The following is a 144179-nucleotide window of genomic DNA, read 5'->3' on the forward strand; positions in this document are numbered from 1 at the left end:
TGTATTTAGGCTACATTTAGATATAGATATATCTATATAGATATATCTACATATAGATATATTTGCACTTTATTTACTTTAGTTTTCTCAAACATTTGTGTGCACTTTGTTTATAAAAACTAAAGAAATTTTTATTTTGTTATAATATTGTTTCTGAAAAAAAACTGAATACAAAGTCTAATTGAAAAATAGGAATTTAAGTTTTACAACATGTTCTCCAGTAATAATTTTGTAACTTTGTAACTTTAATAACTTTGTTTATTTTTTTCCAAAAAAGCCAGAGAAGAAGTGCAATGTTATTATATTTTTGTTTTTGAACAAAAACTCTAACTGGGAAGGAAGAGTTTGACTTTTTTAAACATTTGTTCCCTAGTAATAGTTTTGTGCACTTTGTTCTTAAAAAAAAAGTCAGAGAAGTGTAAATAAAGGGAAAAATTGTTTTGTTATTATATAGTTATTTCTGAACAAAAATCTCAGACTGAAGGGAAAAGGAATGTAAATTTTCAATATTGATTTTTCTTTTGTGCAGATTTTATGTTAATAAATATATTTTTTTTATTTGCCTAACTTTGCTTAAAATCTGTTCTGGATTTTAACATGCACATAATTAACAGTGGAAAGCAAAAATCACAAACTCATTTAGTGGTCAGAAAATGTATTCAGATTTAACATATGATGACACACTGCTTGCCCCTACATGAAAGCACATAAGCTGCTTGTTTAAGTACAAGTCGGTATTGGTATCGGCAATACTGGCCTTGTATTTACTTGGCATCGGATCGGTAAAAAATTTGCAGTATCGCACACCCCTAATGTACAGCGTAAATTCATTCAACAAGTGAAAAAAGGGAAGCTGAAAAAGAAGCATCCACAGTGGATGAATAATTCACTATGGGACAGTTTGAAACAAAAAAGGAAATTATTTAGAAAATACAAGTTGGAGAGCTCAGAGAGTAATACGATTGAATACACTAATATGCAAGCTCAAGTTAAGAAAAAAATAAGGGAAGCTAAAAGGTGTTTTGAAAGACAGATTGCACTATTCAATTCAATTCAAGTACAGCAGAGAGGCAGGAGAGGAGGGGCAGGGAAAAGAGGTGCCAATGTGCAACAAGGAAAAAACCCTGGCAGACTAACATTATGGCAGCATAACTAGGGGATGGGAGGCAAGGAACTGGCATAGTCATGAGGGCGGCCCTAAGGCAGTCAACACCAGTTCATGGCACAGAGTCCATGTCATGACAGCAATGACCACTTAGTCCACCAGAGATTCTATGATCCACGCCAACACCAGGCCGTGTCCCTCAGCTAAAGGATTTACTGTATATATATGTTTTTAGCCTAGACTTAAAGGTAGAGAGAGAGTCTGCTCCCCGAATCTCGGTAGGTAAGCTGTTCCACAGGAGAGGGGCTTGATAGGAAAAGGCTCTACTGCCTATAGTAGTTTTGCTCCCTCTTGGAACGATAAGAAGCCCGGCATTTTGGGAACGAAGGGCTCTTTGTCGAAGATATGGATGAAGAAGGTCTTTAAGACAGGGAGGGGCAAACCCATTTAAAGCCTTAAATGTGAGTAAGAGTATTTTAAAATCGATCCGGTATTTAATGGGTAACCAATGAAGAGAAGCTAGAATTGGGGTAATAGATGCAAAGAGCAACTCTAAACGCTTTTTTTCAATATTACAGTCAAAAAAGGATAGTTAAGGATGAAATAAGAGGTATAAAAAATAAGGATGAGGTATAAAGAATAAGGACGCTGTGTGTGACAGTCATTGTATTTACTGTCAGAATATGTTAGTGTTACACAAGTTTGCTGAAAGACCCGAACTGTTTCTTCATTGAGGTTTACCGGGTCAGTTTTAGCTTGCTTAGTGTGAACGGACCTACACTTTCTACATCTGGTTTACAATAACAAAGCTATTGCTGATACACTAAACAGTTACTTTGTGGAGAGTTTCACTAGTGAAGTTTTCACATATGCCTTCAAGTGCAGTCAGTTCTCAGAGACTTATGGAAGAAATTAATTTAAATGATGCAGAAGTACCGTATTGCTCCGAATATAAGACGACCCCCCTTTTTCAAGATGTACCTTTTGGAAAAAAGGCTTTTTGAAACTAAATCTTGTCTTTTATAAAGAAAATGTTTTTATTTGAAAAAAAAATTACATATTGCATTTTTAATTTAAAGTATAGTAAATACTGATAAAATGTACAACCGCATTTAAACATAAATACTTCATGGCATACCATAAAAATAATCTGTAGTCCATCTGAATTTAATAACAATTAAATCTATCCATCTCAAAGTGAAAACCATGTAGCCTACCAAAATTTCATTAACAGTAAAAGTGAAATCTTACTGTAGTCTTGGCATCTGCCTGAGAATGAGGAAAAAAACAGGCTAGGTGGCATATCCCCACAGTGCAATAAACAGTAGTGCAATAAACAGTTTAAACTGGCTTAACTTGGCTCCTCAGACCTTCATGTCAGTCATTAGTCTATTCCTCACAGAGATCCTCTGCCTCACTGGGTTCACCGGCACCGGCTCCACCGGCTCCTCCCACAGAATGTCATCCTTGCTCCCGTGTAAGCATTTGAGATGCAGCATCTTTTGAAGCCGTTGATGATGCTCTCCGAGGACACTGCAGCCCATGCCTGGAGTATCCAGTCACAGAGCAAACTCACAGCAGGCTTCTGAATTTTTCCAGATGGTGTGAATGCGTGATTACCAGACAGTAGCCACTCTGTGCATCTCTGGCGCAGATTATCTTTGAATGGTTTGTTTACCACTACATCCAACACCTGTAGCTGACTTATCATTCTCCATCCAGCCCTTCTCCTGAGCACAAACGATAATGCCAGCTGGCATTGCCTCCTTAGGTACCATCTTACGTTTTAAAATCACGTACGGGGGAAGTTTGGTCCCGTCAGCAAGGCACGCTAACATGACAGTCACACGGCTCTTCTCATTTCCAGTAGATTTCACAATGACTGACTTCTCACCTTTTTTATGTACAGTCACAGATGTTGGCATGTCAAAAAACACAGGTGTTTGATCCACATTGCCTATCTGATCTAGGGGATATGAGTGTTTTTTTCTTAGGTCGATCACATATCGCTGAAAAGACAGCAGCTTCTCCCTGAAGTCGGGGGGCAAGCGCTGGGCAAGAGTTGTTCTGCGGCGTAATGCTAAACCATTACGCTGCATCATTCTTCTGCACCAGTCGAGGCTGACTTTGAACTCGCTGGTGCGTAAGTTCAGCTCTTTGGCGATATCCAGGGCCTTCAGCTGAATGACAGCTCTGGTTATGGGCAGCCCCTCATTTCTTTTTTGGCTATGTACTGACACACTCGCCTGTCAGTTTCTTAGAAGCAGCCGCTATTGGGACGGCGGTAAGCTTTACGTTGACTGTTTTTAAGACTTTCTTTTTGGGCTCGCCATCTTCTTACATTACACTCTGACACACCGTATTTTTTGGCTGTTTGAGAGTTGTTTGATGACTCCACTGCGTTTATCACCATGAGCTTAAAGTTTGCATCATAACTTCTCCTCAGTTGCTGGTTCACTTGCCCGACTTTTGAACCTCTCTGTTCAGGACGGTCACTCGCCATCATGCAGCCCCTGCCACTGTTTAGACTATTTGTTTAGAAGGGCAGGTCGCTTCAGTCCTGAGGGGGCGCACTCGTTATTGACATGTGAAAGTCTAGACCCCGAATATAAGACAAACCCATTTTTTTCAGATGTATTTCCAAGAAAAAAAATACCGTCTTATATTCGGAACAAAACGGTATTAGATAAACTTCAAAAACTTAAAACAAATAAGGCAGCAGGCCCTGACGGAATATATCCAAGAGTTCTCAGAGAACTAGCAGAAGTGGTTTACAAGCCTCTGACAGTTATTTTTAAACAATCCCTTAAAACTGGAGAAATACCAGATGACTGGAAACATGGCAGTGTAGTACCTATCTACAAGAAAGGAGACCAGACTGATCTAGGAAATTATAGGCCTGTCAGCTTAACTTGTATCACATGTAAATTACTGGAATCCATCATTAGCGATAATTTGGAATTATTTCTGGAACAAAATGGTGTCTTAAATGATAGCCAGCATGGTTTTCACAGAGGGAGGTCGTTCTTAACAAACCTCCTGGACTTCTTTGAGGAAGCTACAGCATGTTTGGACTCAAACCAAGCTTATGATATTATGTATATGGACTCTCAAAAGGCATTTGACAAAGTACCGCATGAGAGGCTCATATTGAAAATGAAATCTGGAGGAATTACAGGAACTATAACTGAGTGGGTTCGAAGTTGGTTGTCTAGTAGAAAGCAGACTGTAACTGTGGGAGGAATTGTATCAGAGCTGGGTCCTGTACGAAGTGGAGTCCTGCAGGGATTGGTGTTGGGGCCTTTGCTATTCTTTATATACATAAATGATCTTGATGCAGAGGTTAGTAGAGAACTAGCAAAATTTGCAGATGATACAAAATTAGGGGGTCTAGCCAACAGTATAGAATCAACAAAGGTAATACAGGAAGACCTAAACAGCATCCAAAAGTGGGTAGATACCTGGCAGGTGACATTCAGTTTAGATAAATGTAAAGTCTTGCATGTGGGAAATAAGAACCTTAGACAAGACTACTTCTTGGGGGGAAAAAAACTAGAATTTGCTCAATTTGAAAAAGACTTGGGAGTAATAGTTGACCCAAGCTTAACAGGATCTAGGCAGTGTGCTGTAGCAGTAAGAAAAGCCAACAGGATGCTGGGATATATAGCCAAAAGTATTGAGTATAAATCTAAAGAGGTTATACTGAAATTATACAATGCCTTAGCGCACTATAAGAAAGATATTGAGGTTCTTGAAAAAGTTCAAAGGGCAATTAAATTAGTTCCTGGCATGAAATATAAAAGCTACGAGGAAAGACTCAAGTTACTTAACCTATATAGACTTCGCGAGAGGAGGCTTAGGGGTGATTTAATTGAGGTTTTTAAATTCATAAAAGGACTCAATAAGGTTAACTACAATACATTTTTAGGGTTAGTTCAGTCTGTAGAACAAGAGGACATAAATGGAAACTAGTTAAGAGTTCTGCACTGATATAAGGAAATATTATTTTACACAAAGAGTTATCAATACATGGAATAGGTTGCCAGGTCATGTAGTTGAGGCAAAGACCCTTGCTGTGTGCAAGTCCAGACTTGATGCAGTTTTGGATACTCTTTAATTGAAATAGCGAGCTTAGTTGTGCTGAATAGCCTGTTCTCATCATGATATGTTCTTATGTTCTTATGTTCTTACAATGTAATCCAATGTCTTGGTACTATTTCCCAGAATGAAGCTGAAAATGTATCCACACACATCAATTGTTGTATATGGTGACTGTCACGTTGAATTTTGCTGTTAACTTTTCACTATATAAGGATGAGCAGCAATGCTTAGTGCTTTCAGTGGTTTGTGTCTTCCCTTACGGTTAGCCAACCTTCCAACTCCTCAAAACTAATTTGAACTGCGGCTTGGCCTCGGAAACGCCTCTTCACGCTCACGATCGTCCACACACACCATTACCACATCAGTGGAGACCGGAGAAAGGGTGTATTCAGTAAAAACAGTTTCATACTGATGGTGTAGGGTTGTGTAGCGCTCTAATACGGAAACTAGACTGAATGATGTAACCTACAAGCCAATCCAGGTAATTCATGACACATAGGAGCTTCATCAATGTGTCCCTACAAGAAATAAAAGAGCCAGCTGATAATGGGAAATACATTATCTAGCTTGTCACCTAGCCTAACCACTATATTTTAATACACATGGAGGCCATACAGAAAACATCTAATGTAAAATGTAGAATGAACTCATGACTTGAATTGAATGACTTTAATTGCCGCAAAATATGTAACACAATGGCTGTTTTTTCCGATGCCTTCTGGAGTTTCATTTGCGAAGTTTAAATGATTGTCAAATTCTGTAAAACTGACACCACAGTGCAGTGAATAAATACATAATTCCTGCGTTTTGCCTTTTTAGGGGTATTTTTTCTTCTTCAGTTTACACAGATATTGTGATCAGGTGTCAGGGCTCGGGCAAGGACTCAGTCGCAGACCACCGTGCGTAGATGTCCGGGCAGAAGTAATCCGATGAGCAGATCATAAACAGTATACAGGCAGGGTCGAAAACCAGAGAGGCAGTCTGTGGGAAAATCCAGGAGAGGGTAAACCGGAACAGGCAGGGTCGAACAACAGGCAAGCAGAGAGATCGGGCGAACAGTACAGATCGGCAGGCAAAAATCAGGTCGAAAAACGGGCAGGTCGAAAACGGAATAAGGCAACGAACAGGAAAAATTGCGGGGACGAAGACAGTCAGAAAATGAACTGCTACGAACTAGCAAGAGGACAGGGAAACGCAGGGCAGATATAGGGCAGGGCTGACAAGGGGATGGGAAGCAGGTGTGCAGGCAGGCAGGTGAAGACGATGAGCAATCAGATGTGCAGAGAACCGGGCGGGGAGCAGGGCAGGGCTAAAACACAAGGAAAACAAAAGCACATGGATCGGGAAAAAACAAAAACACAACGGCTAGGGGGCGGGAGCACTGACATCAGGGGTGTAGTGGTAAAAGAAGAGGTGGGTAAACTATGAATTCTGTGATCAAGGTAAGGCGGACCACGACATACTGGTAAAAAAACGAGACTATGGAAGGATTAAACATAGTTGAAGTCTATGAAGTGTATTAATTACCATAAAGAAAGTATGAAACAATTAAAGACAGTATGAAAGAAATAGATATAGTTAGTCTATGAAGTGTAGCAATCACCACAAAGAGAGTATGAAACTGTGAAAAGCCTGAAAGCAATAACTATAAAGTTTATTAATCACCACAAAGACAGTATGAAAGCAAGAAAAATATCTATGAAGTGCACGAATCACCATAAAGAGAGTGTGAAACTATGAAAGAAAGAAAATATTACATCTAAGAAGTATATTAATCACCATAAAGAGAGTATGAAACTATGGAGCAGTCAAAGGACATTCCATAATAACCTGAAAACAACCCAGAGCAACTAGTAGTACACAATGTGAAATTACAAACTGCATCGAGTGGAATTTTGAACATTCCGCAATGTATGTGTATGAGGAGCATGACTCTCAAACAAATTGCTAAAGCTTAAAGACTATACATCACATCGCTTAGATATTTAAATGTGAGTGACAGTAGAAGAAGCTGAAAATTTTGATGTAACATACACTATATGGACAAAAGTATTCGGACGCTTGACCATTACATTGTAATGACATTGTATTCAAATACATACACTTTAATATGGAGTTGGTCCCCCTTTTGCAGCTATAACAGCTTCCACTCTTCTTGGAAGGCTTTCCACAAGATTTTGGAGTGTTTCTGTGGGAATTTGTGCCCATTCATTCTGTAGAGCATTTATGAGGTCAGGCACTGATGTTGGACGAGAAGGCCTGGCTCGCAATCTCCGTTCCAGTTCATCCCAAAGGTGTTCAATGGGGTTGAGGTCAGGGCTCTGTGCCGGCCAGTCAAGTTCTTCCACACCGAACTCATCAAACCATGTCTTTATAGTCCTTGCTTTGTGCACTGGGGCACAGTCATGTTGGAATAAAAAAGGGGCCTTCCCCAAACTGTTGCCACACAGTTGGAAGCATAGCATTGTCCAAAATTTCTTGGTATGTTGAAGCATTAAGATTGCCCTTCACTAGCCCAAACCCTGAAAAACAGGTGTAGCCAAATACTTTTGTCCATATAGTGTATATATTGTGTATCTCGATATAGCCTAAAAATATCTCAATATTATGTACAGGCCATATCGCTCAGCCCTATGTGTGTGTCTGTTTGTGTGTGTGTGTGTGTGTGTGTGTGTGTGTGTGTGTGTGTGTGTGTGTGTGTGTGTGTGTTTGTGTGTGTGTTTTTGTGTATGTGTGTATTCGTGTTGGCTGAAAAGCCCTTCCACTGGGCACGACATGTTGGTATTGCTGTCATTCTCCTCTTTGTTGTCAATCTCCTTGTCATCTTTGTGCCTAACATTCGAGACATCTTTGGAATAATTGGTGAGCCTTCAAACTTTTGTAGTGGTAATGACTCATGTCTATATAGAGAGACTCATGTCAGCCTGTGGCAGTTTAGCAAAACCTGCTTCAGAATTCTTGTGCTTTGTGCGGCAGCTAGATGCCAACAGACTCCCTGTGTGTGTGTGTCTTTTCATGTGTTTGTGTGTCTGTTGTAAGGAAAAAAAAGGCACAATTCCGATCTTCATGGAAAAGACTTCTTTATTTACAGGAACGGCAGTTGTCAGAAATATGTCCAACGCACCCATTTGATGGTGATGGTTAAATAACCATCAATTTGAGAATGAGAGTACATGTGGTGAAATACAGGAGGTCTGGTAATTAGATTATCTTCCCTAGCAAGACCAATTCTCAATCACCGATCACCGGTTTCTTTAGAAGTATCAATTGCCGCAAAGGCTAGCTGCAGCCAAAGTGACAATTGAAGTCTGTTTGCAGAACTGTGTTTACAATACGGCTGTCCAGACACATGAATACAAGTATTTGCATACCTTAAGTGATAGGATCTGTGCTCACTTATGCTGCGCTGAGTGAGCTGGTTTAGGGATTTGGAAAAAATCTTAGTCCCCCTTTTATGCTTATATGCCATAAAACATCACCCATTGCAGGTATCCCAGTGGCAGTGCTGTCCTGCCTTAGGTTGTCATCCTTTGCACAGACAATCTTACCCGTCATTGGACCAACACCTCTTTCCACTGGAACACTCTGAGCATCACATCCTCGGACCCGATGAAACTTTATTACAACCACAGACTGACCACACTAACCTTTATTCAATTATCTACTTTTAACCAGGATAGAAGACAGAGAACTACTCCAGCCAAGGAGACTCCTTAAGAAGGTTATTGGAAAACAGATTATTTCCTGCATCGGAGATAAAAGTCACACCACATTATATGTTACACTACATTGGCTGTCTCTGTAATTAGAAGACCAACACTTTTCTTTGATTTGTGGGAATGAGGCATTTTAGGACTATCACATCCAGCGAGACTGTCTAAAGCTGACACCAGAACTGTTTGCAATCTGTCTTTTCAAAATGGAACACATGCAATACATCATAACACTCTGACATACAAAAAGAATGATACATATGCATATTGGATTTTCTTCTAATTTTAAAAGTAAATTAACCGGACCAAAAGCGCGCTTGGAGAAAAAGCTTTATTTGGTGATGGCATCCGGCAGCATCTCTGCCTGCGAAGCTTTAACTCAGGGAACTGTTACCTGTTAATTGTTACCTGTTAACTGTTACTGCCTTTTATACCATGAAACAAATGGCAACAAACAATAGGTTTACACTGTTGCAACATCAACTTATGTTCCCAGTGCAAAGCGGGATCCTTTGATGCTGACCGCCCCTTTGTGTGGTGATGGTTGCCAATTGCCCACTCCCGGTTGTATGCTACACTTGATGGCTGTTGCCTGCCTTAATCAATTGCTCTTGGCTCCAACTGTAACATGGTGCCAAGAGGTGTGGAGCTTCCTTTGTAACTATGATAATAAGGCCATCAGGTTAACAGTTCTCTGATTCTGAACCATGTCTGGTCAGAAGTTAGAAGTACTATAATCTTACAGCTACTTTGAAAGACAATTCCCAAACAAGTCCTAACAAAGCAATGTCTAAGTTTCCATCATGCATTTGATTGATCAAAGCCTTGTCTTTCTTCTCTAATTCCTGCTGCATTTTGATAATGTGACTGTCTTTCCTCTGCATCAGTGACATAAGTAAGCAAATTGCACACAATATAATTCCTTTTGCATGCAATTGAAGGCTCTCTTGGTGTTCTGGGAGATGATAGATAAGATTGATGCAATTGTATGAATGTCTTGTACAGTCTCCTTCTTCTCCTTCAGTCCTTCCTGTACGTAAGTGTCCATTTGGAGGACTTGTGAGCCGACTAGTTCCTTAAGTTTGCGTTCATTTTTCCTCAGCTGTTGGGCATCTAACCAGTTAGATATTCCCAGACCTGTTCCAGTTGCTCCAAGTACGCCATCCATGAACCCCAATAAATTCCGCCTTAAAGGGCCTCCTGTTGGATGGGGACTTAGGAGCTCCTCTGCAGACTGGTCCATAAATGACCTGGTTGCTACTGGACTATGGTATTTCAATTCAATTCAATTCATTTTTATTTGTATAGCGCTTTTTACAACACAAGTTGTCACAAAGCAGCTTTACATTGTTCCCAGGCCTGAGACCCCCTGAGAGCAAGCCTAAGGCAACAGTGGCAAGGAAAAACTCCCTATCAGGAAGAAACCTTGAGCAGAACCGGGCTCATGGGGGAGAACCGGGCTCATGGGGGATATGGGGGGTATTTCAGTCAGGCTGTCATCAAGAGGTCCTTGTACATTCCTGTCACGCTTTCTCCCTTGCACTGCTCATCAACATCTGGAGACCATGCTGTCAGGTTCACCAGGACTGGAGCATGTGAGAAAAATTTTAAATTACGCAGCTCCAGAAGCAGAGACAGCAATGGGACATAAATCAAGACAACCTGCGATCAGGACTCGAACAGAGGGCGTAATTTTTGTGTTTGTACACTTACACAACAACACTGGACAGCGAATAATGTTTTCTGTAACTTTACTGTGTCTCTGTTCATTCAAAATAAATATTGCGGCTCCTTAAGGAGAGAATGCGATGGGAAATAAGACAGCTCGCGATCGCTGAGCTTGTGCTTTGGGACTTGAACAGAGGTCCTAATGGTTTCGACCAACCACTAACTAGGTTTCTCACCCTGTGAGGATGCTAGGTGTGTGCTGCTAAGCTTCTCTCTGCTTCCAGAGGGGAGTGAGACCATTTTAAATTACGAGGCATCTATATATATACATATATGTACTATCGGTATCGACATCAGCAATCAGCCAAAATGCATCCAATATCGTGCATCCCTAGTATGCAGCTATGAAGGTTTACCATCTGACTTGTATGCTTTTAACTGATCAGCATGGAACCATTTCCTTACAAAATGTCTGTTCTTTGGCTTACAACAGACTTTATAAATGGAGTCAAAAAATAGCACACAGTTGTCCACAGCAGCCTGCATACTACAAGGCTGTTTACGTATCTCTGAATAAGTAGATGCATTTTTCAAAGTAGACTTGCATTCTCTTGCAATATGCCCCTCTTTACCACATGAATAACAAACAATAACTCCATCAGGGTTGTAAGGTGGTGGTCTTGTTTCAGGATCTTTAGCTGTATGCCCCTCATTTTTCCAGGAAACGCTTATACGGCCAAAGTGCTGGTGGGATGATTTACCACTGATTGCTGCTACAGGATTGGCTTTCTTGGAACTGACATTACTGTATGTACTGTTATAAAACAGAATCATTGTGGTGATTATCTCTTCATAAGGAGACAGGTGTGTTAAGCCTGATTAATGCTTCTGCGTCGAATCGATGGCGTACCCCCGCAGAACCCTCTGCGTCGCCGCGTACCCTTCTGCCGTCACCTGATGTGCACCTCCAAAAAATTGTAACTTCGCGTCGAGGCAACGCAGACCTCAAGGGCTGTGATTGGTCCGCTCAGTACATCATTTCCAGCATTTAGCTTTTCCGGTTTCTCCCTCCCGCTATACCGCCATTTTTAAAGTGCTCGTATCGGAACACTCTTTCCCTTTTGGTTGCCATTGTTCACTGTGAGCGGAAAAATGAAGCGGGAAGCTAAACAATCAACGAGTTTTGCAATTGACCCTTCAGAAATCACACATCCCCTAGCATTATGGCGGTGAATTGCACAGCGACGCAGAGCAACGTATTCAACCCCAACGCAGAACTTCGAAGGTTCACGACGGCGTCGAAGTGACGGCGGGGGTACGACGTGGAAGCATAAACCAAGCTTTACATGCATCGCCAGAGCAGCACGAGTGATACTGTCACTTTGGCCAATGAGAGCAGATTTGAATCTGAGACCTTACTGTGTGATATCAGGTATGCCACTGTAAGCTAAGAAAGCATCCAAAAGCCTGGATGAAAATGTTGCAGGGTGCTCCCCTTTTCTCATTGTTAACCTCTGTTATTTTCTCCGGACTAATTACTCTTGTCACCAAGACCTCAAGCAATGCTTCTTTCCTCTCTCTATCATTAGCAGTTTTCCTCTGCACCTTTTCTGGGAGGGCCCTTGCCAGTGCATGTGGGAGACACATGGTCAGGACCACACAAGCATCTGAATCTGTTAAGCAATGCAAATCAACATATTGTTCCAAACTGGCTAGAAATTCTAAAGGATCACACTGAGATGAATGAAACTTCCCAATACTCTAACGATTTTAACTCCTTGGGAGTGAGAGACCTAACAGTGGTAGTGGTGACAGCGCTATCTTCCTCACCTGGGTGAGCGGTAGTAGTGGAATGAATTGGCACCATGGGGAACCTAACTGTGCGGTCAGAGTAATGATCATACCTGTCCTCCAACCGAGAGGCTTTCTCCCAAAAATCATGACTTCTTTTATTTCTGCTCTGAAAATGTAGTGATGACCCTGGAATATTGTTACTAGGCATTGTAGGATTTGCTGGACTACAACTGTCTTGTTCAGCTGAACTCTGTCACATTTCTCATTATAAACTGACATGCTGCTTTTGCTTGTTGTAAGTCAACAGATAGCCTTTCAACAGATGACTTAAGCATGCAATTGTCAGCTTTAAGTTCTGCAATTTCTTGTTTCAACTGCAGTCTTTCCTCCTTCAAAATAGTTTCACCTGCCTGGTAATTTTTCATAGTCATTATACTTTCGCCAATTCATGAGTGAAGCACTTTGTTTTCAGTTTCAAGTGCTTCTTTCTCTGACTCCACATTCTCTTACCTTTTCTTTGTTAATTTGTATGAGGCAAAAATCGCATGAAGCGCATTAGCAACCCCTCCTTTCTTGTTTTTAGGCATTTTGGGATAATTTTCAAACTGGGACGCAGCCCACTCATAGGGTTCATCAGTGATGTTCTCAATCCCATTGAAGATTCCGCATGAACCTATATTTAACATTTTTGTTTTATTCTATAAACTGTTGGGTCACTTTATGCCACTCCTGGTGCAAACATTCATCCATCTTCCTCTTGATCACATTCCAGAGGTTTTCAATGGGGTTCAGGTCTGGACATTGGGCTGGCCATGACAGGGTCTTGATCTGCTGGTCCTCCATCCACACCTTGATTGACCTGGCTGTGTGGCAAGGAGCACTGTCCTGCTGGAAAAACCAATCCTCAGTTGGGGAACACTGTCAGAGCAGAAGGAAGCAAGTTTTCTTCCAGGATAACCTTGTTTGTGGCTTGATTCGTGTGTCCTTCACAAAGATAAATCAATTCCAGCCTTGCTGAAGCACCCCCAGATCATCAACGATCCTCCACCAGATTTCACAGTGGGTGCGAGACGCTGTGGCTTGTAGGCCTCTCCAGGTCTCCGTCTAACCATTAGATAGCCAGGTGTTGGGCAAAGCTTAAAATTGGACTCATCAGAGAAGATGACCCCCACAGTCCAATCCTTATGGTCTTTTGTAAACAGCCTGGCTCTTCTTTGCTTATCATTGATGAAGGGCTTTTTTTTAGCTTTGCATGACTTCAGCCCTGCCTCTAGGAGCCTGTTTTTGAACCGTCCTCACCATGCACTTCACCCCAGCTGCCTCTTGTCATTCTTTTTGTAGGTCACTTGATGTCATCCTACGGTTGTTGAGTGACATTCTAATGAGTTGGTGGTCATCCCAGGCAGTGGAGAGTCGTTTTCACCCTCTGCTGATCTGTAGCTTTGTTGTCCCCAATGTCTGCTACTTGATTCAGGTGATCACCTAATCAGTACCTCATTAAGTAGAATGAGGTGTGCTTGTGTTGGAATTCAACAGACACTGGAATGGAATGACTGCCATACATGTAGAGATGCTGATTTAAGAAAAATTTGGAGTGGTCTCTTAAGTTTTTCCAGAGCTGTACATTTATACACGAGGACCAGATGCACTGTGTTTAGTGTTTGTAGCGAAATGCTAATTTACAACGTTCAATATAAATAAAACGTTCAATTCAATTCAATTCAATTCATTTTTATTTGTATAGCACTTTTTACAACACAAGTTGTCACAAAGCAGCTTTACATTGTTCCCAGGCCTGAGACCCCCTGAGAGCAAGCCTAAGGCAACAGTGGCAAGGAAAAACTCCCTATCAGGACGAAACCTTGCGCAGAACTGGGCTCAGGGGGGAGGCCCATCTGCTTCTGGCCGGCACTGGGCAGATAGAGTTAAAGACAAGTTATACAATGTACTTTAAGATATTTACGATTGATAGAAAATAGTAGTCAACAGCAGAGTGATTATAAGAATGTCTCCTAAGATGTCCGGTTCTTGGAACGCAGTTGGCTTTGATGAGCAGGGCAGCGAGGTAGCAGGACTGGAAAACGGGATGAGACGCTTGGGCTACAGCTCCAGACAGGGATAGGAAGCAAACAGAAAACAGTGGTTAGTGGATGATAAGAATGGCAGGGATGTAGAACAGAGAGACAGGAGAGGAGGGGCAGTGAAAAAGGTGCCAGTGTGCAACAAGGAAAAAACCCCGGCAGGCTAACATTATGGCAGCATACCTAGGGGACAGGAGGCAAGGGACCAGCATAGTCATGAGGGCGACCCTAAGACAGTCAACACCAGATCACAGCATAGAGTCCATGAAAGCGATGACCATGTTAGTCCACCAGAGACTCTATGAGCCATGCCAGCACCAGGCCATATCCCTCAGCTAAAGGATTTACTGTATAGATATGTTTTGAGCCTAGACTTAAAGGTGGAGAGAGAGTCTGTTCCCCGAATCTCGGTGGGTAAGCTGTTCCACAGGAGAGGGGCTTGATAGGAAAAGGCTCTACCGCCTACAGTAGTTTTGCCCTCTGTTGGAATGATAAGAAGCCCGGGATTTTGGGAGCTAAAGGCTCTCTGCAGAAGATATGGGTGAAGAAGGTCCTTAAGATAGGGAGAGGCAAGCCCATTTAAAGCCTTAAATGTGAGTAAGAGTATTTTAAAAACGATCCGGTATTTAATAGGTAGCCAATGGAGAGAAGCCAGAACTGGGGTAATGTGCTCAAAGCGTTTCGTTTTAGTTAAGATTCTAGCAGCTGCATTTTGCACTAGCTGAAGGGGTTTTAATGAGACGTTTGCACATCCTGACAAGAGGGCATTACAGTAGTCTAATCTGGATATTACAAAGGTGTGGATTAATTTTTCAGCGTCGTTAATTGATACGATTTTCCTGATTTTAGCTATATTTCTCAGATGGAAGAAGGCAGTCCAAGAGGTGTTAGTTATGTGAGTTTCAAAAGAACGCTCAGGATCAATAACAACACCAAGGTCTTTGATGGCTGCACTCGGGGCAAGGGAGACACCATCAAGGTCCAGTGTAAAATGAGTTTGCTCCTGATTGAATTATGGCCTATGACCAATATTTCGGTTTTGTCCGGGTTAAGGAGAAGAAAGTTTCGGGCCATCCAATTATTTACATCTGTTAGGCAGACCTCTTTATTTAATATATCCAGAGGGACATCGGGTTTGACTGATATGTATAACTGAGTGTCATCCGCATAACAGTGGAAATTAATGTCATGTTTACGGATGATATCGCCAAGAGGCAACATGCATAACGAGAAGAGCAGAGGCCCAAGCACAGATCCTTGAGGTATACCATATCTTACTCTGGAACAAGCGGAGGATTTGTTGTTAATGGAGACAAACTGATATTGTTCTGATAGATAAGAACTAAACCAAGATAGAGCCTGTCCACTTATGCCAAACAGGTTTTCAAGGTGGTCGGGGAGGATACGATGATCGATGGTATCAAAGGCTGCACTTAGGTCTAGTAGCACAAGAAGAGAGATACAGCCATTGTCACAGGAGAGTAGAAGGTCGTTGAGCACTTTCAGGAGAGCGGTTTCCGTACTGTGGTGAGGCCTAAAACTTCCAAAATGTTGTTAGAGTGTAAAAAGGCACAGAGTTGCTTTGATACTGCTTTTTCCAGAATTTTTGAGAGGAATGGAAGGTTCGAGATGGGCCTATAGTTTGACAGGTCATTGGGATCAAGATTGGGCTTTTTCAGAATAGGCTTGATAACTGCTACTTTGAAGGGCTGAGGTACGTGTCCAGACGTAAGGGAGGCGTTGATAAGATTTAATAGCGGTGTGCCAATTGCAGGCAGTAGCTGCTTTAGGAAGCCAGTTGGTATGGGGTCAATTTGGCTGGTAGAGTTATTAGATGAATTGATAAAAGAAGAAAAGTTGCTAAATTCAATGGCTATAAAAGAGTCAAAGCGTGAGGCGGGCCTAATAGACATACCTACATAATCTGGAACGGGACTGGCCAGGCAGGAGAATTTTTGTATTGTGTCTCTTATCTTTAAGATTTTACTATCAAAGAAGTTCATGAAATCATTGCTACTATAAATTGCTGGTATGGTAGGGTTAACTGATGCAGGACTCTTGGTTAATCACTCAGACAACCAATGATTAAGTGACGTTAATCTGCTATAGATCTCGTCACCGCACCGCATGGGGATGGGGCCAGAGAAAATGACTGATTCCGACATTTGTTTAGCAATCCTGCACACCGATTTAATAGTTAACTTTGTTACTTCCGATTGTCTCATGTGGACATCGTTAGCGCCGACATGAGTAACAATTTTAGAGTATTTAGCTTTACTTTTACCTTTAGCTTTAGCCAGCACTTTCAAATTGGCTTCTATGTCGGAAGCTCTGGCTCCAGGAATGCAACTGACTATGGTTGTTGGTGTCTCTACGTTCACCTTTCTAAGAATAGAATCGCCAATAATCAGGGCTCTTTTAACAGGCTTCTCAGCAGGTGTGTTACTGAGGCGGGAGAACCTGTTGGAAACGTGAACCGAGGGTTGGTGGTGCACCGGTGGCTTGCGCTTGCGTCTATTTTCTCGAACCGTAACCCACTCGCCTTGCTGCGAAGGCTCTGCTGGGGTTGAACTAGGGAAAAGGCTAATTGATGCATCCAGTACTGAAAAAGATTTGATAAACTTTTCACTTGCTTTAATCTCGTATAAGGTGCGGATTCTAATTCTGCTACCTTCTCCGTCAACCTAGCGTTTAGCTCGCATTTAACACAGGCAAAGTTGGTAGTAATGGCAGAGAAGGAATAACTAAACATGTTGCACACAGAGCAGGGGAGACTGCGAGAGGGAGGAGAGCTAGGGATGGGAGAGACAGGGCTGCGAGAAGCCATTGTACATAACTAGCTGGCTACTTACGTCTGTAGTCTTTGTGAGGGTGTTGGAATTGGCGAGTACTCCGGGTTTTTCATGTAATAGTGTTTGATGTTTTTACATTAATGTTTTTATACTAAACCTAATTTAAAATAATGGTTTTCTGGACATTATAATGTTTAGTATAATTACATTGAATAATTTAAGTGATATACACTATATGGACAAAAGTATTTGGCCACACCTGTTTTTCAGGGTTTGGGCTAGGCCCCTTATCTCCAGGGCATCTCTGAAGGGCAATCTTAATGCTTCAGCATACCAAGACATTTTGAACAAAGCTATGCTTCCAACTTTGTGGCAACAGTTTGGGGAAGGCCCCTTTCTATTCCAACTGATTGACTGTGACTATGACTATGACTGTGCTCCAGTGCACAAAGCAAGGACTATAAAGACATGGTTTGATGAGTTCGGTGTGGAAGAACTTGACTGGCCTACACAGAGCCCTGACCTCAACCCCATTGAGCACCTTTGGGATGAACTGGAACAGAGATTGCGAGCCAGGCCTTCTCGTCCAACATCAGTTCCTGACCTCATAAATGCTCTACAGAATGAATGGGCACAAATTCCCACAGAAACACTCCAAAATCTTGTGGAAAGCCTTCCAAGAAGAGTGGAAGCTGTTATAGCTGCAAAAGGGGGACCAACTCCATATTAAAGTGTATGTCTTTGAATACAATGTCATTACAATGTAATGGTCAGGCGTCCGAATACTTTTGTCCATATAGTGTATCATATTTAACCAATAAAATATATAAGGCTAGATCAAGAACGAAAGAAACAAATTTAAGTTTTCTTAGGAAGTTACCAGGTAGTTCTCTTCAAAAAGTTAGCATGTAGATCACAGGGGTATGCTGGTAGAATGGCAATCTGATTGCCGCTAGTGGCAGCGTCTCACGTGTTCCACAACAACAACCCTTAGCTGCCCGCAGATGCGCCTGCCTATTAATCATCTTAATATGCAGCACAATGGGCCGATGCCGATTATTAAAAAAATGCCAGAAATTGGCCCGTTTAATCGGCCGGCCAATCAATCAGTTGACTTCTAGTAGCTAATACTTAAAGCAGCAAGGGAGCTGAAACCCCCCCTTAAATTTGTGTCCTTGTTCCTTCAGGTTTTTCCCGATTATAGTAATGAAACGGCCCAGCGAAGAAGAGCATTTGCGCCAATCAAAAAACAAATGGTGGCAAAGGGTCTTCATCCACTCATGATATACCCCGCTGCTATCAAATGTTTGCAATAACGGCAGGACCCACTTGCTCAAGACATTCAAAGACGCGGAGAAGTTCCTGGCGGACCTGGAGAGGTCATCCACTACAGGGTTGGTGGGGAGGTCTGCAGAGCGGAGCGCGCTGGGGGATGGCAACCTTGGTGACACCATGGCCGATCAGGACCCCGAGGGAATGGACAGTTAGCTTGTGTTGGAGTTCATCAGCTTACAGGAGAAGGACAATGAAATGGTCGGTAGATGTATGTTATGGTTTTGGCTGATTCAGTCTTAAGGTACCTGACCTAGTTAATTGTGTTTCAGTTTATATATCTAGCAAGTAGCTAACATTACAGGGGCTGGCTAGGTTAATTGGTAATAGGTTTTGTTTTTGAAATATGTTGTGGCTACGGATCATTTGCACCAGCAAACTAGCTAATAGCTAAGAGCTATAGAATGTGTAGCCTAGGTTATATGCTAACACGCTGGTAACTTTAAATAATTCAAATTGTAATGGATGGGGTAACCTGCATAAATGTTGTGATATCAGTATGTTTTTTTTTTCCTTTTTAAGACCAACCTAGGTAAGTATTGTTGGATACTTATGATAGTGGATTCCAAAATTGAGGTAGGCCTAACTCTTTAGTGATAATAACGATAACTGTGTTTTATATAGGCTTTTACAGTGTTTCTCAACCCTCTCCTGGAGTACCCCCTGCCCTGCATGTTTTAGATCTCTCCCTGCTCCAATCATCACCAATTCACTTAAAGTGTGGCCTACAGTGCAAAGATTTCTTGGACTAGGAGATAAATTCAATAAATTGTTTCCTATATGGCATAATTACCATCTATTGACAGGAACACAACCATTTGATTATCAGCCATGGGCGGAAAAAGGGATCCACACTCTTAAAGACCTCTTCAGTGTTAATGGGCTTTATTCACTTCAGGAATTAAGAGAGCGATACTTGCTCCCAGGTCATTCACTTTTCCTTTATTTACGGCTAAGGTCCTCTTTAAAGGCTTACGGAGTGCCATGGAATACTCCTCTTATGTCCCATGAAATGGTAGAGTGGATTAGTCCTCAGATGTAGTCAAGGAGTATGGTGTCAACAATATATACCCGTTTGATAACAACTACATGTAAATCATTAGGTGTTACCCGTGTTTGGCAGAAAGAAATGGAGAGGTTTGATGTGGAAGTAGACTGGAAAACCATTTGGGGTAATATATCCATGTTTTCAAAAAACACAGCGCATCAGCTTATTCACTTCAAACTTGCTCACAAGGCTTATGCCACACCTCTTAAACGTTTCAAAATGAAGTTGGTTTCCAATCCATTATGCATAAAATGCTATTCTGATCAAGGAACCTACCTCCATATGTTTTGGGAGTGTACTGAAATATCTGACTTTTGGTTCCAGGTATCAAACCACCTCTCTGCAATCTTAAATACTCAATTACCTAATCTGCCCACTGTGTTCTTACTTAATGATGACTCCTCTCTCCATTTAACATTGATACAAAAGAAAATATTTCAAGCTGGGTTGACAGCTGCTAAAAAGGTTATCCTTCAGTCATGGCTTACTCCAAATGTTTTGTGTCAACAAGTATGGGTGAATTACTTCATGAGTATTATTCTTTCAAGGCTCAGGCAAGGACTCAGGCGCGGACCACGAGAACTCCAGAATCCAGGCGTTTATAAACAGAATCGTAGAACAAGCGGGCAGTCCAAAACAGGCAGGGTCAAAATATCAGGAAGGCAGTCCAAACACAGTCAGGAATCAAAGCCGGGGACAGGCAGGGTCAAACCAGGTAGTCAGGACGATCAGGTGAACAAGGCAGGACAGCAGGCAGGAGCAAGGTCGAAGAGCAGGCAGGGTCAATTCAGGGAACAGCGATCAGGCAGAAAACACGGCAGGAACGAGACAGGCAAAAACACACTGCAACGAACTGGCAACAAGACAGAGACAAGCAGGGTAGATATAGGGCTGGGCTGATGAGGAGATGGGAAGCAGGTGTGTAAGCAGGCAGGAGGGGATGATCGGGTGGGCGGAGACAGGGCGGAGAGTGGGGCAGGGCTAGAACACAAGGAAAACAAAAGCACATGGACAGGGAAAAACAAAACACAATAGCTAGGGGGCGGGAGCACTGACATATTCAAATTAAGCGCTCTATAGCCTGCATCAATAAAGCCCGACGTGCCACCATAGCAAGCTGGAACTTAGCATATGAAAAGGTGATAAATGTAGCTTTGAAATGAATTGTCCAAGATATTGAAATTGTGTGGATGTATAACGTATCATATGAACTTTCCTGTATTGTGTGTAAAATTCTAGTTTTTCTGTTATTCGGTGGTCTACTGCACTCTGTCATTTGTGTATAGTTGCATTTAATTGTGCTTGCACAGGTTTGAACTGTCAAGATCAAGATCAAGATCATATCAAGATCACTATGACCATCTGTAGCAGCCAATAATGTAATAACTACTGTTAATGTAATAACTGCCAATAACATAATAATTTTTCCATTCTTAATGTAATAAAAGTCAATAATGTAATAATGTACCAATAATGTAATAAAATTTCTGAACCAATAACATAACTTTTTGCGCATAATGTAATAAGTTATTACATTTTTGGCTGGTTATTACATTATTAGTAGGGTTAAAAAAATAAAGTAATATCTGGAGCCAATAATGTAATAATATACTTATATCACTTTATTTAAGTTTTATTTATTGGCTATAAAGTGTCACACTTCCATGACACTTACCCTTACTGTTGCCTCTTTCAAATAGCTGCCCAAAAACCTGACCACGCACACACTTTCTAGGAATTATGACTATTTATTTGTTTGTGGTACTTGATGGTTAGACTTATCTCCAGCTCTGCCTTCTACTCCTTAACCATTTGAGTACCAAATGGAGTGCGAGCACACATGTTTGCAAACACAGACAATTACTTTTATGGTAATATAATATCTATACCTCTTTGAAGATGCTTTGTACTTTAATACAAAGACCATCATTTCTTTTCATGAAAAATGTCATCTTTAATTTAAATTGTAAATGTAAATGTATTTAAATGACTTTTTTCAAGCAAACTGTTTCAACCACACTATTACAGCTATTCAGCACTCTCTTTCTATGTATATATACCAGACCTGACTCCTGAAAGGTGCAGTACAAAAACTCATCAATCCCTTCAGGTGAAAATAATTCAGAGCTCGCCATATCATCGCCAGAGCCAGGGTAAAGTGTACTCAGGAAAAAGATTATGTATGACCTAGTTAACTATCAACAAGGACGAGTCAGCTGGGTCAAGCATTTGCCAATTTATGCCAGGATAATGAATAAAGACCCAAAGGAGGTTTTGAGTTGGATGTCTCCTTCTCAGGTATACTATGGAAGAAAAAGTCATAGACTGTCCATTTGGTTAACTTGTTCCCCAGCTCAAGTTCATGAAGAACACTGTCTACCAACCCACAAAACACTGTCCACACAAAAGCTAGGCTTTTGTTTGAGGATAACCGAATGAAGATAGGAGAAGGGCATGAAAGGCAACACAACACTGCGCAAGACGAATGACTTTGGCTGGAAGTCATCCTCCCTCTAAATATAGGGTAAATGACAATGTGTTGGTCAGGGTGAAGAGTGGTAATCATAGTTTCACAAAGGCATTTTGTATTACCAGGTTTAGCTGTGAAAAGAAACCTAATGTTGTACACATGTAAGGTTCAGTTCCTTTTGCCCTCTGATGTGACTAGTGTCACAAGACTAGAGGAAAAGCAGTACCCAAAGTCTCAGCCCAAAACAGTTCAGCAAACCCACCTGCTAATTCCTTACACACGTGAGGACAGACTGGAGTCTTTTGAATCATCAAACCTGAACATTCATTTAGACCCAATTCCAGATGGCAGTTGCCAATTTGCTGCTATTGCTGACCAATTGGCCGCCCTTGGAATATTCCGTTCTGTATCAGCATTGTGAGAAGAAATTGTGGCTGATCTAACATTTCATCCGCATAGAGTGGATGGAACGCCATTTTCTGAGTATGTGGAGGGGACATGGGGTGATTATTTACAGAGGATGGTACATATAGTGACCACATAACTCTTCAAAAAGCCTCCCAGATAATCAATGTTCAGATAAATAGTCATAATTCCTAGAGAGAGTAGGTGTGTGTGTGGTCAGGTTTTTGAGCAGCTATTTGAAAGAGGCAACACTAAGAGTAAGTGTCATGGAAGTGTGACACTTTATAGCCAATAAATAAAACTTAAATACAGTGATATAAGTATATTATTACATTATCGGCTCCAGTTATTACATTTTTTAAATGATTTTTTTAACCCAGCTAATAATGTAATAATAATGTAATAATAGCTTACTACATTATGTGCAAACTGTTATTACCTTATTGCTTCAGAAATAATATTATATTATTGGTAAGTTATTACATCATCAACTTTTATTACATTAAGAACAGAAAAATTATTATGTCATTGGTAGTTATTGCATTAATGGTAGTTATTACATTATTGGCTGCTACAGCATCAATCTCTGGTCAGCCCTATGTAACACACCTCCTGTTTTCCCACTTAAACTAATGATATAGCACAATGTGCCACTCAGTTTTAGATTTTATTGTTGAATCATGTTTATCTTGCTTCATTGTCTCAGTAGATTCCCCTGCCGGTGAAGTGCGACAGAAATATACGAAGTGATCTATGTTCTATAGTCTTTGGAGAATACTTTGCATATACAGAAAATTTTATTTAACTGACGCTGAAACCACATTAATGTCATATTCTGAATTCTTACCCATGCTATGATGACAGTATACATATTGCTGTAAGTTTGGCACTTCTTTGGTAAGGGTTTGGTGAACTTATTGTATGGATTAATAGACAGGACCATTATTCGCAGAAAAAGGCTTTGAGGAAAGAAGTCCACCTTTTTTGAAACTCCAAACACAATGTGAAAAATGCTGGTACACTATAATAATTTTGTATGTGAATCATTATAGAAAATACAAGATGATGAAGTTATTGTCCATCCATAGCCACAAACTGCAATTAATTCATCTCCTTGGTTTGCCTCAAACATTTTTTGTGAAATTTGTCATTTGTACCAATTTTTTAAACCATTCCAGCAGATCATCAAAAAAGGAATGGAATGGATGGAAAGGATGGAATGTGTAATCTTTATCATGGTTTTTTTCACAGGATTCTCAACTAGTGTGCTCCTGTCAGCCCTTTTCATCAGAGGCACAGGTTGCCACCTTTCTTCTGCAGTGTCCCCTTGAGGCCTCGTTGCTCCATGCTGACAGATCTAGCCTTTTCTGTAAATGAGATTTTAAGTGTGGCTTCATTGTGTCATATGCCATTAATAGTAAAACATGACCACCCTGTACAGAGAGCTGCTTTTTGATGGATTTTTTTAGTATATATGTAGGGCAGTGGTGTGATCATTGTGATGAATATTAACATTTTGCACCCCTACATCTCTTAAATGATCATTCCAAAAGAGCCACACAAATTATTTCCAGACTCAGAAATAAAGGCCAAACAATATTCTGGCTATAGCTTCTGCATGTTAACTATGACTTTCTCCTGACCAGCTCTCTCCTCTCAGAAAGTTCATTGTAGTTGTGAAACTGCACCAACCCAGTTAGAAGGGAATTGTTCTGTCCTGGGATTCTTTCTGTGTCAGATGGGCTTTTCAATCACATGTTAAGAATAGCTGTTTTAGTTTCTCACTGAACAACCTACAGTAGGTCTTTCCCAAAATGCAAAATTTGATGTTAAGAAAGTGAGTGCAATGTTCTGTTTGATCCTGGAAGTCCATACTCATACCCACACTAAGTCTGACTTTTGAATCTTTACAATCAATATCCAGTCGGATATGAACAGTGATCAATATGAAAATTAGGCATAAACACATTACCCACAATCATTACCATTTTGTCATCTACCACTCTACATTTTTTGATTAGATCATGCCAAACATTAAATTCTCTCATAACTAAGTCAGTGATTTATAAAAATTTACAGTACAGTAAATTTACTTTATGGCCTCTAACAGAGACTGCAGTAGAAAAATAACAAACAGGTGAAAATGTAAAATTATATGGCATTATACTACAGAGCAATATGAGGCCCTACACAGATTTCAACAGCAGTGATAGCAGCTCAGAGGAACCATGCACAGTGCTGATTTGCAAAAGACACCAAAACACTGACTAACATAAGAATCTAACTTTACAGATGAGCAGAAAGAGGAGCTTTAAATAAAAAGATTTATTAGTCATCCCACTCATCATCCTCATCATCCCCTTTGTCACCGTCTTCCTCATCTGAAAAGGATTGGAAGCAAGAGAAGAGAGCTGAGACTGTGATCAGTAGCAGGATCATGTGATCACATATTTCTCTTGCTCCAGTGTTTCCTGCTGTCTGATAACAATCTAGTAACATTTTCATATTTCAAGTAAAGACACATGTCAACATGGTTTTGACTTGGATAGTTATTTTTTTCTTTCTACTGTAGTCTCATAGAGACTGTTACAATGGAGAATGAGGGTTTTTACCTGAGGAGTGGATGACCTTGCTCCTTTTCTGCATGACCATCATGAGCGCTCCCACAATACCCTCACTGCACTCTACCTGGACTGGGGCTTGGGAGTCTGGACTTTCTGTCACCTGAGAGAAACAGCCACATGATGACTCAACAACAGTCAGCGACTGAGGTACAGATACAGCAGCACACAGCTACAGGAAAGCATAATGACATAGATACTCAGACACAGTTACTAAGATGTGTATTCACACAGTTACAGAGACATTGAAAGATACAGTCATGCACGTTTGTACAGTTACTGACAAATACAGTCACATAAGCCATTTTCACATATGAACACCGGACATGGTCAGGAGAATTAGGTCCGGAACTTGGCCGGAATTGCCCTTTCACACATGTAGCACACAGCAGCAGATTGTCCGTGACAGACACGTTCTCACCTACAGGAAATACTCCGGTTTGGTTTAGGTGAGGGGCGGCGCCTGGGTAGAGCGTGCAGGAGGCAGGGCATGACGCAAAAAGTACACTGCAGAAATCGAAGTGGCTGTATTCGAAACCGCCTACTGCATACAGTGTACTGCGTACTACACAATTATATACTGTATACTGCATGCTATATATATGCTATTTTTCAGTGTAGTACCCAGTATGCGACCATTAATAATTACATTTGTTGTATGTTACATTGTCACTTGAAATCATTACGAGTTTAGAAATGTCCAGATTTATCGTGGTATTTTCCAGTTAGATGCCACTTGCATTTTCACGAGTGAAAAGTGTTGACGAGTTCACGAAAAGCATTCGCGAGTTGAAGTGTTTTCTTTTCAATATCGTACCTTTCGGTGGTACGGGCACATAATGTGGCACGGAGGAGAAGGCGGCGAACATAGCTATTGTACTTTGGGGTAGCCTATAAAAAAATCACACATAGCCATCCAAATGGTGCTACCAGTACACTGCTGTATTCACACATGGGCTCACTCCGACATGAGGCAGACTTTTTACTAGGGAGCTGGCAGAACGAAGTCCGTCACATGTCCGGTCCGACTGATTCGGACATTTGCGTTCTCAAATACAGCTCCTCCGGCTAAGGGCCGGATACGTTCTGGCGTCCAGTGCATGTGTGAAAGGGGCTATAGACAAACAGTCACAGAGTTATTGAGAGATTGTTGTCATGCAGTTACTTTCATACACAGCCACAAAGGTTCACAAGAAACACAGTTGCACAATTGCTGTGAAAGAAATGCACAATTACTGATAAACATAGTTGCAAAGATGCTGTGAAAAATCAGTTACTGAGATTGATTTCCACTCATAGTTTGTAAGGTGATCTGAAGAGTAATTACTATCACTTGTAGGCCCTGACATACCACATGATTTTATATGTTAAGTCAAGGCATGATTGCAAATATCTCCAAGAGTTGTGAAGAACATTACATTACATTATGTGCATTTAGCAGACGCTCTTATCCAGAGCGACTTCCATCACAACAAAACATAAGTATATCCATTCAATTTAAACAAGCAACAGTGTCAGATCAGGCTAAAAACACTCCCAGACCAGTGAGTGTGAGCGTAACACTATTCACGCCCTACCACAAGTTAACTTGTGCACAAAAGTCAAGTATACTATGATACAACAGGTCCTAGAACACAAATTCATAATACATCATAATACTACACATAAAATTAACATTGAATGCAAGAAGTAGCAGATATTAGGGGGTGGGGATAGAAGTGGAACCGAGATGCAACCTGAAGAGGTGGGTCTTAAGTATGCACCTGAAGATGGCCAGTTATTCTGCTGTCCTAACCACCATGGAGAGTTCATTCCACCACTGAGGGATCAGTACAGACAGGGATTGTGACTGAGAAGAGCGACCCTGTCAGGTCAGGACATTCAGTTGCCCTGTGGATTCAGAGCACAGTGATCTTGAGGGGATATAGGGTTTGAAGATGGGTTGTAGGTATGAGTAGTGAAAGACAATTAGAAGGGCAACTCAAGAGCTAAATCAAATGTAAAATTATAGTGTATGCACTAGCCTGTACTAAAACAGGATCATGGTCAGTTGTATCTTATCAAATAAATTTTTTTCTGCTCACATTTTTCAGCTTCTTCCCCAGACGGATCTGGTCTAGTAAGGCCCCTTGACCTGCAGGGTAGTCAGCATTACTGGGGATTGGAGCAGGGGGGGGCGGAGGGGGAGGAGGGGCAGCCATGGAGAGATGCTGATGCAGGTGTTGAGGTGGCAGGGTCCCATGATTGGGGGCAGGTTGATCTGAATGGAGTGGGAGCAATGTGGAATCTATGAGATAAGAAGACAGAAGCAGAGGGAGATATATTTCATTAGATTAAACAAAATTATAAACCATTGCAGACATTGAAATCCAACACTAAAGATACAAAACAAAAGGTTTGTGCTCTCACACTCTGAAAAAACATTATACCCCCACAGGATCTGATTCATTTCAAAACACAAAGCTGAGGTAGATCCTGACCAAATAACATCTGACACACAGATGTCACAGTCTGACATCTGAAAAAGGACCAAAACAGGTAAATCTGGCTAGCCAGTGTAGATAGGTTCTGCGATCACTGTGAAACATGAGAGGCTGAAAACAGAAGCCCCTTTTTCACTCATTCTACCATAATACAACGTAGGGTTTTACACATCGCTCTAAGTGAGATTCCACTTAGCCTCTGTGATTGACACTGATCATAAACAAGAGAGACTTTAAGGTTTCTAAAAATTGAGTCACCCAGAAAGTGAGTGACATCTCCTGTGCCTCCAGTCACAGCTGCTTTGTTCCTGATGCTCCCTCCACTGCTCCTACAGCCTCCACCAATGCCAGTTCCACTTTCTGCCAGGGGATGATGTACTCTGTGTAGTCACTGACAAATGCTAGGATGCTACCCCTTTTCGTTTGCATGTCTATTCTGGCCATCGCCAGCCTGCTGCTATTGTCCAGCCAGGTTCCCATGAGTCTCCAGCTTCTTCCTGGACTGTTGCCCTGCTGTCTGCCCCTTGAGCAGCAGTTATTCTATTTTCCTGAACTGACCACCAGGTAGTAGCTCCACATGGGGTCCTACAACCTGTCTTGACCAGGCAGTTTTCCATTTTCCTTCTTCCATCAGCATGCCACACACTGCTGGGGTGTCTGTCCCATGCCACTGCCTCCTGCTTCTGTTCCCTCGGCCTCCCTGTCAGAGGAACTTGGAGCAGCATTGGCAGTTTCTTCTGTGATCACTGCTTTGGCAATGTCATCAGCCCCTGGTTTGCCTAATCCTTCTCTCAACTCCTGTGTATTTCTTGTGTCTCTTCCCACTCTATTCGCAAGTTCCTCTGTGCTACCCCTACTGTAAGGAAAGTGCAAAACCTGCTTCAGTGTTCTTGGATGATTACCTAATACAATTAAAACTAACTCAATTATTAAGGGGGGGTGAGAGACAAAGGGAATTGATTGGCATGCCTCAATGTTAACAATGACCATTTAGTTCCACACCACACCCTTTGTTCCTGTATGAAGTGCGAGACCTCTGTCCCTTCCTGTGAGCAGGATGAAGGAGGAGACTCTGTGGAGCCTCGAAAACCTTACAAATGTATATGTCCATTTGTTTCTCTGCCATCCAGTCAGGGACAGGAACCTGCATTTTATTTCAACATTTTATTTCAGGTTTTGGGTATAAAAGCTTGTACCCAAACAACATCACTTTGTAATTGATCTGCTTTGCTTTTACCCGGTATGTTTCATACTGCAATTAAACACTAGTTTTTGCTTTGTTAATGAATTGCTATTAACCTAAACTTTGGAACTAGTCTTACTTCACAAGAAGGAAAAATCCCTACACTACTCCATCCACCTAAGCCACCGCAAAAGCTTTACCCATGCCCCAGCCTGCTTTCCTGTATATGAATTGTTTTTGGTAAAAGCTGTTACTCACCTCCAACCAGACCAGGGTCAAACACAAATGGCATTTAAGTATTTGTATTTAAAAATGCTGTTTTTCACAAATGCGCTTTATTTGAAACATTTGAAATGTTTTTTTTGAGAAACTACATACTTTTATTTGAAGTTTAATATAAAACAGAGATGATGAAGAAAAATTTACATCCTACTCTACCATCCATCCTCCTCATCCTACCTATTGATGTTTAATTTCCCAAGCATGAGAGGTGCTTTGCTTACCTTCTTCAGTATACCATCAAAGACCATCTGCTGATTACCTTAACAAAACCATTTTAAAACCTTTGAACTGTCACAATTCTTCTGTTGCCCATAATCTCTTGGATAGGGTAAATCATTGCAATGTGCTACTGTCACAAGATGTAATTCCCAGCTCAATTCACTTCATTTCTTGAGTTTGATGTAATAAAGATAAGTCTTTAGTTACCAAGCTATTCATTTAAAAGAGTAATGAAGCTGTTGATGCCTCAATCATTTCTTCTCCAGGTACAAAGGTAAATTCATCAACAGCCTGAAGGCATGGATTGAAAAGTGTTGTTCCGTCCTCTCTACAACCCTTTATGTAAATTGACGGGCAATGTAATTCCCTCTACAATCATCACGCAGACGACACTGGACTGGCTAAGTCTTCCTTTAATGACGATCGCAGATAGGGTGAAACTAAACACAGAAACACAGTCGTAATGATTATAAACACACTTCAATAAACAACATTAGCAACCATTGCATCTGTGCCTGACCTTCAGTAATACAAACGAACTGTAACTTAACTCAATTATTACATTATACATCAAATAACCCTAAAATATACTTTACGTAAAAGATAAAATGTAAAATATGTAAAAGATGTAAAACATACCAACAATGCTCGTATTATACTTGAATGTAAGCGAATTAACTAATGTTTCGAATGAAGTAGATGGAGGTGACTGTTATTGAGTTTTTCTTGAATTGTTACCAATGGCAAAAATTGTAACCCATTGCCACAGAAACAATTGTAGCCCATTGCCGCGGGGAAAAGAACTCTAACATGGGTAACTAAATACAGAGAACAACAGAAGTGTCTTACCATGTATGAAGAAAACAAATGAAAAAATGGCTCAGTGCACTGGACCTCCTGATTGATTTTATGGAGCAGCCAAGTTCCCACAATTAGGAGGAAGGATGCTGGAGGGGTTGCTGTCCATGGGGAGACAGAGGAATATCTCATCCTGACAAATGGTCTCATTCATGGTCTAAGGCTGTTAAGTTTTTTGCTCCTAATTACAGTCAAGTAATTTAGGACATTTTGAGATCTGGATCTCCATGCCTCAGAGAATGATATTGTGGACATTTTGCTAAAGAAGGGAGTGGTATAAGAGCAGATCAAAAATATCTGATTACCTGTCCAAAGCTTTGTCCTATATTTTCCTGAAGTTATCATTGGAATTCCTTGATGGTCTTATTTCTGTTGAGATTTCTGCTTCAATTGTATTGAATTTATCCTCTTACCTCATCTCTCAGTCCCGTTCTAAAAGTCAATTGCTCAACCTTTTGGATGACCTTAATTTTACCATTACATTACATTACATGCATTTAGCAGATGCTCTCACCCAGAGCGACTTCCATCGCAATAGAACATAAGTGTATCCATTCAATTTAAACAAGCAACAGTGTCAGACCAGGCTAAAAACACTCTCAGACTAGTGAGTGTGAGCATAACACTATTTGAGCCCTACCACAAGTTAACTTGTGCAATCTGTCAGAAGCCAAGTATACTACAATACAACAGTCCCTAAAACACAAAATAAAAATACATCACAACACTACATGTAAAATTAGCATAAAATACTAGCATTACATACTAGTATACTAGAAGTAGCAGGTATTAGGTGGTGGGGATAGAAGTGGAACTGAGATGCAGTCTGAAGAGGTGGGTGTCAGGGCTCCTCCCTCCTAGCTGTGGTGTTTTTGTTTTTCCCTGTCCATGTGCTTTTGTTTTTCCTTGTGTTCCAGCCCCGCCCCGCTCCCCGCCTGGTCCCCGCCCACCTGATTGCCCCATTACCTTCACCTGCCTGCCTGCTCACCTGCATCTCATCTCCTCATCAGCCCAGCCCTATTTCTACCCTGCTTGTTCCTGTCTTGTTTGCCAGTTCGTCTCAGTGTTTTCGTACCTGTTTCGTTCCCGCAGTTTTTTGGATTTCTGTATTCTCCGTGCCTGACTCTGCCTGCCCTTCGTCTTCGGATCCTGCCTGCTTCTGTTACTGACCCTGTTTTTGTCCACGGACTGCCTTCTGGTTTTCGACCCTGCCTGCTTTTGGTTTTGCTACTTTCCTGCCGTCATTATAAACCCGCCTGCAACCTGAAGCTCTCTTGGTCTGCGACTGAGTCCCTGCCTGAGTCCTTACAGTACGAACTGGCCGGCTGGACTCAGCAGACCTGCCCCAGCTGAGGACTGCGCTGGAGCTGCAAGGCGCATTACTGGGGGACCATCAAAGCCAGCTGGAAGCCATAGGCCGGTCCTTGGAGAGTTTCGCCACCAACCTTGCCGGCGTCGCGTCCCAGCTGCTGCAACTGCAGCAGCTGAGCCAGGAGAACTGCCCCGCACCGCCTGTGGCAGCTCCCCCGTCTGCCCCGCCAGCTCTCCCGTGCCAGGAGCCCCGATTGCCACCTCCCGAATGTTACGCGGGGAATCCCGGAACCTGTCGGTCGTTCCTCTCCCAGTGCTCCCTGGTTTTCGAACTCCAACCCTCCACGTTTCCCACGGACCGGGCGAGGATCGCCTACGTGATTACCCTGTTGACGGGACGCGCCAGGGAGTGGGGCACTGCGGTCTGGGATGCTGACGCCCCTTTCTGCCACTCCTTCGCCACCTTCGCCGAGGAGATGAGGAAGGTCTTCGACCGCTCCAAACACGGTCGTGAAGCCGCGAGGGAGAGGCTCCTGATCCGCCAGGGGCGCCAGTCGGTGTCTGACTACGCGATCGATTTCCGCACCCTCGCTGCCTCCACTGGGTGGAACACGGAGGCACAGTATGACACCTTTCTCCACGGCCTTTCGGAGACCATCAAGGACGAGCTGACCACTCGGGAGTTGCCGGTCAGCTTTGACGCCTTGGTGGATCTGGCTATCCGCGTTGACCAGCGCCTGTCACAGCGGCAGCGGGAGAGAGGAGCCAGTGAACCGCGGAGCCCCTCCCGTGAGCCCCTACCCACTCCAGCAACGCACAGCCCTGCTACACCGCCGCCTGTTTTCCCGGAGCTGATGCAAGTCGACCGCACTCGCCTGACTCGCCTGTCCCCGGCTGAGCGTCAGAGGAGGATCAGCGCCGGAGCGTGCCTGTACTGTGGTCAACCTGGGCATTTCGTGGCAACCTGCCCAGCAAAAAGCCAGCGGTCACCTGTAGCAAGGGGACTACAGGTGAGCATCACCCCCTTAAGCCAGTCCTCTGAAGTCCGCCCTCTGTTTTCTGCCACGTTGCTCGTCGAGGATCAGCCTCACCCGGTCTCCGTCCTGATTGACTCGGGGGCCGATGGGAGCTTCATCGATGCCAACCTGGCGGCCCAGCTGCAACTGCCCCGGGTCCCGCTGCACTCGCCTCTGGAGGCCCATGCCATCACCGGGGCCCCGCTGGTCCGCATCACCCACGCCACTCCCCCCGTGGGCTTCCTCATCTCCGGCAACCATCGCGAGGAGATAGTACTGCACGTCATTGATACCCCGCAAGCTTCCATAGTCCTGGGTCATCCCTGGCTGGCGCGACATAACCCCCACATCGACTGGCAGGGCAACAAGATCCTGGGCTGGAGTCCGTTCTGCCACTCCCACTGTCTGCATGAGGCCCTAGCTCCTGTGTCACCTGTCGCTTGCGCACCAGAGGAGTTTCCGGACCTCTCGGCAGTGCCGCCGGAGTATCTGGACCTGAAGCCTGTGTTCAGTAAGTCCCGTGCAGCCTCGCTTCCCCCTCATCGTCCTTATGATTGTGCGATCGACCTCCTGCCCGGCTCCTCACCACCTGATTACCGGGGTCTCAATGCCATTACTGTGAAAAACCGCTACCCCCTTCCGCTCCTGTCCTCTGCTTTTGAGTCGCTGCAGGGGGCCACCATCTTCACCAAACTCGACCTCCGCAACGCCTACCACCTAGTCCGTATCCGGGAGGGAGATGAGTGGAAGACAGCCTTCAACACCTCCACCGGTCACTATGAATATTTGGTTATGCCATTCGGGTTAACTAATGCCCCTGCTGTGTTTCAGTCACTGGTGAACGATGTCCTACGGGATATGCTGAACCAGTTTGTTTTCGTCTACCTCGACGACATCCTCATTTTTTCTCGCTCCCTGTCCGAACACGTCTGGCATGTCCGTTGCGTTCTCCAGCGCCTGCTGGAGAATCACCTCTACGTCAAGGCTGAGAAGAGCGAGTTCCACCGAGACACCATCTCCTTCCTGGGTTTTGTTATCACAGCGGGTAGCATACAAATGGACCGGCGGAAGGTCCGTGCAGTGGAGGAGTGGCCCCGCCCCACCTCCCGTCGGGAGCTGCAGCGCTTCCTTGGGTTTGCCAATTTTTACCGCCGCTTCATCCGGGACTACGGCACTGTAGCAGCTCCCCTCACGGCCCTGACATCTACCAACAGGGCATTCTCCTGGACCCCGGCAGCCGAGGCAGCATTTCGCAACCTGAAAGGCCGCTTCACTTCTGCGCCCATCCTGACACAGCCTGATCCTGCCCGTCAGTTCATTGTGGAAGTGGACGCTTCGGACATAGGAGTGGGGGCCGTCCTGTCTCAGCGTTTGGCTGCTGACAACAAACTCCATCCCTGTGCGTTCTTCTCCCACCGCCTCACGCCCACCGAGCGCAATTACGACATCAGCGACCGGGAGCTGCTGGCGGTGAAGCTCGCACTGGAGGAGTGGAGGCATTGGCTGGAGGGGGCAAAGACGCCGTTCCTGGTGTGGACCGACCATAAAAATCTGGAATATATCAGGTCGGCTAAACGTCTGAACCCCCGACAGGCCCGCTGGTCCCTGTTCTTTTCCCGGTTCGACTTCGCCCTGTCCTACCGACCGGGTACCAAGAACGGGAAACCTGACGCTCTCTCTCGCCAGTTCGCGTCAGCAGGCGAGACCCCAGAACCCAGCACCATCCTGCCTACCCGGTGCGTGGTTGCGGCAGCGCAGTGGGACATCGAGACCACCGTCCGCGCTGCCCTCCGGACCGAGCCGGGTCCTAGCTCCTGCCCCCATAACCGCCTCTTTGTCCCTCAGTCTGTCCGATCCCAGGTCCTGCAATGGGGGCACTCGTCTAGACTTGCCTGCCACCCTGGCGCCCGACGTACTGCGGCGTTCATCGGTCAGCGGTTCTGGTGGCCCACCATGAGGGAGGACATTCCCCGCTTCGTTTCCGCCTGCTCGGTCTGCGCCCGGAATAAGACGTCCAACCAGCCACCTGCCGGTCTGCTGCAACCCCTGCCAGTTCCCCGACGACCCTGGTCCCACATCGCATTGGACTTCGTCACTGGCTTGCCCTCGTCAGATGGTAACACCACCATTCTCACCGTCGTCGACCGTTTTTCCAAGTCTGTCCACTTCATTCCGTTGCCCAAACTTCCCTCCGCCAAAGAAACAGCGCAGCTGCTTATTCTTCACGTTTTCCGGCTGCACGGCCTGCCCTCTGACGTGGTGTCTGACCGGGGTCCCCAGTTCACCTCCCACTTCTGGAGGGCATTTTGCAGATTGCTGGGCGCATCAGTCAGCTTGTCGTCAGGGTTCCACCCCCAGTCCAACGGCCAGACCGAGCGGGCGAACCAACAACTGGAGACGGTGCTGCGATGTCTGATGTCCCAGGAGCCGTCGGCGTGGAGCCAGCACCTGCCCTGGGTGGAGTACGCCGTAAATTCCCTGCCATCTTCGTCGTCGGGGCTGTCCCCTTTCCATTGTTGCCTGGGCTACCAGCCCCCCCTGTTTCCTGCCCAGGAGGAGGAAGTTGGCGTCCCCTCGGCAGCTGCATTCATCCGGCGATGTCGCCGCACCTGGAGGCGTGCACGGCTCGCCCTGCTGCGAGCCTCAGCCCAGGCTAAGCGTTTCGCCGACCGCCACCGCTCCAAAGCCCCTCGTTATCGTCAGGGTCAGCGAGTGTGGCTCTCCACCAGAGACCTTCCCCTCAGAACAGACTCCCGCAAGCTCGCCCCCCGCTTCATCGGGCCGTTCCCCATTGCTAAGGTGATCAGTCCCGCAGCGGTCCGGTTGAAGCTGCTCTCGCTCCGCCGCATACATCCCACCTTCCACGTCTCGAGGATCAAGCCCGTCTTCCGCAGCCCGCTCTGTCCTGCACCCCGGGCGCTCCCGCCACCCCGCCTGATCGACGGATCGGAGGCGTACACCGTGCGCCGCCTGCTTAAAGTTCGGCGACGGGGGCGCGGACTCCAGTACCTGGTTGATTGGGAGGGCTACGGTCCTGAAGAGAGGTGCTGGGTCCCTGCCAGGGACATCTTGGACCCCGACCTCATCCGGGACTTCCACCGCCGGCACCCTGGCGAACCCGCTGTGACGCCTGGGGGCATCCGTGGGGGGGGGGGGTACTGTCAGGGCTCCTCCCTCCTAGCTGTGGTGTTTTTGTTTTTCCCTGTCCATGTGCTTTTGTTTTTCCTTGTGTTCCAGCCCCGCCCCGCTCCCCGCCTGGTCCCCGCCCACCTGATTGCCCCATTACCTTCACCTGCCTGCCTGCTCACCTGCATCTCATCTCCTCATCAGCCCAGCCCTATTTCTACCCTGCTTGTTCCTGTCTTGTTTGCCAGTTCGTCTCAGTGTTTTCGTACCTGTTTCGTTCCCGCAGTTTTTTGGATTTCTGTATTCTCCGTGCCTGACTCTGCCTGCCCTTCGTCTTCGGATCCTGCCTGCTTCTGTTACTGACCCTGTTTTTGTCCACGGACTGCCTTCTGGTTTTCGACCCTGCCTGCTTTTGGTTTTGCTACTTTCCTGCCGTCATTATAAACCCGCCTGCAACCTGAAGCTCTCTTGGTCTGCGACTGAGTCCCTGCCTGAGTCCTTACAGTGGGTCTTCAGTCTGCATTGGACAAAGGCTAGTGATTCCACTGTCCTAAACACCATGGGGATTTCATTCCACCACTGAGGGATCAGTACAGACGGGGATTGTGTCTAAGAAGAGCAACTTCATTGGGTCGGGACAGTCAGTTGCCCTGTAGATGCAGAGCGCAGCGACCTTGAGTGAACATCATGTTTGAATAGGGGTCGTAGGTATGAGGGGGCTGTCCCATTCACTGTCCTGTATGCCAGCACCAAGGTTTTGAACTTGATACAAGCAATAAAAGGAAGCCAATGAAGTGAAGTGAGGAGGTAACTTGACTACATTTAGGGAGACTGTAGCCAAGTCGTGCAGCTGCATTTTGGATTAGTTGTAGAGGTTTGATTGCCGATGCAGGAGGGCAAGCACAGAGGGAGTTGCAGTAGTCCAGGCATAAGAGGACCATGGCCTGACCTAGGAGCTGTGTTGAATATGTAGTGAGATAGGGGCAGATCCTTCGGATGTTGTATGAGAAGAATCTGCAAACCCTCTCAAGCATTACACCAAGGCTTTTGACAGTGCTATTGATTGTAAGGCATGTAGTGTCTAGGCTGAGGGAGAGCTCTTGAAACAGGGAGGATTTGGATGAGAAGAAAAGTATTTCAGTTTTAGCCAGGCTCAGCCTTAGGCGGTGGTATACCATGCACTGTGAAATGTCTTTCAGGCAAGCTGAGATGCATGCAGAAATGGCGGCAGTGTAGCACAGTGTAGCACAGTGGTTAAGGAGCAGGACTCGTAACCGAAAGGTTGCTGGTTCGATCCCCGCTGGGACACTGCTGCTGTACCCTTGGGAAAGGTACTTAACCCACAGTTGCCTCAGTAAATATCCGGCTGTATAAATGGATAACATTGTAAAGAACTATAACCTATGTAAGTCGCTTTGGATAAAAGCGTCTGCCAAATGAATAAATGTAAATGTAAACCTGTGTGTCAGACAGCGGAAATGGTAGGAAGAGTTGTTGTGTCATCAGTATAGACATGGTCTGAAAAATTGTGGGAGGAGATGAGAGAGCCAAGAAATTGCATGTAAAGGGAGAAGAGGAGGGGGCCGAGTACAGAGCCTTGAGGGACACCCATAGACAGGCTCTGGGTCAGGGTCTGGACAACCCACTGTTCCAGGCCACACTGAAAGAGCTTCCAGAGAGGTAGAATTTAACCCAAAGGGGAGTCAGTGATCCCTAAAGTAGCCAGAGTGGAACGAAGTAGATTGTGGTCCACTGTGTCAAAGGCTGCAAAAAGGTCTAGAAGAATCAAGACTGAGGAGTGGGAGGAAGCTCTGGCTGATTGAAGTGCATCAGTAATGGAGAATATGGTAGTCTCTGTGGAATGACAACCCCTTAGGCTGTAGACTTCCTACTCGACCTGAAACCCCTCTGCATCCCAGCAACTCACAAAGCAGGCAACCAGCTTGACCTCATCTTGACCCGCAACTGCACCACAGACAATCTCCTTGTTACTCCTCTACACATGTCTGATCACTTCTTCATTCAGTTGTGGGTAATGTGGGTCTCCTTCCAAATCCACCACCCCTCTTATTTCCTTTCACCACAACCTCCGTTCCCTCTCCGCCACATAATTTTCCTCCCTGGTCTCCACCTCCCTCCCCTCTCCCAACCACTCCCCCTCACTTGATGTTGACAATGTGACTGACACTCTGTGCTCCACCCTAACATCCTGCCTCAACAGGATCTGCCCTCTCTCCTCCAGGCCAGTACATGTGTCACCCTCCTGCCTCTGGTTTACTGAGGTTCCCCACAACAAATAGATCAGACTCAGGGCAGCTGAGGAAAAAAAGGTGGGAGCAATCAGCAGCCAGTTCTCCACTCTACACACTCACAGTAAGTCTTCACCCAGGCACAACACTTTACTATCCACATTCTCCCCTGTCTCTGAGGCTGATGTCTCCAAGCTTCTCCTCTCCAAACTGACCCACCACCTGCCCCCTGGACCCCATCCCTTCCCATCTCCTAAAAGCTATCTCTCCTGCACTCACGTACATCATCAACTCACTACTGGGACTTTCTCCACCACAATTAAGCAGGCTCTGGTAACCCCACTGTTCAAAAAGCCTAAACTCAGCCCTAAACTAGTAGATAACTACAGACCGGTCTCTCTCCTCCCTTTCCTAACTGAAAATCTTGAACAAGTTGTTTTCACCCAGGTTTCTGCTTTCCTCTCACAAAACAACCTCTAGGATGCCAACCAATCTAGCTTCAAAACTGGCCACTCCACTGAGGTGGCCCTACTGTCTGTTGTTGACACCCTGTGGTTGGCAAGAGCTGCCTCCAGAACATAGGCCCTCATTCTACCAGACCAGTCTGCCACCTTTCATTTGACATGGTGAATCACCAAATCCTTCTGTCCACTATTGGCATTGCATTCAGAACAGCCAACAAAGCTGCATCTACCTACCCGGATCCCTCACTATTTTTAAGAAACATCTGAAGACACAACTCTTCTGCACTCACCTGATCACCTGAATCACTGCCACCTAAAGCAATTTATTATGTCCTAAAGCAATTTATTATGTCCTAAACTCTATTTTCCCTGAAAAACAGCTAGCTCATACCTTTCCTGGCCATGCAGCACTTCTAACATTGTGACTCCGTGTTTGGCTTTCGCTTTTTGTACTCTGCCTCATAAGTCACTTTGGATAAAAGTGTCTGCCAAATGAATAAATGTAATGTAAATGGAAAGAAGGAAAAGCAATGTGCTGGACTGAGCACAACAGATACTCTAGCTCTAACAAATGCACTAGCATCAACACATTTTTTGAAGATACAGATTCCCCAAACTAAAATGAATGATCAACTAGATAACTGTGGATAGCTAATAAAGCACGTCTACTTGGTTAACTAGCAATCTAATTGAATGACTTGGAAGGGGAATGAAACAAGGACCTGATGGAAAAAAAGAAAATGTTGATAGAATATAAAGCTGCTAGTTAGCTACACAAGAATACAGCTATCAGTATAGCTAGCTCCCTTGCTAATGACAAAATATTGCTAATATAAAGTGTACCCATCATCTTCAATTAGGGGGCGACAGTGGCTCAGGAGATAGCGCAGTCAACTGGGGATTGGAAGGTCCCTAGTTCGAATCTGGCTCATCCTGGCAGAGTGTCGAAGTGTCCTTGAGCAAGACACTGAACCCCCAACAGCTCCCAGAGGCCAGTTGGTAAGCCTGTATAGCAGCCTCTGCCACTGGTAGGTAGATGTGAGGCATATAACTGTAAAGCGCTTTGAGTACTCAAATGAGTAGAAAAGTGCTATATAAATGCAGTCCATTTACCATTTTCAATTACCCCCTACTCATAGGCAATAAGTTTATAAAATGCAAAGGTGTCATTATAGGTAGTATTTTTAACAACCATTTTTCCTGACCTATTTAAAATGTTACAGTTTTTCTTGATTGTTAGAACACGCTTAATGAAACTGGGATCCACTTGATCTTCATCATCACCTTCTTAGCACAGCAGAAGTCTTCTCCTGCAAATGTGTTAACACTTTTTAATTGATTTCACACATTTTTACACCCTTTTTCAAAAACAGTTAACATAGATCTCATAGAAAGACCCCAAACTCTATTGGATTAATGTGTTAAACAAAAGGAAAACATCTATTCACAGCTGATGGACATTACTTGCATAATTATGAATCTCTAATGCACTTGTGTGAAACTCCTTTGCACAACTATTCAATCAGCAATCAGTCCTTATCTATCTATAAAAGATGCCACCTCTGTGTTGCTATTTGCAAGCATGGATCAAAGAGGCTACTATTGATCAAGTCCTTACATGAAACCATGTTGGAATGAAGCAGCTGTACAGAGTTACATTCCGAAGAAACTCATGAAGACATCATGAAGGAGGCAAGACTCCAGTATGTGCAGGTAAAGATTTGTTATTGTAATGTCTTGTCATACCATACAGTTACATGCAACTGGAATAATTTGCTTTATGAATTGCTTTAACCTTAAAGAATAATGGAGCTTGAAGCTGAAGGGGCACATCACATATTTATTTATGTGGATGAAGCCTGCTTCAACCTCTCTAAAGTGAGGGGATGCAGAAGGAACATCATTGGGCAGAGGGCCACTGTTACAGTGCCAGGTCAGAGGGGCGCTAATATCACCATGTGTGCTGCCATCTCCAATGATGGTGTCTTTTGCCACATACCAACATTCGGCCCATACCATACAGAATGCCTCATCACATTTCTTGGTGCACTGAATGAAAGACTGGTTCTACCCGAAGAGAGAGGGCTGTTGATGTCTGGCATGACTGTATGTCATCATCTGGGACAATGTTGCCTTCCACCGCTCTCGCCTTGTGGATGAATGGTTTGCAGCACAGCCCCGTATGATGATGCAATTCCTCCCTGCATACTCTCCTTTTCTGAACCCAATTAAGGAATTCTTCTCTGCTTGGGGGTGGAAGGTATGTGATCACCGGCCATATGACCAGATGTCCCTCCTGGAGGCAATGAATGCTGGTCGTCTGGCAATAGGTGCAGAGGACTGCCAGGGACGGATATGCCATGCAAGGAGGTTTTTCCTTTGGTGCATTGCAAGGGAAAGCATCCAATGCAGTGTTGAGAACCTATGGCCTAATCATCAGGAATGAATGGACTAAATGTGAAGTTCTGAGTATTTGAACTCTTCATTTTGTTTTTTGGATATTTCCATAAGTTTCCTTTGGTTTCTTTTATGTTTATTTTTATTTACAGTTTTCAGCATTTCAGAGTTTGAAAAGTATGGAAAAAATGACATGGAAAAATCTGATGCAGTACAATAAAAAAAATGTTTCTGAGTATTTCTGATTTTGGGTGAAATTCTTTATTGGTTCTTTAAAGAAAGAATGCAGTACAAAAACTGTACCATACTGAATGTCCGAATTTGTCTAGTCTAGGTGCTTACTGTAGGTCTTACATGTCAATGACAGTTCATGGCCACAGAAAGACCTGCACACAAGAATAAAATGAATGATGAAAACTTTCTTAGAAGATGTCTCTTTTTTTACAGTATTTCAACAGGGAATCTCAAAAAAGTGCAGGTGCAGAGTGCAGCAGGGTTTGTTATCTCTAGTAAAATCATCTTGGGAGAAAAGAATACAATTCATGCTGTGATATGCTTGCTTGCTTGCTTTTTTGGCACATACTAAAACTATATAAAGTATCAACAAATAGCACAGGCACATAGCACAAATTAAGGTTGAAACGGTTCATATTGATAGCTGTATTTTATATTTTGTTATCCATTGTGTCTAATGATTGATTGAAAGAATATATTAATCTGACCACAAGTTGTGTTGTTTGAGGGAAATATTTGCTTTTGTTGCATGTTTTTAATGTTTTGTGAGTGTTAGAGCATTTTGCAAATAAAATTAGTCATTTTGGCCAGTCAGCTTCTGTTTCACCTGTGTGTTAATCGTTTTGAAAATGTGACATGTGTGTGTGACAAATGTGTTCAAGCAAACAAGAAAAACTGTAAATGCCTGTCATGCAGATATTCTTAATCTGTAAAGAACAGACACAACAGATTACCGTAGCAGCATGTCTGCTTCTGCTTCTTTTGGTAAGGTATTTGCAACATCTTATAACTTTAGTAGCTAGCCTGCTAGCTTAGTATTAGCTGAACATTGTTGACTTGCTGATTTTGTTAAAAATCCAGATGATGTAGTCTGACATAATACAAAACTCAATATCTTTCCCCCTGCCTGCCATGATGTTTCCCCTTGCATCTTGAGTGAGGTTAAGGGTAAAGCTTTCAGCCTTGAAAAGAAAGTGGGTCATTAGCCCTAGTTTCAGTGAGTGCCAGTTCTGATAGTGGAAATGGTGTTAGTGTTGCCAGAATCCCCAGAGAGCCTGGTTAGGGACTACAGCAAAGTGATAATACCTTCAAACGACACTGGGCCATATGTATCAATCTTTGTGTACAACTTGCCGTAGGACCATGCATACGCAAAATCTTACTATTTGTCTACAGAAGTTTTACGTCAGAGTTATCAAACACCACGTACGCCTGATTGTCTTCATAAATCTGAGCGTAAATCACATTAGCATGAGATTATGTGCACATGAACGCACTTAACATCCACTCCCACAATTGTTCTTATATGGACCGAGACACGCTGTCAGTACTCCGGCCCCCTAGCTGTTGTTTTGGTGTTCTCCCTGTCTGTCAATGTGGTCCATGTGCTTTTGTTTACTGTTTTCCTTGTGTTCCAGCCCTGCCCCATTCTCCGCCCTGTCCCCACCCACCTGATTACCTGATCTCCTCCACCTGCCTGTCTGCCCACCTGCATCCCATCTCCTCGTTACCCCAGCCCTATATCTACCCTGCTTGTCTCTGTCTTGTTGCCAATTTGTTGCAATGTTTTTTTGTCTTGTCTTGTCTTGTCTTGTCTTGTCTTGTCTTGTCTTGTCTTGTCTTGTCTTGTCGTGTCTTGTGTCTTGTGTCTTGTGTCTTGTGTCTTCGGTCTTGTTCCTTGTTCCTTGTTCCTTGTTCCTGCCTGTTATTCTGTTTTGAGTTTCCTGTGCTGACCTGGCCTGACTTCGTCTCTGCCTGCCGTTTTTCCCTGATTCCCTGATCTGCCTGTCTGCCCGGTTTGACCCTGCTTGTTCCTGTTTTTTGATCCCTGCTTTGCCTTTGGACTGCCTGCCTGGTTTTGACCCTGCCTGTTCTGCTATTACGCTCTTGTCCGACGATTCCAATAAAACCGTCTGGAACCTGAGCACTCGTGGTCTGCGTTTGAGTCCGTGCCTGAGCCCTGACACACGCCTTTAATTCCTCTAATTAGCATATTAAAGATCCCAGGTAAATCTGAGTGAAATGCAGAGACTGATGTTGAGGATCAATGGCAGGACATAAGAAAAGAAATTATTCGGACGTGGAGATGGAGGTGATGGTTGATGAGGTGGAGAGGAGAAAAAATGGAGGCCAGACTACCGGCATTTCAAATCGACGGAAAAATGCGGAGTGGCTGAAAGTGGTGACTGTTATGAATGCAGTTTCACCAAAGGTGCGTACAGTGGAGGAGAAGAAAAAGTGGTCAGATTTTAAACCTGAGCGTCCTTGCACTCTAGGGAATCGGAGCACTCGGAACGTACATCTACAGGACACAAAATAATAGAATTCATGAACGATTCTAACCACTGACAGATGACTGTTAAAATCAACAAAATAATAGCCAACAGTGTCAGGGTCATCAAGTAAAAAAAACAAAGATAATCAGATCATTTTGCCTGTCTTTCTGCTCATGCCATGCAGCTCTCTCGCTTGCTCTCTCTCTCTCCCTCTCTCTCGTTGACCGAAACTTTACTTCCCTGTGTCGTTTCCAACGAATATTCCAACATTTCCAATATTTTTGTAGTTTGTGCTACAGTAATTTTCACACACTGGTCCTGTGTGCGCTTATTCCTTTTTTGGCCTCTCTTTTAATACTGGCTTCACCACTGCTGTGAAATAAATGTATTATTTGATTTTGAAACAGTAGTCTTGTGTTATTTAGCCTTTCAGAGGCTGTTGCATGGTTAAATCAATGAATTTCATTAAACCTACCACCAGGTGGTGACCTGGCAATCTGCCCCAAATATTCCTATTTCATATTATGGCTATGATGCACAAACACATGGAGAAGGTAAGGTAGGGAATTGTTCACATTTAGTCAAAACGCCACTATATTGCCACCCGCAGGATGAAAAAAATGCAGAAATAGGCAATAGCAGGATGATAATCTACTGTTTTACTATATAAAAAGATTTGCCCCCTCGCCATTTTTAACTGCCCCCTCAGTCACTTCATCCTGGCGCTGGGACCTGGCGCGATAACACTCATCAATGATTGACACAAGACCCATTTACTTGCATCACCGTTAGTTCCTCTTGGTGTTGCCAATCTGAAAATTACAAATTTTATGCATACGCCACCTCGAGATCATGCGCAGAGGTACGCATGTTTTCCCTGGAAGTATCTTTTCATAAATACCGTTTTATGTGTAGAAAAGTGCTCAGCACGATTTTAGTGTGTACGCACCATTGATACATGTGGCCCATTAAGTTTTAAATAAACCAGTTCCAATCAATTATAAGTATACTTAATATATACTTTTAAAAATACAAAATTGCTAAAATATCCAGATACTACAACAAGAAACTGTAGAAACTAACAACAGAAAAATAATTCTGCCCAGAGAACGAAGTAAGAGAAAGAATTCCAACAAAGAACAACAACAAACAACCAACAAAACCTCAGTAGAATATTAATATACACATGAATTTCAAAAGTTACAACAAATAATAAGAGTGGCACCACAGCCTTCTTATTTAAATTGGCAAAAATTAGAAGAAATCAAACAGTAATTTAATAATTAGAGGGTGCCCACCAACAGAGCACACTTGCTTTTGTAGCACTGGCCAGCTTATCATTACTTGCAGAGAGTGAGGGATGGTGGGGGAGCATGGGGTTACATGTTCACAGGAAGGAGGGCTTGAAAGCAAACTGTCCACCTGCCACAGCCTTTCCAGAGAAAGACATCCCAAGGTAACACCACCAACATTTCTATGTTCCTTAATTCATGTTTTTGATTATTGTACTTTTTTATTTAGATTACTTCTTTTACTCATCCTTTACTACACTCATTTTTGCACTGCTGTCATATAAATATAAATGAAAATATAAATTATTCTCATATACATTGATCAAAACTGGTGGATTGTGCCCACATTGGAAGACAGCCAAAGAAATAAAATAGCATAGATTTAGACCTGATGTTTGTATTCTGATAAAATAAGGCAACAGACATGCTTAGGGAGGTCGAATTCTGACCTTGTTTTCTCATCTCCTCTTTGACTGCCTCAAGCCCTCCTGACTTCTCAATGACGTCATAGATGATTTTGGAGGTTTTAGCATCAGTCAGCTGGTCCTCACTGATCCCAGCACAGGAGAAGAGCTTCTTTAAGTCGGGGTCCAGGTTATTGGTCTAGTGGGACATCAAGGAATGAACCAGGTGGTCAATGGGACACTGCTTTGTTGCTTTAAAATGAACCTACAGTGAGATTATCGCAAGGCACAGCCTGCTGGTTCAGTATGTATGTTACCCGCTACCACTAGCAAATGGGACACAAAAGTGATCAGATCACAAGGAACAATGCTCTCAGGCACTTTCTCTGAAACGCAGCATTCCTGCCACATAATGACTGAACACAAATGATTGAAAATGAAGAAAATTAGCCTAGATGTTTACTTATGTGAGTGTTAATTTTCACAAACAAGATCATTTTACGTCAAAAACTATTACATCTTACATCAAATCCTGTGTTAGAGTCCCATCCTATGTGAGTGACATGTCTGCAAACAAAGGAGAAAACAGACCATAAATGTCACTTAATCACACTTGTGCCATAGCTGCTGGAGTAATGTGAGAACTTGCCAGGGTTTATTAGAATTTGACATGTTTTTACAGTTTTTTTTCCACTCGGTGCAATTATTTATTAATAAAACTGGGTTGGCCACTCATGAAAGAAGGTATTTACAACTATGGCGGTTTTAGGACTCTATCATGAGTATATCATGAAAATATCACAAATATATCATGATTATATTAACTACATCACAACTGCATCTAAACTGTCACAGTTATTCTCTATTCTTATCTACATTATATGGCCAAAAGTATGTGGACACTTAACCATCACACCTATATGAGCTTATTGGACATCCCATTCCAAAACCATGGGCATTAATATGGAGTTGCCCCCCCAACCCCCCCTTTTCAGCTATAACAGCCTCCACTGTTCTGAGAAGGCTTTCCACAAGATTTTGGAGTGTGTCTGTGGGAATTTGTGCTCATTCAGCCAAAAGAGCATTTGTGAGGTCAGGCACTGATCTTGGACGAGAAGGCCTGGTTCACAATCAGTGCTCTAATTCATCCCAAAGGTGTTTGATGGGGTTGAGGTCAGGGCTGTGCAGGCCACTGGAGTTCCTCCACACAAAACTCATCAAACCATGTCTTTATGGACGTTGCTTTGTGCACAGGGGCACAGTCATTCTGGAACAGGAAAGGGCCTTCCCCAAACTGTTGCCACAAAGTTGGAAGCATACAATTGTCTAAAATGTTTTTGTATGCTGTAGCATTAATGTTACCCTTCACTGGAACAAAGGGGCCTAGCCCAAACCCTGAAAAACAGCCCCAGACCATTATCCCTCCTCCACCAAACTTTACAGTAGGCACTGTGCATTCAGGTAGGTAGCGCTCTCCTGGCATCCGCCAAAACAAGATTCATCCATCAGACTGCCACATAGTGAAGCGTGATTCATCACTCCAGAGAACGCGTTCCCACTGCTCCAGAGTCCAGTGGCGGTGTGCTTTGCACCACTCCAGCCATCGCTTGGCATTGCGCATAGTGATGTTGGGCTTGTGTGCAGCTGCTGGGCCATGGAAATTCATGAAGCTCCCAACGCACAGTTCTTGTGCTGATGTTGAAGCCAGAGACAGTTTGGAACTCTGTAGTGAGTGATTCAACAGAGTATAGGCGGTTTTTACTTGCTACACGCTTCAGCACTCAGCCGCCCCGCTCTGTAAGTTTGCGTGGTCTACGGCTTCGTGGCTGAGCTGTTGCTGCTCCTAGACACTTCCACTTGACAATAATAGCACTTACAGTTGACCAGGGCAGATCTAGCAGGGCAGAAATTTCGCGAACTTACTTGTGGCAAAGATTGCATCCTATGACAGTGCCACGTTTAAAGTCACTGAGCTCTCCAGTAAGACCCATTCTGCTTCCAAGGTCTATGGAGATTGCATGGCTATGTGCTTGATTTTATGCACCTGTTAACAATCGGTGTGGCTGAAACACCTGAACTCAATACTTAGGAGGGGTGTCCACATACCTTTGGCCATATAGTGTATTTCACCATGTATTTTGTGCAGCAAGAACTCAGTAGCACTTTCACACAGCACATCCATAGTTCACCACCATGTTGTCTGTGCTCAATACCCACTTGAAGCCACAGGGGGCGCCTATGTCAGCTTTAGTCAGTTTGGGGCGATTTTTTGTCTTCTTGTCATTTTTGATCTTGCTGATGCAGGCAGGTGCTGGTGTAGGGACAGCTGCTGGCTGATAGTGTAATGCCCGAATGTCAGGGTTTGGGATGTTGACCGTCACCAGGGTTCCAGGATACAATGCTGGTCCTGACAACACACACACAGCGGGTTCAGTTAAGGGGTACATTTTGTCTATTGTCTTTGAATTGCCATTGTACTATATTGCATATCAGATTGACATTATAAGCATAAAATCTAGTCATTTAAGTTTTCTTGTCTTGTCTTCCTACTAAAACTAAAATCTACACTATATGGACAAAAGTATTTGCATGCCTGACCATTACATTGTAATGACATTGTATTCAAATACATATACTTTAATATGGAGTTGGTCCCCCTTTTGCAGCTATAACAACTTCCACTCTTCTTGGAAGGCTTTCCACAAGATTTTGGAGTGTTTCTGTGGCAATTTGTGCCCATTCATTCTGTAGAGCATTTATGAGGTCAGGCACTGATATTGAACAAGAAGACCTGGCTCACAATCCAGTTCATCCCAAAGGTGCTCAATGGGGTTGAGGTCAGGGCTCTGTGCGGGCCAGTCAAGTTCTTCCACACCGAACTCATCAAACCATGTCTTTATAGTCCTTGCTTTGTGCACTGGGGCACAGTCATGTTGGAATAGAAAAGGGCCTTCCCCAAACTGTTGCCACAAAGTTGGAAGCATAGCATTGTCCAAAATGTCTTGGTATGCTACAGCATTAAGATGCCCTTCACTGGAGATAAGGGGCCTAGCCCAATCCCTGAAAAAACAGGTGTGGCCAAATACTTTTGTCCATATAGTGTATGTTTAAATGTATAAAAGTTTTAGCCAGCATGTCTGTCAGTGTCTGAAATTGATTCTCTGCTGAGAATAGCTGAAGGCTGATCTTTGGGGTCATCACCATGACTCCAGCCACAGGATGGCAAAAATCAGAGATGCTACTATTTGTCTTTGAATTATGACAATCACCTACTTATTGAGTAAAGCAATGCGGTTGTTGCCAGTTAAAGTCCTTAAAGTGGAACTTTCTGCTGAGGCATGGTAATAAAAACTATAAATTGTTCAATTAATTGTTTGTTTCATGTTTTAAGAAATAAAATGTTTTCTTGCAAAAAATTCTAGCGACAATATGCATCTGCTGCATATAAATCAGTACAAATACAAATCAAAAAACAGGACTATGAAAGCTTTCCATACAAGTGTTCCAGGGAAAACTGCTGCTCCTGACCAGTAAAACCAAGACATAATTTAAATAAATACCATCATACCCATCTCATTATTGATTATATATTGAGGTAAGTCAAGAAAAAGGAAGCAGAGAAGAACCACCTTCATCACAGGAAGGTTACAAATGTTAGCACATTTAGCACATGCCTGGATTCATGGGGAGTTGGTAACAAAACTTACCTCACATCATTAAGTAATATTGAGTAATATTTTTTCTGGGAAGTATAATTTCTCTTATTTCTATTTCTGTAAAGTAAACATTTTATTTTTCACTTCCGAGTTAAATGTCATGTTGTGAATCTTAAGTCACATGTAGTGGTTTACCCACACCACAGGACAATTTACTGTTTGAGGTATTGTGAAAGTAGGTAAAGATGAACTGAAGAATCTGAATTAGTTATCTTAATAAATTTATTCTGAACAGATGGGTCCAGGGATATTTGATGATGCTATGTGCAAAACCACCTACTCTAAGTTGATGGAAAGTAAATCCATATCACTGCTGATCTACATGTGAAATTTATCTTCTTGTGGAACTCACCATCAGCAGGAGGTGGGGGTGGCAGTCTTCTTCTATCTGTGGAGAGAAAACAGAGTAAGGGGGAACCTCTGGCATTACGACAAAAAACATGTGACAGAATAAAGCGTCAGAGAGAAATTGCCTGTGTCACAGTTCAGCATGAGCTTCAAAGGTTTCAGACCCACTGAAATAAGAGATGGACTCCAACCCAGGGAGCTGCCAACCTGCAGAGCACAGAGGAAGACAAATTCCGGTGTGCATATACAGTGTGGATATATCGGTTTTAGAAATGACATGTGCACCATTTGGTCCTTGGTCTAATGATGGTTCTTGTTCTCTGAGAAATGATATTGAAACTGTGTAAACAGTCATTTATAACATTTTTTTCTTTATGCTTCTCCTTTTCTGAAATTTTCCAAATGCACATTAAGCCCACTGCTCCACAGCATCCTCTTCACTTGCTGTAAGAATGCTGCACCATGGCAAATTCAATCATCTGACACTGCCTGTTTTCCACTTCATTATCTGAGTCACACCTCTCGAGTTGCTAGAGGGTTCTCATAAGTGCTGAGACTGAGGAAGCCTGGCTGACATAACCCACCATATTCATAGCGGAACAAGCTCGATTGTGTTTGACTGACTCATTTTCAGTAAATGACACAGTTCAGCCTCCTGGTCATGGTCATCGTTGGTCTTTATTAGTTAATGACACAGACCAGCCTCATATGTATGAATGACACAGACCAACCTCAAACTTATGAAGGCACTTTCACTGACTAAGCCACTCAAGAGAACCCTTGTTGAAATACCTTAATTCAGCGAGTCAAAAAAAAAAAAAAAAAACGTAGAAAAGTGTACATACAATAAGGTTAGGCTAACAGCAGACATGACGCTTTGTCATAAGTGTCACAATCTGTGTCAATACACAACATGTTATGTTCTGTTAAGTGCCTCCCTCCCCCCTCCTGCTGTGGCTGGCACTGGAGCCTGAGACAGAGCGGTAGAGCCAGAATTCACGGAGATACGGTGTCACGTACAATTCTTCCCAGCGTAAAATTTTCCCGGGCATTTCCAGTTCCATTGCTCATTCAACGTCACAATTTAGCTATAACCGTGTAGTGGTATGCAAGTTTATTGATGTCTGATGTGTTTTGTATAATTAACGTGTGAATAAACATTATTTAAATAAACCAGTGTCTGTTTTGTCTGTGTTGGCATACATTCAATGCTTGCGTATATTTAAAAACACTTAAAGTTCAGTATTGATTGCTAACTTTGTCAACTGGATAGCATGATGAACCTTATCCAAGTGCTAACGCATACAGCTTCAGTACTTTTACTTCAATACTTTTTGCAGTTAGCTAGCTAGCTCAGAGGCATTCTAGCTAACTGCAAAAGTATTGAAGCTGTATGTGTTAGCACTTGGATTTAAATGTTATTGGACGTCTGTTGTAATAAAAGAAACCAAAGTCCGTTTTGTCCGTATATGTCATGCTTGTGCACATTTAATACAATGTTAATAATATTGTTGACTTTTGGCTAGTGTATTTTAAGCCAGTTAGCCAGCTTTGTACACGACAGTTCATACTGTCACTATCTGTTGACCTCGTCCTCGGATAATTACAAAATTTAACACTCAACACTCAACTACACTTGGTACTGCATCAAAACTACACAACCACCTACTCAACCTCATATCACCTGCTGCTACAGCTTAACTCTCCTGCTCTTTCTTACATCAAAGTCATCTATAACATCATCGTATGATAGCTTACTTGAGACCACATGATTTATACTAATGATGGCCACTTAGACATTCCTGCATCATTGTAGCTCTCAAGTAGGTTTTTATCAGTTTAAGCTTTGAGAAGCTTCTTTCTGCAGTAGCCACTGTGACAGGAAGAGTGGCAAAGATTCTCAGAGCACATGTTGGGGTAAATTTCTGCCAGCTTCTTCTCATGCAGGAAGGTCAAGAGTTTGCAGGGGTGGGACTGAGAAACCTCAACAGCGCATCTGAAGAGAGAAGAGGAATATATTACACCAATCTAATAATAAATATGATATGATACATAATATGATTTTAAGAATAAACTGAAATATGACAAATTAAAAATCTAAGGGATATGTGCATGATGACTACGCTGTACACGTTTAATACTTTTCTGATATGCAAATGATATAAGATTCAATTTTTGTCATTACAAGGAAATGCTGATTAGCAGAATGCAAAGAAGTAGTAAACTGCACTATAATATAGAATGTAGGAATGCTAAGGTATGCTATAACAGGAATGATGTGCACTGATGTGTACTGTGCAACTATAGGAAAAGGAATAACACGTTAGCTTTTTGATTAAGGCTAATATTGCAAGCTAAGAAAACGTGAGCTAACCAGTTTTCAATAAAAATGTAAAGTTTTATTTTAATTTTAACTCTTGCTGACCCTATAATATTTACATATTTGGAAGCTGGGTGGGAGTGCCATTTTTCATAACAGCTTTGGTCCTTCGTAACATGCCATTAGCCTAACTGAAGTTAAAACAGTTCACGCTAGCTATTTATTGATTAGCAAACCATGTTTGGTTAACAACGTGTCGTTGTTCTCCTACGTACAAATAATGTCATGACATCACCTTTATTGTAACATTACCTCTGTCTGTCTCTCTTTTTTTCCTCCTCTTCTTTTCTTTTTTTCCTCCCCTGGGCACCAGACACTTTGGGACGTTTTGACATGTTGTTGTTGTCCTGTCGTCGTTGTCTTGTTGTCGAGCTTGCTTTTGGGGTCACGTCAATGCGTGCCCCCCTCCCCCCCTCCCCCCTCCGCCAGCAGGTAGAGTCTAATTAGTCCGGGGGGAAGGGGGAGCATCTCAGGAAAGTAAAGTGTGATCATCATTTTTATTATTATTTTTATTCATATTTAATAGGGTTTGCTATGCAGTTAGATATTTTTGGCTCATTATCTTCCTATTAAGATATATAATACCAACTAGTTTTAAGAAGAGTAATTTTTTTTTTTCTCCCCCGTTTTTGGCGCCCCCTGGATGGTCGGCGCCCTTAGCATTTGCCTATACTGCCTATGCCACGGGCCGGCCCTGCTTTGAAGAATTATTGTTACCTTAAGTCACTGATTCTCAATCCTGCTCCTGGGGCCCCCCTGCTCCGCACGTTTTCCATCTTTCCCTGCTCTACCTACCTGACCGAACTCATCAGTGGCACTTTTGATTAGCCGAACACACCTGATTTAATAAAGAGCATGTTAATTATTTCAATCAGGTGTGTCTGGAGCAAAGACAGACTGAAGATATGCAGGACAGGGGGGCTCCAGGAGTAGGATTGAGAAACACTGCGGGCTTAAGTGGTAGCCTACAGTTTCAGCCACGGGAAAGCCATTAGTGCGTCAGAACTGTTGTGGTAATAAAACAGGCGTCCTCAGCTGTGAACACAGCTCGCGTATCTATTCAAACAGTAAGTTTCCGCGTCAGCGGAAGCGACAGCCTTCGTGTGAAGCACTCCTCGTGTGAAGACCTGTCTGTCTAAAGACCTGCAAGTCTACCTGCGCAAGTCCACCGAGCGAGGACACTGACAAGGCTCTAAACAGAGAAGTTTAACCTTTCTTTCTTTCTCACATTTATGCTTGCCATCAGCCAGGAATATGTGTTTTCAGTACATCCCAGTTGTTCTAAACAAAACGCAGCTCTCATGTCATTCACACAAGGAAATGCAATCCAGACAACCTGAGGTCTCTACCTGCTGCCTCAGATGCACCCCTCTGCTTCTCAGTTGGCCTCTGGAACTGCCAGTCCACGGTCAACGGATGCCCCTTTTCCACCAAGGCAGTTCACCTTTTTCTGCCCCCCCCCCCCCGTGTCAATATCATTGGCCAGCTCAGCGATTTCATATTGTTCAGATTTCTGATTGGTTGGATGGACACTACAAAACTTGGAGACAGAAAAATTAACTGACAGTTCTACAGTGCATGGCTCTTGATTGAAGACTAGATCATAGCAACGTTTTTCTCATATGTAATTTAAAATTGACATATTAAAAAAATCATTGTACATTTATTTTTTGTTGTTTGTTGTTTATTGGTTTTGTGTTGTGCAGTATAAGGGGCGTTTCTGGAGGGGTTTAGGACATTGGCGACACCTAATTTAGGACACCTAAATTCCATCACAGCACCCCTAAATAACAACAATGAATAATAATAATAATAATAACTTATTTTCTGACATCATTTTTGCCCTCTAACGTTAGATTTTGTGAACTTGTGTGTAGAGACGGGACACACAGTTGCAGGTTCAATTGACTTTATTTAAACAGGTTTATACCACGGCTTGGTTAAATACTTGTTGCTGATTGGCTGGAGGAGTGTGTATTATTCCCTTCCCCATTATTTCACTTCAGGGTGATTAACAGCCCCTTGGCCCTCGCCATGGGGCCACATCACACCACCCTGTCGTGGTTTATTTCCATAGAACTGCACCACCAGTCGTGCTTTATTCCTTACTTAGAAAGTGTCTGGTTATAATTCCAAGGTGTGAATAGTGTCAAAGAACATTATCTGACGTAGTTCGCTAGAGATTATTGCCTAATGTTTGCTTTCTGAGCTAGTCTGCTTTCACAGTTGCCAGCTAAGGAGCTAACTGATGCACTCTATTATTTTAGTTGAAGTAGTCACATGTTTCTTATTCTGATAGAATTGGGCTTTATGGTATATTTACAGTACATTTGAACCATTATTATACTATACTACAATAGACCACCCAACTAACTAGGTTGCTTCTGAAGGTAACATTGTGTACCTAATTGAATTGAGGTTTGCCAAAGTGAAAGGGGTTGAATACTTTTGCAAACAGCATATTCCATTTTTCATTTTCTTAAACTACTAGTAATTCATTAAATGTATTATTGTTGTAAATTATATCATAGATAGAAAAATATTAATGTATTAATTGTTATCCAGTGAAATGAGTGATTTAGCAGGGGGGTTGAACACTTTTGCAAGGCACTGTATGCATGTCACATTCTCATTAGGGGCTGAGCCCCCCTGAAGGTTTGATCCTATAATCGCCCCTGATTTAGGATGGGCTACTTAGCTAACTAGCCAGTTCCCCTAGCCAGTTAGCTACTGCTGTCTTGAAAGAGTGGTAGCTTTAGGAATCAGAAGCTTTATAAATCTAATTTAAATAACTTCTTACCTGGCTAAATTACGTGGAGGACTTCTGTATCCTGCATAGTTACACTCGAACAGCCAAGCAGCGATTTCTGGTTCCTATTAAACAACTTTCTGCTAATGCAGCGGTAGCTGCTCCAGAATCAAAGGCACTGAGTCTGGCGCCTTCGCATGAAGTGCCGAGTTCAAGTAGTGCATTTTCCGTGCCCACTCCGCATTGACACATGATGTTCATAGTTCATGTATATATAGTTAGTTCATAATTACTTCAGGTAACCTGGTATTTACAGTTTTTCTCAATTGCTTTGGTTAATGATATTTAATATTTTCAAAACAACAAGTGCAAAACTCACTTTTTGAAGGTTAAGCCAAAGTAATTGAGAAAAACTGTAACAACACATCGACATTCCAACATTTTTTGATGATTGGCTGTAGCAGATGACCTATCATCAACAAACATTGGCAGACAAGCCATGTTCAAACACCCTCAGTAGGATGCAACATGAAGCGGGATTTGAACCAGAAGCCATTCAATTCCCAATCTGAGATACTGCCACCCCTTGTACCTTACATTTCTGTCAAGTTATAGGCTGTTGGTAGCATTTAGTACCACGCATTTTTTGATATGCTGTAAAAAGAAAATTATGCATTGGTGAATACAAATTGCCCACCCCAAAACTATGATTGCACCCCCAGTTGGGGAAATCTAGAACCAGGCCTGGTAGCATCTAATCTGCCTAAAAAGAAGAAAAAGTTTTATTTTTCAAACATTTCGCCTTGTTGCCAGCCAGCTATGTATTTCTTAGCTGTTTAGCAGGCTACTAATTTCTCACATCGATGTTACGTTCGACAGTCGTATCATTGATGTGAGAAATTAGTAGCTATGCTTTCTTGGGTAATGTTAGCTGACCAACAGCTAGCTAGCCAGCTACCGCAACCTTGGTAACAGTAGCTAACGTTGGCATGCTACTTTCTAACATTGCCATTGACTCACCTACCAATGTCACTTAACATTTGGCTTCACAAAACACTAACATTGTATGAAGTGTTCTCTTGTTTTTATTGTTTGTTCCCTGCAAGCTGGCGAAACACTATGCTCGCAAAAACCGCAGATTGTCTAATATTTGTGTGCTATTGCAAAAACTACAGCATGAGATTGTTTAATTAACAAGGATGGCAATTTGAATAATTAAGTGGCAACTAATCCCAAAGCTTTAAATGTGTCACATTATAGCTTTCTTATGTTACAAATTACAGAACGGAGCTATTTTAGTTAAATCAATTTAAATAACTGAGAATAAACTTTTAGGTTAGGTTGAGTGCAACAAACAATAACGTTTAGAACACAGACCTCACAAAAGCTGTGACGTGTCATGAGCATTTAATGTAATTTAAATCAATAAATGCCATCCTTGTTAGTTGTCTCACGTTGTAGCTTTCACAAGCACACAAACTACAGATAATCTGCAGTGTTTTGCGAGCATAATCATTTACTCTACTTACGCAATTGGTGTCGACTATTCTGTGTTATTTGTTTTATTGTTAATCAAGGAGGATAAAGGGGAACATGTTGAAAGTAATGATAGACTTAAAGGTAGTGTTTGGGCTTCCTCTGTTTCCAGCTCGCCAGCCACCACTGCCAGCTTGGTGCTAGCGGGAAAGCAGAGACGTATACAGACGTATTCAGTGACGTAATAACATGGCTCTATGGTGGCTCTCTAGCCCGTGGAAAAGCAAACCCGTTCTTAGAAGGTTTGTAATTTGAAGCAACTCCAAACTGGCACTAGCACCAGCCCAGAACTAGTACATAGTGTTAGCGCCGGAGATTGGGACACAAACGCGGACCGCAGGATGTTCCGGTTCCAGGCGATAATAGAAAGGGACAGGTAGTTCGCAAATCCAGGGACAGGCAGGGTTCGAAACACAGAGAAGCAATCCGGGGGCAAATCCAAAATCGGGAGTCAGGGAGAACAGGGTCAGGAATCAGGCAGGTGAGAGGCAGCGATCAGATCCAAAACGGCAGGCAGGAATCGTGGTCAGGAAACAGGCAGGATCGGCAATGTAGCAACAACTCTCGGGAAATAAAGCGCGAGGACGAGACAGGTGAAACACACTGAAACGAACTAGCAACAAGACAGAGACACGCAGGGAAGATATAGGGCTGGGGTAACGAGGAGATGGGAAGCAGGTGAGCAGGCAGGCAGGTGCAGGCAATGAGGGAATCAGGTGGGCGGGGACCAGGCGGGGAGCAGGGCGGAGAGGGAACAGAAGGAAAACGAAAGCACAAGGACAGGGAAAACAAAAACACCGCGGCTTAAGAGGGCGGAGCCCTGACACATAGTTCGCATTGGTGGAAAAGGGGTAAAAACTGACTTCATCCCCACCTTATTCACCGCCCAGTCCAACCTCCAACTCTTGGCACTGAACAAGATCTGGATCAGTCCGGAGAATACAGCAACTCCAGCAGTTCTCTCCACCAGCGTCGCCTTCTCGCACACTCCTCGCTCAACTGGGCGGGGTGGTGAAATGGGTTTGCTGATTTCCAACACCTGGAAATTCACTCCTTTCACTTCTCTATGCAACAGTACCTCCTTTGAATACCATACAATTATTGTTACTGAACCTATCAAAATGTATTTTGTTGTCAATTACTGTCCTCCAGGTCAGCTGGGTAACTTCATTGAAGATCTGGACATGTTATTGTCCTCTTTCCCTGAAGACGCAGCCCACTTGTGATCCTTGGTGACCTGAACATCCACCTTGACAAACGTCAAGCTGTAAACCTCACTCTTTTGGCCTCTTACAACCTGAACCGTGTCTGCACTCACAAAGCGGGAAACCAGCTGGCTGTCATGCTGACAACGTCCTCGTCACTCCGCTACACATATCTGATCACTACTTCGTTCAGTTCATGTTGTCTCCCTCCATCTCCAGCACCCTCCTCTCCTCCTGTTTCCCTTCACCACAACCGCCGTTTCCTCTCACTCAATCACTTTTCCTCCCTGATCACTGCCTCTCTGCCCCCTCCCAGCCACTTCTCCTCACTAACTGTAGATGACGCCACTAACAATCTCTGCTCCACCCTAACCGCCTGCCCCGAGAGCATCTGCCCTCTCTCCTCCAGGCCTGCACGCCCGACACCCTCTAACCCCTGGCTTTCTGAGGTTCTGCGCGACCATCGGACCAAGCTCAGGGCTGCCAAAAGGAAATGGCGCAAATCCAGAGACCCCGCTGATCTGACTAAGTATCAGTCTCTCCTTTCCTCTTTCTCCTCACACATCTCTACTGCTAAGGCCGCTTACTACCAGGACAAAATCAACAGCACCACAGACACACGCAAACTATTCACAATGTTCAACACTCTCCTCTGCCCTCCACCACCTCTACCCCCCACCTCTCTGACTGCTGATGACTTCGCCACTTTGTTCACTGGAAAGATGGATGCCATCAGCAGTCAATTCTCCACTCCACACTTTCACAGCCAGCCTCCACCCACATGCAACACACTACTGTCCACTTTCTCTCCTATCTCTGAGGTTGTCTCTAAGCTGCTACTCTCCAACCGACCCACCACATGTCCCCTGGATCCTATCCCCTCCCACCTCCTACAGGCTATCTCTCCCACACTCTTGCCTGCACTCACATTATTAACACATCACTCACCACTGGCACCTTCCCCTCCTTCACCATCCTAAAACCCTTGAACGAGCTGTTTTCACCCAGGTCTCTGCTTTTCTCTTCCAGAACGACTTGTTGGAATCCAATCAGTCGGGATTCAAAACCGGCCACTCCACTGAAACGGCCCTCCTGTCTGTTGTCGACACCCTGCAGGCAGCGAGAGCTGCCTCCATGTCGTCGGCCCTCATCCTACTAGACCTATCTGCCACATTTGACACCATGAACCACCAGATCCTCCTGTTCATCCTCGCTGAACTGGGCATCACCGGCACTGCACTTCACTGGTTCGAGTCCTACCTCACAGACAGATCATTTCAGGTATCTTGGAGGGATGGGTAGTCCAAGCCCCACCGGCTAACCACTGGTGTACCACAGGGATCAGTGCTTGGCCCCCTCCTCTTCTCTCTATATACAACTGCACCGAGTCTGATCATCCAGGCGCATGGCTTCTCCTACCACTGCTATGCCGATGACACCCAGCTTTACCTCTTGTTCCAACCTGATGACCTCACTGTCTCGCGGATCTCTGCCTGTCTTTCAGATATCTCAGCCTGGATGAAGGAGTACCACCTTCAACTCAACATATCCAAGACTGAGCTCCTAGTAATCCCAGCCAGCCCGTCGATCCAGCATGACATCACTGTTCAGCTCGGCTCAACGACACTGACTGCAGTCAGGTCTGCAAGGAACCTGGCAGTAGTAATTGATGACCAGCTGAAATTTACTGACCACATCGCTACGACTACCAGATCATGCAGATTTGTGCTGTACAACATCAGGAAAATCAGGCCCTCCCTATCGGAGCATACTGCGCAGCTCCTTGTCCAGACACTGGTCATCTCAAGACTGGACTACTGCAATGCTCTTTGGGCTGGTCTACTTGCGTGCACTATTGAACCTCTGCAGTTGATACAGAATGCAGCTGCACGTCTGGTTTTCAACCAACCAAAAAGGGCTCATGTCACACCTCTTGTAGAAAAGGGTCACATTCCTTAGTCCTTGTTTGTATACACAACCCCCACCTCTCACAAGCACTTTGTTTACAACTCAGTTGAAACCTGTTCAAACCATTCCTGCTGCTCATCTTATCAGCAGGACCCCTGCAGGTAACCCCAGGCACAGGCACAACCCCAAGGACGGCCTCCAGGTCACCATTTGCCCTCTGACCTGCCCGTATCCTTTGGCCACCAATAAGAACCCCAACAGGCCAAGGATATGGGACAATATAAAAGTAGTGGTGACCTCCCCCACCTCAGTACTGCACCAACACCTGTGGGGTGTTGGTGCAGTACCAACAGCTGGGGAGACCAAACCCTTGGGGACAGAGTATTGTGTTGTTATTGTGTGCGTCTGTGCCTGCGTAAGTACTATGCCTGAGTTCAACTGGTTGGATTACAATTGTCTGTAAAGAGAGAAGGGTGATATGCATTCTTAATCAATGCATATTATGTATGCACATTTTCCACCCACATTTAATTTCTTTTAGTTCACAGATAGTACAGTTTATAGATCAAAGCCTTAGTGGTAGGAACCAAAGTCGTGGACGTTGTGTTAAACATTTGGGGAAGTCACTGTTGGTGTCATCTGTCAGACAATGGTATACTTCGCTCCCATTGGTAGTCGCCTCAATCGCGTCACCTCAAAGTTGAGATTAGTTCAACTCAGAACCCTCCCACTTCGCGTCGCCAACTGTGATTTTGCCTGATAGCGTTGCAGGTCGCCGAATTTCATTAACATTCCATGGTCTCTCGTTGCTTTGTCTCTTCCTGTGTGTACAGGGCTTAAACTATATTAAAAAAAAAAAAGATGTAATGGTTTGGCTGTAATAGTTTGGTTGTAATGGTTTAACACACTTATTAGCTTTACCTGCTAGGTGGTACCTTGCCTGGCCAACCTTTGGAACTTTGTCATGCAGTACTTCTAATATTGTTGACTCTGTATGGTTTTTTACTTGTGTTGTATTTGACCTCGCTTGTAAGTCGCTTTGGATGAAAGCATCTGCCAAATGAATAAACGTGAATGTTAATTTCAATGTTAAATTCATGACTGTTTATGTTAGACAATTTTATGTTAGATTTGGTTCCTTCTGTTAAAATAGGTCAAATTATTAAGCAAACTTATCAGTTTCCCCATCTTTGATAAATTCACAGAGAAATTGGGGGGGGGGGGGTATATAAGCATTACAACAAAGTTTTGGCATTAATAGCTGTGGCAACTTCTAATCTCCTTTTAATCATTCCCATGTTTAAATGGAATTCAAGTTTGGAACATTGCTTTGATATGGCTAGTAGAGTAGATAAATCAGGCATGACATTGATTAATATATAAAGGTTAGAAAACTTTTTGTTCAATTTGACACATACTTTAGCTCAACTGGCAATGATGCTGGTCTTAAGAATTTAGCCAAACAGAGAGACCGGGGTTCAAAACTCGCTTCCACATACATTTTTTAAACAGCCGTATCTCTGTCAATTCTGCCTCTACATGCATAAATTATACATCAAAATAGAGTTACACTTGTGCTTGCACACATTCTAACCATGTCTTCGCTTCAGTCATGACAACTTAAACTCATGTAAACACATTCAAAGTGAGCTCACAGTGTCAGACAGGGGTCAGAGAGGGGAGGGTGACCACACATGCCAACTTGAATCATGCATATTTTCAATAATGCACAGAGGCAACCACACTGCATTTTTTTCAGAAAATGCACACAAATCTAGTTATTTAATCTTCTTCTAGCTCTAACTGCTCCTAAATTGTTTGTTCTACAGACACCAAACCATTACCAAATTTACCAGTTCATTTGTCATTGGTGTGCTTCTATTTTTATAAATTCAAATTTTAATAGTTTTAACAATATTTTTTAAACAGCGCTGTCATTTTACCCCCATTCAAAAACACAGGAGTTTCTGTCCGCCTCATATTACTAAACAGTTTTGTTACAAACTTTATAAACTGCCGCATCTCCATGAACTGACTCTACATGCATCAAAATAGAGCTACCCTTCTGCAAGTTCTCACAACGTCTTCATTTAAGAGCTAGGATGTACGGTTTTTGAGTTATGAGCCTTTATTCAGACCTTGGTATCCTCTCACTGTAACCAGATTAACATTTTATATGTAAATGTCAGTACTCTGGCCCCCTAGCTGTTGTTTTGGTGTTCTCCCGGCCTGTCAATGTGGTCCATGTGCTTTTGTTCACTGTTTTCCTTGTGTTCCAGCCCTGCCCCACCCTCTGCCCTGTCCCCGCCCACCTGATTACCTGATTGCCTCCACCTGCCTGCCTGCCCACCTGCATCCTATCTCCTCGTCAGCCCCAGCCCTTAATATTCCCTGCTTGTCTTGGTACTAATTTGTCTTGGTTTTTGTCTGTTTTCTACCTGCATGTCTACTCGCTGTGGTTGCTTTTGGTACCGAATCCTGCCTGCCGCCCTGCCTTGATTGCCTGATTTGCCTGCCTACCCGGTTTGACCCAGCCTGTTTCTGTTTTTGATTCCTGCTCTGCCTTCGGACTGCCTGCCTGGTTTTGACCCTGCCTGTTCTGCCATTATGCTCTTTTCCTACGATTCAAATAAACCGCTTGAAACCAGAGCACTTGTGGTCTGCGTCTGAGTCCGTGCCTGAGCTTTGACAGTAAATTGCTGCAACAGAGCGAATCAGAGACAGCTAGTGTCAAATGAAAGTTGGGTTTTATTTTGGTTGCTTGGCACCTTTTCTGCCATTTCTCCCTCATTTCGGGGACTATAAGCATAATTTACACATCAAAACAGAGGTGCAGATTCTCACAATGTCTTTGGTTTAGCGCTGTGATGTAAGGTTTTTGATTAAAAAAAAAAAAAAATTGAATTATGAGCCTTTGTTTGGTCACTCTGACCAGATTTTACAATCAAGATGCAAATTGCTGCAAGAGAGGCCCCGTTTACATTTGGTTGTACAATGCGTCTTGGGCGATCTGATCACAAGGGGACAGCGCTAAATACAAGTGTAAACGACCACCAAGACACATTGTGATCCGATCACTCAAACCACTTGCCAAGGTGGTTTGGGACGCATTTGACCACATATCTTTTGTAGTGTAAATGCTAATGTGTCCTGAATGCGTCCCTGACAAACATTTTGGGTTTCTTAGCTAGCCCATGCTAAACAAATCTGGCGACAGAGACTGACGTAGGCGGGGTGATGTAGGCAGTAACGAAATCTGAACACAAGTGGTCAGCTGGACCCCTTGGAGATGTATGTTAGACACAGGTGTAAACGGCAATGTGTCTTGGCTGTCCACTTGTGATCCAGTTGCCCAAGACGCATTTTAAAACCAAGTGTAAACAGGGCCAGAGTCATTCAGAGATAGCTGGTATCAAATTACAGTTGGTTTTGAATTTTGGTTGCTTGGCAACATTCAAAATGTTTTTCTGTTCCTGTGTGGAGTAGTATTATGAGGCAGACAGCACCTCCTCTTCCACAAACTTTTACAGACACACACACACACACACCCACAAACAGACACACATACAAACAAACACACACGACCAGACACACACACATGCACACACGCCCACACATGAACAGACACACACACGTGAACAGACACAGGAACAGACATACACACATGAACAGACACAGGAACACACACAAACACACACACACACAAACAAGTCATTCAGAGACAGCTGGTGTCAAATTACAGTTAGTTTTGAATTTTGGTTGCTTGGCAACATTCAAAATGTTTTTCTGTTCCTGTGTGGAGTAGTATTATGAGGCAGACAGCACCTCCTCTTCCACAAACTTTTACAAACACACATGAACAGACACACACACACAAAAACACACACACACACACGCATACACAAATACACGGACACAGAAACACACACAGAGACACACACACATACATACACACACACACATACATACACACGAATAGATACACACATGAACAGACACATACACACACCCACACACAGACACACACACACACAGATACACGCAAACAGACACACACACACAGATACACACACACATGAACAGACACAGACACACACACATACAAACACAAACACGAATAGATACACACACGAACAGACACACACACACACACACAAACAGACACACGTGAACAGACACACACACACACACGTGAACAGATACACAAACACACACACGAACAGACACAGACACTCACACGATCAGATACTCACAATGAGATACACACACACACACAAGCAGACACAATAACATACACAGACACATACACACAGACACACACACAGATACACGCAAACAGACAGACACACACACACACGAACAGAGACACACACGTGAACAAACACAGAAACACACACACCAGCAGACACACACACACACTCATATGATCAGACACACACACACACACACACACACACACACACACACACACACGCACACACACACACAGCATCTTTGGATCTTGATGTGACTGACCTTGGCGATTTGCTCTCTGGCGGATCGTCTCCTCCATAGTGTTTTTGAAAGCTTCTGCTTCCTGTTCACTGCTGAAGTTCAGCCCCACCTGGCAGTCCTTAAGGCACAACAGCAGTTAATCCCTTCTCTAATATTCTTTCTCATTTCATAATTATAAAACAGTAAAAATGACAAATTATTAAAATAACAAGGATAATTATCAACATGTCACAGTCCACATAAAAACAATGATCAATGACACCCTGCTATATTAGATGCATTCCTGGAATCCTAAAAGGATTACATCAGGACGAGAGTGCAAGTTCAGGACTGTTGGGACTCAGGATATCACAGGATGTCACATCTATACAGGTACTACAGAAGAAAATAAGTTTCATGCCTTTCAACACTACTAGAGATGAGCCTGAACTAGAGATGAGCCAGGAACTTGTCCTGACCTCTGACGTCAGGCCCCTCACCTTGTAACAGCAGTACAGTTGTGGGGGAGGAGTGTACTGAACTTACATCTGCAGCAAAGGTGTGGAAGTAGGGCTGAGGACTACAGTAAATCATCTGGTCATATAGTTCCTGCTCCCATATCTGCTTTTCCTCCTGAAAAGCATACACACACATTTAGGACAGCCTAATATAAACTGCTAATGCCATCATCTGTTATTGTACTAGTAAGACGTGTGTCTTTGTGTCTTGCACAATGTGTTGTATTCAACACTGTAATATAATTTTGAGTCAAAAAGACAGTGGAGGTGTAGAACAGTGTGTTCCTTGCACAGGGCAGGGTGTTTTGTTATAGCTTGGAACCCCAGAGTGCTTCCAATCAGCAGGATAAGAAGAGGGGACATTGGGGTGGGTGTTTGGGGGGATACTGAGGGGGTGCTGGGGTGGGTTAAGGGTACCTTAATGTCATAGAGGCGAATGAAGTAGGAGCGGTGCTGGCTGTCCTTGATGAAGCACACCACTCCAGCATGCTGCAGACTCCAGAGGGAGGGGCTGTGAGGCAGGGACATGTACAGCTGCACAACTGCAGTGGCGAGGGTCTGCAGATAGAGGGTGCCATTCGTACTGTTACCTATGTGCTCTGTACTGTGTTGCTGCTGCCAAATGCATTACTATTACCTTCTGTATTTTTACAATTGCTTTCTAGATCCATAACTTATGTTTCTATATTGTGTAAATTAAAACCCTGGATTTATTTATTGTCTTATTTATTTTAATATTTGATTCATGTAAATTTTGGAGATTGTAAGTTGAAATACCTATGTCAGTGAAACCTAAGAATATAGACCTTATTATGTCAGAGCAGCTTTTACTCTGCAGATAAAGAGAGGAAGTTTGACCTGCAGTCTGAGGGTACAGACATCTTCCTATTTCTGTGTTTCTGACATACATATGCACCCATGCATGCACACATGTACACTCACTAGCACACAAATATTGCTATGTCACAAACAGAAACACATACCTGCACACACTCCTCATTCACACACAACACACATGTGCACGCATACATGCACACAATACTGCTTCAGAAACAGAAACAGACACACACACTTGAAGACATACTCCTTCTCTAACACACATACGGAGTGCTGTTTCAGACTCACACACACACAGACATTCCTCTTTCTCAGACACAAACACACACACACACACACACACACAAACACACAGTTTCAGACCCATTGATTGTTTTTTTCTTTGATTGATTTACGCTGAGATGTGAGCACTTGCAGTCATATCAGTCTGTCGCATAGAGAGGAAATGCTGCTTTAGTGATTGTGCACCAAAGGCTCTGTTTCAGTGACATTAGAAGACATTTGTCTTTGTCTTAACATAATGCTTATCTGGTTGTATTTGAACAAAATTACATGCTCTGCATTTAGCGACAGAGGAAGTGGCCTCTGGTTCTACTTCTCTTTTGTCTTATTTGGTCTTGTCATATTTTGGTTGATGTATCAGTAAGAGAACTGGTCATTTAATGAAGGAATAGCCCCTTTCAAGGTGATACACAGAATAATCATGTGACCTCACGTAGTGATGAAGGCGGATTTAGATTCTTACTGATCGCATGCCATAATTTACTCCCCCACACTACTGGTATACTCCTATATTCCCCACCATTCCTATCCTATACTAATCTCATGCTTCCCCCATACTCATCCTCCCAGCTGCAGTCTACCAAACTCCCATATACTGTCCACATACCCCCCATTCTCAACCCCTGCTTGCCCAATATGCTTTCCACACTCATTGTGCACTATTTGTACAAGCACACAACCAACCCACATCAAATGAAGAGCCTCAAGATTACTCAGAATGTTCTTTAAAATGAAATCCAGGAAAGTATTTGATAGAAAGCACCAAGCATTTGTTAATCAGCCTCTAAAGAGCTGTTAGTCTGAGTGCTTGTCATGTCCCACAATCACTTACAAGCAAAAGATATCTGAGCAAAACATCTGTTAATATCTAAATGTGAGTCTTGCTTTTCCTCCTGCATTAAATTTAATTGCACAAAGTCTGAGTGCTCCATTCATTTACTAGGGTTGGTCTCTCCAGAAGTTCCCCAAAGTAACAAGTACACTTGTGCAGAATTATGAGCACCTCCATTCTTTCTTCTCCAGCTGGCCTGAAGCACATAGGTGCACAACTGTTGTCCCATTACAAATGTTCAAGTTCCAGTTGGATACATACATGAAGTAAATAATGTATGTAAATAAAATTCCTGATTTTCATAAAACATCTCTACAGTTGGTACCTCTAATGCTCATTAGCTGTCTCCAGTATTTACAACCCCCATTGTTTAAAATATGTTGTTACTGAAACAAGTAGGTTCACTTGTAAAATTCACAAATAAAGACCATTAGCTGTAACATCAATCACTACTGTCACAGGTCCTTGCTATCCTATTCCATCTCTGATTTCAAAAACTTACCTTTTACATGACGTCTAATTACGCCCATTTACCAAAGTAAAAATTAGCCTCAACATTCAGGCTGACTGATTTTACAGTGACTGTAGTTCTAGTCTTAATTTACAGTGAAGTGTGCACAAGCTTGCTCTCACTTATACCTTCATTCAGCATTTGACACACAGTATCTGAAGCCAGCTTACCAAACGCCTTCGGCCCAGCAGCTCCACTAGACGCTCATTCTCCTCGCTGCTTAGGAGGACACTGAGGCTGTTCTCCTGTGTCTTTGACTTTGAACATGGGCTCATTGTCTGCCTGCTATGACTCTCCCTCACAGCGAGATGGGATGCAAGCAAAATAAATGATTTCAGCCCAATTTGCCTCTTTCTCTCTCCTTGAAAAAGGGAGTGACTTACTGGAGCTCAATGAAGAGACTTCCGTGTTCTTCAGCACATGAGCTCAAGCGGATCAAGAGTAAGAATAGGAAGTGGCGGACCACAGATGTTTTTTTTTGTTTTGTTTTGCTTTTTTCAGAGTTGCTGAGCTCACTTTAATGTCCTCTGCTTTAATTCAGAGGAAGTGTGCGGGGGGTGGAGGGCAAAAGAATGAGGACAGATTCAGAGGGGTTTGAGATGTAGGTTGTATGAAGGTCTATGAAGTCACTGACATAGTTCACACAAAATATCTGGCTGTACACAGCTTTGTTTTGTCTTTCTAATGGAATATAATGAGATGACATCAGCCCAGCTCCACATTTGTGGTGTACATGTCCTGCAATTTCCCTGAAATCTAAGAGAACAATTGTCTATTTATTTTTTCCTCTCCCTTGTGAATAGCAAGCAATTGTTGTATTGTGAAATACATTACATTTATTACATTATTGGCATTTAGCAGATGCTTTATCCAGAGCAACTCACATTGGTTATGACGTTTTACATGTTACCAGTTTATACAACTGGATATTTATTGAGGCAATTCTGGGTTAAGTGCCTTGCCCAAAGGTACAACAGCAGTGGGGTACTGAATCAGCAACCTTTTGTTTATGAGTCCTGTTCAGTCCGGTTCAGTTGCTGTTCAGACCAAACATCAGAATGGGTAGGAAATCTGATTTAAGTGACTTTGACCATGAGATGATTGTTGGTGCCAGATGGGGTGGTTTGAGTATCTCAGAAACTGCTGATCTCCTGAGATTTTCACGCACAACAGTCTCTAGAGTGAGTAGAGAATGGTGTGAAAAACAAAAAACATCCAGCAAGCGGCAGTTCTGTGGGGAAAATGCCTAGTTAATGACAGAGGTCAGAGGAGAATGGCCAGACTGGTCCAAGCTGACAGGAAGGCAACAGTAACCCAAATAACCACACATTAAAACAGTGCTATGCAGAAAAGCATTTCTGAACATTAGAGGTGCAACGAATAATCAACATAGTCGACTAAAATCGTTGATCAAATTAGTTGCCAACAAATTTAATTGTCGATTAGTTGGTGACATCATTGCGTGTGTTTTTCATGCTGACTCGGAATGCTCAGACATGTAGCCTAAGCTACGTTGCTTTACTGGAGTGAACAATAGAGATGGCAACACCTTCACGACCAAACACCTTAACCCTTTCGCACGTAACTTATTTTTTATGCTCTGTAGCGTGCGTTATGTTACATAGTTGTTATATTTTCATTAGCATTATTAAGCTTCTCATAGTTTTTAGTTAGCATTTGCTATATGTTTTAATGTTAAATCGCTGTTTCCTCAAAGCTAAAATTAGCTAGAATTTTTCCAATCTAGCTTTCTAATCGCATCGGTTTTAGCATACGCGCTAAACGGCTAATTACACTGGTGTGACCGTATGCCCGAAAGGGCTCACTCTGCTAAGAAGGTTGTGAACGGCAACATTTGCAAACCTGACCTTGCCTGGCATTGGAGCACATCAGTTATGCTCGAGCATCTGAAGAGGTGGCACGTTGGCTCTCTGGATGATGAAGACTCGTCTGGTTAAGTTAGTTAGCTAGCTGGCAAAGCCAATGTTAATGTTAAAAGTCATGTTACTTCACGTTATGAGCTGTAACATTTTCTATTTGAAATACATTCTGAATGATCCTGTTCACATTCCAAATTTGCCCTAACTTTACAATGTTAAAGCAGAGCCCGTCTGCTATTTAGAAATTCTCTGCTTAAACGTTGCATTCTTGTCATGGCCACGTTTATGGCTGGAGATAGTGTTGCTGCTGAGTGCACACGTTTAGAGAATACCGCAGAATTTGATTGGCCTACTTTCTAAATTGCGAAAGATTTCTACAACTCATGGCTATGCGTGCATGTCCAATGTGGGTTGCATTCGAATGAATTTGAACGAGTTATGGGTTTGTTGGATCTCCATGGATAGCTTTCTTCAAAGGAAGCAGACTTGTACTCCCCAGAAAGCAACTGCCCTCACTGAATTAGTCCTAGTAACCCTTCTAGTATGTTGCGCGACCGATCCACGTCTTTTGAACGGGTCCTTGGTACAAACGAAGGGATCCGAGTCGTACTTGAGGGCCGTTGTTTTTATTGTTCGCCCAAATTTCACTGCCTGCTCTAAATCCATTCAGTGTAGCATACTACACTGAGAGAGAGAATGTTGTAAAGCACAAATACAATGACATGAAGTCTGGCAATATGAGTAATTTCTGATCCACATCATGTCATTATATGGAGATAAACCTAGTAACCCCTGCCCCCTTAAAAAAAAGAAATAAAAACATTTTTTAAAAAGAATGATGAGCTGTTAAGGTCCGGCTGCCTTCAAAGAGCCGTTATTCCCATCGCTAAACCATTCATTAAAAGACGTATCAACTTTGTCTTTGTTAGTTAGCATATGCCTAAAACAACCTCAAGCTAAATTTAAAAGCTGATAGATAAATAAGAGCCATTGAGTAATTGTGCGTTTCATGATCCGAAGTCGTTTCAATAATCAGCAGATTATTCGACTATCAAAATAGTCATTAGTTGCAGCCCTACTGAACATACAACACGTCGAACATTGAGGTGGATGGGCTATAGCAGCAGGGGACCCCTCTGGGTACCACTCTTGTCAGCTAAGAACAGGAAAGTGAGGCAACAGTGGGCACAGGCTCACCAAAACTGGACGGTAGATGACTGGAAAAACATCGCCTGGTCCGCCGAATCTCGATTTCTGCTGTGACATGCAGATGGTAGGGTCAGAATTTGGCGTAAAAACATGAATCCATGGATCCATCCTGCCTTGTGTCAACGGTTCAGGCTGGAGGTGGTGGTGTAATGGTGTGGAGAACATTTTCTTGGCACACATTAGGCACCTTAATACCAATTGAGCATCATTTAAATACCACAGCCTACCTGAGGCATGGTTGCTGATCATGTGCATCCCTTTATGACCACAGTCTACCCATCTTCTAATGGCTACTTCCAGCAGGATAACGTGCCATGCCGCAAAGGACACATCATCTCAAACTGGTTCCAGGAACATGACAATGAGTTCAGTGTACTCCAATGCCCACCACAGTCACCAGATCTCAATACAATAGAGCACCTTTGGGATGTGGTGAAATGGGACATTCACAGCATGAATGTGCAGGCGACAAATCTGTAGCAACTGCGTGATTCTATCATGCATGGAGCACAATCTCCACGGAATGTTTCCAGCACCTTGCTGAATCCATGTCATGAAGAATTCAGGCCAATCTGGGGGAAAAGGGGGGTCCTACCCAGTATTAGAGAGGTGTACCTAATAAAGTGGTCACTAAGTGTATGTTACATTTCAAGTTGTCTTGTTCACAGATGGACAGACAGACACAAAGGGCTATTGTGTTACGTCTGCTCCACCTGCTGGTGGGGGTGGTAATTTATTTGAAAGAGGAATTATGTTCACTATGACATCCATCGGAAGCGCTGTATCACTGAGATGAAAGGAGCAGATCAAGTGGATCACTCAATGGCACCACGGTCACTAATGTGAGGTGGGAGGTAGTGGCTGTGAGGAGCACTCTTGGCACTCACCAGTCACTGGGCTCACAGAGCAGAACCACAGTTTGTATTTGCAGGACAAAGTTTTATACATGCCAAAATATAGACACTACATCATCCTGATCTCACTGTACATACATTTTCATCCAATAGAAGAAAGTACATATAAACCTGCATTCACTTTATTTTGTTACAGGGGAGGTAATTGGCAACAACACATAAAGGTGCAGGAAAGCAAAAATAAAATGTGAGATATAAGAAATCTCTCTATGGTATCTAAAGGAGACAAATTGGTTTGGGTTGTGCTTACGATTAGGATTGTACCCGCACCACAGTTAACTTTACTGTAACAGGGCATGACCACCTGAACACACAGCAAGATACATTTTAACAAATTCTGTTCCAGGTTCAGAGTGTGATAGCTGACTATGAGGGACCATGGGAGAGATTTAGGTAGTGGATGGCCATTCTTTCAGTGATGTCTGTGATACAGTATCTTACACCAGACTGATTTGAAAAGTTGTGATGTTTGTCGTCATTTGGCATTAGTGTCCCCGTTTGGCCATAGCAAGCTAGTGCCCACCCCCACTCCTGTTCTCTCCATTCACCCAGTCCAGCACAATGAAGGAAATACTCATCACCATGAAGACAAATCCAAGGGCTGTGAAACACATCACCTGAAAGGAGAGAAAAGAGGGAAGGTCACTCATCCTTAGAAAGACATGGCCGCAATGGGATGATTCTTTCAAGATTTTAGGTGAGCTCATCCTATACCTGGATCTTTGGTCTGGAATTTAGGGGCTCTTGATCAACAGGGATAATGCGGAGATAGAATAATCCAGGCAGGATGAAGATCAAACTGGGAGCAGAGGTGGCCCCTGGAGAGACAGATAGAAAAGCACACACACACACCCCCACCCACCATAAAAGCAAAGTCAGAGACAGAGAGGCCAGTAAGAGTGAATAGTTTAGTCAACAATCCAACAGGAAGTGAAGCTATATGGATGACATGCCACAGACAGACATCAGGATGAAAGTTCTGGGATTTGACAGGGAGTCTGTTGGCATGTAGCTGCCGCACAAAGCACACAAATTCTGAAGGTTTTGCTAAACTGCCACAGGCTGACTTGAGACTATATCATTATCACTGCAAACGTTTGGCAAGCTCACCAATTATTCCAAAGATGTCTCGAATGTTAGGTACAAAGATGACAAGGAGATTGACGACAAAGAGGAGAGTGACAGCAATACCAGCATGTCGCGCCCAGTGGAAGGGCTTTTCAGGAAACAGCAGCTGAAGCAGAGCTCTTCGGATCTAAGGGTCATCAAGATCATCATTCAAACACGAATGGTACACCTGCATTTCAGTTAACTGTCCTGTGTCAATGACAGGCTCAAACACCTGGCTCTCTAATCACCTTGTTTCTCCACACAAAAATGTCAATAACACACCTTCCATTACTGTCAAATCTATTTCTATCAAGCATTATAGTCAATATCTGGAAATCCCTTTATGCTTAGTTTATGGGCTGATATATAAGAGGAGATAATACGTATAATCAAGTACAAGAGCAACCAAGTTTAGTCCAGTCAGTTATTTCAAGAAAATGAACAAGGTACTAATCACTCTAAGATGGCTTTCATGGAATACCTCAAGAATATTAACTAATGGTGCTGTAATATCTGTAATATCTATGCAACAGTTAGAAGTTTAACCCTTGCAAAACTCAATGTCAGAGCGCAGGCACGGACTCACATGCAGACCAAGCAAACTCAGGTTCCAAATGGTTTATTGAGATCGTAGGGCAAGTTTGTAGTGGGAGAACAGGCAGGGTCAAAAACCAGGAAGGCAGTCCGAAGCAGAAACAAAAAAGAGTAGAAATCAAAAAGCAGGAACAGGCTGGGTCAAACCGGGCAGGCAGGCAGATCAGGCAACCAAGGCAGGGCGGCAGGCAGGGACGTCATAAGTCAGAGCAGGATAAACAACAATAAATAATCAGGCAGGTACAAATCGGACGAAACCGAGACAAACTGGCAACAAGACAGAGACAAGCAGGGAATATAAAGGGCTGGGGCTGACGAAGAGATAGGATGCAGGTGGGCAGGCAGGCAGGTGGAGGCAATCACGTAATCAGGTGGGCAGGGAGGGCAGAGAGCGGGGCAGGGCTGGAACACAAGGGAACTGTAAACAAAAGCACATGGACCACATAGACAGACAGGGAGAACACCAAAACAACAGCTAGGGGGGCAGAGTACTGACAATTAAAAGCATTGAATAGATGAGAAAAGAAACTGGCATAAGTCTTTAAGGGCAGTTCGCAGGCATTCTCACCGGAAAGAGTACCACAGGGACAGTGAGAGTGACAGCCACAAGAACTGCCAGCCGCACACACAGAATCAGAGTGTCCAGGGGGTCAACCTTACTGTAGGTGTGGAGCAGCTCTGCCTCCACATTGGCTATAAATAGACAGACAACATAGACAAGAGCATCGTTCAGTAATATTGACAATGGTATGTCTGTTTCAAAACAAGGTTCAACCAATCTGTTTAAAACTTCTGAAATCACAATGCTATTTCGCTGAAAGATTCAAACAAATACCTTTACCATGTTGAGGTACATAGGAAATGTCACTAAATGATTGTAACTGAGGAATTCACACAATTGGTTGTTACTGGAGAAATGTTTGTTACCCTTTTATATTCTTGCATTTTGTTAATTATCCATCTTACAGCTGCAAGTTCATCGCCTGGTCACAGCCACACTGACTGTTGAATTTTCTGTTCTCGATTCTGAACCACATACGAACATAAGAAATGTTGATTCATGCTAACAATAGCCCATTGGTCCATCTAGGTTCAAGTGTATCTAGAACTGTGCTGTGCCTGGTCCTGAATGCTTTGAGGCACAGGTGGCCAGTCCGTGGTTCTAACGTCCCTGCCCTTCAGAGTTTCAGGCCCTTGAAGTCAGTGTAAAGGGGGAAAATCACATTTCAAAATGGATTATGCACTGATTAAAAATGTTATTGTAAGATGATGTGAAGTACTTCAAAAGCTACAACAATGTAGACAAATTGGGGGCACGTGAGCAAGGAGTTTTGGCATTGTGCCCGCCATTTTACCGGAATCATAAAGCCAGCAGAACTGCATTTGGGACAATAGCCATTTTCATACCAAGTATAAAATACAACAGATAACAAAATCAAATTAATTAATAATGGAAGTTCTTAGTATAATACATGAATTAAATTAATTTAATCAAATAAATGATTAAATAATTAAAACTATAAAAATATTTTACAAATAACTATTCATATAATGTATCTGTGTCACACACACCAATGCATCTCAAATTTGAGAAGATACAGTGGATCTAGGAAGTCTACAAACCCTTTCAAATTTTCTTCTTTTTACTGCCTTAAGATCTTAAATGAAAACCCATTAAATGTGATTTTTTTCCACTTTAGACATAGTAACCGACAACATCAAAGTAAAAAAAGAAACAACACATTTCTGAATATTAATTTAAAACAGAAAAACTAAAACATCTAAATTGCATAGGTTTATGCACTCTTTATAATGACAGTTGTAATTACACACAGATTTAACCATTTACCATTCAAATCATGCCCAAAGCTAACCAACTTCACCTGTGACCAAAAGAAGTGATTCTGATTAGTTCAGGATAACATTAGCTGCTCATGTAAGTTTCTTAGGGCATGCAGTGTAAGGAAACAGCTATGGGCAACAAGGACCTACCAAAACATCTCCAGAATTGATCTGTAGGCACAGATCAGGAAAAAGGTTAGAAATAGATATCAAAGGCCTTAAATATATCATAAAACACAGTAAAAACCATAATCAAGAAATGTATAAATATAGCACCACCAGGACCTTGCCTAGATCAGGCTGTCCCTCCAGGATGGATTACCATGCAAGGAGGAAACTCATCAGGGAGGCCACCAAGAGCCCAACAGTAACATTAAAAGGGATGCAGTACTTCATGGCAAGGACTGACCACCATATGCACATAGCAACAGTTTCATGTGTTTATGTGTTCAATGCTGAGCTGTGTGGTAGGGTGGTAAGATGGAAGCCACATCTCACAACGAAGAACATCCAGTCTCATCTGAATTTTGCAAAATACACTCTGGATCTCCTGTTGCCATGTGGAAAATGATCTTGTGGTCAGATGAGACTGGGGCATAACTTTTTTGCCTTAATTCCAGATGATATATTTGTTGCAAAGCCAACACAGCCAATCAACCTAAGAACACAGTCCCTACAGTCAAGCATGTTGGTGGCAGCATCATGCCATGGGGCTGTTTCTCTTCAGGAAGGACAGGAGCTCTGATGAGGATAGAGGGGAAAATGAAAAGTGAAAAATACTAAAAAAAGATTTTAGATAAAAACCTGCTATCCTCCACAAAAAAGCTGAAGATGAGGAATCATTTCAACCTTCAGCATGACAATGACCCTAAGCACACAGCTAAAACCACAGTAGAATGGCTGAAAAAAGGAAGATCAATGTGCTGGAATGGTCTAGTCAGACCCCTGATCTCAACCCCACTGAAAATATTTGGACTGACTTGAAGAGAGCTGTTCAAAAGTGGTCCACTCACAATTTGTGAACTTGAGCTCTACTGCAAAGATAAATGGGAGAAAATTGCACAATCTAGATGTGAGAAGTTGGTAGACACTTACCCTAACAGACTCGCTATAGTTATCAAAGCAAAAGGTTCTTCCACCAAATACAGTACTATGTTAATGGTATACAGTTTTTGAAAAACTGAGACATCTGATTTTAACTGTAACTGTAGGTCTGACTTCACTTGTCTTGATTTCAGACTTTAAGACACCAAATAAAAAATAAGAATTTGAATGGGTGTGTAGACTGTCTAGATCCACTGTATATCCTGCTTTGAGTATAGCTAGGATTTTGGAAGCTGATTCTAGTTTAATTGGTGGAATGCTCAGTGTCAGGTTACCTCAGGTCAGAGAGAGGTTCAATCACACACCTGCAGCACAAGACTGAGACATACAATCAGAAATAGACCACTTTTTTCTCTAGTATGCCATCTGTTCAACTTAGTGTCAGTTCCCATCATATACTCTTTAACATTACAGAAAAAAGACCTGACAGATCAACCAGGGATTTCAAACAGAGTATGTTTCATTATTTGCTTCTGCTTAAAAGTAACTGAATAAATGTTGGCACTTTGTCTCTCTCTGTTAAACAAATATAGTTATTGTATTTAAATTTACCAGGATCCTACTGTCTTACTGTAGAAGGTGAGGTAGCCAAAGATAGCAGTGAGGAGGTACATCACAAACATTCCTAAGATAGAGGTGTTGGCAATCGCCTGCATGCGCTTCTTCGTGGGGCTGAGATGGAGACAGACAATCCATAAGGATAAATGAATGACAGGGAAACAGCCAATCTTACAGCATGTAACCAAACATAAAAAGATAATCATCTCACATATACCGGCACAAGCTTTTGATGAATTTCAAACAATATTCACTCTCATAAGAGCAGAACTGTTAAAATTATTGGCATTTCTCTGGCAACATTCATTCTCACAACAGCAGACTAAAAGCATTACTGCTTTCTAAATCACATTCATTCTGACAAGCAAGACTGTTGAGATCATTACAGTTCCTGTTATTCACTTTTGCAAGTGGAAAATGGTTAAAACCATGACTGATTCACATTTATGTCACAGTTTTGAGCAATGGCTTACAGTTTCAAAATCCCACAGATCACTTTTTGAAACTGAATAACTACATGTGGTTGATTTGCAACTGATTACAAAGCATGAAATATTACAAAGTTCAATGTATTTAGTTGATAAAATTTAGTTGACAAATGTTGTGCAACATCACAAGAATTTTCTTTCTTTAGATTACATAAATTCTCCTCTACATAAATTTTGTTGTGCTCTGCTTGATTAAATCATGTATGTTCTCCTTTGTGTTGTCAGATCATTTGATTTGTTTCATATTTTAGAAGGTATATAGTCTTTTACAGTATTGTTTGATACATTTATTTAAAGATTGTGTCAGACTACAAAACTCATAACTCCTGGGATGTACACTGTAATCTTCAGTGTTTAGATCAGATTTTACAGGTACCTCTTGCAAGAGCAAATACTCCTCCAAATGACACAATTATTATCAGTTGTCTCTTTAAAGATCCTATATAAATAACGGAACCATTATTATCGTTGATACACTTTGATAAACATTTTTATCAAACAATAAATACGTTTTTAAAATCCCACATTAATGGGGAAACAAAAAATAAATGGGAAGAAAGCCAAGATAAACCAATACTATTTACACCGACTAATAGTATACCTTGCTAATGTGAACACAAGTCATGCCTGTTTCCAGTCATGCCAGTCAATAATTATTGTTATACTTTCTGCACTATTAACTATTCTGCACTTACCTGAACATATTACCACAGCAAGGTCTCTACTGTGGAACTAAATAGATTTGTTTCACGGTGATGTGCCTTCTCAAAATGTACATAACTGGCTGTGCTCACTGTATGGATTCATGAGATCATGTTGTTTCTTTGAATCTTCTAATGGCAGATGTTACATTTGACTTAGACCATACCTTCCAGCATCATCAATTTTGTTCTGCACTCTCAGAAGAATGTTTCCAAAAATAAGCACTAACTGTTACGAGAAGAATTTTACTCATGTTGTGCATGAAAAAATCTGTAAAAATGGGAGGACAACTAAGCTGTCTTAAATGACTTTAATACATTTTTTAATACATTCAATTGATTGTGGCAACTCTTGACACAGAAGCCTAAATTGAATTGTAAAAGTTTCATCTTTCTAAATTTTTTACAAGTCCTCCTGGGCCAAGTCTGATTAGTTTACATAAATTCAGATGGCCACATTACTTACTTGCGCAGTTCAGTGTATATTGGTAGCACCTCAGGATGGCACACAAAGGCAAATGCTAGGATAGGGATTGTGTATGCAGTCTGAAATGCAGAGAAACAGAGATGAATTAATAGTAAACCCTGCTCCTCCACAACCACAAACCCAAGTGAGATCATAAGTATGAGGATAAATACACTATATGTACAAAAGTATTTGGCCACACCTGTTTTTCTGTTTTTCAGGGTTTGGGCTCGGCCCCTTGTCAGTGCTCCCGCCCCCAAGCTGTTGTGTTTTTGTTTTTCCCTGTCCATGTGCTTTTGTTTTCCTTCTGTTCTAGCCCTGCCCTGCTCTCCGCCCTGTCTCCGCCCACCTGATCATCTCCACCTGCCTGCCTGCACACCTGCTTCCCATCACTTCATCAGCCCAGCCCTATATCAACCCTGCTTGTCTCTATCTTGTTTGCCAGATCATTACAGTGTTTCTGCCTGTCTCAGTCTCGCCTGTGGTTCCCTATTTGGATTTTCTGGTTTTACCTCACCTGCTCCTCGACATCGTCTTTGCCTGCCGTTCTGCCTTGATTGCCTGATCTGCCTGCCTTCACGGTTTGACTCTGCCTGTTCCTGTTTCGATCCTTGTTTTGCCCTTGGACTGCCTGCCTGGTAATTTGACCCTGCCTGATTTCGACTGCCTGCTTGTTTGACGATTCTGTTAAACGCCTAGAATCGGAGCACTTGTAGTCCGCGTCTGAGTCCGTGCCTGAGCCCTGACACCCCTTATCTCCAGTGAAGGGCAATCTTAATGCTTCAGCATACCAAGAAATTTTGGATAATGCTATGCTTCCAACTTTGTGGCAACAGTTTGGGGAAGGCCCTTTTCTATTCCAACATGACTGTACCCCAGTGCACAAAGCAAGGACTACAAAGACATGGTTTGATGAGTTTGGTGTGGAAGAACTTGACTGGCCTACACAGAGCCCTGACCTCAACTCCATCGAGCACCTCTGGGATGAAGTGGAATTGCGAGCCAGGCCTTCTCGTCCAACATCAGTGCCTGACCTCATAAATGCTCTACAGAATGAATGGGCACAAATTCCCACAGAAACACTAAAATCATGTAGGAAACCTTCCAAGAACAGTGGAAGCTGTTATAGCTGCAAAAGGGGGACCAACTCCATATTAAAGTGTATGTCTTTGAATACAATGTAATGGTCAGGCGTCCGAATTCTTTTGTCCATATAGTGTATGTTGCAAAATGCAAGAGCTTGTAAACTTGATTTTGAGAACTTGTAGAAAAATCTGAACTTGTATGTTTAAACTTTCACTTTCACTCAGAAAAAATGTGAACTTGTATGAACAAAGTGCTCTTTTGCTCTGCTGTCCTCTACAGAAGCGCACTGCATTCATAAAAGAAAAAAAAAAAATTAGACACCTTATCTCGTAATTATTACGAGATCAGGATCTCGTAATTATGAGAAGTTAAGGTAACCTAGTTATAATTCGCTGCTAACCTAGGCTACAGGAGAAGACAGTGGGCAATAATGGCGCTATTAGTTACTGCTTTTTAGTCCTTCTCGGTATGAGACACTGGGAAATATTAATGTTACTTAATGTAGATAGCATTAATATTAGTATGTCAACACTGCGCAGGCATCTGAAGTCCGGACATTCTAAAACGCTTAACGTCCAAACCAGCAGGGGTTGGTTGTTTTCTTTTGTGTTGCGTCCCGCACCCATACCCCTGGACGCCATTACACATCTGGGACGTAACATAAATTTGGGGCTCATCTCATTTATTTTTTCTCAGAATTGTTTGTGTCTTTTTTTCCCCCCCGTGTTTGGGTTTTTTGTGGCCTTGTGCATTTCCGTGTCTGCGCCTAGTGGACAGTGTGTTAGTGGTGGGAGCAATGGCGCAGTTTAGTGTTGAGGAGTTCCTTAGTAACCCTACTGTTGATTACACCGTTTGCATTCATTCATAAGTTCAGATCGAAGAACATTGCAATTAGATTGAATTGAGCTGTACAGTACTCAGCTAGTTTGAAAGTGTATGACTACACCGGCACAGCCTGTGGGATTGCAATAGGCCTTGTGCCAAGTACACCATATTGAATATCCTTCAGTATTACTGTAAATAACTCTTTACCTTATGTGGTGACACTACAAAAGGAGAGACTGAGCTGTGTTGTAACGCGATATGTATCCACAGGCCACACCTCCTTACCCATGCCACAGTGGCTATGCTTCCACCTTCTCCCAGTTTTCAGTACAGACCTGCTGGTTGATAGTGAACAGTTTCCCCTCGCAGTCTTCCTCAATGCTGCTGTTAATGGTGTGATTCCCAAAAGTCTCCAAAGGACAGAGGATGTTAAACTTTTTATATATAACCTATATATGACACAGGAGGGGAGAGATGGAAGGGGAGGGGAAGAGAGAAGGACAGAAAGGGATAAGAAAAGGATAACCAGGAAGGGAGAGACGGGAGAAGAAAGAAGGAGCAGAGTCAGGGAGAAAGAGACAGACAGGCATAAACCTGTGCTTCACATGTGCTCACAATGTAGCATTGGCTCACAGCACATTGTCTTCTATGCCATTTCTTAGCTGTACTGCTGACAGTGTTAAATTGTTATATACAAATTGTTATATCACAAGGTCTAAAAGCATAGCTCAAAAAGTACATTCTAAACATATCAGTTTGTGGAACCATCTTTCACCTCAACCACCTAATTTTCTTACAGGACTTATGTACAGGAATATGACACCCCTGAAAGGTCATGAGTTGTTGGGTCTCAAGCAATTAAATCTATAAATATCTGGTTGTAAATATTCTGCTTCACATTACAACAAGCCAACAGCATATTTCCTCTGTCATGTTATAAACCCTTCAACAGAACCAAATCCCAGCGCAGTATAGTATCAAGATCACGTGACACATTCCAGTTTTGGAGCAGTGAGGCCTAACAAGTTACAGGCAAGATGAGGTTTAGGGTCCACCTCTTCCTCACCTTACTCACCGATACGAGGAAAAATACCATACAGGTGAGAGAAAACCCACTGGTGTAGCCTAGATATCCTGCAAACAATACAAAAAGAGAGTGTCATAATGATAGAATATGTCAGGCAAACTTTTAGACAGATAATTTGATATTGATACTATAGTTGAGAGGGAGTGAAGTAAATTGGGTCAGTAGTGAAAAGACCAGGATTAGAGCACTGGTGATGTATGGAAGATTCTGAGAGGATTGACGCACCAAGCTGCCTCATGAGTGCCAGAGGAAGGATTACAGAGATGCTGACGATAATGATGAGGTAATTCCCATTAAGAAACCACTCTCTAAGAAAGAAGACAGAGGTACAGTTGCACACATTACTTTTTTGTTGCTACAAACCAAAATAACACCCATTGGACCACTTTACATCTTCCTCACAATTGTAGTCACAACAGCATTGCATTATTGTCATTTATCAGACACTAAATGACACTGCTCTAAACCCTCTCAAAACCACACACACACACACACACACACACAAACTGTTCACACATCTGCACACTAGCAGACCCTGTTCTACACCTTCCCAAAAATGGTACAGTCACACACACTGCTATACATCCTCCCAGCAACTACACAGTCACAAACACCTATATACCGCTATCCTCACAATCACAGTCACACACAATTAACAATCCACAACAACAAAGAATATTATACAAATATATTCACAAACTGTTACTGCTGTATGTTTGCTCTGTCCATCAGAAGTTACAACTCATAATTTGGCCTGAAAAGAGACTTTTATATTGCTTACTCGTTTCTCCTTTCTCTTTAAAACATGGTGAGTGCATCTGTTGTCAGCAGCACTCAGACTGTGTAACAGCCTCTGATTGGTCATTTCCATACATGCTTCATTCTAACTCATCTGACACTTTCTCTATCCACACTCACCCACTGTCAGACTGCATTTTCAGGAAGGCTTGAATGACCAAGGGAAGCTCATATTTCACAATGAACAGGTAGCTGGACATCGCTGGAGAGACAGAGACAAATGAGCTTTGCAACGCATGGCAGTGAGATCACCACATTAATGAGTTAATTTTCTCTTTCAGATATTTTTTAAAAATCGGTCTAAATTTACCACCATTCAAAAGTATAGGAGTGAACAGTGGGATGATTTCACTCCTGGCTTTGTTTTTTACACTGCCATATCTCTTTGAATTCTGGCTCTACAGGCATGAATTATACATGTTGTAGGAAAATGTAGGAAAATTTGTGCAGATTCACATGATGCCTTCGGTTCAGCGCTGTGATGAACGGTTTTTGAGTTATGAGCCTAAATAGTCATAGAGTTCAACCGCTGCTGTAAGTCACATGCCCACGTTCCTTTGTCTCAGCCAGCTGGCAGTGCCAGACACAGAGGGAGTAGGTGTACATCTTTCACAAATGTGGGTAAGTTTTTGTATGTTTGTGTGCAGTGTGTGTATGTAGATGCATGTTGTTTCAGTGAGTGTTTCTATGCGCATATGCCAATTTATCTATTTGTATAAACGTATACGTTTGCTGTATGTATGTGTGGGCATGTTATGTTTCACTTTCTGTATGAGTGGGTACTTTTCTGTATATGAGTGTACATGTTAGTGTGGTTTTCTAAGTAACTATCAGCATTAGTGGCAGTACACACTGGTGGAGCATGGACTTCAGCGCAATGACAGGTTTAGTTCCACTGCACTGAGTATTGCAACATCTGCTGTAAACTGATCTCAGTGCTGGATAATATTCAATTTATTGAATATCAATTTATATAGCTTAGTGTCTCTATGGTAGGCCTCTAAACGAGCTCTTAACTGTGTCATTAACTTTGCACTTTTACAGAGGGTGGCATTTGTGTTCAACACTTTTTGGGTAGTTTCTTAGTCAAGTATACAGCAGCACTGACTGCCAGTGCAAATGAAATCTACAATTCTCTGTGGCCTGACAGTGACTAACCACCAATATTGTGCATGGTGATGACCACAGCTGCTACCAGCTTCCCTGCATGTCCGAAAGCTCGTTTCCCCAGATGCTCATATGCACGAATTCCTAAAAAAAAAAAAAAAGCAGTCAATTAAGTAATACTTCAAATAGCCCCCAACTTGCGTTATAATTAGTACTGTATTATGAACATTTACAAATTATAAAGATATTAGATGCTAGGAGGGGAATCTTAGAGTGAAATACTTTCCCCTAAAAGTGGAAAAAACATTATCATCATTACTTAGTGGTGATGTTATGTTCAGTTACTGTTTTTCAGACAACCTTTGAGAGATTTCAAACTCATAGGCTCTTGATATAAGTGAGTATGGAAGCTCAGTGAAGAGGAATTGGGGGAAAGGACAAAGACCATGTTCTTATGGTCTGCTTACCCACAACTTCAGCACTTTTCAGCAGCAGATGAATAGAGTATGCAGAGAGAATGGCAATAAACAGCAACAGGACCCTGCAGGAACCACAGATAAACATATGTTGTCATTATGGATGGTGTACATGTTATTAAATCTTGCTGAATTCAAGGGCCTAATTATACAGGTAAATCCATTCATTCAGCTGGATTTTTACTGAAAAGTTCAGGGAAAGTATCTTGCTGAAGGGAATTAAACATGTTACCTTTCAAGCCTTAGTCCTGAACCACTACATCACACTACCATCCACTGACATGCTTTCCCATTCACTCTGTCATATGTTTGTAGTTAAAGTATATTCTATCTGCACAAAAATGCAGTTGCATAGCTAACCACTGAGTTAGTTAGCAGGAGAGCAAACTGGCTAAAAATGGAATTAGCCAGTTAACTAGAACAGTAGGTGGCCCGTAGATTCGCTAGATAACCCATGAGTTAGCTAGTGATTCCACTGGTTGACAGCTGAATATAAGTAGTAGTATAAGTAGCCCATCAGTTGGCCGGCTAGGTAGCTAGGTAGCTGGCTGGTGGGCTGGCATACCACCAGTTTTAACCTGGAGATGTTAGGTTGCAGGTGGCCACAAACAGCAAGTCTATATTGTTAAACTTTCAACCTGTAATAATCGGCATACAAGGCAATGATCAGAATCATAAATGACTGCGAATGTTTGTATGCCCTGTTGGGGTTATTTTGTAATATTAACATTAGCATTATATTAATAATCCTTTGGTTAGGAAGTTGTTAGCTAGTTAGCTAGCTAGGCCATCATGTATTTTCTATCAAATGCAGAAGAAGACTTGCAACTGGCTTCAAATGACCAGATGAGGTTATTTCCTGAATATGAAGAAAGACCAACAGTGAGGAATGCAAATTGGGATAACACAAAATTTTTAATAATGTGGCAGGACAAATAGGATCAAGAAGCAGAAGAAGAACAGGGAAGAAATTTCAGGTTTTTCAAGTTTGGGAATTAATTTTAGTTCCAAAGCTTAGTTCCATTTAATTTGCACATGAGAAAAAAACAAAAGAAAAATACAACAAGAAACCCTTTGAGGACTCTTGAGGAATCACACCAGACAGAATGGATTACATAATAATGTGTGAGAAATGACATAATTTATTTCAAACATTCTTTTATTGAACAAATTGCACATGAATGCCCAACCAATTAAACAGAACATTCATTTAAATAAGACATTATAACTATAAGAAATTAAAGTTTAATTTCCCTGCTCCCTTTAAAATATTTTCTTCTAAACCAGAGGTGACCAAATTCTTTCCTATAAAGGTCCAAAAATTAATGTGGATGGAGGGTTGCGGGCCAAAAATGTTGATGCTATGTGAAATTACTTTAAAATGTAATATATTTTATAGAAAATTAACATTCTAAAACTAAAATAAAATTTCAAAATAACAAAAACACTACTCTTTAATCTGCTTAACAGTAATTTTATTAATTTGCAGCGATGATTGTCAAAAACATAAAACATAGGAGCATAAACATATTTAAAACAAAAGACACCTTTCTGACAGAAACTGCATACAACTCAAGGTGCTTTAGAAAATTAAGTTGAAAACAGCTGTATTGTCCACCTTTCTAATCAAGAATGGAAATTTGACTTCATCTTGAAAAATTGACAAAAATATAAAGTTAAACATCACAGTGATAGCACCGAATAACAAATCAATATTGGATATTAAGTTTACATTGAGCAACGTTTAAGTTACACATCACAAAATGTCCCCATATGGTAGCTAATGGGCCACAATATCAAACGTATTAACAAAAATTACCTTCTCATTTACAGGGTCACTCAGAACGATTTGATAATTTCGTTTTATAGTAACGTTGGCTAACTAATAACACCAACAAGAGATTATTGGTTGGAAATACAACAGAATACGCTAACCCAGGCTGCCAGGTTTGGCATAATTATTTTTGCCTAATTGGTAGTGATTTCACACTGACTTGTGTGACTGAATTGGCAATAGTTTGGTTTCCTTACTGAGATCGGGTCAAACTAAACAAAATAAAACATGCATTTTAGCCATCAATTTCAACACTCGTTCCTGCACAGAAATAGCCATGGTTTGTAAGTAAACACTTGGCAGAGTGGTGTTTTAGTGCCGGCCGGCTTTCTGGAAACAGGAGAGGACCATTGTGAGCCGCTAATCATGTTGGGCCTTGTCTGCTCCACACACCAACACGTCATCAGCATGACAGATCCCCCTTCGAGTCCATTTAGAAGCTGGGACATACGTCTCTGGAAATGCTCCGGTCAGGAATTAATGCCGAAAGGCAAAACATTAAAACAGAACCGGCCCAGTGGTGTGATGACAGTGATGAGCTCTCTGCATCCTGGTGCGAGTGGTATCTGCCAGAATCCAGAACGTGCTTCCAACTTTGTGAAAATTGTAGCTCCATTCAGTTGGGCGAGTGACTGCTCTACAGATGGAAGTATATGTCGCTCTCTGTGCACTGCCTCATTCAGCTTGGTGAGATCAACACAAATCCTTATCTTTCCATTTGGTTTGATGACAGGCACCATGCCAGCACACCACTCTGTAGGCTGCACTATCCGTGAAATGACTCCTATTGCTTCCATGCGCTCTAACTCTTCCCTTACTTTGTCCATCAATGGGATTGGTACCCTGCGTGGTGTTGTGAGTGCATAAGGCATGGCGTCTTCTCTGATGCAGATTGTGTAGTACTTTAGGGAATTTTTCCTTGAACGTCATCTCTGACTCTTCCACAGCATCCATACGCTCCACTAGTTGCAATGCTTCAATAGCTGGCAGGCCCAGTAGTGGTCTGGTAAGTGAGTCTACCACAGGTTGGGTGACTGAGCCATGTTTACTGTCCAGCCAACAATTTATCTGTCCTGCCACTGTTAGCAATGTGTTACTAGAGCCATAAAGTTTTCTCTTTGTTGTTGTCAAAGGTCCATCTCTACCATATTTATACATCTTGGAAGGGATAGCTGTGACTGCAGCACCTGTGTCTATTTTGAAGGAGATTATGTCCCCATTTAGCGCAATGTCTGTGCACCATTCAGAGTTGTGCCCTTTTACCTCCCCGAGTTAAAGGGTGTCTTGCTCTAAATCTTCTGCTCCCAAAAGTTCACGCACTGGCCTCCTGAGACGACATTCTGCTGCATAATGTCCCCTTTTATGGCATTTCCTGCACTCTGCATCTTTAACTGAACATTCTCTCCAGCTGTGAAAGGGTGCTCTCCCGCATTTGTAGCACCTTTTCACGTTTGTTGCCAACTTTGACAGTTTATTCGCAATTTTCCCTGCCTGTCTGTGTCCTTGACCCTTGTGCTTTCTGGTCTGGTTTGATAGCGCATCAACCTCGCTTTTGTCTGTCTGTGGAAAGCTGCCACGCAGAAGAGACTGCTGCTGTTTGACTGTTTCCCTCTGTGTACTTGTTGAACAGCTTTGCTCAATGTTAAGTTTGGGTCTAACTGCAGTTTTTCTGATAAGGCCATGTCTTTAATCCCTACAACGATACGGTCACGTATCAGCTCCTCCTGCAACGTTCCAAAATCAGTGTTCAGCCAGTTTATGAGCAGCGGTTATAAAACTGTCAGCTGTCTCCCCGGGCTCTTGCTTACGTGAGTTGAATCTGGCCCTCTCGAAAATCACGTTGTGTCTCCCCACAAAATGTTCTTCAAAGCATGTTTTTACCTTGTCATATTTGAGCTTCTCATCCTCCTCGAGGCTCGATGCATTTAAAATGTCCTCCACTTCGTCCCCCATAAAGTATATCAGACTGTTCACCTGGAATTCATCGTCTCTTTTGTTCAGTCCCGATGCCACACGATACCTCTCAAAACGTCTGCTCCATTTCGGCCAGTTTTTACCGTCTGTGCAGTCAAACTTTTAAGGGGCACTGACGTGAAAACTTTCACCGTGCGCGCGAACTGGTGACTCCTCCGCCGACATACTAATCCTCTCTACGAACTGAACTATCTTATATGGCGATATCGTCACTCACAAAGGGCTACTCCGCTGGTACCGTGTGATCCAAAGGCATGGTTGTCATTCATTCGTAGTGGAGTTCTACTTCTGACACCATGTAGTAATTTAGATGTAGACATTAGATCGTTTTTTGGAGGAAAGACTACTGTAAGTATGGTAGATGATAGTGATAGGCGTGTGTGGATTTATTTAGCGACCAGTTTCACATTATATCTTTCGAATAATTTGGCAACAGCGATTGTATCTTAGGCTATTAGCTAGCTAGTTTCTGTAGGCTACTGTTAAAACTACTGTACGTTAAATAAAACTTGATTTCAGGATGTGTTGAATTAATGTTAAACGATGACCGCGAGCACAGTAAACCCATTTAACAGGTTTTTATTTTCAAAGATAACTCTCGCTCCCGCTTGTTGACACAGCAGATTAACTGGAACGACACAGCTAGCCACAACAGTTGTTTATTTAATGATTAATTTAATGGACTAAAAAACATTGAGTTCACGAGGTAACTGCCTTTGCAAATCAAGCACGTAGGAGGTAGTCTTTCTGGGCTACTCGCCGCACGCTATTTTTGGTATCAAATTCTCTATAGCCTACTACTGAACAGTATTCTGTTTGAGTATGTCGTAAATTTTATATATAACGTTAGCTCGTTACTTATTTTGCTGATCGTTAATGAACAACCTAACGTTAGCTAGCCAGCTGTTTTGTCACTGACATATTGCTGAGGTAAAGTTAGTATCAGCTAGCTAGTAATACCGGTGGGAGAATTATGTGCTTATGTAACCTGAATATTCAAAGTATCACAGCTCAGTAAACTATGATGACAACCAGGGACCAATTTCTGTGTCAACTGTTAGCTTGCTGGGCACTAACATTAATGTAAATGGATAACCTCAATGTTTAGACCGAATAGCTGGCTGTAAACTGACAAAACAGTAGGAGGACTAACCCATAGTTATAGACATAGCTATTTATTTGTACACAACAAAATCTGAAACTGATGAAGCTGTGGTGTCAAGACAGGTCAGCTACACAGACAGTAAACACTTGCGTTGATTTGTAAAAATGTTTTGTACAATAAAATTGAACCTTCTTGTTTCAAGCCATTCTGATATTGTTTTATTCTTTAATCAAGATATATGCCTCTTTAAGGACTGGGATTATGTATATAGACATAAAATTCATAGCAAGTTGTGCCCTCCCAATATCAAACTCTCCTACGCCCTTGGCCCTGCTTCTGTCAAACGTTCTAAAAGTAAACATATCTTCATTTAGTTACCTTTTCCAAACTTCCTACCAAGGTACTGTGTGTGTGTGTGTGTGTGTGTGTGTGTGTGTGTGTGTGTGTGTGTGTGTGTGAATGTGTCACACGGCGACATATTGGGGCAATTGCTCTATCAGATAGCTTAGCTGCGCTTCAGAACTGTAGGCCTACTACTTAAACCGGATGTATCACGAGTTTAACGCGCAGCTGTGTGTTAAGATAAATGTGATTGCTGTGTAACAGGTGGAGATTTACCCAGAACCAGAGCCCGTCTATATAGATATTCTCTGCCAGAACATAGAGTTAACAAGAATGCCACTTAATGACATAATTTAGGATTCTTTGCGAATTGGACCCTCAATGTAATATAAATATTATAGGCTACTGTAATTGTTATTAGACTTATATATTTCTTATACAATTGACTTCACATCCACCAAAAATAAAGTTTATTTCCCTGCAATAAATAACTAAGACCCTTCCTGGATCCTGTTGTCATTGAAGTGTCTGAAAGGGAAGTAAAGTTACGAAAGTTTATTGTAATTTATAAGCATTTTGGTCTGGATCGTGTTTGAATTATTATCATTATCATTACTCAGGGAAGTGCATAGACATTAAATAAATGTGTTCGATCACTAAAATTGTTTGTTTTATATAGATGTTCCTCGACTTACAATGGGGTTACGTCCCAATAAACCCATCGTAAGTCGAAAATGCATTTAACACTAACCTACCGAACATCGTAGCTTAGCCTAGCCTTAAACGTGCTCAGAACACTTACATTAGCCTACAGTTGGGCAAAAAAACATCTAACACACAACCTGTTTTATAATAAAGTGTTGAATATCTCATGTAATTTATTGAATAGGCTAGCTGCTACTGTACTGTATGCTGGCAACAGTATCGGTTGTTTACCTTTGTGATCACATGGTTGACTAGGAGCTGCGGCCCTAGTCAACCATGAGAGAGTATCGTACCGTACCGCATATCGCTAGCCCGGGAAAAGATCAAATTCAAAATCTGAAGTACGGTTTCTACTGAATGCGTATCGCTTTCGCACCATCGTAAAGTTGAAAAATCGTAAGTCAAACCATCGTAAGTCGGGGACCGTCTGTATATTTCCTTTTGTTGAAAATTGACGGTGCGGCACGGCGCAAAAATCCTGGTGATGAACAAAGAATGCACTATTTAGACTAAGCGTGTTTTGTTGTCTGTCTTTGCGATTAGAAAATAACAGCCTACAATTTTTCAAAGATGTAGACAGTTATCTCTGCACACCTTAATTATAGGACTAAATAAAGAGATATGCCTATATAGCTTTTATTTCACACAGTCAAAGTAAGTGACGACATAGGCCTATATGGGGGCAGACATCAGGCTAACAAAATATTACTACAGTGTGTGTGTAGGATGTGATGTAGGTCTGATTCTGCGGATGAGATGGTTTAGTCTCTCCTTAAACCACCTCAGTGTCAGGTTTAAGCAAATACGCACAAAAAGTGACCTCTAGTGGCTGATATGAGATTTCTTGAAGACACAGCAACTGAGATCAAGCTAAACCTCAGCAGTAGGTTAAACCACAGGTACCCATGATGGGGCTTAGAAGTCACATGACACAAGCGTTTAAAACCATGTTAAACTCTGAACCGCAGCTAAGCTAACGACAGAGCAATTTCCCCTAGGCGTCTGGTCGTGGGCAGGTGTAGCTTGCCCGCCGTCACATGTGTGTGGGTATGTACCACAAAACCAGAATACCAGAAAACTTACAGAAAGAGAATGATCCCTGTGTTTGACATGGCATAGGATAACCCCAGAATTCCACTCCCCATGATGGCGTTACTGAGGTTAAAGACTGACATTCCAAAGGATGTCTTTCCTTCAAACTGTAACAGGAAGGAGAGAGAGAATCACTGAGAAGTACTCTCATTGACTCTTCCCACTCATATACTATATGTAAACTAAGTCTGTTCTATGCCCACATCTGTAAAATGTATTCACTGGGTGAATACTGGGTGTGTTTCGTACTCACATCTGTAAACTGGGTTTTCTTCTTCCTGCTGCTTGTATGGGGCAAAAATTCTTCTTGCTCAGCCGTCATACTGTCACATGTATAAGCAGGACAGAAGGACGGAGGAGCAAAGAGGTTGATAGGACAGAAAAAGATCAGCAGAAACACCTCCTGGTACTTTTTACAAAAACAGAACAATCACAATTGTAAAATAATCTCAAAATAGCCACTCAATAACTAAAGTAATTTTTATTATAAAGACCATGCTTGTAATTTAACCAGCAGACTGGGGCTCTTTTGAAGCACAATTGTGTAATATTAATCTATCAATATATTAGTGTTAAACACTGCACTGTAACAGCTGAAAAAATTAATCATCCAACCAAGAAGTGGTAACATGGATTTCATATGTAATTTTATGGTGTGGTAAATCTGCATGTTCTTGTGTTTAGGCAGCTGTATTACAATAGCTGATGCAGTGCTTTGTCAATACAGTCCCCAGCTGTGCTTCATTGCAGCACAGGGTCTAGTTAGAGCATCTACAGGGAGAAATGCAGTCATGCCAACCTATTCATAACTATATAAACTGAGCAGATAGCCTGGGAATTACAGAGTCGGCAACAAAATTGCTCCTCTGCTCTGATCTCCATATGGACCAGAAAAGAAACCAACTATTTTTATAGTGATGACTATTAAATAATCTCTACTGCGGGAGGAGAACTTGTTTGGCCTGAACTACCTGTCCTCAAGCATCATCTTATCTGACCCCAGCTCCTGATTGTGGGTCCCATCTGAAAGCTTCTGTAGTTCCATGTTGCACCCGCACAGAGGACCAATAAAGTAGTGAAAGTGAAGTGCGTAACCAGAGTTGGTCACAGATCACAGTAGCAGGGGATTCTCAGGAGCTCCTCAGTTGCATAACTTATCTGTAAAAAGGAGGAAAGGCAAGGGGAACCATATTTTATGAACAGTTCACAGTGCAACATCTCCAAAGTATTTGTCTTCAAGTAAAGTGTGAAGAAAAGAGAGTGGAATATGGTTAAAATAGAGTTCAAGTAGATAGAGATCTCTCCTCAGCTTTATCCTCTCAGCAGGAATATAGAAACAGGTAATCATGAATATGTTCCAAATTTCTGTCACTGTTCTGAGGCATTTTGCGATTTTAGTGATTCACGGGAGGTCACTTGGAAAGGGGGTGTGTCTAACAAAGGGTTAGGTCTCCTGTGCATCCTTATTTCTCCCCTTGTCCATTACGCTCGGATGAACGAGGTCAGTGTGACATGTGCTCCGTGTACAACTTCTTTATAAAAGTTGACAATATCCATCTACAATTAAAATGTATAATCCCCTGCCTCACATTAGTCATGTATGTTTTTATTATCTGTGTATTGAGTGCAAATGTTGCTTTTTATTTCGTATTTTCGAGTGTAAACCAACAAGACATGTTAAATGATTGACAAGCTAACTGCAAGCTGCAGGCTGTCAATCAGCTAGCTTGCTAAATTTTCCTGGCTTGTCAAGGTAAAATGTGAGTTGGGTAATAGGGATGTCCCATTATGAAAATTCACCACTGAATCGAGTATTTGATGGTTGTGTTGTTGGGGCCATTGGGAGTGATTTGTTGCAATGGTTTATTGACAGGTGGAGAAGTTCGTTCCATGTCGCAAATCATCGCCTTTTCTTTTCATTTGCGCTCTTATGCAGATATGCATTGATTTTCTTTACTTTTATGAGCATCGTGTTTCTGTATGTTCTGTTGTTTTGGAATATGTAAAGATATGGCGTTCACATAGTTTTGTTTAATCACTATACGTATCATTGCTATGTATCTGGTCCATGTGGTAGCCACCTGCACTGCCTCTCGTTGTTCTGTGCCCCTTTTCCATTATGCTCAGATGAACAGGGTGGAGAAATTTGTTCCACTTCGCAAATCATCACCTTTTCTTTTCAAATGCGCTCTTATGCAGATGGCTGGAAATAAATACGGATGCAGCTATGTGGTAACTTCTACTTTGAGAAAGGACCACTCAACAACTTACTGCCCAAACATCAACTTTTATCTAGGATGGCAAAAAAACAATCTTTAACTACAGAGGCTAACACTGCACCATGCTGTACAGCAGAGTAGCTCACACACATGCATGCCCCCAGAAACATCCCCACGCCCAGGGAATGAAAACAGCCTCTCCTTACAACCAGCATCCCCTAACGGGAGTATGGCTATTTTACCCTTATCCCAATTAGTATTAACTTATGTTAACAATGCTCACATTTCAACACTTCTCCCCCATGAGCCTGACCAATTCCAATATTATCAAATGTAAATGAACTGGAAAACAATAACAGTGGTGTCCTTTGCTTGCATACACCTAAAACTTATACTAGTGTTTCAGAAACAGCTTACCAATACAGACATCTGAAAAACATGGCAGATTCAAACCTCAGCCTAACAAAAACTGTCCCATCAAACATCCAGTCTGTCAAGAGGTTTGCGAGTGCGCTGTGATCTGCGCACTACCCCCGGTGACCCCACAGGCAACATTGGTGAGGGTGTTTTGGGAGGATCCGGCGTTGGGGGCATGAGAGGGGTCTGTGTGTCTGCGTGAGAATGTCCATCCTCTTCAGGGGACCCAGACACCTCTGCTTGTGTCTCTCTCTCTGGCAGGGTCACTGACGGACATGCTCCCCCAGTAGTCTGTCTCACCATTGGCAACTCCGTGGAACTGTCCTCCTCTGAGCCTGTATCATAACGCAAGCACACATGCTCCTGATGTCTGTGGAAAACACGCCCGTCAGTCAGCTTAACAACATAGGAGACTGGACCACTCTGCCTAAGAATAACCCCAGGTAGCCCCATTGCTGGTTGTCGTTACTGCTGAAGTTCCTCACATAGACATTGTCATCCGGTTTTAACTGTCTCTCTAGTGCATGCTGATCATGTCCCTCCTTCTGCTTTTCCTGCTTTCTCTCCACTTTTGCCTTCATATCCGGGCGCAGCAGGTCCAATCTTGACTTGGGCCTACGCCCCATCAGCATCTCTGCTGGAGTGTGGGCAGTCGTAGTCTGTGGCGTGAGGCGGTATTTAAATAGGAAACGTGAAAGCCGAGTGATAAGACAGTCCCCTGTCATCCGCTTTAGGCCTTCCTTCACTGTCTGAACAGCCCATTTCGCCAATCCATTTGAGGCTGGGTGGAAAAGAGCCGTCCAAATGTGATGAATGCCATTCTGTTGCATAAACTCACTGAACAGCTTACTGGTGAACGTTGGGCCATTATCAGTGACCAGAATGTCAGGCAACCTGTGGACAGCAAACATTTGCCTGAGTTTGTCTATAGTTGTGTGGGCTGTGATGTTGCTCATGATGTGGGCTTCTATCCATTTGGAGTGCGCATCCACCATCACAAGAAACATCTGCCCCATAAACGGGCCAGCAAAGTCCAAATGTAGTCTAAACCAGGGGCAGTCTGGCCACTCCCATTGGTGCAAAGGAGCTGGTGGTGTCATGTTCTGATTGGTCTGACATTGCGTGCATGATTTTACCTTGTTCTCCAGGATCTTGCAAGTCTTTTCATCCAAGACACACCTGGATGAGTCTCATGTATTTCCTCCACAATCTGTACATGGCCCGGGGGAGGTACGATTATTCTCACACCCCAGAAAATACAGCCATCCTGCAGACTCAGTTCTGTCTTGTGTTTTGCATAAGGCCTCATTTCCTCTCCTTCCACAACACTGGGCCAACCTTGTAAAAGGAAAGTCTTGACTTGGGACAGGACTGAGTCCCTCTCTGTCCACTGCCTGATCTGGGTCGCCTTTACTCTGACAGCCTCTCTAATGAAAACACAGTCTCTGGAGGCACATATGTAGCAGCAAGTGTCTCAAGTAAAGATAGTTGACTCAGTGCATCAGCGTTTGCATTGTCCTTACCTGCTCTGTACACTAAAGTGCACTGGTAGGCTGACAATGTGAGAGCCCACCGCTGTATGCTGGCTGAGGCTAGAGGTAGGATGCATCTTGTCTTACTGAGCAGGCTCATCAGTGGTCTGTGGTCTGTATAAATTGTGAAAGCATGTCCATAGAGGTACTGATTAAAGCTCTTGACAGCAAAAACTACGGCCAGACCCTCTTTGCCTAACTGTGAATATCCCTTCTCAGCTGCTGTCAGGGTACGTGAAGCAAAGCCAATAGGCTTCTCTGAACGGTCCTCCATTACATGGGAGAGAACTGCCCCGACTACATAAGGCAAGGCGTCGCATGAAAGGGTGATCTCCTTGTCTGGGTCATAGTGAACCAGCAGCTTCGCTGAGTGGAGGAGGTCTTCCACTTCCATGAAAGCTTCCTCTTGCTCTTTACCCCACTGCCACTTAATGTCACTGTGAAGCAGCTTGTACAGTGGAGTCTGGAAGAAACTTGCTCTAATAATTCACCATGCCCAAAAATGATCTGAGTTCCGTGATGCTCTTGGGGCTTAGGGCCTCCTTGATAGCTCTCACTTTGTCTTCCACTGGGCAGAGTCCCTCTGCTGTGATCGTGTGTCCCAGGTAGGTCACACTTGGTGCCAGGAACACACACTTGCTGTGTTTCAATCGCAGCCCTGTGTCTGAGAGCCCCTTCAGCACCAGTTCTAAGTTAGCCAGATGCCCCCCCTCTGTGGCCCCCGTGATCAAGATATCATCAAGATACATGCTACGTGCGGAATACCCTGCAGCAAAGTATCCATTGTCCTTTGGAAAATGGCAGGGCTGGACGCCACTCCAAACACCAGGCAATCGTATTTGAATAATCCCGTGTGAGTGTTAATTGCGACGTACTCTTCTGAATCCTTGTCGAGCAGCAGCTGTTGGTAAGCGTGGCTCATGTCCAGCTTTGTGAATAGCTTACCCCCTGACAGGGCCATTTCCTTACCGTTTTGTCTTCCTTCAAAACTGGATCAATGGGAGCCGCCCACCTTGAAAACTGGTAGGCTCAATGATGCTCTGCCCCTGTAAACATTCCAGGTCCAATCTGGGCTTAAAAAAAACGTGGCGTGGCCTCAGGGTCGACATGGAGTCTCACTGTCATGCCCTTCAGTGTGCCCAGCTCATCCCTGAAAACATCACTGTACTGCTGCAGAATGTCCTCTGTCATGTGTGCCTACTTAATTTCATGCCAGCTGAGTCGGAGTTTGCGAAGCCAATCGCAGCCCAAAAGACTGGGCCCACTGCCCTTAGCTATCACCAGCCTGGCTTCAGCCTTCTGACCTTCAGCTGAAATATCTAAATATAGCACCCCTAAATGCGGTATGGGCTGCCCCATATAGGTCCTGAGTTTGAGCTTTGATGGGCTGATGGGAGGCAGGTTAGACCCCCATGTCCTCCTGTAGGTCTCCTCACTGATGCCAGATGCAGTCATCCCTGAATCAATCTCAGTCCTGCTCCTTGACAGTTACTGTGGCATAATAGGGCTCAGGTGGTTCCTCATCTGTTCCCACTCCAAACACGTAGGCACGCGCTGCCTCTTCGACTGCTTCTTCCAGGTGGTGTGTGGCTGCCTGAGCCTGCTGAGTTTCCCCCTGCCCAAGCTTACCCTTACCCTTAGAACTCCTGCACTTTTTAGCTAAGTGTCCCTTTTTGCTATAAGCATGGCAGACCATGTCTTTGAATTTGCAATCATTTGCATAGTGTGTCCCTCCACACTGAAAACATTCTATCCGCTTTGCCTGTTTACCCGTCTCTCTCCTGACTTGGTGCACTGCCACCGACTGTGGCCCCACATGTCCTTTCTGGATATCTTTAGCATCATTAGCTTCCATCTCCATGCCTTGGGAAATCTTGAGGGCTTTCTTGAAAGTCAACGGTGGGGTTTCTCCCAGCAGGCGGCATTGTATGGCATCATTATTAATGCCGCATACCAATCTGTCACGGAACATATCATCCAGCACCACCCTGAACTCACAATGCTCTGACAGCTGCCTAAGCCCAGCTACAAAATTGGCCACAGACTGACTCAGCTTCCTGAAATAGCTGTGAAACTTAAATCGTTGGACTATCACCGACGGTTTCGGATTGTGGTGGTTTCCCATGAGCCTGACCAGTTCGTCATATGGAATTTCCCCTGGTTTCCACGATGTGGCTGTGTTCCTTATCAGCCTGTAAGTCTTTGCCCCACACGCACTCAGGAGAATAGAGCGCTTCTTAGCCTCCTCAGTAATTCCATTAGCACAGAAAAAGTGTCCCAACCTATCCTCATACTCTGTCCAGTCCTCGTCCCCCTCCACAAATTCACCGATAGTCCCAAACATAGCCATCTGAACGCGAGGCTCATCATCCCCGTGCAGCTCCTCTGCAGCCACCGGCGCCCTATGTCTCTCGTCCCTGCTCTGCTCCACCATGGCACTGCTGCTCATACTTAGCTGGCAAGCTAGCTAGCACACTGCAGCCTAGTTCAAGCTAGCAACAAAAACAATAACGGGGTGACACGACCAAAAAACCAGTTCATCTCGTCGCCAAAAATATGTGATAACTTCTACTTTGAGAAAGGACCACTCAACAACTTAATGCCCAAAGATCAACTTTTATCTAGGACGGCAAAAAAACAATCTTTGCATCAGGCCCGGTTCTAGATTTCCCCAACTGGGGGGGGGCAATCATAGTTTTGGGGTGGGCAATTTGTATTCACCAATGCATAATTTTCTTTTTACAGCATATCAAAAAATGCATAGTACTAAATGCTACCAACAGCCTATAACTTGACAGAAATGTAAGATACAAGGGGTGGCAGTATCTCAGATAGGGAATTGAATGGTTTCTGGTTCAAATCCCGCTTCATGTTGCATCCTACTGAGGGTGTTTGAACTTGGCTTTTCTGCCAATGTTTGTTGATGATAGGTCATCTGCTACAGCCAATCATCAAAAAATGTTGGAATGTCGATGTGTTACTACAGTTCTTCTCAATTACTTTGACTTAACCTTCAAAAAGTGAGTTTTGCACTTGTTGTTTTGAAAATATTAAATATCATTAGCCAGAGCAATTGAGAAAAACTGTAAATACGAGGCTACCTGAAGTAATAATGAACTAACTATATATACATGAACTATGAACATCATGTGTCAATGCGGAGTGGGCACGGAAAATGCACTACTTGAACTCGGCACTTCATGCGAAGGCGCCAGACCCAGTGCCTTTGATTCTGGAGCAGCTGCCGCTGCATTAGCAGAAAGTTGTTTAATAGGAACCAGAAATCGCTGCTTGGCTGTTCGACTGTAACTATGCAGGATAAGTCCTCCACGTAATTTAGCCAGGTAAGAAATTATTTAAATCAGATTTATAAAGCTTCTGATTCCTAAAGCTACCACTCTTTCAAGACAGCAGTAGCTAACTAGCTAGGGGAACTGGCTAGCTAGCTAAGTAGCCTATCCTAAATCAGGGGTGCGATTCTAGGATCAAACCTTTAGGGGGGCTCAGCCCCTAATGAGAACGTGACATGCATACAGTGCCTTGCAAAAGTGTTCAACCCCCCTGCTAAATCACTCATTTCACTGGATAACAATTAATACATTAATATTTTTCTATATATGATATTTTAATTTACAACAATAATACATTTAATGAATTACTAGTAGCCTAAATAACATGAGTTTTACACCACAAAATATTTTTTTAAGAAAATGAAAAATGGAATACGCTGTTTGCAAAAGTATTCAACCCCTTTCACTTTGGCAAACCTCAATTCAATTAGGTACACAATGTTACCCTCAGAAGCAACCTAGTTAGTTAGGTGGTCTATTGTAGTGTATAATAATAATGGTTCAAATGTACTGTAAATATACCATAAAGCCCAATTCTATCAGAATAAGAAACATGTGACTACTTTAACTAAAATAATAAAGTGCATCAGTTAGCTCCTTAGCTGGCAACTGTGAAAGCAGACTAGCTCAGAAAGCAAACATTAGGCAATAATCTCTAGCGAACTACGTCAGATAATGTTTTTTGACACTATTCACACCTTGGAATTATAACCAGACACTTTCTAAGTAAGGAATAAAGCACGACTGGCCCCATGCAGCCCCATGGCGAGGGCCAAGGGGCTGTTAACCACCCTGAAGTGAACTAATGGGGAAGGGAATAATGCACACCCCTCCAGCCAATCAGCAACAAGTATTTAACCAAGCCGTGGTATAAACCTGTTTAAATAAAGCCATTTGAACCTGCAACTGTGTGTCCCGTCTCTACAGACAAGTTCACAAAATCTAACGTTAGAGGGCAAAAATGATTTCAGAAAATAATAAGTTATTATTATTATTATTATTATTATCACTGTTGTTATTTAGGGGTGCTGTGATGGAATTTAGATGTCCTGTTGCCAATGTCCTAAACCCCACCAGAAATGCCCCTTATACTGTACAATGATTTTTTTAATATGTCAATTTTAAATTACATATGAGAAAAACGTCACTATGATCTAGTCTTCAATCAAGAGCCATGCACTGCAGAACTGTCAGTTAATTTTTCCGTCTCCAAGTTTTGTAGTGTCCATCCAACCAATCAGAAATCGGAACAGTATGAAATCGCTGAGCTAGCCAATGATATTGACACTGGGGGGGGGGGGGGGGGTGATTCGTCTACAGGATTCCAAATGAGCGTAACAACTCAGATATAGCCTACACATGCTTCTGGCCAGAAAATTTTGGTGGGCAATGCTAAAATTTGGGTGGGCAATGCACAGCCCTGCCCACCTCTAGATCCGTGCTTTGCATACAGAGACTAATGCTGTATAGCTCACACACATGCATGCCCCCGGAAACATCCCGGAAATATAACCCCACGACCAGGGAATGAAAACAGCCTCTCCTTACAACCAGCTTCCTCTAACAGGAGTATGGCTATTTTACCCTTACCCCAATTAGTTTTAACTTACGTTAACAATGCTCACATTACAACAAGCTACGTCGTCATTGGCATTCTATTTTAAAACACAACGCAAAGTAAAAATTGAGCCGGTTACACCACCTGGCCAAGAAAAAATGCACCACCCAAAGGTCAGTGATCTGTCTGTCAGAGAATGAAACCCACCTCTTTGTATTCTAAATATTGTGTTCTGTATTTTATTGGCATTACAATATGGCATGGACATATACAAAAGTAGAACAGCAATCTCCGCAATATTAATAATTGCTACAATTGACTAATGAAGTAATTAATTAATTATCAGCATCTGTCTCTGCTCTGTATGAAGGTGTACAGATTCTCAGGTCTAATAACAGCCTGGATGATTCCAATCCAATTTTTCAGCAATCATTGCAGGTAAATGTTGTATGGTGTTTCCTTATACAGACTAATAATAGATTTCTTCATCTTGATAGATACTTGATCTCTTGAGACACACAGCACGCACCCTTGAGAACTACTATTGGCCAAATGATGAGAAAGGTTCATGCAGGGCCAACACCATCAAATTTCAGTTACCACAGACAGTAGCAAGCATCACATCATCGTATTATCAGGAGATGACAAAGTTCAGCCTCAGGTCTGGGTCTGAGTTGTTGGTTTCTGCTGTAAATTTTAGCTTACCTCTACTTTTTAAAGAACAATTACAGCTCTTACGGTCCTTATCATAAACATTGCCTGCAGAGAGAATGGTTCTGTCTGCAAGCAGAGAGAAGGGAGACTGTAAAGAGGGTAACTACCTCAGCAGAAAGCTAAACAGAATTGTGTGGGGGAAAAAACAGCTGTCTGAATGTAACTTTTTTGACTGCAGTGTTATCAGTGTGCTGTCAAGGTGGATATTGCCAAAAACAGCAGCTGCCTTAGCAAAGAGTTCTATTCTTCTGGTTTTTGGAATGTGGGCTTTCATTATTGAAATTGTGTTTGCAGATGTGCAGCATATAGTAGTACAGCACAGTGAACTTCACTTACAGGAATCACATCCATCCAGAACATTTTCTGAATGATGACAGGGTAAAAAGGACATTTATATTTAAAAAAATGTAATTCTCTTAATCAAACCAAGGAAAGTCATACATTTTCAGGCATGGAATAAAATGTAAAGGAATATGTTACTTTTACACAATTCTGTATTATATATTGTGACTCATCATTTGAATGTCACCATACCAATTAGCAGTAGTAACTGGCAGTAGAGTATATAATCCCCTGGTGCAGTCAATGTCTTTAAATAAATTCTAAAATAAAATTTAAAAATGTACAAAATAACTATTTTTGAGTATCTCTGTAATAATTGGTGCTGTTGGCTGGCATGCACACACCTAGCTCAACCACACAACTTTTTTGTGCTTGCTGTTTCAGTAATTTGTACAACACAGGAAATACACTGTATTCTTGTGCTCAGTCTTTAACACCAGTCAGTCGTTACCCTCTTGTACAATTTGGAACATGGGTTGGAATTGTGGGAATTTTGTGTATGGCTGTTTTCACACTTGGTCCGTTTTGCTGGTCCGAACTCGAGTGCGATTATTCCCCCCTCCTCCCCCTGCCCCCGCTGGTCTCCTTTCACATTACATTTTTGGTTGCGAACCCTGGTCCGTTTACGTCATCAACACGTAAGGAACTTGCAGCTTTTATTTACCAATGTCGCTAGGCAACGACACAAAATAAGAATAAGAATAAGAAATACTTTATTAATCCCGAAGGAAATTTGAGGAGGCGAAATGGAAAGCCACACTATACTGTATTTGTTTTCTCATTCATCTTTTGTTAATATGGTGCCAGCACCAAAATAACCGTGTTCGGCATTTTCACTATGCCACAAATGCGTCCCGCTGTCTGAGAGTGATGCGAGCTGCTCGTACAAGGAGGTTTTTGCGGAGACAGGCGGCAATGCGAAATGAATTTGCAGCTTTGCTTGCAGAGCATACACGCATACCCTGGAACCGTACTGGAGTTAAGGTGAATCGTACCCCAGAACCCCGTTTTCTGGAGGACTCGGGTACGGTCCCTGGTGCGCACCCGAGTCCGAAAACAGCTTTCACATCAACAAAACGAACTGAACTAACGGCTCAAGTGGACTCGAGTCCGCACCAAAAGCTCTAGTGTGAAAGCACCCTAAATTGTAAGTTAGCCTACTCCTTATATGGCTTTTTGCTTGTGTTGTACTTTGCCTCACTCGTAAGACGCTTTGGATAAAAGTATTAGCTAAATGAATAAATGGAAATGCAAACGTCACAGCTGATGAATAGACAAGCAATGAAACGTATAGAATTTAAATTTAGATTTTTCATCAGGCCCCCAAAGGTATTCAGCTGGTGATTTCAAACACATTGTTTTGAAAATTTGAAATGCCAATTACATTATTGCCATTTTGGCAGACATTATTAGACATGCTGGCTATGTGTGATAACAGTAAATTTAAAGGTCTCATATACAAGGAAAGTTACTTCTTTTTATAACTTTCGAATCAAAACCAAAGGGTCTGCAGATCAGCCAGTGACACTGTCTCTTGAGCGAACGTGTGGTAACACTTTCCATATTCCAATTTTAGCTAAAATAGCTAAAACCATTAACTGCTTAATAAGTCCCAAAACGGAAACGAGACTGATTAAATTACATTATATCTAAAATACTCTGCGAAAGAAGACATTATAGGCCTACTTCGAAATTCGCTGGGTGATGTCTTGCAGACTTTTTAAATTGCTCTCCATTTGTTGCTAGGTGAATCATTTACGGCACCAACCATTTCTGATCAAACATATATATAATATAACGATACCGTAATACCAAGTAGACAGGCTAGTCAGATGCAGGTGGCAAGGAATATTCCCGTTAGTCTGCATAATAAATTACTCGTGTATTAGTCTGTATTTACAACATTCAATATTGCTAGCAATATTTGTCTGAAACAATAACATAGCTCGCAAATGTAGCTAATCTCCTTTGTTAATGTTAGTTACATGCTAGTTTCCTGCCAGTTATCTAGCTAACACTCTTTCGGCTAACCTTAGCTTACTAGCTAGGTTGATAGTTAACAAGCTAAGTGTAATATAGGCTACGTTTCCTCTCATTACGTGCCATTAAAAAGGCTGAGTTTGTACCAGCAGTGACATCGCTGTCCTGCGACACACTGTTTGGCAAAACGTAAGACAACTATTTGGCGTACTCACACTAGGCCCGGTTGCCTTGTGCCATGCCCGAGCACGAGGGGTTCCCCTCCCCACTCCCCCACTGGCCCACGCTCACATTGCGCTTAACGTTCGGGGCCCCAGCACGCTTACGTCATCACGATGCGAACTTTTTGTGTTGAAGAAAAGCGCTCACGCACAGCACAATGGAGTTCATGATTGTACTTTGTGTCTTATTTGGAATCGGTTTGGGCGCGGTGACACATGGCCCTCTCACATGTCTTACAGATTCATTGATTATGCAACGCAGCGATTTTCAGTTAATCGTGCTGCATGTATAAGAGGGTTTTTACGGAGGCAGGCAGACATTTCAGTCATTATGCTAAGGGACAGGCCCATATTTTGTGTCAGATTACAGTAGCCTAATCACAATAATGTTAGCTAATTTTAACCAGTTAGGGCTACTACTTGTGTGTGCGCTACTGTCATCATTACAACAACAAACATCTTCTATTACTATTTGGATAGTACACTTTTCAATTCATTCGAGAATATTTAGGTTAATAACGGGTCTGGTGCTCACCTTATTGATGAACGTGAATTGTAGTCGGCAAGTAAAGCTCCAAATTCCTCCCCCAACGTCAGCTGCCTCCGTAAAAATCTTCATATATGTGCAGCACGATTAACTGAAAATCGCTGCGTTGCATAATTGATGCTAACTGGCTGGGGAGCTAGCGATAGATTTGACAAACATAGATAGTTAGTTAGCTAACAGGCTACCTATCTGAACGATTGTTGAAGACTAGTTACTTAAACAGGTTGGCTGCTTCATTTGTGATACTCTGACTAAGCCCCTGACAACAGCTATGCTTACATCGCCACGTAAAGTATGGTTAGTTTTATTTCGCTTGTTAGTAATAACTCCACGGAGTTATTTTTAGGTATAGATCTACAGAACTAACCAATCAAAGATCATTGTGGAGGTAGCCAGCTTGTAAAGGAAGTCAGCTAGCGAATAAAATGCTGGTTTAAAGGATTTATTATGACTGGGCGTGCAACTAACAGATATCCAGCTAACTGTTGCTATAACGGATATATTTGTTAAATGAGAGAGTCGCATCATTAATGTCATGTTCGAGTTCCAACTGAACCGTGCCTGAGCCCACCTCTTCAAACGAAGTGATCACACTAGTCAAACGAACTGGACTTTGGGGATCAAACGTGCTCGGGCACGGAACAGATTGCCTAGTGTGAGTACACCCAATGACAGACTAACCCATACACATTCGCATTTCTAAATACGCCACAGGTCAACAGGATAATGTTGCCAATTTGTAGAAAAAGGCCACATTCCCTAGTCTTTGTTTGTGCACATAACCCCCACCTCTCACAGGCACTTTGTTGACAACCTAGTTGAACTCAGGCATAGTTCTCACGTAGGCACAGACGCACTCCCAAGAATGGCCCCCAGGTCACCATTTGCCCTCTGACCTGTCCATATCCTTTGGCCACCAATAAGAACCTCAATAGGGCCAAGGATACGAGACAATATAAAAGTAGTGGTGACCTCCCCCACCTCAGTACCGCACCAATACCCGCGAAGTGAATAACTGGGGAGACCAAACCCTTGGGGACCCAGCATTGTGTTGTTGTGTGCGTCTGTGCCTGAGTAAGTACTATGCCTGAGTTCAACTGGTTGTAATACAATTGTTTGTAGGGAGAGAAAGGTGTGTGCGCACGTTAAGTAAGATAGTGTTTGTTATGTGTAACTGTTGTAACCGCCATAACCATTAACACAGTTAAGAGACAGTACTGGCCTAATTCTGTATTCCTGCTCCTTCCCTTGCAGGAAGCCACACACACTAACAACACATGCAACTCTCGCACACACATTCCAGACCCACTCTACAAAAATCTTAAATAAACTTCTGAACCCGGAACCTGACTCCTGCGTCCTGACCAAAACCCCACTGTGACAGCAAATTAGCCTGAACCTAGTTTACGGGTGAAACTGCCCCCTCAGTTTCACAATTACTGACGTAAAGAGGTGGCTAATAGCTGGATATTGTAAATGGTATAGTAAGGGAGTGGTTTCAGGGTACCCCTTTAGAATTAATGCCTCCTACAATTACACGTTGGTGCAGTTAGAAAATGCAAAAACCTAACACAGATCTGTACAACACAAACCTCGTTACAGTACAAGTTTAATATCACAAAATGTATTATCTATTTTTTTTCCATCAAAAGACACTTAAAATATGCAGTGGGATTCTGCAGCTACAGTTGCCTAAAGACTAGGAGAACAACAAGCTTAATTGGTAATGACCTTGGTCATTTCCTCGTTTACTTATTTAAACCATTGACTATGGTACCAAGCATCACGTTTTTTGTTTTGTTTTTTTTTTTTCATTTGTTACTTACTCTAAGTATCTGACTCCCTGCCAGCCTGCCTGTCTTTTACTTTTGGAGGTGGTCTTCTTTAACTTCACTCTTTACAGTACACAACACTGTACACCCCTGTTATAGTTGATCATCTTTCACCCTGTGCAAACAATGCCTTATCACACTGGATTTTTTTTCAAACGCAGAAGTGAAATACTCCCACTGTTCTCGCCTATAGTTTTGAATGGGGGTAAAATTAGCGATTTTTCTTAAAGTTGTCATGACTGAACATGGTTAGAATCTGCACAAGTGTGCCAATCAGTGGTGCAGCACATTACAATAGGCAATGCAACAGAGAAATGGTAGGAGGTTTCCAGTGGGTGTCTGAAGGGCAAATGAAGAATTGTCACTTATCATGTCTAGGAACAGAAGGTTAATGGCAAAGGGTACAAATCTTTTTGGCAGAATCTGACCTGAAAGTACAGGCAGCTCTCATCATTTTAAGAAATGTTTTTGTTGATGACTGAGAGAAGTGGCAAATAGCAAACTTAACAAAGCAAAACTTGACAAAATATGAATAATCTTTGTTGCAAGCCTTTTGACAGGGCTCAGGCAAGGACTCAGGCGCGGACCACGAGAACTCCAGAATCCAGGCGTTTATAAACAGAATCGTAGAACAAGCAGGCAGTCCAAAACAGGCAGGGTCAAAATATCAGGAAGGCAGTCCAAACACAGTCAGGAATCAAAGCCGGGGACAGGCAGGGTCAAACCAGGTAGTCAGGACGATCAGGTGAACAAGGCAGGACAGCAGGCAGGAGCAAGGTCGAAGAGCAGGCAGGGTCAATACGGGGAACAGCGATCAGGCAGAAAACACGGCGGGAACGAGACAGGCAAAAACACACTGCAACGAACTGGCAACAAGACAGAGACAAGCAGGGTAGATATAGGGCTGGGCTGATGAGGAGATGGGAAGCAGGTGTGTAAGCAGGCAGGAGGGGATGATCGGGTGGGCGGAGACAGGGCGGAGAGTGGGGCAGGGCTAGAACACAAGGAAAACAAAAGCACATGGACAGGGAAAAACAAAACACAATAGCTAGGGGGCGGGAGCACTGACAGTACCCCCCCCCCCCCCCCCCTACGGACGCCACCAGGCGTCACAGCAGGCGAGCCCGGGTTCCGGCGGTGGAAATCCCGGATCAAGCCAGGGTCCAGGATGTCCCTGGCTGGGACCCAGTATCTCTCCTCGGGTCCGTAGCCCTCCCAGTCCACCAGGTACTGGAGACCGCGCCCCCGACGCCAAACCCCCAGTAGACGGCGTACAGTGTAGGCTTGTGCTCCATCAATCAGGCGGGGAGGCGGAGGAGCCTGGGGAACCGGGCAGAGAGGGCTGTGGACGACGGGTTTGATCCTGGAGACGTGGAAGGTTGGGTGGATGCGGCGAAGGGAGAGCGGGAGCTTCAGCCGGACCGCCGCGGGGCTGATCACCTTAGCGATGGGAAAGGGGCCGATGAAGCGGGGAGCCAGCTTGCGGGAGTCCACCTTGAGGGGAAGGTCCCGGGTGGCGAGCCACACTCGCTGACCCTGGCGATAGCGGGGTGCCTTGGAGCGGTGGCGGTCAGCAAACCGCTTGACCTGAGCCGAAGAGTGGAGCAGTGCAGTACGTGCACGTCTCCAGGTGCGACGGCAGCGCTGGACAAACGCCGTCACCGAGGGGACCCCCACCTCCTCCTCCTGGGCCGGGAATAGGGGAGGTTGGTAGCCCACACAGCACTGGAAGGGGGACAGCCCTGTAGATGCAGAGGGCAGGGAGTTGATGGCGTACTCCACCCAGGGTAGCTGCTGGCTCCACGCCGTGGGCTCCTGAGACGTGAGGCAACGCAGTACCACTTCTAGCTGCTGGTTGGCCCGCTCGGTCTGGCCGTTAGACTGGGGGTGAAACCCGGATGACAGGCTGACCGTGGCACCCAGTAGCCTGCAAAAAGCTTTCCAGAAATGAGAGGTGAATTGGGGCCCCCGGTCGGACACCACGTCAGTGGGTAGTCCATGCAAACGGAAAACATGGTGTATGAGCAGCTGGGCTGTTTCCTTGGCAGAGGGTAACTTGGGCAGCGGAATGAGATGTACCGACTTGGAAAAGCGATCTATGACAGTAAGGCTGGCGGTGTTACCGTCAGACGAGGGCAAGCCAGTGACAAAATCCAGGGCGATGTGGGACCAGGGTCGTCTGGGAATTGGCAGGGGTTGTAGCAGGCCGGCGGGCGGTAAGGTGGACGTCTTGTTCCGGGCGCAGACTGAGCAGGCGGAGACGAAGGTCCGGACTTCATCGTTCATGGTAGGCCACCAAAACCGTTGGCTAATGAACGCCGCAGTACGTCGGGCACCGGGATGGCAGGCGAGTCTGGAGGAGTGCCCCCACTGCAGGACCTGAGAGCGAGCAGACTGGGGAACATAAAGGCGGTTAGGGGGACAGGTGCTAGGGCCCAGTTCGGCCCGAAGAGCAGTGCGGACGACGGTCTCGATGTCCCACTGAGCAGCCACGACCACACATCGGGCGGGTAGGATGGTGCTGGGCTCCTGGGGTACCTCTGCGGGTGAAAACTGGCGTGAAAGGGCATCTGGCTTACCATTCTTGGAACCGGGGCGGTATGACAGGGTGAAGTCAAACCTGGAAAAGAACAGGGACCAGCGGGCTTGCCTGGGGTTCAGACGTTTGGCCGACTTGAGGTACTCTAAATTCTTGTGGTCGGTCCACACCAGGAATGGGATGCTCGTCCCCTCCAGCCAGTGCCTCCACTCCTCCAGCGCCAGTTTGACTGCCAGTAATTCCCGATCACTGATGTCATAGTTGCGTTCGGTGGGTGTGAGGCGGTGAGAGAAAAAGGCGCAGGGGTGTAGTTTGTTGTCTGTCGGCGAGCGTTGTGACAGGATGGCCCCCACTCCTATGTCTGAAGCGTCCACCTCCACGATGAACTGCTGGGCAGGATCCGGCTGGGTCAGGACAGGCGCTAAGGTGAACCGGGTCTTCAGGTCGACGAACGCCTTCTCGGCTTCAGGGGACCAGGAGAATGCCGTCTTAACAGAAGTCAGAGAGGTGAGAGGAGCAGCCACCATGCCGTAATTGCGGATGAAGCGGCGGTAGAAGTTTGCGAACCCCAGGAAGCGTTGCAGCTCCCGACGTGAAGTGGGGCGAGGCCACTCCTCTACTGCCTGGACCTTCTGCCTGTCCATCTGGATGCTTCCCGCGGAGATGACAAAACCCAGGAAGCCGATGGTGCCCCGATGGAATTCACACTTCTCTGCTTTCACGTATAGCTGGTTCTCCAGCAGGCGCTGAAGGACGCGACGGACGTGCTGGAAGTGTTCGGACCGGGAGCGAGAAAAGATCAAGATGTCTTCCAAATAAACAAACACAAACCGATTGAGCATATTTCGGAGGACGTCATTCACCAGGGACTGGAAAACAGCCGGGGAATTCATCAAACCGAATGGCATGACCAGATATTCATAATGCCCAGAGGGGGTGTTGAAAGCTGTTTTCCACTCGTCCCCCTCTCGAATTCTGACCAGGTGGTAGGCATTGTGGAGATCCAGCTTGGTGAAGATGGTGGCGCCCTGTAGTGACTCGAAGGCAGACGACAGAAGGGGTAGGGGGTAGCGGTTCTTAACAGTTATGGTGTTGAGACCCCGATAATCAATGCAGGGACGAAGAGAGCCGTCCTTCTTTCCAACAAAGAAAAAGCCAGCCCCTGCGGGCGAGGAGGACGGACGGATTATCCCTGCTGCCAGGGACTCCTGGATGTACCGGTTCATAGCCTCGGTCTCCGGTGGGGACAGGGAGAACAGGCGCCCCCTAGGGGGTGACGAACCGGGCAGGAGCTCTATGGCGCAGTCGTAAGGACGATGCGGGGGCAGCGAAGTGGCACGGGACTTGCTGAACACCGGCTTAAGGTCCAGATACTCTGGCGGTACTGCCGAGAGGTCAGGAAAATCCTCAGGTGCAGGGGGGGCTGGTGAAACAGGGACCAAGGCATCGCGAAGGCAGTGCGAGTGGCAGAAGGGGCTCCAGCCCAGGATCTTATTGCCCTCCCAGTCGATGTGTGGATTGTGCTGCACTAGCCAGGGGTGACCCAGGACCACGGAGGCTTGAGGGGTGTTGAGGAGATGCAGCACTCTCTCTTCGCGGTGGTTGCCGGAAATGAGGAAACTCACCGGGTGGGTGGTGTGGGTGATGCGGACCAGCGGGGCTCCGGTGAGGGCATGGGCCTCCAATGGTGAGTGCAGTGGGATGCGGGGCAGGTGCAGCTTGGCCGCCAGGTTGGCGTCAATGAAGCTTCCGTCAGCTCCCGAATCTATTAGGACAGAAACGGTGTGAGACTGACCCCCGACGATCAGGGTGGCGGTGAACAGAGGATGGACTTCAGGGGACTGGTGTAAGGGGGTGCCGCTCACCCGTAATCCCCTCACTACTGGGTGAGCACTGGCCTTTGCCGGGCAGATTGCCACGAAGTGCCCTGACTGCCCACAGTACAGACAGGACCCAGTGCTGTTCCTCCTCTGACGCTCAGCAGGTGACAGACGAGTCCGGTCGACCTGCATCGGTCCTGGAGGGGTAGGTGGAGGAGATGCAGGACCTCGTGTAGCCCAAACAGAGGACTGCTCCCGGGAGGGACTGGGCGGACTTCGGGAACCCCTCTCCCTGCGGTGCAGCATCAGGCGCTGGTCCACACGAATGGCCAGGCCCACCAAGGCATCGAAGCTGGCAGGTAGCTCCCGGGTGGCTAGCTCGTCCTTGATGGGCTCCGAGAGGCCGTTGAGGAACGCATCATACTGAGCCTCCATGTTCCACCCGCTGGAGGCAGCGAGGGTGCGGAAATCAATAGCGAAATCCGACACCGATCGGCCCCCCTGGCGGGTCAGCAGCATCTCCCGGGCAGCCTCACGACCGTGCTTAGAACGGTCGAACACCTTCTTCATCTCTTCGGTGAAGGCTGCGTAGGAGTGGCAGAAAGAGGCACCGGCGTCCCAGACTGCGGTGCCCCACTCCCTGGCACGGCCCGTCAGCAGGGTGATCACGTATGCGATCCTCGTCCGGTCCGTAGGGAACATAGAGGGCTGGAGCTCGAACACCAGGGAGCATTGGGAGAGGAACGACCTGCAGGTACCTGGATCGCCGGCATACGACTCAGGAGGTGGCAGTAGGGGTTCCAGACTCGGAGGTGCAGGCAGGAGAGGGGGAGAGACGGCTGCAGGTGGCACTGGGCGGCTCTGCTGCAGCTGCAGCAGCTGAGCCGTGATGCTGGCCATGCTGGTGGCGAAGCTCTCCAGGGACCTGCCGATTGCCTCCAACTGGCTCTGATGGGTTCCCAGAAGGGTACCTTGCAACTCCAACGCTGCTCTCAGCTGAGGAAGGTCTGCTGAGTCCATGATGGCCAGTTCGTACTTTCAAGGCTCAGGCAAGGACTCAGGCGCGGACCACGAGAACTCCAGAATCCAGGCGTTTATAAACAGAATCGTAGAACAAGCAGGCAGTCCAAAACAGGCAGGGTCAAAATATCAGGAAGGCAGTCCAAACACAGTCAGGAATCAAAGCCGGGGACAGGCAGGGTCAAACCAGGTAGTCAGGACGATCAGGTGAACAAGGCAGGACAGCAGGCAGGAGCAAGGTCGAAGAGCAGGCAGGGTCAATACGGGGAACAGCGATCAGGCAGAAAACACGGCGGGAACGAGACAGGCAAAAACACACTGCAACGAACTGGCAACAAGACAGAGACAAGCAGGGTAGATATAGGGCTGGGCTGATGAGGAGATGGGAAGCAGGTGTGTAAGCAGGCAGGAGGGGATGATCGGGTGGGCGGAGACAGGGCGGAGAGTGGGGCAGGGCTAGAACACAAGGAAAACAAAAGCACATGGACAGGGAAAAACAAAACACAATAGCTAGGGGGCGGGAGCACTGACACCTTTCTCCATATTTGTGATGTGGAGAGAGATACAGTTGGAGAGAAGTATTCAGAATTGTACTGACAATAATAATAATAATATATTAATAAATATTATTTTATTCAAAGCTCCAGGTCACTATATTTTGTACTGTGAAAGCATTCACACATGCACACACTGACACTCTCTGATGCTGTTTATTCTTACTTGAGCGCAGCTGTAGTGGTACTTAGCTTGTCTCCAGTTGTCCTGGAGTGTGTTGTCACAAATGCACGTGTCCACGTTTTGTCGTACACGTGCATAAAATCCACAAATCAGTAACACAGGCTGCCCCCGTAGCACTGCCGCCACTGGGCAAAGGTCATCACTCGAGGATAATGTCTTCGTGTAAAAAGGTAGCAACACTTAAGTTTGTAGTGGTAGCATGGTCTTCTCATCCGGAATTGCTCCATGGCCTTGATCATTTAAAACTTTCAGCAGACAGTTATTCTGAAACCACACTTTTTTACTTTCGAAAGAAACAAAAAAGGAAGGAATAAGGTGAAATGAAATTTGACATCAGTATACAGCAGATGATGTGCAGACTTACTCTGTTACTTTGCCAAGCATGTGTGAACCCTTCCCTTTTTCACTCTCTAGCTATGTGGTTTATTTGCTTTTGCAGTTGATTAAGTGCCTTTTGTGTGCTGTAGGATTACTTAAGAAGATAGCTATCCGGTTTTTTTTTCACTCATCATCAGATTTTGTAGCAGTTTATCTGGTAGCTAGGCTAATTATATTGCATTAGCTAGGCAGCTACCCATCGCTGCCAGCTGTTAAGAAGCATAAAGACTGAAGAGTGAAAGCTGAATTGAAACCTGTTGCCTGCAAAGACTTTGCGAAACCTCACTTGGAGAAACTACAAAGATATGGCAGAAGGTCTTGTGGTCTGATGAGACTAAAGTGGAACTTTCGGGCTCAAGCACTAAGCGGTGTGTGTGGCGTAAAGAAAACACTGCACATTAGCCAGGAAACACTATCCCCACTGTGAAATACACTGATGGTAGCATCATGTTATGGGGGTGCTTTTCAGCAGTAGGGACTGGCAATCAGGTCAAGATTGGTGGGAAGATGAATGCTGCACAATTGGAAAGACCTCAAAACAGCTGTCCACCACCGCTCCCCAGCTAACCTGGTACAGCCTGAGCAATTTTGCAAGGAGGAATGGACTCCTATTGCCCCGTCACATTGTGCAAAATTAATATGTTTACCGAAAAGGACTGATGGCCGTAATACCTATGAAATGTGGTTCCACCAAGTACTAAAAAAGGGGGATAAATGCTTATTAATTTCTAACATATTAGTTCTTGATTTTTTTTATTTTATTATTTGATTTTTTATTTTTATTTTTAAATTTTTCTTTCTTTTTCTGGGATGCAGTTTTGCAGAGTTGAATGATTCACAAATAAATCCCAGCCTGATTAGTCAAAATCTCAGGTTGTGTAAATCATATGTGTGACAAAATGGTTCAGGTTGAATACTTTTTCAAGGCACTGTATTTATTCATGGACATTGTCGCTCTTTTGTTAATAAGTACCATCAGGAACGGAGCCGATGGCTCATCGCAGAGGAGGCGAGGACCTGTAGTGGGCCCTTATACAGCCAATAGAGGGTATACATGTGACGTCACAGTAGGCGGAGTCACTGCGGGTTACATCCACTGAGTGGCAGCGTTAGCGTTCAGCTTGTGTAACAGGGTAATAAATTGTGATTCACTTGCCATTCATAGATAACCAATAGGTAATAGCTCTTAAAAGTGTCTCATTCTCTTGCTCTGTATTAAGGTGGAACCTTGTCAGCCGGTATGTGTTGCATCATGTTGACGTGGGGCTGTGTTAGAATGGTCCCAGTCGCATGAATGCACATTGCTGGTAGGTCGCATGTTTCAGACACTGCTCATGTAAATGTAATGTTTTAATTATAAAGTGAATATAGGAAGGTAGAGTTCATTTTAATGTGTTAATGTTACATTTCGGCATGTATTTAAGAAGTTTTGTAATTTTCTTGTGTGTATTTTTGTTTATAACACCGAATATATACTGGAAGCTAGCCAGCTAACTAGCTAGTTATAGCGGTAGTAAAAATCCCATGTGGTGCATGCATGCCTGATCGTTTTCTCTTCTGTATGCTAGTTACACAACGGTGCATGATGAGATCGGCTGTGCATGGCTAAATGCATGTTTCTTCATTTTTTTCTACAAGGTACACTGTTTAATTGCGTTTCTGTAATTGCGTTTCTAATTGTTGGAACGGTCCCAGTCGCATGAATGCACATTGCTGTTACACAGCGGTGCATGACGAGATGGGCTGTGCATGGTTAAATGCATGTGTCTTCATTTTTTTCTACCAGGAGCGAGAATAAAGCGACTGTGGTAGGATACAAAAATTGGTGTGTCATCGTTTTTAATTAAACACAACGCAACAAAGAAACATCAGTTACACTTGAATGCCGCGAAAACATAAAAAGCACATCTAAAATGGGAAAGAGCTGTTGTGCGATTGACTGTACAAATAGATTCAACAAGAAATCGGAGCTATCTTTTTACAGACTGTCGAAAGCTAAAGAAAAGAGAAGCAAATAGATGGCTGCAATTCGCAGAAACAACTGGAATCCAGGCACCGAAACGTGTAGTTTAAAGCTTTCCAAATAAAAGCTGTAGTAAAATAAACATATTTGTACAAACCTGTCCACATACAACCAGAATATCCACAAATAAGTGTCCTTGTCACTTAAATTTCTCTAACAAATCCCACCTTGAAGTAGCCTACGACCAAGCTTTTGCGGACATTCTAAAACGCTTAACGTGGCTTAATGTTCCAAAACGGCGATCAATGATCACCAAATTTCTCTCGGGTATCTCTTGTCATAAACACTTCCACCTGTCAAAAAACTCAAAACCGAAATCATATGAGTAGGCCTATGGACGTTCTTACATTAAGCGCTTTCCTCTAGATTGATGCCCATTAGCCTATAGGCTAAGGAAAAGGCTTAACGTGGCTTAATGTTCCAAAATAGCGTCCAATGATCACCAAATTTGTCTGACATCTCACATGTCATAAACACCATCTCCTATCAAAGAGCAAAACTAAAATCCAAGGAATATGGTAGTTAGGCCGACGTTACGTTAAGCACTGTCCTCTCAGTTTTGCTTTTTTGTTGATCGCTGTTCGGAAAATTAAGCTACGAAGCATTTTCCTTATAATGGGCGTCAATGGAGAATTTAGCTTTTTTGATAGGAGATAGTGTTTATGACGTGAAATGTCAGACAAATTTGTTGATCATTGATCGCTGTTTTGGGACATTAAGCCACGTTAAGCCTTGTCCTTATAATGGGCGTCAATGGCGATGAAAGCGCTTCACGTGAGATAACGACCATACTCGATTTTCATACGACGATTTCGGTTTAGATTTTTTGACAGGAGGAAGTGTTTCTGACAAGAGATGTCCGAGAGAAATTTGGTGATCATTGATCGCAGTTTTGGAACATTATGCCACATTAAGCGTTTTAGAATGTCCCGGCTTTTGTATGCCTTATGGCGTTGCTTTGTGTATTTCCCCGACGTGTCAGGAAACCCGTCAGTGCATAACCTCTATTACAGGCTGTATGGAGATGCAAGACAGATCCAAGGGGAAACTTACGGAGACGAAAGGGCAGAATGGAGAATGAGGTGTGCCATTTCTCGTGGACCATTTTTAAATACCGCGGCTCCGTCAGCAGTGACGGCCATGGGAAATAAGACGGCGACTGCCTAGTTCCTACTTTGGGACTCGAACAGAGGGCGTATTTTTTCTGTTTGTACACTTACACAAGGATACTGGCAGCGAATAAAGTTTTCTGTAACTATTGTGTCTGCTCATTCAAAATAAATATCGCGGCGAGAAACTTAGCTAGAGGTCGGTCGAAACCATTACGCCCTCAGCCTCAGTACCATCATTCAGGATCTTCACAGTTGTAGCTAAGTACATGACAAAGTTAAGGGCCAAAGAAGGAAACACTCTGAACAAAGTGAACTAGACTGTACTGTGAACGAGATGTATTGACAGAACCCAAGAAACTGAGGAAATTAAACAAATCAGACACCTTGTGAGAGAGAACTGGAGCAGTGTTATTTTTTAGAATATCAAAGAATGCAGCTTTAAAAAAGATCAATTAGTTAGAAAAAATCTAATAAAATACTGGCAATAAAATGGACTGGCAGCCCCAATATAAAATGCATATAAAGTAATTATTTTTTAATTCAATGTGTTAAAAATCCACCTTCAGTGGTTAGGCAGCTTTGTCAAGTATTAAAAAATGAGAACATCAGACCAGATCAATGATAAAAAATATTCTACCTACCTCTATCAGGAAAGTAATTGATGATTGAATGATGAATGATTTTTGAGATATTGTAGCTATTGTTTAATAATCACTTCTGCTGTCTTATTTTAAAATCAGAATCATTTGCTTTGGTAAATACATTTAGTAGTTTTTATAATATCTGTCTGAATGTCTACTGCATTGGTATTCATATGGAAAACACAGGAGAGCAATATTTTATGCACATCAATACCTGAAAAAGACTGTGTGTGTGTGTGTGTGTAAATCGTGTGTGTGTGTGTGTGTAAATCTCAGAAACAATGATGGAGGTATGTTTACAAGATATCTATATCACCATTTTCCTTTACTAGTTTGTGATGGAATCAGAGAGCACAAGATCAGACTTGTCATGGTTATTGTACCATTTGAATCCGTTTCACAAGGAGTTTTCATTTATTTTGTCCATACTGCCAAACACCACAGAATTTCTTACACACCTCATGTTTTATTTAAGTTACACAAGGGGAAAAAATTCCAAGAGTTTTCTAGATACTTGCAATGTCTGGTTCTGTGCTCAGTGATACTTACAAAGTCAAAGAGTCTTAATTACACAATCAACACTGCAACAGAAGCACACACTAAACTTCCACAGAGTGGGGCACACACAGTAGGCAATAGCAGAGGTAACTAAGCAACATAAGTACAAATCACAAAGAGCTGGATGCCCAAATACTGAATCTAAATATGTTCATGTTTGGATATTACATGCCCTCACATGTATTCTGTAAAATAAAATGGAAAAAATGCTTTTGATCACATCACTGAGGCCAATGGGAGCAGTGGGGTCCCAATGTTATATTTCTATATGTGTAACACTTCCTTTCTACATTATGATCCTTAACCTAACAATATTCCAGCCAAGTCCTCCCTCATTTGGACATCTGCAGCAACTGTATTTCTGCCATGCCCTCCCTGGTCTGATGACGGTGTGTGTCTCAGATTGCTCTGGACGTTTTAAATTGTGGGACAACCACGTGCTCAGTGTTCTGAAGGACCTTGCATGGAGCTGTAAGGAGAGCTAACAGTGCTTTAGGGCACTGAAATAGCCACCGTTCTGGAATCATTACCACTATATGTTATTTGACTGGTTCAGGCTAAATGAAAGGTGAGTGAAATATGTCATTAAAAACATTTTTAAAATAAAACTTTGTGATTCATACTGTTTGTAAAACCTCACTAACTCTCTGTAAGGAGCACTACTGTGTATGGCAAAACTGGAATGTTATAATGTGTGCAACGTCCAGCAGAATCTTCTTTCTTTTTCCTCAGAAGTGAGGGATAACCATTATGCTTTGTGCTTTTTTCTGATGCAGGATTTCCACTCTTTAGAGAATTCACATCCCCCTCTCCCCCATTAAAAAACTTAAGCCATCAACTTTGCAAAAATAGCTACACCAGTAAAGGTTATTCTCTTACAGCAACTTACCCTCATTGAACAGCTGTAGTCTGAGTTCTGGTTAGTAGTCTGTTCTTTAGTGTATTTTCACATAGAAATCCCCCTTAAAGCTACCAGCCTCTTCACAGCTGCTGTGGTTGATGTCCAGTCAGTCAATGAGCTATCCTCTAAAAAGCATATGAGAGTGTGAGAGAAAAAAAGCTCAGAGAGTATGAGAGGGTATACAGTAACACCCATGGTTAACTCTTTCTCTGCCTCAGATCTTCCATCTTTGTTGATCTTTGTTGTAGTGTTTCTAGGTTTTGGAGACTAAGGCCTTTCTTGTTATTTTTCTTAATTGTCTTTTTCTAAAGTGAATCTTTTTGGGGTAAATGAAATTAAACCCAGTTTGAAACATGGTAAGAGGTACACTATCTAAATAAATCTGAAGCTATGAAATCCTGCGCGATGGAAAACTGGGGGCACTCAGCAGGTAATTAAGTGGAGCTTTCTGGTCTTTTAATGGAAATCTTGTTTTGACATTTAGTACTTTATTGCTATTGAAGCTTCACAGTTATTGATCTAATTGTGAGTTGACTTCTGCTCCATGGTTCCTTGCCAGCAAGAGCACTAACAGATGACACACTACCTCTGCTGCCATTACAGCAATTAATGATTCACCAGGAAAATTACAATTTATGCCCAGTGTGCATCTTGTCTAGTAAGCAGCAGTATGTATTACCAGAATCAGTTCATTCTCATTCTCTTATTTGTAGTTCTAGTGTGTTTATTGTGTTGCAATAATTACAATTAAAGTATTTTTGTGTATTTACATCATTAGAGGTGTAGACAGGGAACTGATATGGACACATTAGCTAGACTGACATACTAGATTATCAGATAAGGCTGACTACTGTGGCTTTCCTCTGTGTTTCCCTCAGTTCTTAATGGGCAGATGGTGTCCTTTTGTTTGTATGACCAAATTTTTGTATAGAGAGGCCAAGTAGTTGCCACTCAGGTGCTTAGAGGAACACAGATAACACAGGTTTCAGTTACCACAACCAACCCTCATCATAACAATGCTGATGTAAACACACAAAAATCTAAAGTGCTACCATATTAATAGCAGTAGACTATTCCTGATGAGAACATAAATTCAATATCCCTTCACATATCCTCAATTTGATAGCTTTTTACCATGACTTCCCCTAGACACAAGACTGGTAACCAACTTCACCTCATATTCACAATAAGCTGGACCACCAGCTGCATTGAGATGTCTGTACTTCAACTCTCTGACTTTTACTTTGTCTCCTTCTCACTGCCATTTTTCATCTGTGTATTACAGCACCTTTCCTCTAACACTTAAATTAAAACATAACCTACATAGCCTAAAAAAATACAACACAAATGCAAAGTCATGAATGACAGTCAGGCAAAATTAGTGCTCTAGTATTTTTCTATTACAGATAGAACTTTCTCCACCACTCAAAACAGCACTGTTTGTGAGGCTAGCAACTTTAGTTTAATAACAATAATGACAATGATGAATAATGATTAATGATATTGCTTTTCTTGCAGAAAATGAGCTTAATGGTGCACTTTCAGAGCCTACTGTTGTTCACTAGTCCTAGTGTTCACTAGTAAGAAGTTTATTCTTCTTATATAGGCTATATAAAAATTATGACTAATAAGTGGATTATGAGTATATTTTTCATGTATTCAATCATTTGAATAAAATGTTTCTCATTTGCTTGTATTTGTCAAATACAATAAATAATAAACCATTAAAGTGACAGCTCTGAAAGGTGTAGAGCTCCTGTAGTGCCATGACTCAGTCTGTATGTGTGTCATTCCCACCATATGAACAGTCCTTCTCTTCTGTACATGGCACATGAGTGGAGTGCTAAAGATTAATTCTTGTTTTTCTCTTATTTTTATCAGCTTGCAGATTTGGGCTTCAGGTTTGGACATCTCAGTCCTACTATGTCAGTACTTGAAATGATGTCCTGCTTGTATTGTTTCTGTCATCCTGTCTGTCAGTGTGGGTGTGTCTTTTGTTTTGGTTTTTTCTGCATGCATGTGCTTTTGTTTTGTTTTCAGCCCATCTCCCCACCTCCTGTCCTGCCCATCTGCCCTGCTGCCACACCCACCACCTGAAGCCCATCCTGCACACCTGTTCCCTGTTTTCTCATTACCAGTCTGTGTACTGTATATATACCCCTCTATCCTCTCTGTTTCTCTCAGTTCATCAGTTCATCACAGTGTATCAGTCTGTTTTGTTCCCGCCTGTTTGTCTTTTGCTTGCTGCCTGTGGATTTTCTGGTTTTGACTCGGACTGTTTTGTTACTACGGTTTTGAATTGTCATCAAATGTCATCAAAACTCCTGGTTTGTCATCCCGGTCTGCACCTGGGTCTTTCCACCTGAAAACCTGACATACTATTTCTTGATGGGTATTTGTTGTTTTTCTAAATGAAGGCCAACACCAGTACAGTGTGGCTTGGGGCAGACAGAGCACATGTTACCCAGATGAGCAGGAAGGACTGGAAGATGAGGTTACCTGTGATGCCACACACAGCCACTGCCAGTCCTTCTTAAAAGCAAGGACTGCCTCTCACAGACATGAGAACGATAATTCAGACACCTTCATTTCAGAGGATCTCTAGCCACCTACTGCTCCCTGACACCCATTTAAGTTCACTGTAACTTGTTGACATTTTCCTTTAAGTGAGTTGCACAGTGGAAATAAATACGGAAAGGTCATTAAACTTCTGTTGCATAAGGGCTTGGCTTAGTTCTCTCAGTGATATCAGCCCCCAGTAAAAAGTTGGCTGAAACCATTAAAGTCCTCCCTCAGGATGTCGTAATATGATAGCTAGATTCAGATTGCAAAAGCAAATTTGAACAAAATAACTTGCTCAATTTTGTAAATGTTTTTGTTATAGTAAATTTTATTATCAGCAGTTCATTTTAAAATTCAAGGTTTTAAGAAAGGCATGTACATAGATGGAAAGAATACATTGTGGAAATAGACATATGAAACACATAAAAATATAAACTACATATACATATAAAATACAGATAGACAATAACATCAAAGCTAGGGCTTCATAATTTAAAAGAAGTGTGGTTCATTTCTTAAATATCCAAGGGAATTAATGCAAAACATTAACACATAAATAAGATGAATGAGTATGTCACTATGGCCTATGGATATGCAATGCAGATTAGCTCAGAGTCAGCTGCCACTGATCACAAGCAACACTGACACTCAGTGGCCATATGTCAAAGCACCATGGGAAATGTATTTATTACAACTGTAAATTCTTATGAAACAGAAATGATGCTTTTTGGTCTAATGTAGATCTATGATAGGATGCAACATTTTGTTTAGCATTTGAATGACTTTTCTTTTGCTCCTAAAGCAAAGACTTTGTTAGAGATGCTGGTTTATTTTTGGACCCTGATCCAATTGATCTGATCTTTATTGCTTAAATGAGCAGAAAATCACTTCTCTGTCCCATGAAGGCTAGAGTATTGTTTTTCCTACTGTCTAGGGAAGAATTGTAAAGCTTCCAGCCTCTTTTTTTACCTGATTAGGCAAAACCAATGTTTGCTTGTCTTTTTCAACCTCAATAAATACAGGAACTGTCTTTCGGATAGCAGGTATATTTCATCTGCCTAGTTACAGGTTGGTGGGGCATACTCCATACCTATTAATCATTTTGGAGTCCAGCCCTTTTGGGGGTTTCCTACAGAAATGACCACAATGACCCTGAGGTCTGAGAATGTAATCAATTTTATGGCAAAAGCAATCAAATTTGTTGTGTGTAAATTTTAAACAACTGCTGTGGATTTTCTTCGATTTTCTTAGATTTTCACTTCTGTGTATGTTTACTCTGGTTAGCTACAGCATATTTTATGGGATACATTAAAAGATGCATGAAGACATTTTATACATCAATACCCACTTAGGAACATAAGTAGGTGACCTCAGTGCAAGTAACAGGGAAGAACAACTTATCGCGCTGCCTGCAATGATTCGGTATGTAAAGAAATCTAAAACTTAAAGTCTCCGATTATTAAATATTCGTCAGGGTATCCTATTTTGTCTTCTTGAGTGAGTATTGAGAATTCCCCATTAACCAAAAAACTACCACTCCCAAATCACCGGTTGAAAAAAACATCATCCCTGTCATGCGACTGCGGGAAATAATGCTTGCCAGGAATTGAAGTTTTATCACTTGCCCTCTTCTTGTAAGTAATTATCCACATATGCGAAGTAAAACTTCAAGTCCCAAGGATCAGCGCGCAGAGGGCTACTCCTCGCATATGACTTCCTGCCTCTCGTTAAAGAATCTCAGATAGTGAACAAATGTGGTAGTTGTTTTTGTGTTTCGGGGCACTGTTCGCAATGAAAACTCAAGAAAGCTGTGAAGACAGCAAGGTACGACGTTAAAAAAGGAAACTCGGCAAATTAAAACAAAAATTATAGACCGTATAGATAACCACGGTCTATAATTTGGTAGATAACCGGTGACACCGTTGGGAGTAGCTGTCAACGAGCTTGCTGGGTAGCTAGCAACCTAGCCAACTAGCTAGTTCGCTAGTAACAATATTTAGCTTGTCAGCCAAGCGGGCGTATGAATATATTTCCTTATCTTGTGGCGGAACGTATTCTGTCGAAAAAAGTTAAAGCGTAACGTTTTCTCAACCGAATACCAACGTGACCTAATACGTTCATGATGGAGGAGGTTGACAGAATTTTAATTCATTCGCTCAGGCAGACTGGAACGTAAGTATGATTCGTTTCATTTTTATTAAGGAAACGTGGCTTGCTAGATGATGCTAGCTGCTTATCCTTAGACATCGCATCTTCCCGCTTTTCTCTTGTGCAACCCGATTTGACGCAGAATTGTGAAAACTAAGTTTGTGACCGTCTTTGCTAGCTGGGATGTGCACACTACCTAGCAATAATTTGGTCAATGTCCCACAAGTTAAGTCGCAGCCTACATCCAAGTCCTTCCAAAAATAAGGCCAGTAGTTAGTCGCGCTGGATTTGGCTGATTATACATTTTTATGTTTGGATTTGTCATTGTCTGGGCTTTGAAAATAAAATGCTGCCCTAGTACTATCCCAGTACAAATCTAGCTAGCTTTTGTTGCAACTGACAGATAAGTCGACTCTTCTAAGGTCACGGCTTTGATTATTTAAAGTTTAAAGTACCATCTGAGAATGAATTTATTTGTGTTAATTTTGTAGTGTTTTGCTATCACCCAGTTATGTCTTAATGTTGTTGTTGAGTTGTTAGGATTTCAGATGTGTCCATCAGACAAATTTTGTTATAGACAGTAGAACATCAACAGTAAAATTCAGTGTGGCTGTGAAATGCAGTAGTTGGTTGGAGAATGGTGCAGCTATTATTATTATTGGATAAGACAGCAATCTGAGCAGAGTGAGAAACAGTGCTTACTCTGTCAGGGAAGAAGTGTCTGTATGAAAGCAGCTTCCGGGCCGAAATGTGCATGGAAGTCATGACCCATGTGACAAGATAATGAAATGTCTCCCTTGTGACTGGTCTGTGCATATGAGAGAGTGTACATGTTTTCTTGCATGGGACTGTGTCTTACAGAGACTGTGTGTGTGTGTGTGTGTGTGTGTGTACACGCATTTGTATTCTCACGGCTGTGGGCATGTTCTGACAGGGAAGTGGGAGAGGATGTGGACAGCGTGAAGCAGTTCTCCAGTGAGCTGATCGTGGAGGCAGTTGTGCGATGCTTGCGTGTGATCGATCCCTTGCTGGGCAATGGCCTGTCCCCCACACTGCCCCCAGGCATGTCTGCCCGCTTCCGGCTTGGCATGAGTCTGGCTCAGGCCTGCCAGGTAAGATAAAAGCTGAGGGGAATGAAGCTTGCTGAAGGTCATGTTTGTGGGTTCTGCAAAGTTTAACTGGTAGTGATTTAAATTTTCAGCCTGTACTTGTACTTTTAATTCTTTCATATTTAAATATAGTGTTGAATCACACCTAATATTTGCTAAATATCCCCCTTATGCTAATTCCATGTATGAGAATGGAGGCTATGAATTAAGACACCATTATAAAAGCTGTTAGACAGGCGGCAGTGCATTATATTTCTTGCATGTGATTAATATTACAGATCCATTCCTGTGCTGTTAATGCAGAACAATGTGCAGAAGAGCGCCCAATTGCCACACTGTAATTCTATAATTTCTTTACTGTCTCAATAGAAGCTTCCTTTTGCTTCACAGATGAGCCCAGCTTCATTATATAGGGTGACCAGACTGGAACATCCAAAACGGAGTGAATGCAAAAGGGGGAGGGTTGTCTAAAGTAACAGCTGGCAACTAAAACTTTTTTTAAATCATCTAAGACAAACCATATGGAGTTGAAACAGTCTTGTAAAGAAAACCTGTATTGGAAGCACATGGCTAATATTCAGTAAATCAATCCACTGTGCACAACAGGGTGTCCTCTGTCTATGAAACAAAATAAAAACAACATACCTGCAAATGAATAGGGTACATTATCAGTTAACTTGAACAAACCTTCATGAAATGTTTTGTTCCCTATACTCAGTTGTCACTGAAAAGTGTCTTATGTTTAGCTTAATAAGATCATCTATAAATGTGGTGTATTAGTGTACTAGAGAGTGGTGCTAGGGTTTTTTAATTATTATTTTCCCCCTTATTCACTCTGACTTTGGAATCAGCAATTATGTATTAATCTTGCCTCACCATATGATCTTCTGTGAAGAAACACTGAGGTGTAATGAGTGCAATCCTCTGATACACTTACCTGCAGCCAGTGGTTATTTTGCGTCCTAAAAGTCCAATGGTCCACTATAGGAGAGCTAACTTTGATTGCAGGATAGATGCACTGCTCATTGTTGTCAGCTGAGCAATTCCTAGGTACTAGGAGTTGCTTGGAAGTTCTGAAGAGCAGCATAATAAGGACCTCTGAACAACTTAAATCCACCTTACCCTCAGAGAAGGAGGCCAATTATGGGTGCCACTGTCTTAGGCTGTAGGGTTTAAGCACTAAAATTGAGCTTCTTTATCAGCTGACTCCCTCAGTTCCCCTGCTAGCAAGTGTTTTAACCAGGGCTTGAGCTTTTTTCCTCCTGCAATTTGTGTATTTTGTGATTCCACAAACAAAGTGGGGTGAAATTTCAATCCACAGTCTGTACAATGATATGAATGCTGATAAAGTACAGCAATAGACCATTCATGAGTTTGGCAATGGCTACTCAATGTTTTGCACTTGCTGGTGTTAGTTCAGCTTCCTTGGAATAATAGTCATTTTCTGAAGGCTTTCCAAAACGTTTTCATCATACTATCCTAGGTAATAGGGATCCAAGCACATTTTTTTCTGTTGATTGGTACTTATGCTTTTTATTTTTAGCTGTAGTGACTCTATTTCATATTGCAGATTTAGCAGGTTAAGTAAACTAGCTATGTAGCATACTTTACTGATGTTATTCACACTGGTTATTGTTTTTGTTGGTTGTCTGTCTAACAAAGAAATAAGTATGTTTGACAATTTAATAAGAAGACATTTTGAATTTTAGGATTCCTGTCTTGTTGATACCTCGATACCAGGACAGATTCTCATTAACTGGGATCATACCACAGCACTCCCCAGTGCCTTTTACACCACATGATGCCATTTCTCCACCAGACATGATTGGTGGTGTGTTCTCCCTTCCCCCAATATCATATCCATACCAGTATATTTCAGTTTATGCATTTCACTTTCTTTGTCTATTGAAAACTGGCTTCCCATTCTGGGACCAGTGCTGGAATTTAGAGATAGGAGAATGAAGCATCATGAATTCCAAAATGGATGAAGCTGTCAGATGTTATCAGTGATTAACTGATAAAATGAATCACTTTATTTCTCTGTGGAGGGCATTTTTTTATTGAACAACTCTGAAACTAGTAGCTTCAGTGGTGATTTGGTTTATGAAGCCTCAGTCTCCCCTCACTACTGTAATCCCACTGTTTGACGCAGTTAAACCCAGAACATACTCTATGATTTTATCCCTAATTTAGTCCTGATAATAGTTGTCACATGTTTTGTACAAGTGTGATTATTGTCGAAATTTGGCAGTTGCATTCTGAAATCTTTCACCAGTCTAACAGTGCTGATTTTGTAGCTTGTAAATTACCAACATCTACCTGCTGCAGTTCAAGTGAATTGGAACAGACTAGCAGGTCTGAAAATGTTTTCTGCCATCATATCTAATGTTTGGTTTCTTAAGCCAAGCTAATAAAAGTCTTCTAAAAACCAAATGAGAAATGATCTTTCAAAATGGGGTTTCCTTTGGTTTCCTTCTACTGCTATTCTGTTTTCTTCCTGGTGATGTTTATACATCCAATCCTGTGCCCGTAAACGGGTAAAAATGGGTAAAACACAGCGACGATTTGCCATGTCTATACTTTTATTTGATTGGTAGCGGAAATACGAAAGCTTACCTTATTGCCTAACAGCTGCCCAGGCTGTCAGTCTGCCACGTGCATCCACATCCACAACCCCACCATGAGTTCACTTGCTAGCTAGAGGTAACATTATTATTTTTTTTAACTTTCTATTTATTTTGTCAGTTTTGTGAAATGGGGGGAGAGACAGATGAGGAGGACGACAAAACAAAATCGGACGAGCCGCCAGCGTCAAAGAAAAAACGATTTACAACGTACAACTCAGACTGGTCGAAAAGAGAAAACTTTTCTGAATGGGTAAGGCCCACCCAAGGGCCAGCCAAAATTTCAGTTAAATATGGAGGAAAAACAGCGCTGGAAATCATGCAATAACAAAGAAGCACCGGACAAAAAAAGGTTCACCATAGGAAGACAGGATAGCAATAGCGGAGCTTAGCAGTGTATACCACGGAGTGCTTCACGGCCACAGCTACTTACACTATATGGACAAAAGTCGCCTGACCATTACATTGTAATGACATTGTATTAAAATACATATACTTTAATATGGAGTTGGTCCCCCTTTTGCAGCTATAACAGCCTCCACTCTTCTTGGAAGGCTTTCTACATGATTTTAGAGTGTTTCTGTGGGAATTTGTGCCCATTCATTCTGTAGAGCATTTATGAGGTCAGGCACTGATGTTGGACGAGAAGGCCTGGCTCGCAATCTTCATTCCAGTTCATCCCAAAGGTGCTCGATGGGGTTGAGGTCAGGGCTCTGTGCGGGCCAGTCAAGTTCTTCCACACCGAGCTCATCAAACCACATCTTTATAGTCCTTACTTTGTGCACTGGGGCACAGTCATGTTGGAATAGAAAAGGGCCTTCCCCAAATTGTTGCCACAAAGTTGGAAGCATAACATTGTCCAAAATGTCTTGGTATGCTGAAGCATTAAGATTGCCCTTCACTGGAGATAAGCGGCCTAGCCAAAACCCTGAAAAACAGGTGTGGCCAAATACTTTTGTCCATATAGTGTATCTCCTCTTATCATCAGCAACCAACTCGTGTTGACTTGGTATGGGACAGGTACTTTGCCAACTCTGTCAAAAGCATTGCAAGGACAAAACATGGCAAAGGAGTTAGCTGAAGCAGCTATACCTGGGAACTGGAAAAGCTTTCTCAGGGTGGATCAAAATAAAACAGAAACTTTTCCAGTACCTTTCAGAAGCCCTGTTCAAGTCATTTGACCATGCAGAGAAGCAGCTTGTCATCGCTCAAGGAAGTAATGTCCTCTGCAAGCCACGGTTGCATGATATATGTACTATCTCCATGCACCCATGAGGAGGCACACAGCAGGATGATTTTGCACACATCTCATGCTGCACAGAATGGCCATAAAAAGATCATGATTTGAACTGTTCATACAGATGTTGTAGTGCTGGCAGTTGCTGTGGTGCAAAGTCTTGGTGACACTGTACTCTGGTTTGTATTTGGAAAAGGGAAGAACTTCAGGTTCTTAGCTGCACATGAAATTGCACATGGGCTTGGACCTGAGAAGGCATCTTCACTTCCAATGTTTCATGCTCTGACTCAGTGTCTAGCTTTGTTGGACAAGGAAAAAACATCATGGGCGATGTGGAAGGTTCTCCCAGAACTTACTCAGGACGTGGAACTGAGCTGTGCTCCATCTGACATTCCAGCACATGTAGCTGAAACCATTGAAAGGCTCACAGTTTTGCTCTATGACAGAACCAGTACATGTCTGCTTGTTAAAACAGCCAGGAGAAAGCTTTTTTCAAAAAGGCACAGTGTTCGTGGTCTTCCACCTACAAGTGCAGTTCTTGAACAGCATGTGAGGAGGGCAACCTATCAGGGTGGCCATATATGGGGCCAGGTATTACTGCCATCTCCTCTCTTGCCTTGCCCAACTAAATGGGGGTGGGTCAAAACAGAGGATGGTATTTTTGAACCACACTGGACCTCATTTGCTGAAGCATCTAAAGCCTGCTATGAACTTATTGCCTGCAAATATACAAAAGGCTGTATTAAGCAATGCAAATGCAGAGCAACATCACTGCAGTGTACTGCATTGTGTTTATGTGAGGGAGAGTGTTGGAAACCATGAAGACCTCAATGCAGTTGTAGATAGGTATAGTTGTAGTTAGTTGTAGATATGAGTAGGTAGATAGGTAGCAGAGCAGGATAGTACAGTAAAATATGCTTAATCAACAGAGGAGTTCTGCAGGAATGACATGATGGCGGTTCTTCGCCCTTTCAATGCAGTTTGAGATATTTGTTGTATAGTTAGCAAATTAAGATGAGTTTTTAAATGGTAAGACTAGTTGTTTAAAATTAACTTCACTGGCTCTTCATTCTGTTTCTTGTTGTGCATATCAAAAAAGAGAAAAAAAAAAGTTCCTAATCCTAATGAGCTGGCAGCTTGCTGTGGTGGATTGGCTTGCGTGTCTCTATGACCCTGTGAGCTGTTTAAAAAGAGGAATCTTTTTGTTTCCTCTATGGTGAATTGCTCTGGGGTAGAGTAGGGCTGGGCGATACAGCCGTCACAATAGATCGAATAGCTATTTTTAGCGCAATAACAGCTATCCCCGGTATGTGGCGTTAGGTTTCTTTCCATATTTTTTCCCCTTCAGTCATACCTGATGCGGGAGCACACCTCCAAAGTTCAGTTAAATGCTTCTGGGGCAGAAAAATATCACTTGTATCTATATGTTGCTTAACTTACCTATTAGCTTTGAAAATCACATAGCATATGTTTTCACTCTTTGTCTTTGTTGCCATGTGTTTTTGTCTACCACATGGTAGCAGCATAGTGCTGTTGCTGTGATATCAACATTGAATAGATACGAGTGGCGTTTTTCCCCCGGAAGCATTTCACATGGCTTCGGAAAACTGGAGGTGTGCTCCCGCATCAGGTATGACTAAAGGGAAAAAATATGGGAAGAAACCTAATGCCACATACCGGGGATAGCTGTCATTGCACTAAAAATAGCAATTTGATATATCTCGATGGCTATATCGTGCAGCCCTAGGGTAGAGACCAGACAAAGATTAGCTCTTTATCACTTATAATTATGCATATATATTTAAATTCTCAGTGGAGGAGAGCATAAGTGTTTATTGGGTCCATATACATAGATCCATCCCAAATTACAGGAAAAAAAATAATTTGTACAAAGGAACAGCTGGGCAGCTTGGCAGGGATTCTAGGTCGCTTTGTATGTCCAGGAGTCATGTTCAGTACTCTTCAACCTCTGAGAAAATTTGCAAGAAATTGTAAAGATTTATTCATTTGACTCAGCATTTGGCTGCCCTCCAAATGCTTTGTCACCAACTGTGTCACCCTATAGAAAACCATAAAACCAAAAATAAAACAAAAGAAACCCCTAAAATCAAAAAGTCACTCACTGAGAGAAATAGAGCAGTGCCACTGTGAGGGGCACAGTTAGAGGGACTAAATGAATCAATGAGCCGTTGAAGTGGATCTTTGCGCTGATCTGTACAAAACACTTGTACACAAAAAGAGGCAAAATGCCCATCAGTTGTCACAAATAACTCCTCACACTGTTCTGAAATTTCTGCTTTTTTCTGAGGATTTCTAAATGAATAAACCATGCGCTCGATTGTGTGGAAGTGTGGTGAAGGACTCGAGGCCTCGCAGTTAGACCTCATTGCAGTGAAACAGGCCAGTTCCCAGTAAGCACAGAACTGAGAATGGCCCACCTTCCATTTGATAACCTGAAAGCCCTCAGTCTGTGCTTTCCTGAGCAGGATTAGCAGCAGTCTACCAGTGTCTGCTGAGCCTGGTATGTAATGTTGTTGTTAGAAAAGGCTGGAAGTTGGGATAAACTGCTTTTTTGTCTCCAGGACCTGGGCTACAAAGGGGAGATTGGCTACCAGACCTTTCTGTACAGTAGTGAGCCAGAGATCCGGTCCCTCCTCATGTTCCTGGTAGAGAAACTGCCCAGAGCCAGTGCGGAGGCTTCAGACCAGCCTGCAGGTGCAGAAACATGCCTCACTTGAACCTCACCTCTGATTGCCTGTATACTAGATACCAATACCAGAACCCTGCCTTTTTAAAATCTGGCAGCACTTCCTTCAGTTGTAAAATAGCAACAGAAGAGCACTGTTGCAATAGAGTGACCTTATAAGCCAGCGTGTTATTTCAGCAGTGCTGCAGAGGGTGTGTGTATTTCTGTCTCTCTTAGCATATCCCTTTCTTCATCTCTCCCTCCTTACCTCTTACTTACTGCTCTCCCTGCTTTCCTCCTCTTTCACTCGCTCCACCCTCTTCTTCCTCTCTCCCTGGCAGGTAAATCTGCCCTCCTACAGAAGGCTGTCTCAGCCCAAATCAAAGCCCAGCTCGCCTTGCCTTGGATCCCCCCCCGATTGGCATTTCTCAGCCAAACACAGGTATGAGCTTTTGGTCATGTGACACAGAGTCCTTCTTGTTATAGCCCGTCAGTGCCTCCCTCATCTTTATATGGTCATGTCAGACCAGAATGTTGCATTTAAATTTTTCTAAGTATTTTTTATTAATTTGGATTGCTGTTCATAGGTCTGTGATTAGAATCCACCTGTGTTCCTTATCCTTAAACCAGTGTTTCATTCATGGTGTGTCTGATCTCAAACTCTTGGTTTCAGAGTGCAGGTCTGTTGCACAGTTTCCACTCACAGCCTCTGAGTTTACCACACAGTCCTATAGCCCTTGGAAAAAAGCCAGTGAAAGGTGAGGTCAGACAAAGCTCATAAATTTAGTCAGCCGTGTTTAAATTCATGTTTTTGATGGATTGATGAAAGGTTGATTTTTGATTCTCATGTGTGACGCCTCCTCTTTACAGAGATGACAGATTATTACAGGGACTTCTTGCTGCCTGTGACTGTCCAGCCTTCCCAGCATGCTTCAGTGCCTGCCTCCCTATTGGAGCACCATGCCCTAGAAGTCAGTGCCACCCAAGAGTGGGAGAACGAGTGGAACAGCCAGGGTCTCCTTACTCGACTTAGCCCTGAGGTAAGCCAGCCCTGAGGTGCACACATTCTGTATGTTCATTCTGAGGTAGCCACACATTCTGATTGATAGAGGAGGCCGCTGTCTCTGTATGGAGACTCTCCATACTCCTTCTCTCACTCTCAGTACCACATTTCCTTATTCTCTCTCTCTCCTTGTCTGTCTCTTTTTTCTTTCTGTATAGGGGTATCGCTCTAGGAAACGGGCACGGCTTCAGAAGAGAATCGAAGAGCAGCTCCGAGCCGCCACACAATTCAATACCACCTCTCAGCATGCCTCAAGATTGGGCCCCGATCTGATGGAACTGATGCACTCTTTTGGAGGCAGTACTATCGGGGGAGACATCCTGGCCAAGGGCACGCGCTTTACTCACACAGAGAAATTCACCTTCACGCAGGTACACATGCCACAAAAAACACTTTATCCATCCAGAAAAACTCACCTTCAGGTTGATAAACAGACCACAGGCATCACTTCAATCTCACAGAGAAGGTCACCTTCACACAGGCACACAGGTCATGATTGTTAATGTTTTTGCAGGGAATGGTACTGTGAATGTCAGTGTTTTAGGCCATATCCTGCCTTTATGTTTCTGCCTGATCTCCTGACCTTGCTGTGTAATGTCATTGAGGAGCCCGAGGCCTCCAGCCAACAGATGGTAACAGCGAATGTGCTGCCCAGCTCTCGGCAGTCAGAGGAGGATGTGCAGGCCCAGCAGCAGGAGGAGTTGCACTCTCTGCAACAACAGCTGCAGCAGCTGTCCGTCCGTATGGAGGAAGTGGGCGGGGAAATCAAGCAGCTCTCCGTGTCAATCACTCAGGTATTTCCAGAAACACAGGAAGTGCGTTGCAGAATGGTCAATTCAGTTAACCCCTTGGAAACAAAATATTACTTCATATGTGCTCAATATTATGTTTAATGGATCAGTAGTGTCCACAGTATGGAGATTGAATTTCAGTTTTTTCGGTCAGATTTCTTTTTTTACTTCATTGTATTTCATGGACATTTTGTCCTGCTGCCCAGTAAATTATTTTTACATTTCAGTTTGTATAAATGTTATAATGTTGTTTTGGTGGATTTGGTCCTGACTTTGTGTTCAGGTTTCAGTTGAAGCAGAAGGAGTGTAGCAGCACTGACATGCTGTATTTAGTCTGTCTATGCCTCTCTGTCAAGGTTTCAGATGAGCTGAAACAGAGAGAGCACGGTAATGCAGACAAGGAGGACACTGTCAGAGTGAAGAAGCATGCCATTGATCTCCTGCCTGATGCTGAGAGCAACTTGGTCAAGCTTCAGGTGAGAAAGGCTTGCAGCTGTCCCAGCTCCCTTATGCAAATACTTAATCATTCACTCTTTTCATGTTTTCTGTGTATTTACCACATGTTGAAGACCATAATTGTTTGTATGTGGGTGCACATGAACTATGTACATTATTATGTGTATTATGTGCTCTTTTGTTGTTGAAGCTGTAAATGAAAAAAAAATTATGTATGTATGTATGTGTGGTTGTGTGTGTGTGTGCGTCTGTGTATATTTCTGCAGACTCTGGTGGAGAGCAGTTCAAAACGGGTGGTCAGCCTGGCCTCTCAGTGGGAGAAGCACAGAGCCCCCCTCATAGAGGAACGTCGTAGACTGAAAGAGCTGTGCAGCAATCGAGAGGTAGTGCGCAGGCACATACATCACACTCAGACTGTCAGGCAGATCAAAGTCAAAGTCAAAGTCAACTTTATTGTCAATTCTCCAATATGCACAGGACATACGGAGGATTGAAATTGCGTTTCTCTCAGGCCCACGGTGACAATACAACAGTTCGACATAACACAATGACACTGAGAGACAAGAACAAGAATTTTCACAGAAAACAAGCTACAAATATTTACAGCAAGGGCATCCAGGCACATGGTAGGTTTATAAATATAGAAAAATAAATATAAAAATATAAATATAAATACAGATTCCACAGGAATATGATGTAGACTGTTATATAAGTAAAGTGACTGTGCAGATCTATGTGAGTTTGCGTGTGATTAATGTTGGGAGTAGGAATGGGTGGAGATGGCTCTAACCATGTTAGAAAGGTAACACACACTGACCATGTTAGACTGGTACCATCAGAGATGTCAAGCAGTATGAATTTGGTGTAGATTGTGTGATTTGAAGCACCAGCTAAATCACATTACATTCCATTACACATACATACAACTACACTGCTGCACAAAATCATACAATATTTTCATTAATTGAATTTAGAAAAATCTTACATAATGTTTGATATGTCATCCTTTTTCATGGTAAAGTCTGGTGTAGAAATGTATGTCACCCCACAATTGTGTTTTATCAATCACATGCTCAGCTGTCAGTTTCCTTTTTTAACCCCCCCCCCCCCTTCTCCCTGACTTTGCAGCTGGCAGTATTATGTTATATGTATGTTGCTTCTGTGTTTTGGATCGTAGTCCTGTTGCCTCACCCAATTACACTTTAGCTTCATCTCATGCGCAGATGGTTGGACATTCTCCTTAAGAATTGTCTGGTACATAGCAGCATTCATGCTTCCTTCAATGATAGCAAGTCGTCTAGGTCCCAAAGTAGCAAAACATCCCCATATCATCACACTGCCACCATCATGTTTAACTATCGGTATGACGTTCTTACAGTGGAATGCTGTATTTGCTTTTATGCCAGACATAGGAAGACTTGCATCTTCCAAAAAGTTCCACTTTTGACTCATCTGTCCATAGAATATTATCTCAAAAATCTGGGGGATCATCCAGGTGCTTTTTAGTACAGTGGTTATAAAAAGTCTACACACCCTTATAAAGGTTATTTGACAAAAATAACAAGAATGTAAATGTCAGACTTTTTCCATCTGTAACGTGATCTTCCAACAAACAAAAATCCAGAGAAAAAACAAATAGTTAATTAGGAACATTTTAAATAAAAAAACTAAAGCACCCTGATTGCATAAGTCTGCACACCCCTTCCAACTAATACTTTGTGGAAGCACCTTTTGCATTTATTACAGCAGCAAGTCTTTGTGAATAAGTCTGTATTGACTTTGCACAGGTAGACATTGGAATTGTATCCCACTCTTCTTTGCAAAACAGTTCAAGTTCCTTCAAATTGCAAGGGGATCTCCTGTGTACAGCTCTCTTTAGGTCATTCCACAGGTTTTCGATGGGACTGGGGTCTGGGCTCTGACTGGGCCATTCCAAGACTTTGATTTTCCTTTTCTGAAGCCATGCCTTGGTCGACTTGGATGTGTGCTTTAGGTCATTGTCGTGCTGGAATGTCATATTCCTCTTCGTCTTCAGCTTTCTGACAGAGGCTAGCAGGTTTTGTGCCAAAATATCTTGATATTTGGAGCTATTCATTGTCCCTTCTGTCTTGACAAGAGCCCCTGACCCAGCTGAAGAAAAGCAGCCCCAAAGCATGATGCTACTATCACCATGCTTCAAAGTGGGTATGGTGTTCCTTGGATGATGAGCTTTATTGGCTTTGCGCCAAACATATCTTTTACAATTTAGTTCAATCTTTGTCTCGTCAGACCATAGCACATTTTCCCATATGGTTTGGGGTGACTGAATGAATCTTTTGGCGTAATGTAGATGGGCTTGGATGTGGTAAGAAAGGTCTCTGTCTTGCCACCTTACCCCATAGTCCAGACATGTGCAGATTACGAGAGATGGTGGTCACATGCAAGGAGTGACCGGTACCTGCCAGAAATTCCTGTAGCTCCTTCAGTGTTGCTGTTGGCCTCTTGGTTTTCTCCTCATCCTCTCATAACTTTGGAGGGTCGTCCTGATCTTTGCAATGTCTTTGTGGTGCCACATTTTCTCCACTTATTGATGACGGTTTTGACAATGCTCCATGGTACATCCAGTGCCTTCGATATTCATTTATATCCCTCTCCTGATTGGTACTTTTCAACAATTAGCTCTCACAGTTTCTTTGGCAACTCTTTGTGGACCATGGCTCTCCCAGTAGGATGCAACCCCAAACATTCAAGCAAATCCTGCAGCAACAGCTGACTTTAATTTGGGTTTAATCAGAATCACTTTCATTGATGGCAGGTGTATGCTATTTACCTACAGGCATGATTTTGACTGTGATTAGTTAACTTTGAACACAGCTAGCTCCTCCATTACGAAAGGGTGTGCAGACTTATGCAGTCAGGGTGTTGTAGTTTTTTTATTTAAAATGTTTCTAATAAATAACTATTTGTTTTTTCTCTGGATTTTTGTTTGTTGGAAGATCACATTACATATGGAAAAAGTCTGACATTTACATTGTTGTTATTTTTGTTGTTTTACATTTCAAAAACCTGCAATTTCATAAGGGTGTGTAAACTTTTTATTTCCACTGTAAATGGGAGACAATATTTGATGTTTTTCTTGGTGAGCAGTGGTTTCTGCCTTGCTACTCTTCCATGAGGCCCATTTTTGCATAGTCTCTTTCTAATTGTTGAGTCATGAACACTGACCATAGCTGATGCTAGAGAGGCCTGCAGTTCTTTGGAGGTTTTTCTGGGGTCTTTTGAGACTTCCTGGATGAGGTGCCACTGTGCCCTTGGAGACATTTTGGCAGGTTGGTCACTACTAGGAATATTCACCACAACTCGAAGTCTTCTCCATTTGGAGATAATGGCTTGTACTGTCTTTCAGTGGAGTCTAAGAACCTTAGAAATGGCTTTGTAACCCTTTCCAGACTGATATATCTCAACAGCTTTTTTCCTCAGCTGTTCTGAATTTCCTTTGATCATGGCATTGTATGCCTGTAGAAGCTTTGTGGTGACTACTTCTCTCTGATGGTGAGGTTCAATATATATGCCATTTAAACTCAACAGGGCTAGTTGCAGTCAAGCCTGGCTGTGTTCAGTCACCTAATTATAAACTAAAATTTTGTTGATTTCTGTGTTTCAAAACAAAGGGGGCAATTACTTTTTCACAGGAGAAATATGGGCAATTGGTGACTTTTTTTATTAAATGAATGAAATAATGACTTAAAAACTATGTTTTGTGTTTTCTTCGGTTTCCCTTGTCTGATATTAAATTTTATTTGATGATATGAAACCTCTCTGAGTGAAACAAGCAATAAAAGAGGAAATAATGAATGGGGCAAATACTTTTCACACCACTGTATGAACAAACATTTCTCTCACAGTGTCACAAAACAATGATGAATGAACTGAATGAATCCAGTAGATTTTAATTAGAAGGGAACAGAAACTGTGCAAGAATGCTGTATTTACTTTCATTAATTTGCCATATGCTTTTGTGTATGCTCTTAGGAAAACTTTGTGGCTGGATTTCAAGGCTCAAACTAATCTGAATCACCATGATACATATCTTGTCATCAAGCAGCGTTGGTCAATAGTTGGAAAGCCAGAATGTTTCATACAAAACAGCAAGCACATTGGTGTCAAGCATAAAAATTGGTGTCAAGCATAAAAATGTTTAACTGTTACTTTGCTTGTCTGAACCTGGAAAATTAATGCAAGCAGGACCCTCACATTAAAAATACTGTTTTACACATTTGCTTATATTGTTATTTTACATGTAATGTTCTTCCCAAAGATTGATTTAACTTTACCTATGTACTGTCCCTCAGTTTCCAAACTGTGCTTGTTAATGATGGGAGAGATCAATACAGGAGAGGACACAAATTTTTAAAAAGTGTGTAGGTGTTAAAATTCACTTTCAGATTAGTAGTTAATGTCTTTCAACATTGTTAGCTCTGATTCCACCATGTTTTCCAGATGTCGCCACTTCTGCCATTTCCATGGTTTTCGCCATTTTCTGGAGTTGCTCTTGTTTCATCTTTAGCCACAGTGCTGAAGCAGTGACAGTGGATTGTCTGAAATGTGATCCCAAATGATACCCTTCTCTTTCGAATAAGCATTTGTATGATGTCACGTAAAATATGTGCTATTTCTGGTTCTGACGGGACTACTTAATGAAGCAGCAAACTGCTAGATCACTTCTGTTCTCACCTTCTGTTGCTCTGGATCAGGGCAACTGCTAAATGAATGTAATATAATGTAATGAACATTTGACACCTCCCACAACTGTTTCCTTTCACTTAGGGCTATATTGTCCCATTCGCACGTAAGTCCTTTTTTGTGCGCCTCCAGTTACGCGCATTCCAGTTATGTATTCTCCCCTACGCGCTCCGATCACGCCCACAGCGCTTAACTTCAGAATGAAGGCGGGCTCATGAAAGAGGCGTGATTTATTTAAAATAGAAGTAGACTGAGTCACAACCTCATTTATTTTGGCTGTCAGGAAAACATGGACTTGTGCATTTACCATGTGAATGTCATTGAAATCCATTCAAACCAGAAACCAGACTCTGATTTTGAAAAGAAATGCAAAGGGAGAGCTATATTACGAATCGCCTCAAAGGAAAGCATTTGTTTCTATGTATTACATAAACCCAAAAATAAAGTAAATTCCAAACGACACATGTGCAGGGCCTATGTATAAAGACATGTTTGATGTGTGGAGATTCATTAACCCATTTGCACGTAACATTTTTTATGTTGTGTTGCGCGCATGTTATATTACATGGACCGTACACGCGAAAGGGTCAATAAAAACGCACTATTGAGGAAAAGGTGCAACAATATGCATGTTCCAATATCCATGCTTGAACTCATGCTGAGTAGCCTATTATTAAAAATCCATTATTAATCACTCATCATGATTCTTCCAAAGTACTCTCTATTAGCTAAATTGATTAATGAATGGGTAACGCTCTGCTATTTATACTCATCTTAATTGATATTTACTCATCTTAATTGATATTTCTGGTTTATTCTAATTGAACTAATTATTCACCAGGCTTGTTCACAACACCATGTGTTGTAAAATGTTTGTTTTTTGTTTAACAATGTAATGTAGTGTTACAAAAAATGTTATTGTAGTTTAAAAATAATGACACGCAAATGTCGTAAATTTTGAACTTTATTTGTACATGCATAATAATGTTAAAGGTAGGGCTACCACCGAAAAGGCAATATGGTGTTTCATCATGTAAATGGTGGTTACATAAGAAACGCCCAGATTTTGGGGTTGCTCTGCCCGAAGCGCGTAACTGCCTTCATGGCGCGCAAATCATAGACTTAAGTCAAGGGGAGAATACACGTAGGCTGAAAAGTGCATAGCTGCACGCTTTTTTTGACTTACGCACATGGAAGAATACGCCCCTTAGCGTCTCTGTAGCACTCTGTAGCAATGACCAGATGCGTTACATTCTTACCTTGTGTCCCCATTATGTGTGTTTGTTGTATTTATGTGTTCTCATATTTGCATCAATTCTGTGTGTTACAGTGTTTCCTCAATGAACTAATGCAGTTTTAATTTCTGTAGCTGGAGTCATCTCGCAAGCTCTCTGAAATCAAAGGCCTTCACCACAAAATCCGGCAGTCTGCAGAGGAGGCCAAGAAGAAGGAGGGACTCTATAAACAGCTGGTGGGTCGGGGTGGATATAGACAGAGGGAGAGAGAGGTGGTATGAGAGAGGGGGAGCAGAGGATGGAGGGAGAATTTGAGACTAAGGTCAAATCTTCATATGTTATTACTTTCACATTCCTGACTTTGTTGTTTTGCCCTTCCTACACAGATAACAGAATTTGAGAACCTGCCCAAAGATGTGTCCCGCTCTGCCTACACCATGAGGATTCTAGAAATTGTGGGCAACATCAAGAAACAGAAGGAGGAGATCACAAAGGTTCAATCAGCTATTGCCTCTCTGTCATCTGTCTATGATCACTTTCATAAAAAAGTGGTGCCAACACTGTGGAATTGGAATTCAGATTTTTGATTAGTGGGTGCATTTTTAAATCTACACCTGCATCCTATCCAAGATTTACCCCAAGGTCTCTTGCGGTTAATCAGGAATATAAATGACAGAATTCTGCTGCATTTCATTTATCCCTCGTCTTAGCTGGATATCTGGACAATGTGATAAAACATTGTGTGTCATTATGTGTTTATTCAACTTGTGTAGATTTTGTCAGACACAAAGGAGCTTCAGAAAGAGATTAACAGCCTGACAGGGAAACTGGACCGGACATTTGCAGTGACAGATGAGCTGGTCTTCAAGGTAAAGCTTAATCTGAGACATATTTTATCAGGGAAATGTGAGAATATGAACTTGAACTGAGAGTCTGATGGCGCCGGTGACTGGACTCCTGTCAGCTGTTAGAAGTCTGATTTTTGTGTCCCACAGGACGCAAAGAAAGATGAATCCGTGCGCAAGTCCTACAAGTACCTGGCTGCCCTGCATGAGGTAGGAACGCAGTCAGTCTCTCCTCCAGTCTGTTGTCAGGTCAGCATCAGAACCAGATGGCAGACTTAATGAACACAGCTGAGAAGCATGGAGATTTTGGGATGGGACTGATTTATAGTCATATTGTATGAATTTGTGTAGAGCTGTTGAATTGTATGCTCATTTCTAGTGTACTTCTGCTGTTTGACATGTGAGCTTGTGCTTGTCCCAGAACTGCACTCAGCTGATCCAAACCATCGAGGACACTGGGACCATTCTCAGAGAGATCCGAGACCTGGAGGAGCAGGTTTGTGATGGTCTGGCCTCCCCCCCAACCCCATGCTTCTGACACTAGAGTCGGCTTTTCCCCTGCTTTTCATACATCTATGATATTAGTGCAATACTAACTCCTCATCCTTATTGCTTTGAACTTTCTAATTTATTTACTTTATAGGTCCAGCACCCAAGAGGTAATATTTACTTTTCAAAGTTGCTGTCATAATACTACTCTGCTGTATTATCTGGGACCTTGTTATAACAATATGTATATATGAACTCCCATTGCATTATACCTGTATTACCTGGAATGGTAATATTTAACTGAAACAGCTTGACACATAACTGTGATTATACTATGTCAAAAATGAGTACAACATCTTATTTTATTCCTGAATTATAATGATCTTTAAGTATGTTGGATATGTCACTGCAGTGTCATGCTTTCTGCAGATTGAGACAGAGAATGGAAAGAAGACAGTCAGTAACCTGGAGAAGATCCTCGAGGACTACAAGGCCATTCGGCAGGAGAACTCTACTCTGGCAGCCACAATCAGAGAGGCTTGAAATTCAGATGGCAGTGCCCCACCTAGGTGCCTCTTGGTATAGCTGTGGGCAGAACATACCCAAGACCACCCCGTGTGGCAACAAGAAGCACATCATCGATGGGCAGACTGGCCTTTTACCCCCACCTTTGAATTTCACCATCACGTCCTTGCACTCAAACAAGGGATAAACATCTCCTTGTCCTGCAGTGATTTGGAGATCTTTTTAATGCATAAATGTAGGGTACCTTTAATTCTGGGTGTCTGTATGGCATTTTAAGGTAATCAAGGAAATCAAAGAAGATTGCTCATCATGCGAAAGAACAAAGGACAGTACTAACATCACAAATGCATTGTTGAGAACATGAAAGGAAAAGGAGACGTGAGAATTGAAGTCAAATTTATCACGTTTTCTCTTGAAAAAGAAAAAAAAAATTACAATTGAAAAATGGAGAATTCACTCTCTCTTATTAATCTTAATTTGATATGTAAGGCAATATCTCATCACCTATAGGTTTCCATGATAAAGGGTTGGTTTTCTTAAAATTATCAGTAGAGACGACACCTGTAAGATCAATGACAGTGAGCCATGGTGTGTTGTCTCTATTGTAAGTCATGTGATTCTGTCCTTGGTCCAGCGCTCATGCTATTCTCTGTAATGTACAGGTTCAGGACAGCAAAGGCATGCAGTCATCTGCAACTGTTTATCACTATAGCCTGCATTTCATTTTATTTGAAATTTGGATCTTAAAAATTTGAGGTTCACTAAATGCTATGTTGATGATATTATTTGTTGTTAATCATCCATTCATTGACAAGTGCTTTGAAAATCCAGTAGGAAGCCCCTGAGTGCCGGTAAACATGGGTTAGAGAGAGAGTCTTGTAACTTTAGTGTTCCATTTTCCTTAGACTGTTCCACATGTTGTCATGTTCTCTCCCCCAGTGCCCAGAGTTCTACAGGCTTTCAATCTGAAGTTAAATCTTTTTTTCCAGGGTATTTACTTTTTCAGTGGTGATTACATGGAATTAGTGATCTGAAACACATTAATTGCATTCTTCCTACAGGTTTTGTGTCCAAAAATCAAAAGGTTTTATGGCTCACAGCAGTTACATTATATCTATTCTACTGAGTGTGTGTTCTCAGTAGCGGGGTCTACTGTGACTGGTCACTTTTGTTCTAAGACTGAGACTTCATGAACCTCACAATGAGTGAACCTATCATATGCTGTCAACACTGTTATGTATTGACCATTAAAACTATTCCCTCCATCGGTGAGTCAGTGATGTCACATGGTTGCTCTGCGCATGTTGGGAGTTGGTGAAGCCTTATTCTTTCACGCGCTGCTGAGCGTAGCCGAGAGATTCTGCATTGTTCTGCCAAACATGGCTGCAGGCTGTTTTAATCCCTCTCCCCTGCTTTTTTGATGTCATTATGCTGCTTGATTTTGATTGTTTCATTGTGAGCCTTATTGAACTGAATTACATTAGTTAACCAAATTAGTCCTGCTTCACACATGCAGCTCCTCACTGCTCTGAGGGGTGCGGGAACAACGCGGCCTGAGTCTCTATATAGTCACACACTATAAAGACGGGCTCAATGTGTGTGAACCTGTCCTTAAATGCTTGGTGCTGATTAGTTGTGGGCATCTTAAGTGAGGCCTCCTGAAACATTGAGTAGAGCCAACATATAATGTCACCAGTTGTCTAAATGTAACAAATCAAAATGCTCAGCTCCACAGCTGAGTATTGTAATCAGTGAATCATTGATAGTGCTTCTCGAAGTTGTTTGTGTGTCACTAGTTGCAGTTGTTGATTTTCTCATTTACTAAACTTGACCATTGAATAATTTTGAGTAGATTAGCTCTTTATGATTAAAATAAATAGCTTGATTATGGTTGTGAGTTGACTGGTATGTTGCTTTTCTCTAGATGAATTAATGGATATTGTACAGTGCCAGGGTGCCTCATTTGTATTTGTAGCGAAGGGCGAGAGCAGTTAACCCACACAGCCTCGAACCCGGGTCTATGGGGTACCAAACTGCAGCTTCAACCGTGACGCCAAAGAGCCAGGCTCATTGGTATGGCAGTCAGAGCGCATACTCAACTGGAGTGCCAGTATTCATATGTTGTCACCCATTCTGCTTGTGAAACAACCAGTATTTATTTGCTATTTGATTACTGCAGTAGCAGGAAATAGCCAGCACTGGTGTATTTTCTTCCTTCTTTTTTTGCTTGTTCTTGTGCTTCAGGTGCCTGGTTTTACACTACCCTGATGTGCCTGTATCTGATGGGTGTGGGTCAGTACCGTCCTTGTTTCTGTCAAAGAATTAACAGGAACTGGCTTTCAGATACTGTCCAGTCAGTTGTATTTGTCACTACCAGCGCCGTGCACTTACCTTGGTGACTGGCTGAATTACTAGAAAAACAGCTTTGGCGTTTAGGCTGCAGTCAAACTCTTGCCGAATTGGGAAGCAGAACTGCATCATTGTTGATTATGCTGCTGCAATGTCTTATTTCAGGGTCTTTTTGCAAACCAGTCCAGCTGGGTTTGATTCTGTACTAAAGCCTGTCACAAGCCCAGGATGTAGGTACAGTTATTATTAATTGAGCTTGCTATTTTACTCAGAAGTTTTAAAATACCCAACTCTGGGACATGTTAAACCACCTACAGCAGGTTTTCACTTACTGAGCTTCTGTTGGTATTCATGATATAATGGTCTCCTTGTATGCGTCAGATAAACAATCATGTTCTTGCCACAGCTCAATAAGCTCATTTTCTGTGTCTGTCCAATGGATTTTGCCTTGGTGCTCACATCTTATATCACTGTATCTTTCTTCCTCAACATCTCTCAGTGCTTCTTGCAAGAAACGGCTACTAGAATGTGTTGCTTAGTGATAGTTTTTCATCAGTTGTTGGATTCCCTTCTCATCAGCTTGGCACAGAACATGATTCTGACCAATCATAAATCACAATATTTTCTGGCCTGCAAGAAACTGACTCACAGCTTGTAAACGCCCACAAGAATAGTTGTCATCAGCACCTAAAAAACCACAAGATCTATGCAGTTGAGGCAATGGACAACGTCATTGTGCATAAACCAAGTTTCAGCAATAATCATATTGGCTATTTGTGTATTGACTATGTATTCTATTCTTTCAAACAGCGGTGTCCCTTCAAAAGGAGTTTTTGTTACATGCACTTCTAAACTTCTGTTTACAAAATCACATGAAAATTGATAGATTGCAATGATTTAATTCCAAAATCTTTGTAGCCATTTAAAAATTACAGTGAAGTAGGTCATATTTAATTTTTTAATATTTGTATGGTTGTCTGCTCATCACACTTCATGTTATAGATTAAACTGATGTTGATAGCATGGACCTGATTCAGCACTGTGACATGAAGAGGAATGTGGTTCTTCTCTGCTCTCAGCTCATTAAAGTGATCAGTTTAATCCATTGCTCTCAGTGCTGTGTGTAGTTTCATTTTATGAGGTTCTTTTGTTTGTTTGCCTTAAACCAAATAATGTGCCTTAACTCATGTCACAAAACTAGATTTTCTGGTAATATACACTGACTGGTCCACCTACCTAATAGCAAGGTGGTTCCCTTTTTGCTCTCAGAACAGCCTAAATTAGTCTGTGCATGGACTCATCAAGGTGTTTAAAGTGTAGCACAGAGATGCTGGCTCATGTCAATTCCCATGTATGTTTCCCATACTTGTTGCAGATTGGCTGGTAGTGGATCTCCACTCCAAATGGCATGTTCCATCTCATACCACAGAAGCTTGATTGGATTGAGGTCTGGTGAGTGGGGACGAGGCTGTGGTAAGCTGACTTCACTGTTATGTTCCCAGAACAATTCCTGAACAAACCTAGCCTTATGGCATGGAGCATTATCATGCTAAAATGATAAAGCCCATTCACAGATGAACACACTGCAGCCATGAAGGGATGCACCCGATTGGCAATGATGTTGAGATATCCTATGGCACTCAAACATTGCTTTACTTTATAAAATGACCCAATGTGTGCCACAATAACACACCCCACACCATTACACTGCCACCACTAGCCTACGTTATTAACATTGCGCAGGATGGATCCATGGATTTGTTTTCACTGCCTTGTATGGTGTTAGTGTAGCAAAGGACTGTTTTTTACTGTGCCTCAGTACAGAGGATGTGGTTACTCACAAAAATAAAAGTGAAAATTATTTAAATACAAGCAAGGTGAGTTGTGCATGAGTAGGTGAGTCAAGCCTGAAGAATAGATCTTCAGTTCACAACAAAAGATGACCAACAACTCCACTGTCCTGACTACCAAGTTCATTTCAACACATTTTTGCCAGAACAAACAAAGGACATAATGTGCAGCTTTTTTGGCAGATTATATCCAAATTCTGTTTGTTTGTATAAAGGTAGATGATACAGAAGTAAATATTTGAGTAACCCAGTCAGACCTGTGTCACTGTGGGTCACTGTGGTTATTTCTGAAGGAAGGACTAAAAGGGCTTAATTCTCTGCGATGTATGTGTGTGAGGTAAGCCTCACTAACCCATAATTTTGTTACATAAGAACATAAGAACATATTATGATTAGAACAGGCCATTTGGCCCAACTAAGCCCATCATTTCTTAATTAAAGAGTATCCAAAACTGCATCAAGTCTAGACTTGAACACAGCAAGGGTCTCTGCCTCAACTACATGACCTGGCAACCTATTCCATGTATTGATAACTCTTTGTGAAAAATAATATTTCCTTATATCAGTGTGGAACTTACTCTTAACTAGTTTCCATTTATGTCCTCTTGTTTTACAGACTGAACTCACCCTAAAAATCTATTATAGATTACCTTATTGAGTCCTTTTATAAATTTAAAAACCTCAATTAAATCACCCCTAAGCCTCCTCTCACTTAGTCTAAATAGGTTAAGTAACTTGAGTCTTTCCTCATAGCTTTTATGTTTCATGCCAGGAACTAATTTAGTTGCCCTTCTTTGAACCTTTTCAAGAACTTCGATTTTTTATAGCGCGGTGCCCAGAACTGCACACAGTGTTCCAAGTGAGGTCTGACTAAGGCATTGTGTAATTTCAATATAACCTCCTTAGATTTAAACTCAATACTTTTGGCTATATATCCCAGCATCCTGTTGGCCTTATTTACTACTACAGCACACTGCCTAGATCCTGTTAAGCTTGGGTCAACTATTACTCCCAAGTCTTTTTCAAATTGAGCACATTCTAGTTTTTTTCCACCCATGAAGTAGTCTTGTCTAAGGTTCTTATTTCCCCACATGCAAGACTTTACATTTATCTAAATTGAATGTCATCTGCCAGGTATCTGCCTACTTTTGGATGCTGTTTAGGTCTTCCTGTATTACCTTAGTTGATTCTATACTATTGGCTAGACCCCCTAGTTTTGTATCATTTGCAAATTTTACTATTTTACTACTAAACTCTGCATCAAGATCATTTATGTATATAAGAAATAGCAAAGGCCCCAACACCGATCCTTGCGGGACTCCACTTCGTACAGGACCCTGCTCTGATACAACTCCTCCCACAGTTACAGTCTGCTTTCTATTAGACAACCAACTTCGAGCTCACTCAGTGATAGCTCCTGTAATTCCTTCATTTTCAATATGAGCCTCTCGTGCGGAACTTGTGTCAAATGCCTTTTGAAAGTCCAAATAGATAATATCATAAGCTTGATTTGAGTCCAAACATGCTGTA

The 144179-nt window shown here is 42.7% G+C and overlaps 3 protein-coding genes across 6 annotated transcripts; 1 reads left to right on the forward strand and 2 right to left on the reverse strand.

Annotated features, from left to right (window-relative positions):
* Positions 1–24719: 24719 nt before the first annotated feature.
* LOC118781178 (wiskott-Aldrich syndrome protein-like) lies at positions 24720–66586 on the reverse strand. The gene is made up of 11 exons (XM_036534096.1): positions 66390–66586; positions 64175–64315; positions 63786–63872; positions 63282–63378; positions 48993–49028; positions 47142–47331; positions 45449–45491; positions 44970–45123; positions 27215–27417; positions 25122–25233; positions 24720–24890 (listed from the first exon to the last, which is right to left on the reverse strand). The coding sequence occupies exons 1-11, from the start codon at positions 66492–66494 to the stop codon at positions 24838–24840; spliced, it is 1221 nt and encodes a 406-aa protein (XP_036389989.1). The 5' UTR covers positions 66495–66586; the 3' UTR covers positions 24720–24837.
* Positions 66587–70016: 3430 nt separating this feature from the next.
* Positions 70017–116085, reverse strand: slc38a5b (solute carrier family 38 member 5b). Of its 3 annotated transcripts, none has more exons than XM_036532925.1 (16): positions 115947–116085; positions 90488–90674; positions 89770–89839; positions 89508–89623; positions 82456–82529; positions 82040–82132; positions 81002–81083; positions 80309–80391; positions 80072–80130; positions 79332–79445; positions 77086–77165; positions 75444–75544; positions 72495–72619; positions 71333–71477; positions 70937–71040; positions 70017–70839 (listed from the first exon to the last, which is right to left on the reverse strand). In XM_036532925.1, exons 2-16 carry the CDS (start codon positions 90559–90561, stop codon positions 70735–70737), a joined length of 1425 nt encoding a protein of 474 aa, XP_036388818.1. In that variant the 5' UTR covers positions 90562–90674; positions 115947–116085; the 3' UTR covers positions 70017–70734. The 3 variants fall into 3 exon arrangements, with proteins under 3 accessions (XP_036388818.1, XP_036388817.1, XP_036388819.1); XM_036532924.1 differs by having other exon boundaries at positions 80063–80130; XM_036532926.1 differs by lacking the exon at positions 115947–116085 and having other exon boundaries at positions 80063–80130; positions 89770–89925; positions 90488–90560.
* A 4150-nt stretch (positions 116086–120235) lies between these two features.
* On the forward strand, positions 120236–140123 carry ccdc22 (coiled-coil domain containing 22). 2 transcript variants are annotated; one of them, XM_036534127.1, is made up of 16 exons: positions 120236–120692; positions 121603–121780; positions 128221–128353; positions 128666–128766; positions 128998–129082; positions 129195–129364; positions 129546–129758; positions 129993–130181; positions 130535–130654; positions 130901–131017; positions 136726–136827; positions 136978–137085; positions 137365–137460; positions 137587–137646; positions 137858–137932; positions 138355–140123. In XM_036534127.1, the coding sequence occupies exons 1-16, from the start codon at positions 120640–120642 to the stop codon at positions 138466–138468; spliced, it is 1914 nt and encodes a 637-aa protein (XP_036390020.1). In that variant the 5' UTR covers positions 120236–120639; the 3' UTR covers positions 138469–140123. The 2 variants fall into 2 exon arrangements, with proteins under 2 accessions (XP_036390020.1, XP_036390021.1); XM_036534128.1 differs by having other exon boundaries at positions 129996–130181.
* Positions 140124–144179: the final 4056 nt, after the last annotated feature.

This window comes from Megalops cyprinoides, chromosome 7 (assembly GCF_013368585.1).
Source record: "Megalops cyprinoides isolate fMegCyp1 chromosome 7, fMegCyp1.pri, whole genome shotgun sequence".
Lineage (NCBI taxonomy): Eukaryota > Metazoa > Chordata > Actinopteri > Elopiformes > Megalopidae > Megalops > Megalops cyprinoides.

What these genes read in the sequence shown, in the direction of transcription:
- LOC118781178 (XM_036534096.1), bottom strand. Translation starts at nt 66,494, where the DNA reads ATGAGCCCATGTTCAAAGTCAAAGACACAGGAGAACAGCCTCAGTGTC. An exon ending in CCAGAGAGCAAATCGCCAAG is followed by an intron (nt 49,029 to 63,281) that starts GTCAGTCACATC and finishes TTCTCTCCACAG; the next exon opens with ATAGAAGAAGACTGCCACCC. An exon ending in ACCCCCACCTCCTGCTGATG is followed by an intron (nt 47,332 to 48,992) that starts GTGAGTTCCACA and finishes GTGTGTTGTCAG; the next exon opens with GACCAGCATTGTATCCTGGA.
- slc38a5b (XM_036532924.1), bottom strand. Translation starts at nt 90,561, where the DNA reads ATGGAACTACAGAAGCTTTCAGATGGGACCCACAATCAGGAGCTGGGG. An exon ending in AAAATGCAGTCTGACAGTGG is followed by an intron (nt 80,392 to 81,001) that starts GTGAGTGTGGAT and finishes CTTCTTTCTTAG; the next exon opens with AGAGTGGTTTCTTAATGGGA. An exon ending in TCCCTGTGGTACTCTTTCCG is followed by an intron (nt 71,478 to 72,494) that starts GTGAGAATGCCT and finishes GATGACCCTTAG; the next exon opens with ATCCGAAGAGCTCTGCTTCA.
- ccdc22 (XM_036534127.1), top strand. Translation starts at nt 120,640, where the DNA reads ATGATGGAGGAGGTTGACAGAATTTTAATTCATTCGCTCAGGCAGACT. An exon ending in AGAAATTCACCTTCACGCAG is followed by an intron (nt 129,759 to 129,992) that starts GTACACATGCCA and finishes AATGTCATTGAG; the next exon opens with GAGCCCGAGGCCTCCAGCCA. An exon ending in AGCTGTGCAGCAATCGAGAG is followed by an intron (nt 131,018 to 136,725) that starts GTAGTGCGCAGG and finishes TAATTTCTGTAG; the next exon opens with CTGGAGTCATCTCGCAAGCT.